The 144,179-nt window shown below is 47.6% G+C and overlaps 1 protein-coding gene and 1 pseudogene across 3 annotated transcripts; one reads left to right on the forward strand and one right to left on the reverse strand.

The window, feature by feature from the left end:
- Nucleotides 1-13,474: 13,474 nt before the first annotated feature.
- On the forward strand, nucleotides 13,475-112,823 carry LOC142315826 (peroxisomal membrane protein 11C-like). 3 transcript variants are annotated; one of them, XR_012754628.1, is made up of 6 exons: nucleotides 13,475-13,646; nucleotides 18,343-18,531; nucleotides 25,841-26,019; nucleotides 39,042-39,092; nucleotides 72,190-74,519; nucleotides 112,403-112,823. XR_012754628.1 is itself a non-coding variant. In XM_075352579.1 (6 exons), exons 1-5 carry the CDS (start codon nucleotides 13,584-13,586, stop codon nucleotides 69,011-69,013), a joined length of 522 nt encoding a protein of 173 aa, XP_075208694.1. In that variant the 5' UTR covers nucleotides 13,475-13,583; the 3' UTR covers nucleotides 69,014-69,037; nucleotides 72,190-72,273. The 3 variants fall into 3 exon arrangements, 2 of the variants coding, with proteins under 2 accessions (XP_075208694.1, XP_075208693.1); XM_075352579.1 differs by lacking the exon at nucleotides 112,403-112,823 and adding an exon at nucleotides 68,974-69,037 and having other exon boundaries at nucleotides 72,190-72,273; XM_075352578.1 differs by lacking the exon at nucleotides 112,403-112,823 and having other exon boundaries at nucleotides 72,190-76,094.
- Nucleotides 109,124-110,966, reverse strand: LOC142293841 (gastrula zinc finger protein XlCGF66.1-like; annotated as a pseudogene).
- Nucleotides 112,824-144,179: the final 31,356 nt, after the last annotated feature.

Consider the following 144,179-nt stretch of genomic DNA (forward strand, 5'->3'; position numbering starts at 1 on the left):
CGTTCGCAAGGGGAGAGTGCCCGTCCGCGTCCTGAATTGTGGGGAGGAGGAAGCCAAATTGCCCCGGTACGCCACTTTAGCAAAACTGTACACTGTCAGCAACAATACCATCAAAGCAGTGGAACCCTTGATCCCGTCCGACCAGGCGGAAAACAATGGCTCCAAGGGGCAGCTGGAAGACTTGTGCCAAAAATTACATGTGGGCACCGACTCCACCTCCTCACACCAAAAGCATGGGGTTTACCGGGTGGTACAGGAGTACGAGCGGGTCTTCAGCAAACACCCCCTAGATTTTGGGCAGGTAAAAGGGGTTAAACATCAAATCCCCATGGGTGATCATCATCCCATTAAAGAGAGATACCGCCCTGTACCCCCCGCACAGTATCAGCGTGCCAAGGAGATGTTACGGGAAATGAAGGAGGCTGGGGTTATCAGAGATAGTTGTAGCCCCTGGGCAGCTCCACTAGTGCTCGTAAAGAAAAAAGATGGTACAATGAGAATGTGCGTAGATTACAGGCAAATTAACCGCATTACACATAAAGATGCTTATCCACTACCCAGAATAGAGGAGTCACTAACAGCCTTAAAGTCAGCTAACTATTTCTCCACCTTGGATCTCACCAGTGGGTATTGGCAGGTTCCCGTGGCAGAGGCGGACAAGGAGAAGACTGCATTCACGACACCAATGGGCCTCTGCGAGTTCAACTGTATGCCATTCGGGCTCTGCAACGCCCCAGGGACATTCCAAAGGTTGATGGAGTGCTGCTTGGGCCACCACAACTTTGAAACCGTGCTGTTGTACCTGGATGACGTCATAGTCTACTCCAAGACTTATGAAGACCACCTGAGGCACTTAGCAGAAGTGTTTGAGTCCTTGTCGAAATATGGCCTGAAGATAAAGCCGTCCAAATGTCACCTCTTGAAGCCAAAGGTACAGTACCTGGGTCATGTGGTCAGCGCAGAAGGTGTGGCACCTGATCCGGAGAAAGTCACCGTAATCAAGGACTGGCCAAGACCCACCACGGTAAAGGAGGTGCGGCAGTTCCTTGAGCTGGTGGGCTACTACAGAAGGTTCATTGATGGTTTCACAAATATAGCAGCGCCCCTTCAAGATCTCCTGGTGGGCCAGCCAAAGCAGGCTAAGAAGCAGAGCCCTCTATTTGAATGGAGCAGCCAAATAGAAACATCCTTTGTCCGGCTGAAAGGGGCTCTCACGGGAGAAGAAATTCTGGCCTACCCTGACTACAGCCAGCCGTTTGTACTGTACACAGACGCCAGCAACGTGGGCCTGGGAGCAGTTCTGTCCCAGGTGCAGGGAGGCAGAGAGAAGGTGATAGCTTACACCAGTAGGAAGCTGCGGCCCACAGAAAGGAATCTAGAAAACTACAGTTCCTTCAAGCTGGAGTTCCTCGCTATTGTTTGGGCGGTGACTGAACGCTTCAAGCACTATCTGGCATCGGCCAAGTTCACCATCTTCACGGACAACAATCCGTTGACACATCTGGCAACAGCCAAGTTAGGTGCGTTGGAACAGCGATGGATGGCCCGGCTGTCTAACTTCGACTTTACCATCAAGTACCGGGCTGGCAAGAAGAATAACAATGCTGATGCGCTGTCCAGAATGCCTCACTTACCCGAGTCTGGAGAAGACCTGGATGAACTCGAAGAGATAGAGTTACCGGCTTTCCATCACCAAGGTGTTTTCCAGTGTGAGCATGCTGTAGGAGTGAAGCGCTCGAGCCAGCACGAGGTCTCGGTCAACCCATTACTCCACCATAATTGGGAAGAGACACAGAACGGTGACCCGGCCGTGCGATTGGTCAAAGAAAAGCTAGCACAAGCTGAGACCCATCTTGGCCCAGATGCTCCAGAAGAAGCCCAGCAGCTGTGGAAGGAGAGGGGATGACTGTTCACCTACCAAGGCAAGCTCTGCAAGAGATATGTCAACTGGCGAACGAATGAACTCGTCTGGCAGATAGTGGTCCCGCAGAGAGATGCTCCAATAGTCCTAGAAGCTTATCATGATAACGCAGGACACTTCAGGTGGAAGAAGTTGGAGACCCTACTCCGTGATCGGTTCTACTGGGTGCACATGAGAAAGACAGTCGAGAAGTGGTGCCGAGACTGTGGTCCGTGTAACCTGAGGCGGAAAGATGATGCCAGCCAGAGGTCTCCCCTACAGCCAATTGTCACGAAGCAGCCCCTGGAGTTGGTGGCCCTGGACCACGTGAAGTTAACACCAAGCCGGTCAGGCTATGTGTACGCCCTCACCATTGTGGACCATTACTCTCGTTTCCTGGTAGTAGTGCCCGTGAAGGACCAGACAGCCAGAACAGCAGCGAGAGCATTTCAGGCATACTTTTGTCGACCTCACGGTTACCCTGAAAGGGTACTGACTGATCAGGGTCCTGCATTCGAGGCAGAAGTGTTCCAAGAGATCTGTAACATGTACGGTTGTAAGAAAATCAGAACCACACCGTACCACCCCCAAACCAATGGATTGTGCGAGAAGATGAACCATGTGGTTATTGATATGCTCAAGACTCTACCTTTGGAAGAAAGAAACCAATGGCCAGAGAAGTTACCAGATCTGGTAGACTTGTACAACCATATCCCGGTAAATTCGACCAACTGCAGCCCTGCTTACCTGATGCGAGCCAGACCTGGCAAGTTACCTGTAGACTTTGAGATGGGGACTGTGTCACCTGAGGCGGTTCAGGAAATAGAGGATTGGGATACAGAGCGGCAGCAGCAGTACCGTAAGGTCCAGGAATGCGTAGAAAGGAGCCTATCGCAAGCAAGAACGAGACAAGAGCAGCATTACAATCAAACAGCCCCAGCAACTCCCTTAGCACCTGGAGAACAAGTCCTCAAGAAGAAGCGGAGGGCGCATAAATTGGATGATCAGTGGGAGAATGAACCCTACACCATTATCCCCTCCAACTTTGACAATAGTAAGGTATGCCTCATAAGCAAGGATGAAGGCAAAACCTATCAAGCAGTTTCTCGAGACCGTCTGAAAGCGTGCCCTGAACGGTGCAGGATCCAAAGGGAAGTGGAAGAAGTACAAGAAAGTCCCCAAAGTCAAGAAAAAGAGGAGGAGATGATCCAAACAATCCTTGGAAAATTCCTCAAAACTTGGACCCGAATAAACAATGCCATAGTGGTACCAGTTTTGACGTTCCCGCAGTTGGTCGAGCCAGAAACAGAAGAGGTTCCAGATCCACCTAAAGAACCGTCCGCTCCAACACAAGATGACACGCCAGCAGTGGAACAGGAGGTTCAACCCCCTGCCAGTGGCGAACCTGCCGTACCCTTGGCGAATCTGAGATCCCGTAGGCAACCAACGTGTATCCCTGTCAGGGTTAGGCCTACCAATAACACGGGGGGGGGCAGACACTCCAAGTAGTCAGGGACAAACCCCAGAGCTACGCCGGTCCCAACGTAGCACTCGGGGACAGCCCCCTCCAAGGTATAGAACATAGAAAATAAAATACCTAACAGAATGTAAATAGTTATGTGAAATGCCTGTAATGTTGTGTATAAAATGCTTTTTGTCTTAGGTGATTAAGTAAAGGGACAATTGGGCCACTGGACTATGGGTGGCCAACACCTAAATTGTTCATAGTTAGCACCAGTGTGCTCAACACCCCTGAAGAAAAACCCGTCCGGCGTGCATAGAGTGGGGTCATCAATGCTCTGACGCACGTCCAGAGCCTACGTTGGGGGTTTGATCGCGGCGGGTCCCCCATGGAGCAGTGTAATGGACACTCGGCAGGGAGCCACACTGGACTCTTATAGTAGTGTTTAAGTTGTAACGTTTAAATAATGCGCCTCCCACAATGGGATGAAATGTAACCTGTTTTGTTTTGTTTCTACAGTCCGGGAGTACTGAATTTAACTAAGGGGGAGTGTGGCGCCCCAGGACCTGGTCGCCACAACAGCATTGCCCTTCAAAGGGTTAATGCTGAGCCTGGAGGTAATTGGGAAGTCCATTGGCCAGCAAGTTTTAACACCCAACGCAGTTCTCCCTCCGGCCAGCAGGGGGAGCTCTGAACCTGGAATTCCAGGGAGCCTTCCCCAAGCCTGGCCTGAGGGAGGAAGTAGTCAGTCTGTAGAGAGAGGTGATACTGAGCAGACGCAGAGTGAGCTGTCCTGTGGATCTGGGGCCTAGAACTAGAGTAGCTTGGCCCAGGGAAGCAGGAGTAGCAGAGAGACAGCGAAGAGACTCAGACATCGGAGTCTGTGGCCACCAGGGCTTAAAATACTCCCTGGTAGCCGAATCCGAAGGGCAGGAGAGCTGCAAGCACCTGGCCCATATACATCCCGAACACACAGCTGCAGCATCAGGGCCCGGTGCGGACTCCAGCAGAGAAGCACCAGAGAGGGCCTGCGCAGCCTGCTACAAAGGGAAAGGGACGTACCACCGGTCCCAGCAGCAAAGAGGGCCATTGCTGGATTGAGAGAAGCAGGGTCCTATCATAACAAAGAAAAGCACAGGAGTAGGCCTCATACTCAGCTGGCCAGAAAGATCACCCCAAATACTTCCAGGCCGACCGGATCCCCATCACCACCTGTAACGGTCTCCCAGGGCTGGACTGTTTCCAAAGTAAAAGAGGAAAAGGTAAAGAGACTGTTGTTTGTGCCTGGTTCTTTCATTGCCTGTCGGCCCTGCACCGTGTTAGCCACACAACACCATAGACTTTCACGAGCACTAACAGTGTCCCCGGGGCTCCGCTCCACCTGTGGGGAGCAGTACCACCATCGCTGCTATATCATCACCCCGGAGACCTCACACAGCAGCGGCGGCTTATTAACCGCAGACCACAGGTGGCGTCACGAACACAAACTTTATTCATCAAGCCACATATTAAACTGACACCCACCAGGGCCACGGAGTCGGGCCCCGCCACCACTGACTACCTCCGGACTAGTCCGGCCCAGCACCGGGTGTCCCATAGCCCTGGGGTGGGCGAGTCACCTACGTGTAGCGCCAACCCCTTTGAGGAGTGATGTGACCCCCGGGTCCATGAGGAGCTCGAGCCACACACCGTATGAGCACGGATCCGAGTGGCTCGGCAGCCAGCCGAGCCCGCGGGGTTGTACAAACACACGTGGGGGGGAGGGGTGCACTGAGGGCCTGGGGCCTACCGGGGGGATTTCCTGGAACTCCGGTGGGCCAGTCCTACCCTACGTGGAAGCCCCCTATATATTTGTTAACAAATGACAGACCTGAGTGGGGAATTGTGTTTTTCTGGATCGCGTTGAATGCTATTTGGTAGAAATTTGGGGTACAGAATAATTTTGGATCAGTTGACATTTATCGTGTGCCCTATGCTGAGCATTTACTGTACATCGGACTTTCCAGCTACATCTCTGAAATATGTGATATACAGTCATATGAGAAAGTTTGGGCACCCCTATTAATGTTAACCTTTTTTCTTTATAACAATTTGGGTTTTTGCAACAGCTATTTCAGTTTCATATATCTAATAATTGATGGACTCAGTAATAATTCTGGATTGAAATGAGGTTTACTGTACTAACACAAAATGTGCAATCCGCATTTAAACAAAATTTGACCGGTGCAAAAGTATGGGCACCCTTATCAATTTCTTGATTTGAACACTCCTAACTACTTTTTACTGACTAAGGCGGGCTTTGCACACTACGACATCGCAGGCCGATGCTGCGATGCCGAGTGCGATAGTGCCCGCCCCCGTCGCAGCAGCGATATGTGGTGATAGCTGGCGTAGCGAAAGTTATCGCTACGCCAGCTTCACACACACACTCACCTGCCGTGCGACGTCCCTGTGGCCGGCGACCCGCCTCCTTGTTAAGGGGGCGGGTCGTGCGGCGTCACTGCGACGTCACACGGCAGGCGGCCAATCAGAGCGGAGGGGCGGAGATGAGCAGGATGTAAACATCCTGCCCACCTCCTTCCTTCCGCATATCCTACGGAAGCCGCAGTGAGGCCGGTAGGAGACGTTCCTCGCTCCTGCGACTTCACACACAGCGATGTGTGCTGCCGCAGGAGCGAGGAACAACATCGGACCGTCGCGTCAGCGTAATCATGGATTACGCCGACGCTGCACCGATGATACGATTACGACGCTTTTGCGCTCGTTAATCGTATCATCCAGGCTTTACACACTGCGATGTCGCATGCGATGCCGGAAGTGCGTCATTTTCAATTTGACCCCACCGACATCGCACCTGCGATGTCGCAGTGTGCAAAGTGCCCCTAAGGCTATGTGTCCACGGTAGAATGTACCTGCGGATTTTTCTGCATGAAAATCAGCGACTTTCGCGGCAAATCCGCACCCGCGGATTTACCGCGGATTTTCCACGGATTTTGATGCGGATTTCTTTTTTTTTTTTTTTCCCATTCTATACCCAAAATCCGCAAGAAATAATTGACATGCTGCAGATTTTTCCGCATCAAAATCCGCGGCAAATCCGCAGCGGAAAAATCCGCAGCATGGACACAGCATTTCCAAAATGCCATTGAAATGGCTTGGAAGTGCCGCTGCTGCAGATTTTCGGGAAATCCGCGGTAAATCCGCGGTAAATACGCAGCGTGGGCACATAGCCTAAAGGTACCGTCACACTAAACAACTTACCAGCGATCCCAACAACAATACAACCTGATAGGGATCGCTGGTAAGTTGCTAGGAGGTTGCTGGTGAGAGTTCACACAGTCAGACGCTCCAGCGATCCCACCAGCATCCTGACCTGGCAGGGATCGCTGGAGCATCGCTACATGGGTTGCTGGTGAGCTGTCACCAGCAACCAGTGTCCCAGCCCCCAGCCAGCAGCGACGCACTGAAGCGATGCTGCGCTTGGTAACTAAGGTAAATATCGGGTAACCAACCCGATATTTACCTTGGTTACCAGCGCACGCAGCTACACGTGCAGAGAGCAGGGAGCAGCGCACACCGCTTAGCGCTGGCTCCCTGCTCTCCTAGTTACAGCACACATCGGGTTAATTATCCGATGTGTACTGCAGGTAATTGTGCACAGAGCATGGAGCAGCGCACAATGCTTAGCGCTGGCTCCCTGCTCTCCTAGTTACAGCACACATTGGGTTAATTACCCGATGTGTGCTGTAGCTACATGTGCACAGAGCAGGGAGCAGCGCAGACCGCTTAGCGCTGGCTCCCTGCTCTCCTAGCTACAGTACACATGGGGTTAATTACCCGATGTGTACTCTGCTACACGTGCAAGAAGCAGGAGCCGGCACTGACAGTGAGAGCGGCGGAGGCTGGTAACGAAGGTAAATATCGGGTAACCAAGGACAGGGCTTCTTGGTTACCCGATGTTTACCGTGGTTACCAGTGTCCGCAGAAGCCGGCTCCTGCTGCCTGCAGATTTAGTTGTTGCTGTCTCGCTGTCACACACAGCGATGTGCGCTTCACAGCGGGACAGCAACAACTAAAAAATGGCCCAGGACATTCAGCAACAACCAACGACCTCACAGCAGGGGCCAGGTTGTTGCTGGATGTCACACACAGCAACATCGCTAGCAACATCGCTGTTACGTCACAAAAGTTGTTCGTTAGCAGCGATGTTGCTAGCGATGTTGCTTAGTGTGACGGGGCCTTTACTAAAGCACTAAATTGGTTTTGTAAACTCATTGAGCTTTGAACTTCATAGGCAGGTGTATCCAAAAGGTATTTAAGGTGGCCACTTGCAAGTTGTTCTCCTATTTGAATCTTCTATGAAGAGTGGCATCATGGGCTCCTCAAAACAACTCTCAAATTATCTGAAAACAAAGATTATTCAACATAGTTGTTCAGGAGAAGGATACAAAAAGTTGTCTCAGAGATTTAAACTGTCAGTTTCCGCTGTGAGGAACATAGTAAGGAAATGGAAGAACACAGGTACAGTGGACTGATGAAACAAAGACTGAGTTGTTTGGTCACACAAAAAGGCGTTATGCATGGAGGCAAAAAAACACGGCATTCCAAGAAAAGCACTTGCTACCCACAGTAAAATTTGGTGGAGGTTCCATCATGCTTTGGGGCTGTGTGGCCAATGCCGGCACCGGGAATCTTGTTAAAGTTGAGGGTCGCATGGATTCAATTCAGTAGCAACAGATTCTTGACAATAATGTGCAAGAATCAGTGACGAAGTTGGAGTTACGCATGGGAGGGATATTTCAGCAAGACAATGATCCAAAACACTGCTCCAAATCTACTCAGGCATTCATGCAGAGGAACAATTGCAATGTTCTGGAATGGCCATCCCAGTCCCCAGACCTGAATATAATTGAACATCTGTGGGATGATTTGAAGCGTGCTGTCCATGCTCGGTGACCATCAAACCTAACTGACCTGGAATTGTTTTGTAAACAGGAATGGTCAAATACACCTTCATCCAGGATCCAGGAACTCATTAAAAGCTACAGGAAGCGACTAGAGCTGTTATTTTTGCAAAAGGAGGATCTACAAAATATTAATGTCACTTTTATGTTGAGGTGCCCATACTTTTGCACCGGTCAAATTTTGTTTAAATGCGGATTGCACATTTTCCGTTCATACAATAAACCTCATTTCAATCCAGAAACATTACTCAGTCCATCAGTTATTAGATATATGCAACTGAAATAGCTGTTGCAAAAACGCAAATTGTTATAAAGAAAAAAGGTTAACATTAATAGGGGTGCCCAAACTTTTTCATATGACTGTAGGTGAAACCCGTGACGGAGCCATTCATTATAACGAGGCAGCAGAATTACTCCGGACTCTGTTTGGACTCTGTTCAGCGGTGTCCGTATTATCAAAAGTGCATAAAACAGTTGATGACTGCACTTTTGTGCACACCTAAAAAGATACATAAAAAGATGGACACCGCCAGACCACAGCCCAGACATGAGGTCAAAGTGACTCCTGCCTCAATACAATGAATTTTCCATTGTCTGAATCACATTTTTCAGAAATTCACATGTAATCCCCAGTGTAATTGTCGCGGGCGGAGGGGCCGCGCTCGCTAAGCTCGGGTCCGGGGCTTCTGCTGCTCGGTGGCTCGAGCGGTGGGCCGGACCCGGGGACTCGAGCAGCGCTCCTCGCCAACGAGTGATAAGGGGGTGGTTTGTTTGGGGAGATAGTTCGTGATGCCACCCACAGGTCGTTGTGATAATAGGCTCCACCGCTGCTGATGACGGGGATCCTGGGAGCAATAGCAGGGAGCAGCTAGGATGTTGGTTCCCCCTCCATGGGTAGGGGTTGGTGATCCCGGGGCCCGGTTGTGATACAGGGAGGCAGGGTAGCTGGGATGCAGGGTTGCAGGGGCAGCGCGGCGCAGTGCCGGATGGCACTGTTGTACTCACTCAGGCACAGATTCACAGAGTCTCCGGTAAACCAAACGGCTGGATGGACGGGTCCCGCAGCCGGCTGCAGTGTCTTTGCTCTCCCCGGACAGGTTGATGGTGGCTGTCTTTCCCTGCACCTTTGTAGAATGTATTGACTCCGATGGTTTCCCAACGGTAGTCCGCTCCCCGGCGTGTATGTACCGAAGGAGCCCGTTTTGCCCGCAGGCGCTGGCCCTTGGATCTCTAACCTATGGCCGTGGCTCTTTATCCTCACTGTGTGGACGGTTGCCTTCTGTCGGGTCTTGGGTGTTAGGGAACCCCTGGGGTTCAGGTCACTCTCGGATTTGACCGTTGTCGGCGGCTCCTAGCCTAGTCGGGGTCCGATGGCCCTGCCTTTGTGCTTGGTACAGATCTGCTCCCCGGTTCGGTACCGGCGGGCCACCACCCATCCCCGGTCCTACGGTTCCGCTGACTTGTACCACCTCCTGCAGACGGCCACCATCGTCTGCCGAGCTTGCTGACAGTGCCTGGGCTCCTACCCAGACACTAGCAGTTTCTGTCCTCTCACTTTCCACTCCAAACTCAACTCCTCCACTCCACTTGAACTCCAAACTTAACTAACTACTTTTTCCCACCTCCAAGCCTGTGAACTCCTCGGTTTGTGGGGCCAACCGCCTGGCTCCGCCCCACCTGGTGTGGACATCAGACCCTGGAGGAGGCAACAAGGATTTTGTTTGACTGGTGTAGACTATCCAGGGGAGGGTGTGTGTGTGATGTTGTGTTTGTGACTACCTGGCTAGTACAGGGCGTCACATAAGCGTTCAGAATAAATATGAACCGTGCTGTACTGCGATCTTTGGGAGGTAAAATAATGAAATCAACAGCAGTTGAAGACTTGGCTTTGTTTATCTTGTACGTCGCTCACCTTGTGGTATAAGTGATAGGGTGGCTTTATTTCTCCGGTCAGTAAGATTACAGTGATAACAGATTTATATAGTTCTTTCAGGTTTGGCGACTATCACTAAAAAACACCTTTTTTTTTTTTTTTTACAAAATAAAGGTTTTTTTCATCACTGAATTTTGAAGGCTATACTTTTTTTATTTTCTGCTGACAGAATCATGTGAGGGCTTGTTATTCACGGGAAGAGTTGGAGATTTTATTGGTAATATTTTGGGCCATATTTTGGGTAATATTTTTTTCTCTCTCACTATTCTACTTTTTGAGAGGCAGAACCAAGAAGAAATAGCTCACGTGTGGTTGTGACATCACGCGAGCCCCGCGTCCAATCAGCACCGGCTTTCTTCTCCCCGAACAATTAATAGGAAGTGAGCGCAGCCGCGGCGCTCACTTCCTGTCGATTAACTCTTTTTTTTCAAAGCCAGGGAGAAGGAAGCTCATTGGACGCGGGGCTCACGTTACATCACAACCCCACTTAAGTCCCGGCACCGCGATCCTGCACATCCTGTTTACTGGATGTTGGGACAGTTATCAGCGTGTAGCCGCCTCGTGAGGTGAAAATACCCTCTGGCCACGTTCAGGACTTGTACCTTGTGGCTACAGAGGCCACGTTCCGGACATATACCTCGTGGCTACAGATGCCACGTTTCGGACTTGTACCTCGTGGTTACATGAGTCACGTTCCGGACTTGTACCTCGTGGCTATGACGCATCCCTGGGGCCAGGGGTTGTACTCATCAGCGGGCCAGTGATGGTGGTTTAGGATGTCACAGTGGCCTTGCCCTGCTTCGTGACCCCGAGGTGTCAATAAAAGATGGGGATGTTGGGAGTAGTTGCCTTTCGTACGCCACCTGTTCTATGCGGCTACGAGGGGAGCCGCCGCTGCGGGATGTCGCTCACGTCTGGGGCTGATGGTGTGACGCAGCTCAGGTGTTTCAGCTCTCCACAGGTAGAGCTTGCCCCAGGGAGGATGATGAATGCGGTAGGCTATAGCGTCAGAGCGCAGGGGCGCCGACGCCAGCAATGGAAGGGACGACACAGGGTCTGCAGTTCAAGTTCTTTACTCACTATCAGACTATCGCCCCTAGAGTGCCGGTTTTCACCAAGATGGGCTCCAGCCGATCCAGGATAATTCGGAGGCCAGTGCCGGTGTTGTGGATGGTGAGCCCTTCCTCCTTGCGCGGTTTCGAATGGGTCCCCGTGGCATATAACTACACAGGTCCCCTCTTTGTGGTGTTTAAGTACCATCCCATTTAGCAGGCAGTGCGAGTCCTTTGATGGGCCGCCCTATGGTCACGACTCCTGGCTCTATATGTTGCTTTGGCCCTGGCGCTGCTGTGGGCCAGAAGACTTTAAATCCTCTGCCCAGCAGAATTATTAAAAGGACTTGAAGTTCCCCTTAACCCAGGGCTCTGCATCCCATCAGCGCTGGTCCTGAGGGAACTGACTCTGTATCCCCTCAGCGACTGTGTTCTCCCTTGTCCCACCAGGTCCACCGGTATTGCTGTTCTCCTGTTTGGAAGTGCACTTCACTGGCCTATGTCTGTCTCCTACTCACTATGTTGACTCCTCTCCCTCCCCGGGCATTACCCCTCCCCATCCTAGGTACCCAGACTAGTGGGTGGGAGGGCCCTTACCATTAGGCGGCCATCCATGTTATCCGACCCTAGCCTGGTCCCCAGTTGGAAAAGGGGCAATGGTGTGTATGAGTGGTGTGGAACCAGCACTGACCTCCTCCAAACACAGGATGAATACCGCACCTTAAGTCAGGCACAGTACCCTGTGGCGCCTGAAGCCTCTGGGGCGCCACAGCTACAGAGGCCACTTTCCGGACTTGTATCTCATGTCTACAGAGGCCACATTCCGGACTTGTACCTCGTTGCTACAGAGGCCACAATCCGGACTTGTGCCTCGTGGCTACAGAGGCCACGTTCCAGACTTGTACCTTGTTGCTACAGAGACCACGTTCCGGACTTGTACCTCGTGGCTACAGAGGCCACGCTCTGGACTTGTACCTCGTGGCTAGAGAGGCCACGTTCCAGACTTGTACCTTGTTGCTACAGAGGCCACGTTCCGGGGACTTGTACCTTGTGGCTACAGAGGCCACGTTCCGGACTTGTACCTCGTGGCTACAGAGGCCACGTTCCGGACTTGTACCTTGTGGCTACAGAGGCCACGTTCCGGACTTGTACCTCGTGGCTACAGAGGTCACGTTCCGGACTTGTCACGGATTTGCGACACGGTTTTTGCAGATGCGGATTGATTTGAAGTCTGCAGCATGCTGATTGTTGTGCGGGTTTCACCCTATTCAATAGTGACACATGCAGAAACGTGTCAACATCGCCGGCTACTTTCACATGTTTTTTTCATCAGGCACAATCCGGCTCAAAAACCTACGCAACGGATGCGGCGAAAAAAAACGGATCTGTTACAAAAGTTTTTCCATGCGGCCCGTCCGTTTTTTGACGGGTCCGGTTTGATACTGAGCATGCGCAGTTCAAAAAAACGCAGCCGGATGCGTTTTTGCCGCAGGACGCCGCATCTGGCGTCCATAGGCTTGCATTGTAAATCGCGCCGGATCCGGCGCGATGCGGTTTTTCGCCGCAAAAAACGCTGCAAGCAACATTCCATCCAGCCGCCGCATCAGCTAAATATGCCGCATCCGGCAAAAACCTGACGCAACGCAAGGCCATGCGTCACAATCCGGCGCTATTGCAAGTCTAGGAGAGAAAAACTGCATCCGGCGGCAAAAAAAAACCGGATGCGTTTTTTCTGCAAAGCTCCGGATTGTGCCTGACTGCAAAAAACTGATGTGTGAAAGCAACCCCGCTGCACACAAGGGGCCAAATAACTCTGGACATGATTGAGCACGACTAAAGGGGACTTTTTACACATGGAGATTTGTCTCCAGGTAGGCTCCTTGGTAAGGAATATGCGTTTTCTCACACTATAGGAAACTGTTCAGTATAGGGCGTTCAGCACAAGCTGCGGATTATTGGAAGCGCTTCACACGGCAGCCAATCACATCCGAGGTTCTGATTGGTTGCCATGGGGAGAAAAGTGCGTTGGAAGAACTCGGCGCTGTACCCAGCTGCTGACTCCACAGCGCCTTCAGCGGCCGTACTGTACAACTGCAGGCAGACGGCGAACCAATAGCGCCGTGACACTTCATGTTCTGGGCGTGTCTTACGAAAAGGAGGTTTGGAACGCAGAAGTCTGAAGTCCAATGCACGCAGTGTTATGTGTGCACTGTGCACGTATAATAAAGTGTATAATCGTGGACATTGCTGTACATGAGCCTGGACTGGTGACATGGAGAAGGCGGCATCTGCACTGGTGAATGTCCTGGAGTCGTACAGGGGCAGAGATAGGATGGTGAGTGCCCAGCTGCCACAGATTGGTGACATTTATAGAGCACCTGGCATCAGCTTGGAGTTTGCTATTTGTACATACAATTATTATGAAATAAAAAAAAACCTCCCCAAAATGCTGCGGGCGACACGGAAAGTAACATCACTGTAAGTGTTAAGGTCATGTGACTAAGGGAGCCAATCACTGCTTCTAATAGTGTGAGACCTCAGCGCATAAGTGTCAGGTGAACAGCATTTGTAATATTGTATTTATATACTTAAGGGGAGTCTGTCAGCAGGATGTGCCACCTAATCTGAGAGCAGCATAGTGTAGGGGTAGAGACCCTGATTCTTGCTATGTGTCACTTACTGGGCTGCTTAGTGTAGATTTGATATAATCACTGATTAATCAGCAGCAGATTGCCATTAGAGGACTACTTGGCATGCTGCCACATGGCTCAACATATTTTAGAGCACTGAATAATCCCACCACCACCACCGATTGTCAGCTTTCTGTATACAGTGCGCATGTGCAGAAAGCTGCCAATTAGTGATGTGGGCGGGGTTATACAGAGCTCAGCATTCAGAGAACTGCAGCAGAGAACTACAGCAAACAGCTCAGTAAGTGACATAGCTGGAATCAGGGTCTCTGTCTCTACATTATACTGCTCTCAGATGGGGTAACAAATTCTAGTGACAGATTCCTTACACTACGTCCAATAATCCCACTTTCTGCATTTTACTAGAGCACTGAGCAGCCACTGCTTTCTCCATTAATTATACACACACACACATACACCATATAATACTCTACCTATAATCCTCTCCCATATTTCCCATGTACAGGTAGAACACTATATACTACTCTACCTATAATCCACTCCCATATTTCCCATGTACAGGTAGAACACCATCTAATACCCTACCTATAATCCACTCCCATATTTCCCATGTACAGGTAGAACACCGTCTAATACTCTACCTATAATCCACTCCCATATTTCCCATGTACAGGTAGAACACAATCTAATACTCTACCTATAATCCACTCCCATATTTCCCATGTAGCGGTAGAACATCATCTAAAAACTCTACCTGTAATCCACTCCCATATTTCCCATGGACCGGTAGAACACAATCTAATACTCTACCTATAATCCACTCCCATATTTCCCATGGACCGGTAGAACACAATCTAATACTCTACCTATAATCCACTCCCATATTTCCCATATACCGGTAGAACACCGTTTAATACTCTACCTATAATCCTCTCCCATATTTCCCATGTACCGGTAGATCACAATCTAATACTCTACCTATAATCCACTCCCATATTTCCCATGGACCGGTAGAACACAATCTAATATTCTACCTGTAATCCACTCCCATATTTCCCATGTACCGGTATAACACAATCTAATACTCTACCTATAATCCACTCCCATATTTCCCATATACCGGTAGATCACAATCTAATACTCTACCTATAATCCACTCCCATATTTCCCATATACCGGTAGAACACAATCTAATACTCTACCTATAATCCACTCCCATATTTCCCATATACCGGTAGAACACCATCTAAAAACTCTACCTGTAATCCACTCCCATATTTCCCATGTACAGGTAGAACACCGTCTAATACTCTACCTATAATCCTCTCCCATATTTTCCATGTACAGGTAGAACACAATCTAATACTCTACCTATAATCCACTCCCATATTTCCCATGGACCGGTAGAACACAATCTAATACTCTACCTATAATCCACTCCCATATTTCCCATGGACCGGTAGAACACAATCTAATACTCTACCTATAATCCACTCCCATATTTCCCATATACCGGTAGAACACAATCTAATACTCTACCTATAATCCTCTCCCATATTTCCCATATACCGGTAGAACACCGTCTAATACTCTACCTATAATCCACTCCCATATTTCCCATGTACAGGTAGAACACAATCTAATACTCTACCTATAATCCACTCCCATATTTCCCATGTACCGGTAGAACACCGTCTAATACTCTACCTATAATCCACTCCCATATTTCCCATGTACCGGTAGATCACAATCTAATACTGTACCTATAATCCTCTCCCATATTTCCCATATACCGGTAGATCACAATCTAATACTCTACCTATAATCCACTCCCATATTTCCCATATACCGGTAGAACACAATCTAATACTCTACCTATAATCCACTCTCATATTTCCCATATACCGGTAGAACACCATATAATACTCTACCTATAATCCTCTCCCATATTTCCCATGTACCGGTAGAACACCATATAATACTGTACCTATAATCCTCTCCCATATTTCCCATATACCGGTAGAACACCATATAATACTCTACCTATAATCCTCTCCCATATTTCCCATATACCGGTAGAACACCATATAATACTGTACCTATAATCCACTCCCATATTTCCCATGTACCGGTAGATCACAATCTAATACTGTACCTATAATCCACTCCCATATTTCCCATGTACCGGTAGAACACCATCTAAAAACTCTACCTATAATCCACTCCCATATTTCCCATGTACAGGTAGAACACCATCTAAAAACTCTACCTATAATCCACTCCCATATTTCCCATGTACAGGTAGAACACCGTCTAATACTCTACCTATAATCCATTCCCATATTTCCCATATACCGGTAGAACACCATCTAAAAACTCTACCTATAATCCACTCCCATATTTCCCATGTACAGGTAGAACACCGTCTAATACTCTACCTATAATCCTCTCCCATATTTTCCATGTACAGGTAGAACATCATCTAAAAACTCTACCTATAATCCACTCCCATATTTCCCATGTACAGGTAGAACACAATCTAATACTCTACCTATAATCCACTCCCATATTTCCCATGTAGCGGTAGAACATCATCTAAAAACTCTACCTGTAATCCACTCCCATATTTCCCATGGACCGGTAGAACACAATCTAATACTCTACCTATAATCCACTCCCATATTTCCCATATACCGGTAGAACACCATCTAAAAACTCTACCTATAATTCACTCCCATATTTCCCATGGACCGGTAGAACACAATCTAATACTCTACCTATAATCCACTCCCATATTTCCCATGGACCGGTAGAACACAATCTAATACTCTACCTATAATCCACTCCCATATTTCCCATATACCGGTAGAACACCGTTTAATACTCTACCTATAATCCTCTCCCATATTTCCCATGTACCGGTAGATCACAATCTAATACTCTACCTATAATCCACTCCCATATTTCCCATGGACCGGTAGAACACAATCTAATACTCTACCTGTAATCCACTCCCATATTTCCCATGTACCGGTATAACACAATCTAATACTCTACCTATAATCCACTCCCATAGTTCCCATATACCGGTAGAACACCGTCTAATACTCTACCTATAATCCACTCCCATATTTCCCATGTACCGGTAGATCACAATCTAATACTCTACCTATAATCCACTCCCATATTTCCCATATACCGGTAGATCACAATCTAATACTCTACCTATAATCCACTCCCATATTTCCCATATACCGGTAGAACACAATCTAATACTCTACCTATAATCCACTCCCATATTTCCCATATACCGGTAGAACACCATCTAAAAACTCTACCTATAATCCACTCCCATATTTCCCATGTACAGGTAGAACACCGTCTAATACTCTACCTATAATCCTCTCCCATATTTTCCATGTACAGGTAGAACACAATCTAATACTCTACCTATAATCCACTCCCATATTTCCCATGGACCGGTAGAACACAATCTAATACTCTACCTATAATCCACTCCCATATTTCCCATGGACCGGTAGAACACAATCTAATACTCTACCTATAATCCACTCCCATATTTCCCATATACCGGTAGAACACAATCTAATACTCTACCTATAATCCTCTCCCATATTTCCCATATACCGGTAGAACACCGTCTAATACTCTACCTATAATCCACTCCCATATTTCCCATGTACAGGTAGAACACAATCTAATACTCTACCTATAATCCACTCCCATATTTCCCATGTACCGGTAGAACACCGTCTAATACTCTACCTATAATCCACTCCCATATTTCCCATGTACAGGTAGAACACAATCTAATACTCTACCTATAATCCACTCCCATATTTCCCATGTACCGGTAGAACACCGTCTAATACTCTACCTATAATCCACTCCCATATTTCCCATGTACCGGTAGATCACAATCTAATACTGTACCTATAATCCTCTCCCATATTTCCCATATACCGGTAGATCACAATCTAATACTCTACCTATAATCCTCTCCCATATTTCCCATGTACCGGTAGAACACAATCTAATACTCTACCTATAATCCACTCCCATATTTCCCATATACCGGTAGAACACCATATAATACTCTACCTATAATCCACTCCCATATTTCCCATATACCGGTAGAACACCATATAATACTGTACCTATAATCCACTCCCATATTTCCCATATACCGGTAGAACACCATATAATACTCTACCTATAATCCACTCCCATATTTCCCATGTACCGGTAGATCACAATCTAATACTGTACCTATAATCCACTCCCATATTTCCCATGTGTTTTTGTTGGTTTCCGACGTGCTATGTGACAGGTTTCTTCCTTATTCCTTCTCGTTGTTAGATACGGACACTGTGCTATAGCTGTCAGCTGCTTGGAGGCGCCATAACACAGAGACATGGAGAAGCACAGCCGTGTGGAAGGAGTCTTCTTATTGTGGCCTCTCAGCTGAGTCACTGCAGGACAGTCCTGAGACTCTTTGATGACCTGTCCATGCTGGCGTACTCTCTTCAGTACGGTCTAGGAAACCAGGTCAGTTGGATCAAGGTTCACTGAACCGCTGCTTACAATCCCATAAGTCTCACATATTCTGCTCCCCCCTAATATTGGACTGTTCAAAACATAATATAAATCTTACCACTGACAGCCAAAGCCAATGTTCTTATCTGTTCAGAGGGTTCTTAACCCCGTCAGGTACCATGAAATAAAATCACTAGTTGTACCAATCTGCATGGGGTCACATTGAGCAGACAAGGGTTAAGAAAGATGTCTTTATTGAAACCAGCATAATGTAGCGTCTTCCTCCATAAAGCCCAACATCCAGTGGAAATCATCCTTTAGTACTACAGTAGTGTTATAGGACAAGGAGCCATGCGACCATAGGGGAAACAGTCAGGGTCACTTTATTAACCCTTTCCAACACGGCAATTTTTCATTTTTGCACTTTAATTTTTTCCACCTTTTTAAGAACCATAATATTTTCATCGACAGACGTATGACTGCTTGTTTTTTGCTGGAGGAGTTTTACCATTTAATGTGCTATTGTTTTTTGTTTAGGATTTTTTGTTTTTGTTTTGTTTTTTTTTTAGCTTTTTGTATTTACAGTGTTCATTGTATGGTAAAAAGCACTTGTCAACATGATTCTCCAGGTCAGTACAATTGCAGCACTTCCGAATATATATATATAGGAAAGGAAAGGGTCGGCATTCAGAGAAGTAAAATCTTCAAATTTTGTTAAGAATCCATATATATATATATATTAGCTGTAGCACCCGGCGTTGCCCGGGATAGTAACCGTCTCTCTGTCTCTCTCCCAGTTTCTGTCTGTGTGTCGCTCTCTGTCTGTCTCTTTCCTTGTCTGTCTGTGTCTATGTCTCTGTCTGTTTCTATCTCTCTGTCTGTCTTTGTATCAGTCTATCTCTGTGTCTGTCTGTCTCTCTGTCTCTTTCCCCAGTCTGTCTCTTTCCCCAGTCTGTCTCTTTCCCCAGTCTGTCTCTTTCCCCAGTCTGTCTCTTTCCCCAGTCTGTCTCTTTCCCCAGTCTGTCTCTTTCCCCAGTCTGTCTCTTTCCCCAGTCTGTCTCTTTCCCCAGTCTGTCTCTTTCCCCAGTCTGTCTCTTTCCCCAGTCTGTCTCTTTCCCCAGTCTGTCTCTTTCCCCAGTCTGTCTATATCTGTCTCTCTCTGTCTGTCTCTTTCCCCGTCTGTCTCTATCTATCTGTCTCGGTCTCTCTCTGTCTGTCTCTCTATCCGTCTCCCCACCGACATCTTATTACCTCACACATTAGCTTATTATGCTAACACTGTCCTTTGTTCCTATAGCAACCAATCAGAGCTCCTATTAGTAACCTGTAGTTCCAGGCTCCATTCACTTTAATGGAGGCAGCTTTTTGGAGAGTAACTGTAAAGCGCAGGGTTAAATTTTCCTGTCAAAACAGTCTGACGTTCCCTGGGTCACATGAGGAGTGTGTGCAAAATTTCGTGATTGTAAATACGACGGTGCGGATTCCTTTAGCAGACAAACACATACATACATACATACATACATACATACATACATACATACATACATACATACATACATCACACACATACATACACTCAGCTTTATATATTAGATATATATTTCCTAATTTCTAATGTGCTAATTTTTTTTATAATTTATTAATTTTTTTTTTCTTTCTACTTTTCACTATATTTAATAGTTCCATTTGGGGCCTTGTGCTATACACAGCAGTGCTGTATGTAGCAAAAATCATGGTCTCCTTTTGAACGCCATCCACTGGCTGGTTTTCACAACGGTACTGTCATTACAACCTATCAGCGTCCCATGATCGCCCCCCTGCCACATGTTAAATGCCGCTGACAGAGGTTGACAGTGTTATTTAACAGTGTTAGGCCCTGTGGGCACTTGCCGGTTTTTGTCTCGGTTTTGCTGCATGTTTCGCTGCATGTTATGTTCATAACATCTCTGCAGTGATTCACCAGCAAAACCTATGGGAAAAAAAAATGCTGTGCGCACTATGCGGATTTTGACAGCTGCATGTTTTGCTGCGGGATTCCCGCAGCAAAAACGATTGCATGTCACTTCTTTTCCGCACATCGCTGCGGCATATCATTCCATTCACTGCAATGTAATCGTGAAATCCCGCAGGGAATAACCCAGGCAGCAAATTCTGTGCGGTTCATTGCGTTATTCCCTGCGGTATTTCGTGTTTTCGGATGAAGGAATAAAGCTGGGCTCTACTGCCTTAAGAGAGGTGCTTAAGGGAAAGGTAACGCTCACGCTCAACTGTATCATAGATCCCAAGCACTCAAATAGGACACGAAGAATAAATGCAAAAGTGTTGTTTATTAGACTATTTGCAAAAAGAAAACGCCACCGCAATAGAGCAAAGCCAACGTTTCGGCCTGTGTTAGGCCTTTGTCAAGGTTTTGCGTATGATAGATTGGCGGATGGGACGACTTAAACGTCAAACGATTGTACCATACCGTGTTTACTTTTCAAAAGTACGTTGCAAAGGCCAGGGAGGCCCAGAAGAGAGGTGGGGGAAGAAAGAGGATGCCTGGATAACACGAGGAGTGGGGACAGGGTCCCAGAGGTCTGTGTTTGTTCATGCCTCCTGCCACAAACACAGACCTCTGGGACCCTGTCCCCACTCCTCGTGTTATCCAGGCATCCTCTTTCTTCCCCCACCTCTCTTCTGGGCCTCCCTGGCCTTTGCAACGTACTTTTGAAAAGTAAACGCCGTATGGAACAATTGTTTGACGTTTAAGTCGTCCCATCCTCCAATCTATCATACGCAAAACCTTGACAAAGGCCTAACACAGGCTGAAACGTTGGCTTTGCTCTATTGCGGTGGCGTTTTCTTTTTGCAAATAGTCTAATAAACAACACTTTTCCATTTATTCTTCGTGTCCTATTTGAGTGCTTGGGATCTATGATACAGTTTCGCGTTTTCGGGACATAATGTTCATCACTGCCTGCGGTTTGTAGGGAAGGGATGTCATTATGACAGGAAGAGGAAGCGGAGCAGAGAGTAAACACACACACACACAGACATAGAACACACACACATCGCACTCACACACAGACATATAGAATACACATACAAAACAAACGGACATATAGAAAAGAAAAAAAAACACGTGGGCTCCGCCGTATTTTTACCGTCCAGCCGAGGTAAACACACAGCGGCGGCCCGGTATTCTCAGGCGCGGGGGGCCAGAGTTAATGTCCCCCCCCCTCCCGCAGCCGAGACTATCAGCCCGCAGCTGCCCCGGGACTGTCGCATCCATTATGCGGCAGTCCCGGAGTGTCCCCGGCTCTTCCTGTTGCTGTGATGCGGTGGCAATCCAGGGTAATATAAGGAGTTAATGGCGGCGGATTGCTGCCACTAAGGGTGGTGTCACACACAGCGACGACGACAACGACGTCGCTGCTACGTCACCATTTTCTGTGACGTTGCAGCGACGTCCCGTCGCTCTCGCTGTGTGTGACATCCAGCAACGACCTGGCCCCTGCTGTGAGGTCGCCGGTCGTTGCTGAATGTCCAGCTTCATTTTTTGGTCGTCGCTCTCCCGCTCTGACGCACACATCGCTGTGTGTGACAGCGAGAGAGCGACAAAATGAAGCGAGCAGGAAGCAGGAGCCGGCATCTGGCAGCTGCGGTAAGCTGTAACCAGGGTAAACATCGGGTAACCAAGGGAAGACCTTTCCCTGGTTACCCGATATTTACCTTTGTTACCAGCATCCACCGCTCTCGCTGCCAGTGCCGGCTCCTGCTCTCTGCACATGTAGCTGCAGTACACATCGGGTAATTAACCCGATGTGTACTGTAGCTAGGAGTGCAGGGAGCCAGCGCTAAGCGCGGCTCCCTTCTCTCTGCACATGTAGCACAGTGACGCATGTCGTTATGATTGCTGCTGCTTCTGCTGTGTTTGACAGCTAAGCAGCGATCATAACAGCGACTTATAAGGTCGCTGTTGCGTCACAGAAAATGGTGACGTAACAGCGACGTCGCTATGTGTAAACCCAGCTTAAGTCCAGGCTTGATCATGGCAGCATCTATGTGACAGCTGATATGATCAACCCGTAAGTAAAGTGAATAAACACAAACACCGAAAAATCCTTTATTTTAAATAAAACACAAAAAAGCCCCTGTTTCACCCCTTTTATTAACTTCTCCCAAAACACACAGCTCCGGCGTAATCAACATCCTGCGATGCTTTCATCCAGCCGCGACTGACACACTACTGAATGGAGCCTCGCAACAAGACAGACTGCAGAGAGGTAACCACAGGGCATTTCCCACAGCCGGTAATGTGAACACACATTACCGCTCGGGAGAAATGCAGCGTGTGCTCACAGGGACTCTATCTATCCCTCTATCTATTCTTCTATCTGTCTATTTATCTTTTTTTTTTTGCATTGAATGCATTAAAACACATGTACCAAATCGCACGCGGTAAAACCGCGAACAGTACCGTGGTAAAACCGCGGCAAAACGCATGCAGTTTTCGGGTGCGGTTTGCCGCGTTTTTTTACCGCGGGTGTGGTAATCTTTCAGACCCTGAATTGTTTTCCAGTGCGCACAGGGCCTTACAGCCACAGTCTCCACACTGCTCCACCCACGGCTGTTAGAGGCAGATGATGGCTGATTAATTCAGCCTTCATCTCGGTGTGCATATCAAAGGTAGGGAGACTGCTTACAACGAAGATAGTACATCATAAATCATTAAGGGGTTAAAGAAGCTCAGGCTCTATTGAAGTTTCCAATCTCATAATGTTTACCCCACGGGTACTGAACGCTTGTTCCTGTGGCAGTGACCTCTAAAAGCAGGACCCCGACAGGTAAATTTGCTCTTGGAAGAAGGGGAATAAAAAAAATAAAATGGCATATTGCACAGGGGTGAAGAGGTGGGGAGCCCGCGTGCTTGTGCCTTAAGGACATTGCCAGGAGCCCTGTGTGATATGCGCAGACCCTGGAGCGTGGGGCCCAAAGTAGGAGCAGGGGAGCGAGAAGGCCAGCAGTGAGTACGTCGTCGTCCCTGCCAGGTGGAGGGAGCTGGACAGTGCAGGGACACCGGCGTTACATGCGTCATTGCCCACTTGGAGGTATCGGCAGGTTTTGAGCATGCCTCCTCATAGGACTGGTGCATGATACCTGGTGGTTCTGCATTAACTGGCAGCCAACCAATGGGCACCACCTTTTGTCTCCCAGTATGTTAGATTGACCATCAATGTATATTCTTGAGGACCCCTCCTTAGGCCATGTATTCTTCACACTTTATGAAACTATATTAACTACCTACAAGCCAAGCGACACTACTCTGTCCTCCTCCTCCTGGACCTGTCCTCTGCATTCGACACAGTAGACCATTCCCTCCTACTACAGATTCTCTCATCTCTGGGCATCACAGACTTGGCCCTAACTTGGATCTCCTCATACCTAACCGACCGAACTTTCAGCGTCTCCCATTCTCACACAACTTCCTCATCTCGCCCCCTATCTGTCGGTGTTCCCCCAAGGCTCAGTTCTTGGACCCCTGCTGTTCTCCATCTACACCTTCGGCCTGGGACAGCTCATTGAGTCCTACGGCTTCCAGTATCATCTCTATGCCGATGACACACAGATCTACCTCTCTGGACCTGACATTACCTCTCTACTAACCAGAATCCCACAATGTCTGTCTGCTATTTCATCCTTCTTCTCTGTGCGATTCCTAAAACTTAACATGGACAAAACAGAATTCATTGTCTTTCCTCCTCCTCACTCATCTCCTCCAACAAGCCTTTCCATCAAACTCGATGGTTGCTTACTCTCCCCAGTCTCACAAGCTCGTTGCCTTGGAGTGACCCTCGACTCTGCTCTATCCTTCAAGCCACACATCCAAGCCCTCTTCACCTCATGCCGATTACAACTCAAAAACATCTCCCGGATCCGTGCTTTCCTTAACCAAGAATCAGCAAAAACATTAGTGCATGCCCTCATCATCTCCCGCCTCGACTACTGCAACCTCCTGCTCTCTGGCCTCCCTTCCAACACTCTTGCACCCCTCCAATCTATCCTAAACTCTGCGGCCCGCTTAATCCACCTCTCCCCTCGCTACTCCCCAGCCTCGCCACTCTGCCAATCCCTTCACTGGCTTCCCATCACCCAACGACTCCAGTTCAAAACACTAACCATGACATACAAAGCCATGCACAACCTGTCTCCTCCCTACATCTGTGACCTAGTCTCCCGGTACCTACCTGCACGCAACCTCAGATCCTCACAAGATCTCCTTCTCTGCTCCTCCCTTATCTCCTCTTCCCACAATCGCGTACAAGATTTCTCCCGTGCATCCCCCATACTCTGGAACGCTCTACCTCAGCACATCAGACTCTCCCCTACCGTGGAAAGCTTCAAGAGGAACCTCAAGACCCACCTCTTCCAACAAGCCTACAACCTACAACAGCCCTCAGTCCAGTAGACCACTGCGCAACCAGCTCTGTCCTCACCTATTGTACCATCACCCATTCCCTGTAGACTGTAAGCCCTCGCGGGCAGGGTCCTCTCTCCTCCTGTACCAGTCTGTTATGTACTGTTAATGATTGTTGTACGTATACCCTTTCATTTGTAAAGCGCCATGGAATAAATGGCGCTATAATAATAAATAATAATAATAATAATAATAATACATGCAGAATGTATCCATAGGGCCCAAGTGACTTGTCAGATGATGAGTGTGTCCTAATATGTATTTTTCTATATTTTGAGACTGATTCATAAAAGTGCAAAATGTTATTTTTTGCACAACGGCAAAGCCGGAGAGGGGGTGGACCAGAGAGTGGCTATGCCCACCCGTCAAATTCAGCTAAAGAGCTGCCGTCTCTTCTGCTAGAAATACTGGTCCAGTCCTTGCCTGGAGTAAGATTTCTGGCGAGGTGCGTGCCACTGAGAGGACACGTCCTTAATGAATTTGGCACAGCATACTCCAGCGAGCCTTTAATGAATCGGCCCCGTAGTGTCCTGTATATAGAGGCTGAAATATGTGTTTATGTGTGAACATTTCAGGCTTCATTTCCTCTAATAGACCAATTATAAGATATTTACAGATCTAATAGTGACCATTAATCCTTGTGTTGCACAAGTTACCATTGTTCTTGTGTATGTGCCTTTTATACTTTGCAGAATTTCTCTCTCGATGTGAACTGTTTGTTGGTGATCTTTTCTTTACGCTTATGCATCTTTTTTCCATCGCATTTATTAGGCATATTTTGGTTATATTACAACAACTTATTAATTGTAATAAAACCCATAAATGACCAGTAAATATTCTATAAATCTCCCTGTGTGTTAGGAGAAAGACTTTCTCATCAGGTGGATCTCTGTATTGGGCAACGTATTTGACCAGCTGTATTATCCATGTGAGCATATGGCCTGGGCAGCAGATGCTGGCGTTATTCACATTAAGTCTGACACGTGGTGGACTGCCAGCACAGCCCTTTGGGGTCTGTCACTCATGGTGGGAATCATACGGTAGGTCATCTCACAATCTATTGCCTTTTGTGTATGTGTGCTTCTTTCTCCTCCAGGACTGGTCATTCACTTTCAATTCACATGTAAAATCTGTATTCAGTGAAGACACACTTTCCCATTACTGAGATCAGAGATGACGGTCAGTACTTGTAAGAGGCAGTAGCCAGAGTCAGATACAGACATTCTGCTGCAAGTTCCCCTAAAATGACAGTTACGTCTCCATAGAAGTTTGAGCACTTGCCATCTCCTATTTCTGTAATGGGAATATCTGTATTCACTGAAGACAGATTTTACCCAGGAATTGAGCATTCTGCGAATATATGATCAGGCCAGAAGGGGAGAGAAGCAGATTTCTCTGATAAGATATATTACAAAGTTTCTTATTTTCACATGTACTATTGATTTATGACATAACAATTAAAATGACAGTTACTCTTTAAAAGACGTGTGTCATCAGAAAATAACCTATTATTTAACCAGTTCAAGACCAGTCCATTTACTACCATTCCTTATAAAGCACTTATTTTTTTCTTACATGCAGATTTAAGTAATTTTTGCGTCTTTTTTTCATTATGCATGAGGCTTCAATTTTAGGTCAATGTAATGTTCTCTTTCTTTTTTATGCTGAGATTGAGAGATAAAATTAAGAGAAATAAGTGTATTAGGCTCATCTGTTGAGGTGGATCCTCTAAGCCTAAGGTCTGGGTGGGCACACTGGCCACGTGCAGCAGGCAGGTTAGGCACGGGGAAATGGGTAGCAGAAGTACTGGAAGCCACAGGCAGACAGAAGGCCAGTAGCAGAGGCACTGGAAGCTGCAGGAAGGCAGGCGAGAGGTACTGGAAGCCGCAGGAAAGCAGGCCAGAGGTACTGGAAGCCGCAGGAAAGCAGGCCAGAGGTACTGGAAGCCGCAGGCAGGCAGGCCAGAGGTACTGCAAGCCGCAGGCAGGCAGGCCAGAGGTACTGCAAGCCGCAGGCAGGCAGGCCAGAGGTACTGCAAGCCGCAGGCAGGCAGGCCAGAGGTACTGCAAGCCGCAGGCAGGCAGGCCAGAGGTACTGCAAGCCGCAGGCAGGCAGGCCAGAGGTACTGCAAGCCGCAGGCAGGCAGGCCAGAGGTACTGCAAGCCGCAGGCAGGCAGGCCAGAGGTACTGCAAGCCGCAGACAGGCAGGCCAGAGGTACTGCAAGCCGCAGGCAGGCAGGCCAGAGGTACTGCAAGCCGCAGGCAGGCAGGCCAGAGGTACTGCAAGCCGCAGGCAGGCAGGCCAGAGGTACTTCAAGCCGCAGGCAGGCAGGCCAGAGGTACTGCAAGCCGCAGGCAGGCCAGAGGTACTGCAAGCCGCAGGCAGGCCAGAGGTACTGGAGGCCGCAGGCAGGCCAGAGGTACTGGAGGCCGCAGGCAGGCCAGAGGTACTGGAGGCCGCAGGCAAGCAGGCCAGAGGTACTGGAGGCCGCAGGCAGGCCAGAGGTACTGGAGGCCGCAGGCAGGCCAGAGGTACTGGAGGCCGCAGGCAGGCAGGCCAGAGGTACTGGAGGCCGCAGGCAGGCAGGCCAGAGGTACTGGAGGCCGCAGGCAGGCTAGAGGTACTGGAGGCCGCAGGCAGGCAGGCAGGCCAGAGGTACTGGAGGCCGCAGGCAGGCCAGAGGCACTGGAGGTCGCAGGCAGGCAGACGAGAGGCACTGGAGGTCGCAGGTAGGCAGACGAGAGGCACTGGAGGTCGCAGGTAGGCAGACGAGAGGCACTGGAGGTCGCAGGTAGGCAGACTGGAGACCCGTACCAGAAGTCCTGGAAACCCATACCAGAAGTATTGGAAACCGCAGGAAAGCAGACCAGAGATTGGTAACAGAGAACCTGGAAGCCACATACAGTACTCTGGAACACTAAAGTCTTAATACCAAGACATGGGTGTGTGTTTGGGTGAGCCTTATAAAAGCCCATGCAGAAGATCACTATGGCCTATCTGCAAAACCCGAGCACAACATAGTTTAGTGGACCGGGGTGAGGACGCAAAGCCCAGATCTGGGAAAAGTGCATAACTGTACTCACCCCTCATAGGGCCCCTCTGAGAACAGTCCATTATGGAAGAAGGTGGATGCTTTGCATGAAATTTTCTGAGCAATATTGGAGCATTTAAGTCCTTCTTTGGCACCCAACATCTCTCCTCAGGACCGTATCCCTTCCAGTCAATCAAGTAGACGAGATTACCGCCAACCTTCTTGCAGCCCAGAAGACTAACCTGGTTTACTTGCTCATTAATTGGGAAAGGACCAATAAACTTGGGTGACAGTTTTTTTTGCAAACCTATGTTTTTTTGGTTTGTTTGTTTTTGTTGAAAGCCATACCTTATCTCCGGTTGGGAACAGGTCGATGGTGTCTATCAGCACTCTTCTTTGATCTAGCAGTAAGCACAGCCAAATTAGCTTGTACCTCAGTCCAGATGTTATGGTGGTCCTGAGAAACGTGGTCAGAGCAGGAAGTATCCGTTTAGCTAGAATAGGCAGGGGGAGACGTGGTTCTCGGCTGAACACTGTAACTAATGGTAATCTCCCAGAAGACTCCTAAAATATAATTGTTATGGGCGAATTCGGCCCAAGGAAGCCAGTCTGGCCAGTTATCTTGGTGGGAGCTGGAGAATATTTGTAAATACTGTTCCTTGAACTGATTAACTCTTTCAGTCTGCCTTTTTCTTTGGGGGTGATAGGCTGAGGAGAAGTCCAAGGAAATTAAGTTCTTGCAGAGTGTTATTGTTACGGGGGGACCGGCAGATTAGGACCAGGGGGTATATATCCCAATCACCAGTTGGGGCCCACCGTGCTCCAGATGGCAATGGAGCTGCTGGCACCCTGTGGGTTAGGCAGAGACTATAGAGCTGATGACTCAGAGATAACCCAGGAGACCTGGAAACCGGTCACATGTGTAGGGACACGTCAAACCGGACGACAACCCAGTTAGCGTTTCGGTGGAGCGGGCGCTACTCCGACCACGTGTGTAAGACACGTCAGGCCGAGCGGTCCTTTGATTAGCGTTTCTGGTCACCACTCGACTGGCCACGTGTGTGAAGGACACGTCAGATCACGTAGTCACACCAGTAGCATTTGACTGGGAAGCCGAGGAGAGAAATAGGGTTCACACACCCAATCCAGGAACATCCTGTTACCTCCACAGGGGTTCTGGAATACGCTGTCCGTGCGCGTAGAGGGCACAACCGGACAGGTGACGCAGCAGGTATGCTGTCCGTGTACGTAGAGAACACAACCGGACAAGTAACGCAACAGGTATGCTGTCCGTGTGCGTAGGAGGCACAAACTGACAGGTGACACAGCAGTCGCAGTCCAGTTAACGCCACTGGACTGCTATAGCACAACTGGAATGGCAGCAAGGAAGCACGGCGCCTGACCCTGATGTGCCGAGCCACGAATCTTGGCGTGACAGGCACCGTTCGCCTAGCCCTACCTACCGCTTCCAACAAAGCTAATGCCACCATGAACTCTAAATGAAGACTGCGCACCTCCATGTTGTCTCCAGCCCCTTTTATAACCTGGGTCCACCCCAAACCTAGGGTGGAACCACCAAGGTCCAATAGCAGAGTGCCATATCAGCAGCGACGTCACCAGCGGCCTATCCGGAACCGCACGTCATTGATGACCTCATGGCAGCCACGCCCCAAACACTTCACCAGTCATCGTCTGACGACCAATGGTGAGGTGCCAGATCATAGGGGCGGGCCTCTGCGAGCCAGTCCGGAGTGGCCACGTCATCAGGACACCTGACTCCCTCTGCCCTATCAGGGCCTGCCACCTCACGGACATGCTCAGTGAGGTCCTTACCGGACCTAGCCTCTGATGCACTAAGTGCCTGAGCATGCTCAATAGCCTGAACAACAGACTCAGAAATCAGACTATCTGCCTGAGCATGTTCAGTAGGAACATCCCAGAACTTGGACACAGCACGAAGTCCAAGTACCTGTGCAAAGAGGCTGTTAGGATTAATTGTGGGAGCATGCTCAGTAGCCTGAACTGAGGACTTAGTCTCAGAAATGACACAATCAGGCTGAGCATGCTCAGTAGGCAAAACACCAGACTTAGACTCTGGCTGGGGTAAATCGGCGCACGCATGTGCACTAGCCACCACTTAGATGTGGTGGAAGGAGCAGCCAACTGGACGACCCGAGACACGGCCAAGAACGGCAGCCGGCGCCTGGGCGCAACAGGAACCGCAGCAGGCTGCTTGCGGCTATGGTGGCACCGGTTCGTAACAGTTATCCAGAATCTGGAAACAAATTGAACCCCACAGTCACAGACTATACGAGCTCAAGGGCCATGGAACCAGAACATTTCTTTGAAAAAAAGCTTCAGGCCACTGTGACGTGGACAAAAGACCTGGTAAGGACCTAAAAGTAGAGATGTTGGAGACAAACCAGAATCGGTAGCAAAATCCATAGAGATCTCAGCCCATGGCTTTTAGGGCTGCTTCTCACTTGCGAGTTTCTCGCAGTAGAGCAATGCGAGAAAATCTCACATTGGAATCGGACACATGTTAGTGAATGATTCAGCTCTCATCTGCCATTTTTTTTTTTTTTCTCAGTCCAAATCGGACTGAGAAAAAAAATCGCAGCATGCTGCTTTTTTGAGAGTTTCTACCGCGAGTCTCTCCAATGCAAGTCTATGGGAGCGTGTAAAAAATCAGATGTCACGGGACGGCACTCACACCATCCTAGTGTCATCCGATTTTCTAAATACATTTCTCGCATGTTTCCTAAAAATCTGGAAACGAGCGATGTCTCACAATGTCTGTCAATCACTATTCTCTGTCAGTCGGTGTCTCCCTCTCGGACTCTATTCTCTCTGCGTCGGTCACTATCTCTCTGTCGTTCTGTCGGTCGGTCACTATCTCTGTCCCTCACTCTCTGTCCATGTCGGTCTATCCCTCTCCCCCCCTCTCTCATACTCACCGATCACTGGCGCGGCGCTGCACGGCTGTCACACTGCTCCGGCAGCTTCTCCTCTTTTGAAAAAGCCGGCCGCTCATTAAACAATCTCGTATTCCCTGCTTTCCCCACCCACAGGCGCCTATGATTGGTTGCAGTGAGACACGCCCCCACGCTGAGTGACAGCTGTGTCACTGCAACCAATCACAGCAGCCGGAGGGCGTGTCTATGCTGTGCAGTAAAATAAATAAATAAATAATAAAAGAAAATGGCGTGTGGTCCCCCCCAATTTTAATACCAGCCAGATACAGCCATACGTCTGAAGGCTGGTATTCTCAGGATGGGGAGCTCCACGTTATGGGGAGCCCCCCCAGCCTAATAATATCAGTCAGCAGCCGCCCAGAATTGCCGCATACATTAGATGTGACAGTTCTGGGACTGTACCCGGCTCTTCCCGATTTGCCCTGGTACGTTGGCAAATCGGGGTAATAAGGAGTTAATGGCAGCCCATAGCTGCCACTAAATCCTAGATTAATCATGTCAGGCATCTATGAGACACCCTCCATGATTAATTTGTAAGTTACAGTAAATAAACACACACACACCTGAAAAAATCATTTATTAGAAATTAAAAACACTAACAGAGCTGGAAGCGACGCTGAAGGTCCGTGGATTACGCCGGACATGGAGGGCTTTTTGGGGATTATTAAATTGGTGAACCAGGGAATTTGTTAGTGTTTTTAATTTCTAATAAATGATTTTTTCAGGTGTGTGTGTGTTTATTTACTGTAACTTACAGATTAATCTTGGAGGGTGTCTCATAGACGCCTGACATGATTAATCTAGGATTTAGTGGCAGCTATGGGCTGCCATTAACTCCTTATTACCCCGATTTGCCAACGCACCAGGGCAAATCGGGAAGAGCCGGGTACAGTCCCAGAACTGTCGCATCTAATGTATGCGGCAATTCTGGGCGGCTGCTGACTGATATTGTTAGGCTGGGGGGCTCCCCATAATGTGGAGCTCCCCATCCTGAGAATACCAGCCTTCAGCCGTATGGCTTTATCTGGCTGGTATTAAAATTGGGGAGGACCGCACGCCATTTTTTTTAATTATTTATTTATTTATTTCACTGCACAGTATAGACCTGCCCACCGACTGCTGTGATTGGTTGCAGTGAGACACCTGTCACTCAGCGTGGAGGCGTGTTTCACTGCAACCAATCATAGGCGCCTGTGGGCTGGGAAAGCAGGGAATACGAGATTCTTTAATGAGCGGCCGGCTTTTTCAAAATAGTAAAAGCCGCCGGAGCAGTGTGAACGCCGTGCAGCGCCGCGCTGGGGATCGGGGATCGGTGAGTATGAGAGAAGGCTGCTAACTTCAGTCATTCAGGGGATTAGCGGTCACCGGTGAATCCTTCACAGGTGACCGCTAATCAGGACGCGGCACAGACAGAGCCGCAGCATGACAATGAAGTCGGGTGAAGTTCACCCGAGTTCATTCTGACAGTGCGGCTCTGTCTGTGTCTGCTGTCATCTGCCATTAAGCTCTGCTGCATGGCTGTCAGTGTCTGCTGTCAGCGGCCATGTAGCAGAGCTGAATGGCAGATGACATAGTAAAAAATACGCATTACACACGCATTACACACGCTAGTAAAATCATTAATTTATTCAGAAAAAGCATCGCACTTGCGTTGCACTCGGACCTAACGTGAACTAAAATCAGCCGAGTTTTTTTCAGCCCAGTCGGACCGATTTTACTCGCATAGATGTGTTTCCACCCTTATGGAATGGTAATCAACTGTCTCCAGCTCTCTTTGCACTGGATCCCTGTTTTTACATCTAGTCGATCATGTGGAGTTGCACTCCTATGCAGTAACATTAGAACATCACTGTAGAGTAAGATCCGGGTGTTCTGGAAACAGTTAAATAGTTTTGGGGTTTTTGTGTTTTTTTTTTTGTTTTTTTTTCTAAGTTTAGAATGATTTTCCAAGAATGCTCTGATCTGAGTAAAGATCATTGTAAAGGAAAATGTAAGATTCCTGTTTATTAATATAGCTAGTGATTTAGAAGACATTTAATAAGAAATAGTATTTTTTAAACAATTGGTCATTTTCTGAGAACACATTCATTTGTAGATGAAACAAACTGTCTGGCGTTTGTCACTCTATTAGACGTGAGATCTAACTTCTATCTAACTGGACAAGAAATGATTTCCTAACTCAAAATCACCATTAATTGAAGCAAAATATTTACATTCATCATTGGGTAGATAATATCTGAAATGTAGCTATTCTGTATAGTGTAGCAGGGCTTTCCTATAAGATAGCATGCAAATACGAGCGCTATGGGGAGCATCCAAATGTCCTAGTTATATACATAAGAAAACTCTATATGTAGGCTAATAATCGTGTGCCAATGGGTAATGTCTGGTCACAAAAGCAGAATGCAGCAGAGCCTTTCCATACCTGCTGACATTATGGGACATATTTATCAGTACTTTTACTATACCATACCCAATAAGTCCATATAATGCAGAATGTAAAACTGTAAACGTATTTATTCAAGGCACAAGACGGAGGATGGCGCTGCATGACACCAATATGTAATGTTCTTAGGTGAACACTAGGTGGCAGTGAGGTGTCACACTGCAGCACAGATTATGCTGTTCAATCCAAAGTAATACAGTGTAACATCATTCTGTAACTATTACTATTGGACAATCACCCTTAGGCTACATTCACATGACCGTTCCGTTTTTGCGGGCCGCAAAAAACGGTCCGATTTTTCACGGATGCATCTGTGTGGCATCCGTGTGACTTCCGTTCTGTATACGGTCCGCGTCATCCGTGTGCCTTCTGTTTTTTTTGCGGACCGCAAAAAACGGAAGCAGCAAAAAAGATAAATAGATGAGTAGATATAGAGATAGATAGAGACAGAGAGATAGAGGGATGAAATAATGAATAGAGGGATAGATAGATGAGAAAGACATATATAATGTCCCACCCCCCTACATATTCTAAGCTGGCACTCTTTTGTGACTTTCATGTGGCACTAAGGGTGCTTAGCCTTGTATTTAGCCAAAAAATAAATAAATAAAAAAATGACGTGGGGTCCCCCCTATCTTTTGTAGCCAGCTAGGGTAAAGCAAACGGCTGCAGCCTGCAAACCACAGCTGGCAGCTTCACCTTGACGGGTAATCCAGAACAGGGGGCACCCCACGCTGTTATTTTATATTTAAATAAAAAATTTAAAAGAAAAAACACGGGGTTTCCCCCCAAATTAGATCACCAGCCAAGGTAAAGCAGACAGCTGTGGTCTGGTATTCTCAGACTAGGGAGGTCCACTGTTATTGGACACTTCCCAGCTTAAAAATAGCAGGCTACAGCCGCCCCAGAAGTGGCGCATCCATTAGATATGCCAATCCTGGCGCTTCGCCCCAACTCATTCCGTTGCCCTGATGCGGTGGCAAACTGGGTAATATATGGGGTTAGTGCCAGATGTGTAATGTCACCTGGCATCAGGTCCTGGGGTTAGTGATGTCACGCGTCTATCCGATACCTGACATCACCAACCCAGTCAGTAATAAAACTTTTTTTGTTGTCAATTTTTTTTTTATTTGAAAAAACGCTCCCCAAATCATTCCCTCTTTCACCAATTTATTGAAAAGAACAATCAAATCCAGGTCCGGCGTAATCTAATAAGGGGGTCCCACGACGATCCATACCATAGTCACTGTCCGAGTCAATGAAGAACAGAATGTTCCCCATTGGCTGGGAGAGTAGTGCAGTGACCTGAGCTAACATAGATAGGTCAGCCCAGGTCACTGCAGGGGATGACAAGCGCTGCCATCAGGAGGTTAGATGAGATCATTACCTGCTGTGACGATCTCCTGCACTCCTGACGTCAGCGCTGTCACTGACTTCTATGCCCGCCACGTTCTCAGCAAAGAATCGCGGGAGCCCGTGACGTCACCGCTAGTGACAGTCTCGGGCCGCCCGTGAGGCGTGACGTGAGAACGCGGCGGGAAAAGAAGGCAGTGACAGCGCTGACGTCAGGAGTGCAGGAGATCGTCACAGCAGGTAATGATCTCATCTAACCTCCTGACAGCAGCGCTAGTCATCCCCGCGGCTGCCCGCACTGCTATGTGAGAAGCTGCTGACACTACAATGCGGGCAGACACTGACACAGACTGCACGGGCACCTGACTGAGGTCACACGGAAGTGCTTCCATGCGGCTTCCGGGGATTTTGCTGGCCCATTGACTTGTAATGAGTCACGGTCCGTTATTACGGAACAGAATAGGACATGTTCTATAATAACGGAATGGACATACGGGATCCGATGTGTTTTTTTTTGTAGGATTGGATGCACACGGAAGTTCTTCTATGTGCCATCCGATCCTACACAAAAGACATTGAAAAGATGGTCCTGTCCGTGGTTCCAGAAAAAAACAGGAACTGACCAGGACAAACAGAACGGTCATGTGAATGAGCCCTTACCAGGGGATTCCTTCATGTACAGTATGGCTACATACACAGTGCCTTGTGAAAGTATTCGGCTCCCTTGAATTTCTCAACCTTTTCCCACATTTCAGGCTTCAAACATAAAGATAAAAATGTTAAATTTTATGGTGAAGAATCAACAACAAGAGGGACACAATTGTGAAGGTCAACGAAATGTATTGCTTATTTTACATTTTTGTAAAAAACAAAAAACTGAATAGTGGGGCGTGCAATATTATTTGTCCCCGTTAAGTTAATACTTTGTAGCGCCACCTTTTGCTGCGATTACAGCTGCGAGTCGCTTGAGGTATGTGTCTATCAGTTTTGCACATCGAGAGACAGATATTCATGCCCATTCTTCCTTTGCAAACAGCTCAAGCTCAGTGAGGGTTGGATGGAGAGCGTTTGTGAACAGCAGTTTTCAGCTCTTTCCACACAGACTCTCGATTGGATTCAGGGCTGGACTTTGACTTGGCCATTCTAACACCTGGATACGTTTTATTTGTGAACCATTCCATTGTAGATTCTGCTTTATGTTTGGGATCATTGTCATGTTGGAAGACAAATCTCCGTCCCAGTCTCAGGTCTTTTGCAGACTCCAACAGGTTTTCTTCAAGATTGGTCCCGTATTTAGCTCCATCCATCTTCCCATCAATGTTAACCATCTTCCCTGTCCTTGCTGAAGAAAAGCAGGACCCAAACCATGATGCTGCCACCACCATGTTTGACAGTGGGGATGGTGTGTTCAGGGTGATGAGCTGTTTTGCTTTTACGCCAAACACATCGTTTGGCATTGTGCAAAAATAGTTTAACTTTTTTATTTTTTTAAATCTTTGTTTGAATCCTGAAATGTGGGAAAAGATTGAAAAATTCAAGGGGGCTGAATACTTTCGCAATGAGCTGTATATGTAATGTTTAGACAGCACAAACTTGGACTAGACAATCTTAAAATGCACCAAGTTTAAGATTGTGATTTATACAGCGTGATACATTTGATTCCTCTTTACACTGTCTCGTCTCAGTTTACACCATCTATTGACTGACTTTGTGCAAAAATTATGATGTATTTTTGGCCCATAGTATTGTATGTTAGACCATGCCCCTTTTGCACTAAACCCTTTTAGGCCCCCTTCACATACGTGTGGTGTCCATTTTCACATGTTCACACCCATTATAACGTGTTGAATTTCACACCTCTGTGTTTTCACATGGACTGTATATCCATGTGATCCATGTCCTTTTTTTTTTTTTTTTTCCTTGCAGCATGGATCACGCAGATCCATACAATTCAATGGGTCCATGAAAGACACATACAGCACACAGATGGCATCCATGTGCCGCCCATGTGACACATACTAGAATTCAATGCATTCAAGAAATTATTGATTTTTATGTGCTACACATGTACAAAGATAATAGAGGATATATGATAAATAGATTGTACAGATGTTAATCAAATAACTGGAAAAAACACATAGGGTACCCCCAATTTGTGAGAACCAGTAAAGGTAAAGCAGACAGCTGCAGATTGATGTTATCAGGCTGGGAAGGCCCATGGTCGTCATGAGACGCTCCAATTCTGGCGCTTTGCCTGGGCTCTTCCCTATGCCCTGGTGCGTGTGCCATTAGTATAATGGTTTATGGCATTGATGTTAGCTTTGTAGTGTCAGCTGGAATCAAGCCCTGGTGATGGTAATAGAGAGGTGTTTATCAGACACCCCCATTATTAACCCACTAATAATAATAATAATAATAATAAAAAAACACAAACTTATTTATTAAAATAAACACTTCCCAAAACTTTTCCTTGTTCTTTACTTTCAAAGAAATGAAGAAAAAAAAAAAAAAAATTATATATATATATAATATAATATCCATCCATGCAGGTCCGCCATAGACCATCGAATCCATTGTAGTTCACAGAATCCACTGTAGTCCACAAATGGAAACCTGAAACCAAAACCAGAAACATACAAACACAGAGAAATTACACCAGGCATTTATAAAAAAAAAAAACCATGCAGGTCTAGTGATGCCATTGAAAGTCTTTGGAGCATCGTTCTGACACTCCATAGACTATGCTTACAGACACTTAGGCTGTGTGCCCACGTGTGCGTTTTGCATGCAGTTACACTGCGTTCTGCACCGCAGCATAACTGCATGCGTCCTGCGTCCCCGGCATAATCTATAAAGATTGTGGATAATCCATGCGCACGTTGCGTTTTAGAACGCTTCGATTTGCATGCTGCCAAATTGCTGCATTCTAAAAAGCAACATGTCACTTCTTTCGTGCACTTTGGATGCAGCCCCCGCTCTGTCTATGGTGGGGGCTGCATCCAGAGCGCATGAAATCGGCTTTTCATTACGCAGTGTTTCTGCAGCGATTTGAAGCGCACATGTGCTTTTCAAATCGCTGCAGAAATGTCTGCAGGTACAGAATGCAACGTGGGCACATAGCCTTATGGGTCCCGCTGCGCTGTATGGCTCTGCGTCTCTGAAAAGTGATAACGTTACTAATGTCGCCGCTCTTCAGAGGCGTCCGGTTTCGCACAGCATGACTCGGAATAGCCTGTAAGCAAAATCTATGGAGTGTCAGAACGACGCTCCATAGAGTTTGTTCGTCTGAATCCCTAGACTTCTTCAGTCCTGCATGCTTTTTTTAATGTTTTTAATAAAGTAGTGAACACGGATAGGTGTCTTGTTTTATTTCTCTGTGTTTTGTATGCTTTGTTTTTTGTTTTTCAGGTTTTTATTTGTGGACTGCGGTGGATTTGGTAGACTACGGCGGACCCGTGTGAATTTCTTGGGGGGTAATCAAGTGGGGAATGAGGGAAAGTTTTGAGGAATGTTTGTATGTGTGCGTGTCATTTTTTTTGGATTACTGGGTTAGTAATGATGGTGTCCGATAGACACCTCTCCATTACTAATACCTGGGCCTGATGGCAGCTGACATTACACAGCTGACATCAACCCCAACTACTATTACCCCAACTGTCAACGCACCAGGACAATCGCAAAGAGTTGAGCAAAGCACCAGAATTGGTGCATCTGATGTGATGTGTCACTTCTGAGGTGGCTGTGGGCTGCTATTTTTAGATTGGGAAGGGCCCAATAACCATGGACCTTCTTGGCTAATATCAGATTTCCGCTGTCTGCTTTACCTTTGCTGGTTATCAATAATGGGGGGGCCCACATCTTCCTTTTTTTTTTTTTTTCCTCTTCCCTCATTTAACTTATTTGATTAAATAGAAAGCTGTTCAATCGATCTATCTCATCCTTGCACATCTATAAACACCTAAAAATCATTCCATTTTTTTAATGTGTCACATGGATGGCACACAGGACACATACGTCCATATGGACGGTCACATGGATGGTCAACGCGGACAGTACTTTTTTTTTTTTTTTTTATGCGCACGTATGAAGATGGTCATTGTGAAGACATGCAGCCTCATCTGGCAAAGATCACAAAGTGACTCCTATATTGTGCAAATCATACAAGACTGTTAGTTTTATGTAATTGTGCCTCAGTTTTAGCTTTGTAAATTTTCACTCCCACCCTTATAACTTTCAATTACCTTTTTCATTTCTAGCTCTTTAAGAACATTAATAAAGCTAAGAAGAAGCAAAGGGAAACATTCTAAGTAAGTTGCATGTGGCTGGAAGCTGTCTATAGTGTGCCCTCCTTTTCATCATTAAAATGGTTGCCCCACAAAGAAATTTATATGACTTTGTCATATCCTACAGAACCAGAATGTCTAGATATTGCAGTTACATACTTGGTATGGCGCCCGATGTGGTCTTTTCATTACCTCTCAGACGTTGTGTGTCCAGTGCTCATGAGAAAAAGCCGGGTTCTTCAGCGGGAATCATTCTACCACCTTTGCCCAGGAGGATCCAGATGCCTTAACAAGAGCAGTATTGCAATATGTAGACACAGGATTTTAGGATTTTTTTTATTTATTTATTTTTTTTAAAAAGAGTAATGTTTTGTCTGATCTAACAGAATACAGCTGGCTATATTCTTCAGCTAAGGCAACTATCTCTTCTGGCTATCCTATAAATGCACCTAGCATGTCTGGCTTCTGATTTTTCTCCTCATCGAATGGCAGTGCCTATCTCTAGGGGAACGGATAAAAAAAATCTGTGGAAAGAGAAGTGCAATAGGGTCTTACTCCGGTATATAATGGGTCTTAAATGAGCAATCCTACTCACCAAAAAGAGTTGTGAAAGTCACAACTCCTATACATGCATGTAACTCCAGGTCACGGCAGCGGTCCCCAAATGGCAGATAACAGAGAACGGTAGAGAAGGGTTTCAACGCCGCACCAATGACCGACAGATCCTGAAGATTTCAGATTAATGTTGCTTTATTTCACGCACAGGTCAACGCGTTTCAAGAGACTCAGCTCTCTTCCTCAGGACAAGCTGGCAAAGAACATCAAATCTGCTGCATAGCACCCTATACAGCATTAAATACCTTAGAAGTGAAGTCCTGATCCACCCCTTTTGAAAAAATCGGCGGGAATCTATACATTTGAAAAACAACATGACATCATACATTATAATGGAAAAAATGTTTTCCAATGTATTCCTTTGTGATAACTTATTCTTAATCCCAGGATATTATTAATAATGAATAAAAGTTGTATTGAACAAAATAAAAAATGTATAAAATAAATGTGTGTGAAGGTGTAGTCCTTGTATTCCAACAAAAAATTTTTTTATATACATACTGATATATCTGGAAGTATATGTGTCTATCTCACAAACTGCCTTGAACCCCATTACGAGTGTCATGCAGTCCATGATCCAGGGGCCGGGAACACCGCACAGGGAGCGGTCACGTGTATATACACGTGGCACAGGCAGCTGCACGCTCCCTGTGCGGTGTTCCCGGCCCCTGGATCATGGACTGCATGACACTCGTAATGGGGTTCAAGGCAGTTTGTGAGATACTGATATATCTGGAAGTATATGTGTCTATGTATATAAAAACAATTTTTGTTGGAATACAAGGACTACACCTTCACACACATTTATTTTATACATTTTTTATTTTGTTCAATACAACTTTTATTCATTATTAATAATATCCTGGGATTAAGAATAAGTTATCACAAAGGAATACGTTGGAAAACTTTTTCATTATAATGTATGATGTCATGTTGTTTTTCAAATGTATAGATTCCCGCCGATTTTTTCAAAAGGGGTGGATCAGGACTTCACTTCTAAGGTATTTAATGCTGTATAGGGTGTTATGCAGCAGATTTGATGTTCTTTGCCAGCTTGTCCTGAGGAAGAGAGCTGAGTCTCTTGAAACGCGTTGACCTGTGCGTGAAATAAAGTAACATTAATCTGAAATCTTCAGGATCTGTCGGTCATTGGCGCGGCGTTGAAACCCTTTTCTACCGCTCTCTGTTATCTATCTCTAGGGGAACTAAGAATTAGCAATGGCGAAATCTAACTTTTGGTTCCACTTGAATATTTGTAATTGGATGATAGAGCTGTCCCCACACACTTTACATTGACCCTATTGCACATCCTATTGCCACAGTTAAGGTGTGTGTGTGTATGAAATATGAAGCGGGCTCGAGCCGCTCTCTGCAGTGCAAATGCTGGTTGTATCACATAGCAATCAGCACCATAAATCTATTGAAGAGCCATACCAACAATACAACCTATAGCAGGGGCCTCAAACTCAGCTGGGTATATGGGCAGCACATAGAAAATAATATTCTTTCAGGTCACAGTGATCATTTTTTAGTGCCTTTTTTTTTTTTTTGTTTTCTATACACATTTGGGATCACTGTTTTTGAAAAGTTTTCACTTGTTAATTATAATAAATGTGTACTTTTTTTGTTTAATGTGCCCATCCTGGTCCCCATTCTGTAGTAATGTGCCCATCCTGGTCCACATCTTGTAGTAATGTGCTTATCCTTGTCCCCATCCTGTAGTAATGTGCTTATCCTTGTCCCCATCCTGTAGTAATGTGCTTATCCTTGTCCCCATCCTGTAGTAATGTGCCCATCCTTGTCCCCTTTTACTAATGTGCCCATCATTGTCCCCTTTTACTAATGTGCCCATGCAGGTCCTCCTATTGTAGTAATGTCTCATCCTGGTCTCCTATTCTGCCATCACACACACCAAAACAAAATACATTCTTTTCACCTGTCCTTTGTTCTCTCGGCATCCTCATCCATGCTTCTTGCGGCCTGCAGACATGGAAACGAACACAGCTGTAGGAGGGGCTGCTGTCAGCGCTTCATCTAAAATTCAGATGAACGTTTTGCTGGAGCTGCACAGAGTTAGGGGTACTTTACATGTTGCGACATTGCTAGCATCGGCTAGCGATGCCGAGCGTGATAGTTCCCGCCCCCGTCGCACATGCGATATGTGGTGATTGCTGCCGTAGCGAACATTACTGCCACGGCAGCTCGACACGCACATACCTGCTCGGCAACGTCGCTGTGACTGCCGAACTATCCCTCCTTCAAGGGGGGAGGTGCGTTCTGCGTCACAGCGACGTCACTAATTGGCCGGGCCAATAGAAGCGGAGGGGCGGAGATGAGCGTGACATAACATCCTGCCCACCTTCTCCCTTCCGCATTGCCGTCGGGTCGCAGGTAAGGAGATGTTTGTTGCTCCTGCGGGTTTACACAGCGATGTGTGCTGCCGCAGGAGCGACAAACAACATCGTACCTGCAGTCGACCCGACATTATGAAAATGACCGACGCTACACAGATCACCAATTTTCTACGCTTTTGCGGTCGTTTATCGGCGCATCTAGGATTTAGATGTCGCTACCTGCGCTGGATGTGCGTCACTAACGACGTGACCCCGATGATATTTCGGAAGTGATGTCGCAACGTGTAAAGCCCCCCTTAAGCTCTCTCTGCCCAACTTTTCCAATGGCAGCTGCCAGAAAATCAGAGGCAAGCAGCTGAGTTCATACTCGTCAGCTGCTTGCCTCTGATTGGCCGGCAGCTACCATTGGAATAGTTGTGCAGAGAGAGCTTGACTCTGCGTAGCATCGGCAAAACGTTCATCTGAATTTTAGATGAAGCACTGACAGCGGCGACCCCCTCCACCAGCTGAAATTGTTTGTGTCTGTGGGCTGCAAGAAAAAGTGTGAGGGGCCGCTGTTTGAGACCCCTGCTTTATCGGATGAAAGCAGTCTCTTGTGCAGCAGTCTCTTGTCTCTCATTCAAAAACCACACGGTCAAATGAGGGTACCACATTGCTGGCTCCCTGATACCCACTGGCTTTTACATTAATAGACAGAACTTGACCTTGTAAACTGGGATGCGTATCTGTTTACTTGCTTCTTGTAGTGTAGTAAAATATTCAGCTGCCCCGAGGACACGTTGTACATATCCTCTTATGAATTTTTAATGCCCCTGACTTATCTTGCCTATTGCTCAATAGAGAATGTTATGAAATCTGTCCCAGAGAATACTATTGCTTTATTGGAAGTTGTTTAGTTGCTGTGTGCTGGCTATGGCCTGAATGTATTTTGGATTTGATGTAATTGTAATACCTTCATAGAATTTATATATTTTTTTTCTTTTTCTTTTTACTAAACTGCATACATATTTGGTGAAAAGTAATTTTTGAAATTAGTCTTATTTCACATTTGAAACACGATTTTTCATGTTATCTGTGTACGGTCTGTGTGTCTGTTTTTACCATCAGTGTATCATCAGTGTACAGCAGGGGTCTCAAACACGCGGGCCGCATGCGGCCCCTCAGGCTGCTTCGTGCGGCCCCCAGGCTCGGGCCCCTGTCCTTATCGCGGCCAGGGCAGGGGCCGCAGCCACTGTCTGCACTTTGTTAGATGAATGTTTTGCCAGCGCTGATCTCTGAGTCAAGGACTCTGCGCTCTCTCGCGCCAGCAAAGCAATCATCTGACAGAAATCACTGACAGGGGCTGCGGCCCCTGCCCCGGCCGCGATAGTTAACAGGGGCACGGGCCTGGGGGCCGCACGAAGCAGAGATGAGGCAGCCGAGGGAACGCAGGACGGGTGAGAAGAATGGTGTTTTTTTGTGTGTGTATTTGAAACACGGCACATTAACCCATTAGTGACCTATGAGGTACTGGGTATGTCATGGCTCCCTGGTACTTAAGGACCCATGACGTACCCAGTACGTCAAGGCGAGATCGCGGCCCCGGAGCCCCAGTAGCTGTTTTAGCTTTGCATTGCAAATACCTTAGATTCAGGGAGGAGGGGACCTCAGGAGGGGTGGTGTCTCCTCCCCGGACCTACGGAGGCTGTGATTGGCTGAGTGGCTTCCGTCAGCCAATCACAACCACTAATGTTTCAGCCATTGAAAACGGCTGAAACATTGAAATCCAGCCATATCAGTACAGCTATAGCACTGATCATTGGCTGGAGCTGGGTGACCTCAGTTTTACCCGCCCCCAGCTCTGATTGGAGAGACCAGCCTTGTGACCGATCTCTCCAATCACTGCGGATCTGGGGCCGGAGACCGCCCCCTCAGCTTCACTCCAGAGTCTGTGGAAGCTGAGAGTGATTGGTAAGTTTTAGCGCCCCTGCCCCCCCCCCACCCATTACTACAGGATGGGGAGAGTACTATAGAATAGGGACAAGGTGGGCACATTACTACAGGATGGGCACATGACTATAGGATGGGGCCAAGGTGGGCACATGACTATAGGATGGGGACAAGGTGGGCACATGACTACAGGATGGGGACAAGGTGGGCATATGTCTAGAGAATAGGGAGAAGGTGGCACATGACTACAGGATTGGGACAAGGTGGGCACATGTCTATAGAATAGGGATAAGGTGGGCACATGACTACAGGATGGGGACAAGGTGGGCACATGACTACAGGATGGGGACAAGGTGGGCACATGACTACAGGATGGGGACAAGGTGGGCACATGATTAATAGAATAGGGACAAGGTGGGCACATTATTAATAGAATAGGGAAAGGTGGGCACATGATTATAGAATAGGGACAAGGTGGGCACATGTCTATAGAATAGGGACAAGGTGGGCACATTACTAAAGGATGGGGACATTACAAGGATGGGCATAATACTATTGGATGGGGACATTACTATAGGATGGGCACAGTACTACAGGATAGGGGCATTAAAACAAGGGAACAAGAATGAGAAACATTACTATAGGATAGGGATAAGGCTGGGGACATTACAATAGGATGGGGACAAGGTTGGCACATTACTATAGGAGAGGGACATTACTGTAGAATGGGATAACTATATGATGGGGATAGTACTACAGGATAGGGAGATTGCTACAAGGGGACAAAGATGGGGAACATTACTATAAGATGGGGACAAGGCTGGACACATTACTACAGGATGGGCACATTACGATAAGATGGGGACAAGACTGGGGACATTACTACAGGGTGGGCACATTACTATAAGATGGGGACAAGGCTGGACACATTACTACAGGATGGGCACATTACGATAAGATGGGGACAATGCTGGGGACATTACTACAGGATGGGGACAAGGATGAGCACATTATTGTGGGATGGGGACTAGGATGGGGCCCAATACTACAAGGGGGCAAGCATGGGCACATTACAACAAGATGAGGAACGTTACTAAAAGATGTTGGCCAAAATTTCTATATAGTGATAATAGTAACACTATTAGTTACAAGAAAGGGATAAAATGTAAAAATAAGGCATGATTTTTTTTTTTTACCATCACATTTTTTATATATATATTTAAACAAAGAATGTGCACATTTATAATAAACAAGTGGAAAAAATGTTCAAAATCAGTGATCCAAAGTGTGTAAAAAAATATATATATGGTACAAAAAAAAATGTCACTTTGTCCTGCAAAGAATGCGGCCTCCCAAATTATTTTTTTCCTCTGTGCGGCCCATATACCCAGCTGAGTTTGAGACCCCTGGTGTACAGTGTCTGTTTTCCATCAGTGTCTCATCAGTGTATGGTCCTTGTGTCTGTCTTTACCATCAGTGTGTTATCATTATATGGTCTGTGTGCCCATTTTTACCATCAGTGCATAGTCGGTGGATGGTCCGTGTGTCATCAATGGATGGTCCGTGCGTCCGTTTTTTACCATCAGTGCATAGTCAGTGGATGGTCCGTGTGTCCGTTTTTTCCCATCAGTGTATAGTCAGTGTGTCATTGTTGTCTGTTTTCACCGTCATCAGTGTTTCTCGGTCGCTTCATTGGGGACACAGAAGCCTGGGATAGCCTTCTGCCACCTGAAAGCTGTCGCAGATATTACATAGAACTAAAAGTTATTTCCTCCACAGCAGACTACACCTCACCGGGTTGAACTGGCCTCCTCAGTTTTTTTTCTATGTCAGTTGGAGATAGAGTCTGTTCCGTAGACATTTCCTAATATTTTTTCCCCAGAATCTTCAGCGTAACAGGGTGCAATTGAACACTCTTTTACCTGCATGGTGGCAGAGAGTACAGGCTGTAAAATCTCAGGCCAAATCCTCTATCTCCCTCTGGCCGGACTGTGTACCTTGCTGTTAGGTACGGGGTGGTGCTCCGTATGTCAATAGACTTGCCCATTCGCCCCAAATAGCGTCCTCGTGTATGTAGCAGAAAACGTGCGATCTTCAGAACTGATGAGTATAGCCTCTTTTTCTTTCCTGCTCTCCCCTTTTCCTCTCTCACTGTGGTGCTTGTGTGAGGGTAGGGCGCTTGTGTACATGTGCAGGCAGCGGTGACGTGCTGGAGGTCGCAGCTCTCAGACACGTGGGCCGCGGCGTTCACTGCTGCACGCTTCCCCCTGCCTGATGGCCACGATTGCATTCTTGTCTGGGGCCATGGTCTCGCCTTGTCAGTCACCCAGTGGTGGTTGGCCTATCAGCACTGCTGCAGCGGCGCTCTCTGCTCGCCGCCTCACTTCATTTTCCAGCGACAATCCAATTTTTCAGCGGTCACTTCACAGAAAAACTGCCTCTCTGCTGCTGTTGCATGTCTCCTGTGAGCACTAGTTTGGGTGGATCATGGTTTGGGGTAGGACTCTGTCCCTGGGTCGCTGATATTGTTTCAAATACCGAATCCAAAATACTAAGGTAGAATATCAATTATCAAAAACTGAAAACTTGCATTACTTTAAAAAGTTATTTTATTTAACACATATGCCACAAAAAAGAAAACACATAATTTATTTTTGTGTTGAGAAGAAAGGTGGTAATTATATATGTCTAACTCTCACTCTTCCTATCATACTGGGGTCGGCGTCCTAAATATTCGTGACGCTCCCGTTCCACGTCAACTCGAGTCCTGTACTGACCCTCCACTCAATCTGTATATATCCCGTGCTCCTATATAAAAGTGGGTAAGGTGAAACACCTAGAATAGAGCCCACAGGGATAGTGTGTACCAACAATAAAAAGAGATTATGTCTGTCAGTATTTGTCTTTTTAAGTCTATGAGGCGGGCCTGACTCAATCAACTACCAGTAAATATTCAACAATTAATAATGACTTATGCTGTATTATTGTCCAGGATGCACCCTACGCGTTTCACCCTCTTGTTAATAATTGGGGCTCATCAGGGGTATAACAACATGGATCCTTGACTTTTGAACCTAGAACAAAACATAATTTATAGGCCACTGTTACCAGCTTTGAAAGTTTGTTTTCTGGTCATAACACTTATATTGTAGTATACTGACCAGTTCCTCCTCCAGGATCATAGCTAATTCATCTGATGTATCTGGCAATTGATAGATAAGGTCTGATTTAAACTTCAGATCAGAAAGAACACATAAATGGATCTATAAGGACCAAATGGTATATGTATACCTGATACAGGCTGTCAATTTGTGGGCCATAGGTTTTGTAAACTTAACCACTGGTCCGGGCTAATCCGCATCAACAAATTGTCTCTGTGCATAAAAAACACTCTTTCCAATGAAAATATAGCCTAAAGATAAACATTTAATATGAACACATTGTCCAAATTCAATCCATAATATCTGTCTGTAAATATAAAGCCACCCCAGTCACAGTAAAGAGTATACAATATGACAGGGGTCAGATCCTCATTTATAATCAATATGCCATTTAGTACCAAATAAGTAAGATTCCACCTGAGTGGAGTTTAGAATAATACATACATCATGTCCCAACAATCCAGCACATACTTATATTATATAAACCTGCATCCTGGTCCCGGAATGCCAAAATTCAGACTATGGTTACCACTCCTCTGTAATACCAATAATATATCCAACATCACTCATGTATTCACATTGCACATGCTTAAATCAAATTTGTGAATCAGTATATATCAATCTCCCATAACATACCTGGTTAATCATTATGGTGCTCTCCCAGGTAGCGATATGTAGCCTGTACGGGTGTCTGCTGAGTAGCCAGCACAGTCTGCCACCCTTTATCTTTAAATTGTACGCCAGAATCCCGACACTCACCGGAGATGGCCACTCCCCCTTTCCGGGCGTGCACTGGGCTAAAGTGTCCTCAACAGTGCCGCTGCTCATGGTTCCGTATGTCTGAGCAGTCCTATGCAGTGCACACGCGCGCCCTAGAGAAAGCGCGCGTGCGCATAGCCCATTATCGGAACATAGCATGCTACAGACAAAACTGTCCAACTTGTTGCCGCCATGATTCGTTCCATTACAGGGACATTCCAACGGCATGCGCATTCGCGTCCCAGATATGGCGCGCGTGCGCACAACCCGATGTCACAATACAGTGTTACCGGCCCGCGTTAAAGTACAGGGTTTATGCGCTTATGCATGGGTTGTGCCCAAGCACGCCATATCGATAACGAATCATGGCGGCAACAAGTTGGACAGTTTTATCTGTAGCACGCTATGTGCCGATGATGGGCTATGTGCACGCGCGCTTTTTCTAGGGTGCGCACTGCGTGGACTGCTCAGACATACGGAACCATGAGCAGCGGCACTGTTGAAGACACTTTAGCCCCGTGCACGCCCGGAAAGGGGGAGTGGCCATCTCCGGTGAATGCCAGGATTCTGGCGCGCAATTCAAAGCTAAAGGGTGGCAGACTGTGCTGGTTACTCAGCAGACACACGTACAGGCTACATATCGCTACTCGGGTGAGCACCATAATGATTAACCAGGTATGTTATGGGAAATTGATATATACTGATTTTTTTTATGCACAGAGACAATTTGTTGATGCGGATTAGCCCGGACCAGTGGTTAAGTTTACAAAACCTATGGCCCACAAATTGACAGCCTGTATCAGGTATACATATACCATTTGGTCCTTATAGATCCATTCATGTACTGTGCATCCTGGACAAATACAGCATAAGTCATTATTAATTGTTGAATATTTACTGGTAGTCGACTGAGTCAGGCCCGCCCCATAGACTTAAAAAGACAAATACTGACGGACATAATCTCTCTATATTGTTGGCACACACTATCCCTGTGGGCTCTATTCTGGGTGTTTCACCTTACCCACTTTTATATAGGAGCACTGATATATATAGATTGAGTGGAGGGTCAGTACGAGACTCGAGTCGACGTGGAATGGGGGCGTCACGAATATTTAGGACGCCAACCCCCGTATGATAGGAAGGGTGAGAGTTAGGCGGGCTTTGCACGTTGCGACATCGCAAGCCGATGCTGCGATGTCGCACGCGATAGTCCCCGCCCCCGTCGCAGGTACGATATCTTGTGATAGCTGGCGTAGCGAAAATTATCGCTACGCCAGCTTCACATGCACTCACCTGCCCTGCGACCGTCGCTGTGGCCGGCGACCCGCCTCCTTCCTAAGGGGGCGGGCCGTGTGGCATCACAGCGACGTCACACGGCAGGCGGCGAATAGCGGCGGAGGGGCGGAGATGAGCAGGATGTAAACATCCCGCCCACCTCCTTCCTTCCGTATAGCCGCCGGTGGCAGGTAAGGAGATGTTCCTCACTCCTGCGGCTTCACACACAGCGATGTCTGCTGCCGCAGGAACGAGTAACATTATCGTACCTGTCGCGGCAGCATAATTATGAAAAAGTCGGAGCCTGCACCGATGATATGATAACGACGCTTTTGCGCTCGTTAATCGTATCATCTAGGATTTACACACAACGATGTCGAAAGTGACGCCGGATGTGCGTCACTTTCGATTTGACCCCACCGACATCGCACGTGCGAAGTTGCAACGTGCAAAGCCGCCCTTAGATGTATATAATTTCCACCTTTCTTCTCAACACAAAAAGAATTGTGTTTTTTTCTTTGTTTGTGGCATATGTGTTAAATAAAATAACTGTTTTTAGCAGGGCTGTGGAGTCGGAGTCGGAGTCGTGGAGTCGGAGTCGGAGCTCATTTTGGTGGAGTCGGAGTCGGAGTTGGAGTCGGTATAAAATGCACCGACTCCGACTCCTAAAATATATAATAAATTGGGGACAGGAGTGCAATGCAGAATGTGCTGAATATTTTACTAAATAATAACATTTAGTATAATGCTTATATTTAAGTGAAAAATTTATTGTAGTATAATGTGAACATCAGACATTTAATTGTTTTTATGATACAATAATCAAGATATTTGGATAGAACATAAAATATTTATTGGATACAACTTTAGAACACAAAAAACTAATAAATTGTAAATATGTAATATTATATATATATACACAGTGTATATACACACACAAGATATATATGTAATCTACTGTATATTACATAGTGTATTACATATTTACAATTTATTACAGTTTTTTGTGTTCTAAAGTTGTATCCAATAAATATATTTTATGTTCTATCCAAATATCTTGATTATTGTATCATAAAAATTATTAAATGTCTAATGTTCACATACACATATTCATGTACTACAATAAATTTTTCACCTAACTATAAGCAATATATGTAGGAGCCGGAGCCGGAGTCGGAGCCGGAGTCGGAGCCGGAGTCGGAGTCGGAGCCGGAGTCGGTGCAAGAGAATTTGAGGAGCCGGAGTCGGAGCCGGAGTCGGAGCCGGAGTCGGAGCCGGAGTCGGAGTCGGTGCAAGAGAATTTGAGGAGTCGGAGTCGGAGTCGAAGGTTTGGCTTACCGACTCCACAGCCCTGGTTTTTAGGCTCTGTGCGCACTGGGAAATGAAATTTCCTTGTGTAAATTCCGCATGCTCTCAAAGATTACCGCACCCGCGGTAAAAAACCGCGGGAAACCGCACCCGAAAACCGCATGCGGTTTGCTGCGGTTTTACCGCGGTATTATTCGCGGTATTGCCGCGGTTTTGCCGCGTGCGGGTTGGGATGTGCTTTATTGCATTCAATGCAATAAAGCACATTGAAGAAAAAAAAAAAAAAAGTCATTTAATTCTGAGATAGTAGATAGACAGAAGAATAGATAGAGGGATAGATAGATAGATAGATAGATAGATAGATGGATAGATAGAAGGATAGATAGATGACAGATCGCTGCATTTCCCACGGTCGGCAGTGAGTTCACATTACCGGCCGTGGGAAATGACCGGTAATTACCTCTGCTGTCTGCTGCATTCAGCCTGTGTCTGTGACAGTCGCGGCTGGATGTCAGCAGTGCAGGACGCAGGAGCCGGAGCTGTGTGGATTATGCCGGAGTTTTGTTTGGGAGGGGTTAATAAAATGGTGAACGAGGCTTGTTGGTTTTATTTAAAATAAAGGATTTTTCTGTGTCTGTTTTTTTCACTTTACTTACGGGTTGATCATGTCAGCTGTCACATAGACGCTGCCATGATCAAGCCTGGGGTTAATGGCGGTGGTCCCCCACCATCATTAACCCTTGTATTACCTTGCCACCACTGCTACACGGTGGCAAGAAGAGCCGAGGACACTCCCGGTGCTGCCGCATAATGCATGCGACAGTCCCGGGGCAGCTGCGGCTGATATTCTCGGCTGCCGGAGGGGGAGTGAGGCGGGGGACATTAACCCTGCCCCTCTCCCTCCCCAGCCTGAGAATACCGGGCCGCCGCTGTGTGCTTACCTCGGCTGGACGGTGAATATGCAGCGGAGCCCACGTTCTTTTTTTCCTATATTTCTGTTTTCTTTCTATGTGTGTTCTATGTGTCTGTGTCTATGTGTTCTATGTCTGTGATGTCTGTGTGTGTGTGTGTGATCTGTGTGTGTTTACTCTGCACGGCTTCCTCTTCCTGTAATGACATCACTTCCCTGCAAAACCGCAGACAGGCGATGTACATTACCGGAGGTAAACCGCGAAATACCGCAGGGAATAACGCAGGAAAACGCAGTGAACCGCACAGAATTTGCTGCCTGCGTTATTCCCTGCGGGATTTCATGATTAACATTGGAGTCAATGGAGTGAAATCCCGCAGCGATGTGTGGAAAAGAAGTGACATGCACTTGTTTTTGCTGCGGGATTCCCGCAGCAAAACATGCAGCTGTCAAATTCCGCCCAGTGCGCACAGGATTTTTTTTCTCCATAGGATTTGCTGGTGATTCACTGCAGAGATGTTATGAACATTTTCTGCAGCGAAACATGCAGCAAATCCGCGGAAAATCCGCGGCAAAATCCGGTAAGTGCGCACATAGCCTTAAGGTAATGCAAGTTTTTAGTTTTTGATGGCTGATATTGTTTCCCCAGTAGCATTCCTACGTGGCTCTGGCTCTCTCATTCTGTCTGCACGATGTTTGAGTCCAGGGATGATCGCGCCCCTCCTGAAGGCTAGTCAGTAGTAGTCACCTATTATGCTTGTGCGGGCTGTAGTAATACGTTTTCTTCTGGGCAATCTGTACCTTATTGTTCTGCCTGTACTCCTCCCCGCTTTCAGACTTTTGCTTTGGGGACCTCAGTGGTATCAGAAGAAAATGTGCCTCCCCGCATTGGCTCATGAACTCACTCAGACTGTGACTCAACTAATTGGGGTGTTCAGTACCCTTGTTACTGCTGTGGATTGTTTGCCTGTGACCTTTGCCACCGGGAGAGCTTTGGCTAACTCTTCCAATGATTATCCAATATCCAGATTATATATCCGAGTCGCCATACAGCAACAAATCCCCAAAATAGAGACCCCAAACAGAATAGAAAATTGATTTTTTCCAGAACGTCCCTGAGGACAGCACCACAGGAGGAGTTAATCCCCTTGACCTATACAGGGACAGGATCACAGAGAGGTTTAAAAGGCCCCTCCCACCTCCACCCTCCAGTGTTTTTCCTGTCCTTTCAGGAGACAGACGCATGAGAGGTGCTCCTAGAGTGGAGCTATTTTTATCTTTTGGAATTTCATCATACGGACTCAAGAAGTACGGGCTCAGGGGGATCGGGGGTCTCGGCCTTCCCTTCACCCTGTCAAGTCGCCTGGGGCCAACACCTCTCGAAGAGAGGTCCCTCAGCCATTGCTCGCTGTATGTGAACGGACTCTGGGAGATCGGGGGGTCTTGGCCTTCCCTTCTCTCTGTCAAGAGGTCCGGGGCCGACACCTCTCGAAGAGAGGTCCCTCAGCTGTCAGCACACAATCTGCAACGATGTGGTCTTCCTGCCCATGATGCCACTTCTCTTCATGGAGGGCTTTTGGCATTACCAGTTTCCTCTATCCCTCTAAGGTTTGGAGGTGGAAAGCAGGGGTGAAGCCACAACACAGTGGAGGCTGCACAGGTAAGTGCACTGGGAATTTGCGGGGCCTCTGGGCTGACTCAAGCTGCATGCCTTATGCAACCCTGGGCCTCATGCACAAAAGTTTAGCCTTGGAACTTTCTAAGTAGATTATGCTGCATGGTGAGGTTGCTGCCTCATGTTCTGCTGGGATCAGCAGACCTCATGTTTAAGTTCAGAATTTACCTGTTGATGGAACCTTATGTTGATCCTCATGTTGTGGTTTAATAACACTCAGTTGATTCCACTATTATCTCACCAGACCGGGTTCTGTCTGATTTACTCCTTCTATAGGAGGGAAAATTGTGGATATAACACATTATCTCGCATTTGGAACTTGCCCTCCAGCTGAACCTCAAGATGAGTTAATTGGTTCAGGTGTGACTAATTTGGCATTTAGGATACCACTCATGAAGTAGGTGTATCCTGAAGTTCTCAGGTGAATTACACTCTAAGGCCTTGTGCGCACTAGGCGTTTTTGCTGCGTTTTTAGCGGCGTTTTTTACCGCGTTTTTGTGCTGAAAACGCAGTGACATTGCTTCCCCAGCAATGTCTATGGGTTTTCAGAAGTGCTGTCCGCACACAGCGTTTTTTTGTAGCTGCGTTTTTGTGGTGACCACAAAAATGCAGCATGTCAATTATTTCTGCGTTTTTCACTTCGTTTTTCACCCATTGAGTTCAATGAGATGTTCAACAACGCAATGAAAAACGCATATAGCTGCGTTTCTATGACTAAAAACGCAGCTATAAACGCAAGGGGTGGGCAGTAAAGTGACGTGTACAGGAAGAGGATTCCTTCTGTTGGTAAACACAGAAGCATGAATCCTCCCGGTACCGTCACCGCTACATCCACAACCCGCCCGGTGCCATGTCAGCTCCGTGCGGCGCCATGTCTGGGCGGGAGGTGGAGGCAGCGGCGAAAACCAAAGTAAACAGTAGAAAAAAAAAAAAATGTCATATATACTCACCCGTCTGCAGGGTCCCGGTGCCATGCCCGCTCCTGTCCCGGTACCGCCGCTCTGGCTGTGTGCAGTCTCCCCGGGGCACGTACGAAGCTTGCAGGACCTGGCGGTGGATCACCTGATGCAGTCACTTGACGCATCAGCTGATCGTAATTCTCGCGGTGTCGCCGGCTTTTTCGCGCCCGGCCGGCTATCAGTTGATCCTGCCGTCAGGAGACTTCATCAGCTGATTACCGGCAGCTGCTGCAGCGATGGGACAGGATCAGACTCTCATCCGATCGCTCCAGGAGCTGCCGGTAATCAGCACAGACGAGAATATTTATTTATTTTTTATTTTTTTTTTGCACCGATGCATCATCTGATTATATAAACAGCTTTTATACAATCAGCTGATGTGTGATGTGCTTCAGCCCCTAGAACCTGACACATCATCTGATCGGTATGCCTTCCAGCAAACCGATCAGATGATATTGGATCCGGATTGGACGGCGCGGGACCCTTGACCCAGGATTACTGCGGAAGGGGGTTCTTTATTTCAATAAAGATGGAGTCACTAATTGTGTTGTGTTTTATTTCTAATAAAAATATTTTTCTTTGTGTTGTGGTTTTTTTTATCATTACTAGAAATTTATGGTGGCCATGTCTAATATTGGCGTGACACCATGAATTTCGGGCTTAGGGCCAGCTGATAATATACAGCTAGCCCTAACTCCATTATTACCCAGCGAGCCACCCGGCATCAGGGCAGCTGGAAGAGTTGGATACAGCGCCAGAAGATGGCGCTTCTATGAAAGCGCCATTTTCTGGGGTGGCTGCGGGACTGCAATTCACAGCGGGGGTGCCCAGAAAGCATGGGCACCCTGCACTGTGGATTCCAATCCCCAGCTGCCTAGTTGTACCCGGCTGGACTACGTCATTTTTTTTTTTAAATTATTTCATGAAATTCATGAAATATAAAAAAAGAGCTTCCCTATATTTTTGGTTCCCAGCCGGGTACAAATAGGCAGCTGGGGATTTGGGGCAGCCTGTACCTGCCTGCTGTACCCGGCTAGCATACAAAAATATGGCGAAGCCCACGTCATTTTTTGGGGGGGCAAAAACTCCTGCATTCAGTCCTGGATGGAGGATGCTGAGCCTTGTAGTTCTGCAGCTGCTGTCTGCTCTCCTGCATACACTAGTTCTGCAGCTGTCTGCTCTCCTGCATACAATGAACATTTTGAAGAAGGAAATGACATCAGACCTTTTTTTTTTTCATCAACAATCTTTAATGGCATTGTGCACTGATTAAAAAACGCAGTGAGCAAAAACGCAGCAAAAAACGCACCAAATCGCGGTAAAAACGCATGCGTTTTTATCGCGTTTTTTAGCCGCGAGTGCGTTTTTTGAGACAAAAACGCACATAAAAACACAGCGTGAAAAAAACGCCTAGTGCGCACATACCCTTAGGCTATGTGCGCACTAGTGCGTTTTACCCGCGGATTTGCCGTGGAAATTTCCTTGAAGAATTTCTTGAGAAAATTTCTTGAGAAAATGAGCATGTCAATTCTTTTCTGCAGGTACCCTGCGGATTTCGGCAGTACAGCATTTACCGCGGATTTACCGCGGATTTGGTGCGGATTTTTTCCGGAGGTCCGGAAATCTTCCACTCCCAGAAGTTTCTCAAGAAATTTTCTTGAGAAACTTCACAGTTCTAGTGCGCACAAAGCCTTAAGGCTGAGTTCACATTTCCGTTGTTTTGCATCAGTCGCAATCAGTCGCCTAGAGAAATTACGGTATCCTGCAAAATATTTTGCAGGAATCCTGTTTTTCCCCATAGACTTCTATTAGTGACGGATTGTGACTGATGATGTTGCGTTGCATCCCCTGCGTCGCGGTCAGTCATTTTTTTAACTGACCGCCGGGCAGGAACAACGCAGCCTGTAACGTTTTTTTAGCAGCGCGATCCGTAGGATTTTGCTGCGCATGCTCTCTCTGGCTCCCTGCCCCCGTAACCAGGATACACATCGGGTAACCAAGCAATGCGCTTTGGTTAGTTACCCGATATTTACAGTGGTTACGGGTGCAGGGAGCCAGCGCTAAGCGGTGTATGCTGGTAACCAAGATAAATATCGGGTAACGAAGCAAAAAGTGCTTTGCTTTTAGTTACCCGATATTTACCCTGGATACAGTATGCAAGGAGGCCGACACTTCCCCACTCGGCTCCGCCCCCTCCTGCACTCCGCATGTGTACACACACACACTCACACACACACTCACTTGTCCCCAGCCCTGCAGTCCCCGCGGCACTGACGTCCTCAGCTCCACGGCTCCGCCCCCTCGCGCTCCACTCCCTCCCGAACTCCGCATGTACACACGCATGTAGACACACACACACTCACCTGTCCCCAGCCATGCAGACCGTGGCACTGACGTCCTCAGCTCCGCCCCCCCGAACCCCTGCCCCCCCGTACTCCGCACCCCGAACTCCGCCCCCCGCACACAACGAAGTCCGACAATGAAATTATTTTCTTTGTCATCCGTTGTACAACGCATCAGTCACATGCGTCAAGCAACGCATGTGACTGATGCAAAACAACGGAAATGTGAACTTGGCCTAAGGGTAACTCTGATGGGGCCTCACATGGTCTCAGGGTTCTGGCCTCGTGATGACTCTGGCTCGCACACGGCTCCGGCCTCGCGCCTCCTGGCTCTGGTTGTGGCTCCAACCTCGTACCTCACAACTTGGGGCTCCGGCACCGCGCCTCATGGCTTTGGCCTCGGCCCACACGCCACACAGCTCTGACCACACGCTGGCTTGGCACCTTGGGACAGTCAAGGCCTCACTGCTTGGCGTCTCTGGTCTTACGGTTTCTCAGCCTTGCCCTTCATGGCTTGGCTTCACTGGCTCTCGGCCTCTGGGGTTGTGCCTTGGGCCTCTGGGCTTGTGCCTTGGGCCTCTGGGCTTGTGCCTCTGGGCTCGTGCCTCTGGGCTCATACCTTGGGCCTCTAGGCTTGTGCCTCTGGGCTCGTGCCTTGGGCCTCTAGGCTCGTGCCTTGGGCCTCTAGGCTTGTGCCTCTGGGCTCATGCCTTGGGCCTCTAGGCTTGTGCCTCTGGGCTCATGCCTTGGGCCTCTAGGTTTGTGCCTCTGGGCTCGTGCCTTGGGCCTCTAGGCTTGTGCCTCTGGGCTCGTGCCTTGGGCCTCTAGGCTTGTGCCTCTGGGCTCGTGCCTTGGGCCTCTAGGCTTGTGCCTCTGGGCTCGTGCCTTGGGCCTCTAGGCTTGTGCCTCTGGGCTCGTGCCTTGGGCCTCTAGGCTTGTGCCTCTGGGCTCGTGCCTTGGGCCTCTAGGCTTGTGCCTCTGGGCTCGTGCCTTGGGCCTCTAGGCTTGTGCCTTGGGTTTCTAGGCTTGTGCCTCTGGGCTCGTGCCTTGGGCCTCTAGGCCTGTGCCTCTGGGCTCGTGCCTTGGGCCTCTAGGCTTGTGCCTCTGGGCTCGTGCCTTGGGCCTCTAGGCTCGTGCCTCTGGGCTTGCGCCTTGGGCCTCTAGGCTTGTGCCTTGGGCCTCCGGGCTTGCGCCTCCGGGCTTGTGCCTTGCGCTTCATGCCTCTGGCTTTGCGCCTTGTGCCTCTGGCATTGCGCCTTGCGCCCCTGGCATTGCGCCTTGCGCTTCATGCTTCTGGCCTTGCGCCTCTGGCCTTGCAACCTGCGCCTCTGGCACTGCGCCTCTGGCCTTGCGCCTCTGGCATAGCGCCTTCACCTCTGGCATTGCGCCTTGCGCCTCTGGCATTGCACCTTGTGCCTTGCGCCTCTGGCATTGTGCCTTGCACCTCTGGCATTGCGCCTAGTGCCTTGCGCCTCTGGCCTTGTGCCTTTGGCCTTGTGCCTCTGGCATTGCGCCTCTGGCATTGCGCCTTGCGCCTCTGGCATTGCGCCTTGCGCCTCTGGCATTGCGCCTTGTGCCTCTGGCCTTGTGCCTTGTGCCTCTGGCATTGCGCCTTGTGCCTTGCGCCTCTGGCCTTGTGCCTTGCGCCTCTGGCCTTGTGCCTTGCGCCTCTGGCCTTGTGCCTTGTGCCTTGCGCCTCTGGCCTTGTGCCTTGCGCCTCTGGCCTTGTGCCTTGCGCCTCTGGCCTTGTGCCTTGCGCCTCTGGCCTTGTGCCTTGCGCCTCTGGCCTTGTGCCTTGCGCCTCTGCGCCTTTGGCTCTGCGCCTTTGGCCTTGCGCCTCGGGCTGCATACTTCACGTCTTGGGTCTCTAGCATCGGCTTTGGTTAGAGGGGCCTCACACTTCTGGACCTGCACTTGGCTTTGCGTGATAAGCAGCCGTGCTTGAGTTGGCCTAGTAATTCTCCTTATTACGGCTTCAGAACAGGAATCTGAGTTCAGCTACGGTCCTTCCTTTCTAATCAGTAGTATTCAGCTGTGCTTAGTTGCTTAACTCTGGTCTCTCATTTATAACTAATGGTTAAAGAGAAATGTTTATCGAGTTCATCCTATAATAGAAAGAACGGAATGTAGCCGATCATGGTAATAGCCCCGTTTTACTGTAACGGGTCCCTTGATGGCAATCTGACTAGTTTTCTGGACCATTGTTCAACATACAGAATCTCGTAAATAACCTGTGAGGTTTTTCCACCATCGTGTGGCAGGGAGCTCCATAGTCTCCCTCTTAGGCTCACTGCTCTCACGGGCTAAAATCCAGGGTCTCACCGCTGTCAAATGAAATATCACTCTGTGATTATTAGAGTCCCTCATTCCTCTAGAAGATGTTCCCTGGTCACTATGGAAGACTGTGTGGTATGTTTCCGCTAGTGTCCGATATAGTGGTAATTACATGCTAATGGAGTATAGTCCATTTCTAGTTGGGTAGTCTGCCCCAGGTGGTAGTGGTTTCTTTACACCAGCTCAGGGCAACACTAGGCTCCTATATTAGCAGCCACGGATATGACAAACCAGTTCTTTAAATTCCAATATATATATATATACAGTATATACAGTTAGGTCCAGAAATATTTGGATAGTGACACAATTTTCGCGAGTTGGGCTCTGCATGCCACCACATTGGATTTGAAATGAAACCTCTACAACAGAATTCAAGTGCAGATTGTAACGTTTAATTTGAAGGTTTGAACAAAAATATCTGATAGAAATTGTAGGAATTGTACACATTTCTTTACAAACACTCCACATTTTAGGAGGTCAAAAGTAATTGGACAAATAAACCAAACCCAAACAAAATATTTTTATTTTCAATATTTTGTTGCGAATCCTTTGGAGGCAATCACTGCCTTAAGTCTGCAACCCATGGACATCACCAAACGCTGGGTTTCCTCCTTCTTAATGCTTTGCCAGGCCTTTACAGCCTCAGCCTTCAGGTCTTGCTTGTTTGTGGGTCTTTCCGTCTTAAGTCTGGATTTGAGCAAGTGAAATGCATACTCAATTGGGTTAAGATCTGGTGATTGACTTGGCCATTGCAGAATGTTCCACTTTTTTGCACTCATGAACTCCTGGATAGCTTTGGCTGTATGCTTGGGGTCATTGTCCATCTGTACTATGAAGCGCCGTCCGATCAACTTTGCGGCATTTGGCTGAATCTGGGCTGAAAGTATATCCCGGTATACTTCAGAATTCATCCGTCTACTCTTGTCTGCTGTTATGTCATCAATAAACACAAGTGACCCAGTGCCATTGAAAGCCATGCATGCCCATGCCATCACGTTGCCTCCACCATGTTTTACAGAGGATGTGGTGTGCCTTGGATCATGTGCCGTTCCCTTTCTTCTCCAAACTTTTTTCTTCCCATCATTCTGGTACAGGTTGATCTTTGTCTCATCTGTCCATAGAATACTTTTCCAGAACTGAGCTGGCTTCATGAGGTGTTTTTCAGCAAATTTAACTCTGGCCTGTCTATTTTTGGAATTGATGAATGGTTTGCATCTAGATGTGAACCCTTTGTATTTACTTTCATGGAGTCTTCTCTTTACTGTTGACTTAGAGACAGATACACCTACTTCACTGAGAGTGTTCTGGACTTCAGTTGATGTTGTGAACGGGTTCTTCTTCACCAAAGAAAGTATGCGGCGATCATCCACCACTGTTGTCATCCGTGGACGCCCAGGTCTTTTTGAGTTCCCAAGCTCACCAGTCAATTCCTTTTTTCTCAGAATGTACCCGACTGTTGATTTTGCTACTCCAAGCATGTCTGCTATCTCTCTGATGGATTTTTTCAGCCTCAGGATGTTCTGCTTCACCTCAATTGAGAGTTCCTTAGACCGCATGTTGTCTGGTCACAGCAACAGCTTCCAAATGCAAAACCACACACCTGTAATCAACCCCAGACCTTTTAACTACTTCATTGATTACAGGTTAACGAGGGAGACGCCTTCAGAGTTAATTGCAGCCCTTAGAGTCCCTTGTCCAATTACTTTTGGTCCCTTGAAAAAGAGGAGGCTATGCATTACAGAGCTATGATTCCTAAACCCTTTCTCCGATTTGGATGTGAAAACTCTCATATTGCAGCTGGGAGTGTGCACTTTCAGCCCATATTATATATATAATTGTATTTCTGAACATGTTTTTGTAAACAGCTAAAATAACAAAACTTGTGTCACTGTCCAAATATTTCTGGACCTAACTGTATGAGGTTTGGCCACCTACATTTTCTGGGACACTTTCATCACATCCAGATTCCATACGCCGCTGTACTACACACAGTGCACCTTGGGAATGGTGAACAATACTTCCCTCAAGTGGTCGGATGATGTACTTGGCTTGCTAATATCAGAAGACGTGCCTTCCAGACTCCAACTCTTCATGTCTTTAGCTTTGATGACGGTCCGTCTCATTACTCGAGATCTAGTAGTTCTGCATTGACATCTTGGGTTTCTGGGGCCAGAATGTTACCTCTGATGGAACGGTGGGCTAGTCTGTGACACCAGGGGTAGTCGTTTGAGCCTACTAGAGCTGATGACAGTACTGACCTGGTTTATTAAGCACGGACGAGTTTATTATTGATCTACGACGGTGGTCATTCTATCGGGCTGTGGTTTATTCATCCCTTGATAGGCTGTTAAGGACTTTAACATCTATTCTATAGTTGCGGTGTTAAGAATGTTCATCTAACCCATTTTTCCGGTATTTCTCACTATATCTGGTTTCTGTAGTATAAGCTGTCTACCTCATTTATTCTGAATATTCAACAGTATAGAATATATCTCATTCACTATGGTGATTTACCTTGTAGTTTTTCAGTACACGACGGTACTTATCAAAGTATTAGTCCTTCTAATGTTCTTCAGACATTGGTGGGTTCTGGGTGTTATGGATCCTACACTAGCCATGTTTGGTAACCCTTAAGATGCGCTGCATAGGGTTTCATCTGCTTGCAGATTCTTGCTACTATCCATATTTTTGGTTTTACAGATTGATATGCCAAACCTATTTCTTGCCCGGGACTTGTGTCCTTAAGGCTTCTGTACCCGCCCTGAGATATTACTTTGGTACTGCTCCTGTGGTGCTGTCCTGAGGGACGTTCTGGAAAATATGAATTACACCTACCGATATTTGGTAATTTGGTTTCCAGTAGTCCCTCAGGACAGCACCCTTATTTCCCTCCCCTTAGGGTTTATCTTGCAGATGAGTTACTATTTGTTGGTATATACCGTTTGTATCCATCCTTCTGTAAGTACTTGAAAAGACACTGGAGGGTGGAGGTGGGAGGGGCCTTTTAAACCTCTCTGTGATCCTGTCCCTGTATAGGTAAAGGGGATTAACTCCTCCTGTGGTGCAGTCCTGAGGGACTACTGGAAACCGAATTACCAAATACCGGTAGGTGTAATTCATATTATTACACATAAACAATAACAACACCTAAATAAAAATAATATAAGTAGAGAGAAGATAAAAATACAAAATTCCCTAGCAGACAATAAATTATCAAAACATTAGTTTGAAACAAAAACCGGGATAATCCATGCCATTAATTTATATTGGTAAAAATATCATCACACCAATAAGATCATAATCAGATTGCAAATATATAATTTTTAGGCTCCTTTCACATTGCGTTTTTTTTCCCTACGGCCACAGATGCCGTCGGAGCATTCGTCCGAACCACTCCTCCCCCACTCTGCAAAGCATGTTCCGGACGTATGCGCCCGGCAGGGCCATTCACTGTCCAATATAACCCTTGTAATGGAGCGCACTGCGTTAACGTGTGCTCTGTTTTGTGCCATTTTTGCACATATACGTTTTCTGCAGACTGACACCCGAACGTAGTGGACTAGGTCTCTATTTTGGGATTTGTAACTCTTGCAATGAGTCAGACTCTCCTGTGACTGCTTATCAATATCAAAGACCTTGGCTGTGCTCTAAGGGGTACTTCTCACATAGCGAGATTGCAAGCGATCTCGCTGTGTGTGACACTAAAGGCCCCGTCACACTAAGCAACATCGCTAGCAACATCGCTGCTAACGAACAACTTTTGTGACGTTGCTAGCGATGTTGCTGTGTGTGACATCCAGCAACAACCTGGCCCCTGCTGTGAGGTCGTTGGTTGTTGCTGAATGTCCTGGGCCATTAGTTTTTAGTTGTTGCTGTCCCGCTGTGAAGCACAGATCGCTGTGTATGACAGCGAGACAGCAACAACTAAATGTGCAGGCAGCAGGAGCCGGCTTCTGCGGAGGCTGGTAACCAATGTAAACATCGGGTAACCAAGAAGCCCTGTCCTTGGTTACCCGATATTTACCTTTGTTACCAGCCTCCGCCGCTCTCACTGTCAGTGCCGGCTCCTGCTCTGTGCACATGTAGCTGCAGGACACATTGGGTTAATTAACCCGATGTGTGCTGTAACTAGGAGAGCAGGGAGCCAGCGCTAAGCGGTGTGCGCTGCTCCCTGCTCTGTGCACATTTAGCTGCAGCACACATCGGGTAATTAACCCGATGTGTGCTGTAACTAGGAGAGCAGGGAGCCAGCGCTCAGTATGCGCTGCTCCCTGCTCTCTGCACGTGTAGCTGCGTGCGCTGGTAACCAAGGTAAATATCGGGTTGGTTACCCGATATTTACCTTAGTTACCAAGCGCAGCATCTTCCACGTGGCGCTGGGGGCTGGTCACTGGTTGCTGGAGAGCTCACCAGCAACTCGTGTAGCGACGCTCCAGCGATCCCTGCCAGGTCAGGTTGCTGGTGGGATCGCTGGAGCGTCGCAGTGTGACATCTCACCAGCAACCTCCTAGCAACTTACCAGCGATCCCTATCGTTGTTGGGATCGCTGGTAAGTTGCTTAGTGTGACTGGACCTTAAGCAGCGACCTGGCCCCTGCTGTGAGATCGCTGATCGTTACACACAGTGCTGGTTCATTTTTTGCTCGTTGCTCTCCCGCTGTGAAGCACACATCGCTGTGTTTGACAGCGAGAGAGCAACAATCTGAATGAGAAGGGAGCCGGCGTCTGGAAGCTGCGGACGCTGGTAACCAAGGTACACATCGGGTAACCAAGCGAAGCAGTTTGCTTAGTTACCCAATATTTACATTGGTTACTAGCGTACGCCGCTCTCAGGCTGCCAGTGCTGGCTTCCTGCACACGTAGCCAGAGTACATATCGGGTAACTAAGCGAAGCGCTTTGCTTAGTAACCCGATGTGTACCCTGGCTACGAGTGCAGGGAGCCAGCGGTATGCGCTGGTAACCAGGGTAAATATTGGGTAACCAAGCAAAGCATTTTGCTTAGTTACCCGATATTTACCTTAGTTACCAAGCGCAGCATCGTTTCCACGAGTCGCTGCGGGATGGTGGCTGGTCGCTGGTGAGATCTGCCTGATTGACAGCTCACCAGCGACCATGTAGCGACGCACCAGAGATCCTGACCAGGTCACATCGTGGTCGGAATCGCTGATACGACGTTTAGTGAGACGGTACCCTAAACACCCTGCAGTATCCTCTGCCTCCAGATTGCCATCACTGAGAGCGACTTGCAGCTTCTCCTTCCCTGCATAGATTATTGTCTGTGGAGCAATCAGACTCAATCTCTAGTGTGGAGTTGGTGTTTTATCCTTATCAGGTGGGAAGGATGAGTGATTTGGTTGTCTAATTACAGCTGTTGCTTCTCTCCCAGCAATCAGACCAGCAGAGACCCATTATCTAAAGAAACTGGTTTCTTCAGAAGAAGTAAGTGGGTACGAAGATCTTTTGCTGACCATGAGGAATTTACTGAGCTATTACAGAAGGTCTGGGAACACTCGGTCAAATGCTTTCAGACGCATAGTCACATGGAGGTATTCAAAACTTTTCTAGCAGACTTGGTGGTATCACGGTCCTCTCCACTGGTGGTGGATCCTCCCGTTTCTCACCTTTCTAGAACCACCACATTACCTCTCGGTGAGATGGTAGCATTGAGAGACGTTATAGACAGGTGTATTTGAGTCTATAGCGAAGTACACTTTTGAGGGGGCTGAGTCTTCCTTTTGCCCAGAGTTTGCTGTCACTTGAGTGGCTAAGGCAATTTCAGCTTGGGATAAGTACCTGTGTCATAATCTTTCAGCTAGGTGACAGGATAGTGAGGTAGCAGATCAGATTGCTCAAGTAAATAAATACTTATGATCTGCAACATTGGATTCTGCAGAATGCTCAGCTTGGGTTGCGAGCAAATGTGTAAACATCCGTCTTATGTTATGGCACAAGGTCTGGTGGGCAGACTTGTCTTCAAAGAAGTCTCTCACAGGACTTGCTTTTCAGGGGTCTTGTTTGGTTCCAGGCTGGACAAGATTATTGCTGATGCCACAGGAGGGAAGAGTACTCTTCTACCTCATGTGAACGCCAGGAGGCCATTTAGAAGGTGTGGGTTGTTACAGCTTTGTCCTTTTTATCAGTTTCCGCTCCCAGAAGTACCCGATTGCCCAAACAGATCCCGTGGATTCCAGGAATTTAGAAGAGCTCCCTTTAGACCTGTGCCTGTGGGACTCTCTGGCCCTTAGGGCAGTAGAGGAACTGAAGCATGGAGGGCTACTCCAACTCGGGGATTTTTCCCAAGTGAGCAGCCGTCTCCTCCATTTCAGGGAAAATATAGTTGGGGCAATCGGTGATCTTTGGGTCCGGGCTGTTGTTTCTTCAGGTTACAGAATAGAGTTTTCATCCATCCCTTGAGACAGTTTTTTTCAGGTCTCATCCACCAGCTTCTCCCAGCCTAAATTCAGGGTTCTCTCAGCCTATCACCCCTGCTCTGCTTTGCGCACAGGTAGTGGTGGAGCTGTCACCTTCAGAAAGGTTCAAGGGTTTTAATTAAAATCTTTTTGTTATTCCCAAGAAGGGTGGTTTAGTACGGCCCATTCTGGATCTGAGAAATTTAAACAGGTGGGTGCACGTAAAGCACTTCAGAATGGAGTCCCTCCTTTCAGTCATCGCATCCATGGTGGTCGGCGAGTTTCTGTCATCAGTAGACATTCTGGACACTTAAGGGGGCTTTACACGCTACGACATCGCTAATGCGGAGTCGTTGGGGTCACGGAATTTGTGACGCACATCCGGCCGCATTAGTGATGCTGTTGCGTGTGACACCGATGAGCGATTTTGCATCGTCGCAAAAAAACGTGCAAAATCGCTCATCGGTGACATGGGGGTCCATTCTCAATTATCGTTACTGCAGCAGTAACGAAGTTGTTGCTCGTTCCTGCGGCAGCACACATCGCTCCGTGTGACACCGCAGGAACGAGGAAGCTCTCCTTACCTGCCTCCTGGCCACTATGCGAAAGGAAGGAGGTGGGCGGGATGTTATGTCCCACTCATCTCCGCCCCTCCGCTTCTATTGGGCGGCGGTTCAGTGACTTAGTGACGTCGCTGTGACGCTGAACGAACCGCCCCCTTAGAAAGGAGGCGGTTCGCCGGTCACAGTGACGTCGCCGGGCAGGTAAGTACGTGTGACGGGTCTGGGCGATGTTGTGCGCCACAGGCAGCGATTTGCCCGTGTCGCACAACAGATGGGGGCGGGTACGCACACTGGCGATATCGGTACCGATACCGCAGTGTGTAAAGCGGCCTTTACTTACATGTGCCAATAGTCCCAGTTCATCAGCGTTACCTGCGGTTTGCGATAGGCCGGGATCATGATCAATTCAGGGCTCTACCTTTTAGGTTTACGAAGGTCTTGGCGCCAATTATGGTGCTTTTCTGCTCCAGGGAAAAGTGGTAATAACCTATCAAGATGACATTTTGGTCAAGGATCTCAGCCAACCTGGAGATAAGTTTACACACTGTGGACCAATTCAAATGGATTGTCAACCAAACAAAATCCATGCTAGTTGCTGCTCAGCTTCTCTGCTTTCTGGGGATGACCTTCAACACGATTCAGGGATTGTTTTTTCTTCCAGAAGAAAAGAGTGATTCTGCAGTCTTCTATTTGGGTTGTGAGACGCTCGGGGAACTACCCTCTCCAGTTTTGCATTAGAGTGTTGGGTCAGATTATGGCGGCTTTTGAAGCGGTTCCCTTTGGTCAGTTCCATTCAAGGCCATTATAGAGCACAGTCCTTTCACTTTGGGAAAGGTCCTTACAGCCCTTGGATCGGCCTCTTGCCTTTCACTTCAATACCGCAGGTCCCTTAGGTGATGATTTAACCCCCTCTTCGCTGTCCCAGGGGCACTGTTTCTGCGCCACCAGTGGAAGATATTGTCCATGGATGCCAGCCTCTCCAGTTGGGGGGGCAGTGTTTTGACGGTTTTCGGCACAAGGAACTTAGGACGATCAGGAGAGACTTCTCCGAACAATGTTCTGGATATCAGAGCAATCCATTGGACTCTCCTGACAACACCTACTTAGGAGGCTGTTAGTCAGAATCCAATCAGACAACTCCTCGGTGGTAGCATATATCAATCATCAGAGGGGAGCAAGAAGTCATGTTGGAGATGTCAAGAATTCTAAGGTAGGTAGAAGACAGAGTTCCGCTGATTTCAGTAGTTTACATTGCCAGGGTAGACAATTGGAGGCGGATTTTCTCAGTCGCCAGAAGGTAGACCCACGGGAATGGACCCTTCACATAGTAGTCTTCAGACCTTCACTGGTGCAGTCTGGACGTCGATCTTATGGTTTCCAGATTAAACCACAGAGTATCAGCATTTGTCATGAGAGCTGGGGGCACACAGATGGTTTTTGTCGATGTGTTGGCAATTCCTTGGTCCCAGTTATCTCAAGCTTATCTCTTCCCACCTATTCCTCTTCTTCCCAGACTTCTCTACAAGATCAGGGAAGAAGAGGCTCCCATGATCCTGGTGCCTCCGAACTGGCACATGACGGTTTGGTATTCAGACAACATCAGCCTATTAGGTGATTCTCTGTGGCCCATTCCGATCTGCCCAACCTGTTATCTCTGGGTCCATTTTATTTCTAGAATTTACAACTGCTTGCTTTAACAGTATTGCTGTTGAAGCCTCGGTTCTGAGGAGGTTTGGGCTTTAAGAGCCAGTGATACAGACCATGATCAGGGCTAGGAAGAAGTCCATTTCCCCATTGTGGTGTTTTTTGTTTTTTTTTCTTTTTTTCTTTATTGTCCCTACTTTTTTTTTCACAGAGGAATTTGGCTGCAGAACTGCATGTCAGAACTTTTTTTTCCAGAGACTAGTGCTTATCAGGTTCCTAATCGGCCACCCTTAACCTAGTTCTAGAGGGTCTTCAGGGTTTCCCTTTCAATACTATCAGGGAGATCCCAGCTCTTTTACTAGCTCAGAATGTGGTGTTTTTATAGCCATCACCTTTATTAGAAGGGTATCTGAATTGGCACCCCTTTCTTGCCTGCTCCTTATCTCATTGTTCATCAGTACAAGGTGATGTTAAGTCCGATTCTGACTTTCCTTCCTAAGGTTTATGCCTTCCACCTTAATGATAACATTGTGTTAAGGCCCCTTTACACACTGAGACTTTCTAGCGATCCCACCAGCGAACTGTACCTGGCCGGGATCGCTGGAAAGTCTCTTAACAGTCGCTGGTGAGCTGTCAAACAGGCAGATCTGGCCAACGACGCAGCAGCGTTACGGACCTGCAGAACGACCTCGCTGGAAAGGGAACGCTAGCACGCCTATGGGCTGGGTTGCTAACGATGTCGTTGAACGGTATCAAACACCGATACATGATGCGCTGCAGGAAACAAAGGACCAAAGAATGGTCCTGAACGACTTGTAGCGATCAGCGACCTCACAGCGGGGGCCAGGTCGCTGATGTGTGTCACACACTGCAATGTCGCTGGGGAGGTCGCTATTACGTCACAAAACCGGTGACGTTACAGCGATATCGCTAGCGATGTTGCAGTGTGTAAAGGGGCCTTTACCTTTATGTTGTCCTTTTCCACCTTATCCATGGAAAAGATTACACAGTCTGGATGTGGTTAGGCCTGTACGATATTAGTTGTCTGCCACTGTGGTACGATTCCTTATTTGTTCTGGATTAAAGCGAATGTCATTCAGGCGTACAAGTTGAAGGACAGGGTTCCTCCTTTCAACATCAGGGCACACTCCACTAGGGCGGTTGGCTTCGGTCTTTCAACTCTGTAAGGCTGCTACCTGGGCATCTGTATATAGTTTTCTAAATTCTAAAGGGTCCATATCTTTGCTCTGACTGGTGTGGCTTGGGCTGGAAAATTTTACAGGTAGCAGTTAATGAGCCTTCAATTTGCACTACACTAGTAAGTTTTGTGATGTTAACAGAATTGTTGCTTATACTGTATGTGCCTTCTCACACCCCAGGGACCGCTTTTGAATGTCTAGGGATTTTGTGTCCCCCAATGAAGCGACTGAGAAAATCAGATTTTTGTTACAAACCGTAAACTATGTTTCTAATAGTCTTCATTGGGACACACAGGTCCCATCCAATTTTGCCAGTGGTATATATTTGAGTTATTCTTCTTAGGTTTCTTATTCTTACTTTTATTGCTTTCTTACTAAACTGAGGAGGCCGATTCCTGCAGATCAAGGTATAGTCTGCTGGGGAGAAACTAACTTTTAGTTTTATGTAATATCTATGTAAACCTCCAGGTGGCAGCAAACTATCCCAGGTTTCTGTGTCCTGCAATGAAGCCTATGAAAAACAGATTTAATGGTGAGTACCAAAAAAAATCAAATTTTTTCACAGATGGCTAAAGAAGTAAATCACAAAGCTTCTGCTATACGTTGCAATGTTAAATATGTAAAGCGTATGGATTGTACATCGATGTCCTCTCTGTGCTCATCGTGTTTCTCACGGACCCACAGACTTGTATTGACCTTTTTCATCCGTAATACCGTACAAAAAAACGACGTCTCTATGGGTTTTACATGGACACACAATCCGTGTCAAACCACGGACATGAGAATAACACCATAGATTATAATGTTACAGAGAGGGGGAGCCAGCACTGCTTGTGAATGGCATGCAACAAATAAAAAGTGTAAAATTCACAAATTCATTCCTACTGTACTATAATGCAAAATGAGATTTTTAGCAAACAATTGATCAATAATTTGAGCCGCCCCTGCCCCGTCACGGCAAATCTCAATAGGGGGGTCCAACTCTATATTATATAATTTACCATTGTGCCATACGGCCTCCTAAATATTTTAATAAGCAGAACCATATAAAAGCAACACATATACCTGTGACATCTCAGAACCGCTCCCATGTTGCAAAAACAGATAACTGCGAATAAAGGCAGTCCAGGTGCCAGCATATGCAGCAAGGCCACACACACCAGGGTGAGATAGTTGAATGTGAACAGACTCCCAGACTCCAACATTAGTTTTAGGAATTTGCAAACCACACTGGGCATGCACGGCCTGGTGGGGGTCAGCCACCAGACCAGTAAATCATTACAAAGATGAGGGAGCCAGCACTGCCTGTGAATGGCATGCAACAAATAAAAAGTGTAAAATTCACAAATTCATTCCTACTGTACTATAATGCAAAATGAGAATTTTTGCAAATTCCTTCTGCTACTATCAAAACTAATGTTGGAGTCTGTTCACATTGAACTACCTCACCCTGTTCCACAGGCATCATTAATTAAGCACCATTTACTTGGGCCTGCTCTGCCTTTATCCATGGCTGCTGGTCAGACACACTGTGAGGGCCAGTTTTGACATTGTGTTGGTGTGTGTGTGGCCTTGCTGCATATGCTGGCATCTGGACTGCCTTTATTTGCAGCTATCTGTCTTTGCAACATGGGAGCGGTTCTGAGATGTCACAGGTATGTGTTGCTTTTATATGGTTCTACTTATTAAAATATTTCGGAGGCCGTATGGCACAATGGCAAATTATATAATATAGAGTAGGACCTCCCCATTTAGATGTGACGTGGCAGGGGTGGCTCAAATTATTGATCAATTGTTTGCTAAAACGCTCTCATTTTGCATTATAGTACAGTAGGAATGAATTTCTGAATTTTACACTTTTTATTTGTTGCATGCCATTCATAGGTAGTGCTGGCTCCCCCCTCTCTGTAATGATAGATTATAATGGGTATGTGTTGTTTCCGTGAAACAAAGCGTATAAAAATCGTACATGCCACACACACATTTGAATGAGGCCTTACAGTTAAGGCCACGTCACACTAAGCAACATCGCTAGCAACATCGCTGCTAAGGAACGACTTTTGTGACTTAGCAGCGATGTTGCTAGTGATGTCGCTGTGTGTGACATCCAGCAACAACCTGGCCCCTGCTGTGAGGTCGCTGGTTGTTGCTGAATGTCCTGGACCATTTTTTAGTTGTTGCTCTCCCGCTGTGAAGCAAACATCGCTGTGTGTGACAGCGAGTGAGCAATAACTGAATGAGCAGGGAGCCGGCTTCTGCGGACGCTGGTAACCACGGTAAACATCGGGTAACCAAGAAGCCCTTTCCTTGGTTACCCGATATTTACCTTCGTTACCAGCATCCGCCGCTCTCACGCTGTCAGTGCCGGCTCCCTGCTCACTGCACACGTAGCAGGACTACACATCGGGTAATTAACCCGATGTGTATGGTGGCTAGGTGTGCAGGGAGCCAACGCTAAGCGGTGTGCGCTGGTAACCAAGGTAAATATCGGGTTGGTTACCCGATATTTACCTTAGTTACCAAGCGCAGCATGCTTCCACGAGTCGCTGGGGGCTGGTCACTGGTTGCTGGTGAGATCTGCCTGTGTGACAGCTCACCAGCAACCCGTGTAGCGACGCTCCAGTGATCCCTGCCAGGTCAGGTTGCTGGTGGGATCGCTGGAGCGTCGCTTAGTGTGGCATCTCACCAGCGACCTGCAACTTGCCAGCGATCCCTATCAGGTTGTATCGTTGTTGGGATCGCTGGTAAGTTGTTTAGTGTGACTGGGCCTTTAACCTCAGAATGAGTTATCTGCCCACAGCTATCTCTCTCCAATTCATATATAAAAATAGCAACAAAAAGAGGACAATGTCCTCCAAAAATTAGGCCTGTTGGGCCTTGCATTGTAGAGTGTCTGTCCGTGCATGATACACAGTGGGGTACGGCTTGGCAGCCCGCCTGATCTAATAGAAGGGCGTCACCTAATAGGCTGCGGGTTTGTGACTGTGCCATCTGCATGTGAACAGCGCTCTATGCAAGCCACTTGTGTGCAGTTTTATTATCTAGCATTCGCCTCCCCTCCATTCCATGGAGGTGTGTGTGTGATCTGCTTCTCCTGCACCTGTGACGCTTCCACATTAGTGGGGGTTTAGCTGTATCCTGGTAGAGCATTAGCTTTTGGCCTGGGCGATGTACACACTACAGCCCAACTTGCTGTGAGTAATATCTCTCTCCAATTCACATGAACTGTTTATCTTGACTGAGCATTGTGCTTTCAATGCAGACACTAAAGCAAGATATCTCTGGCAGCGGCTTATCTCCCCCTAGTGCAAGTGTTAGATGTTTAATTTGAACCTATCCGACTCACAGTCTCAATAAACAGTCATACACATCAGATGGTTGACTGATAACAGCAAAATTGGCAAGTTCGGTCTAGTAGGATAGGTTCACTTCCGTCAGATGGTTGTCACCTCTTTAGTCCCATAGAAGTGCATGGAGTGGTGATCATGCACGTGGGCTACTGCTTTATTTGCGTGGGAGTCCCAGAAGTTGTACCCCCAATGATTATCCTTTGGATAGGTGATGAATGTATTTTGTGACATAACCCCTTTAATTCTACAATATTTCATATTCTTTTTATTTTGCGTCCCAGTCAGTTGGAGGACTACTGGTTGCCTTTCTTTTGACAGTCCTTTTGTTTTTCAGGGACGATCCTCCAAGGAGCCGAGGAGAACTTAAGTTCCAGATGAGATCAGAACTTTTGAGCATTATCAGCTGTTTCTCTGATCTAGTTAATGCTGTTCACTGGATGCCACCCGGTTTTCTATGGGGGGGATGCTCTCCAACATGGCTGGTTGGTCTGATGGGGACAATTTCTTCAATAATTGGAATCTACCAGACTGCCGTTGGAGGAAGCTCTGCAGGAGTCTAAAGTCAAAGGCAGAAGTGGATTATGTCGTCTACCTACCGTATTTTTCGGACTATAAGACACACCGGACCATAAGACGCACCCTGGTTTTAGAGGAGGAAAATAAAATTTTAAGCAAAAAATGTGGTCATGACACACTATGGGGCGAGGATCTGCTGCTGACACTGTTATGGGGGTAATGTTCCCAAATTCTCTGCTAAGGTACCCCATCCTGGTAATGATCCTCCTGCCTTGTATATATACCCCCATCCTGCTATATACTGCCATCCTGCTATATACTGCCATCCTGCTATATGCTCCCCATCCTGATATATACTGCCATTCTGCTATATGCCCTTACCCTGCTATATACCCCCATCCATCCTGCTATATGGCCCCATCCTGCTATATGGCATGTATCCTGTATTACACAAAAAAATAAACGTTTATACTCACCTTTCCTCGCTCCTCCCCCTGCATGTAGCGGCAGCAGCACTGCTGACCTGTGTGGAGCCGTCACTGTTCCCTGCAGCATCGCTCGTCCTACTGTCTGCCGGTCAGCTGACCTGCGTGACTAGCAGTGCGCACAGCGATGACGTCATCTCTGTGCTCACCGCTCGCTACACAGATCAGCTGGCCGGCAGACAGGAGGAGATTGCAGTGCGGCAGGGGAACGGTGACGGGTGAGTATACTGATTCACTGCCCCCGGCGCTGACCTGTGTGGAGCCGTTCCCCTACAGCATCGCAATGTCCTCCTGTCTGCCGGCTGTTGTGTGTGGAGAGCGTTCACAGGTATGACGTCATCTCTGTGCTCACCGCTCGCTACACAGATCAGCTGGCCGGCAGACAGGAGGAGATCGCGGTGCTGCAGGGGAACGGTGACGGGTGAGTGTACGGTACCGTACTTATTCACTGCCCCCTGCGCTGATGTTGTAGTTGCCAGGGGTGATCACGGCAGGCTATTAATTATGCGTGCACACCCCCTGCCCATCACCCCACCCACCTGTCAGTGCTGGCTTCAGCACTGAGATGATGGGCGTGCATATGTAATGAGCGGGCCCACGTGGTCACGGCAGGCGCTGCCACAGCCTGCTCATGCCGCCGATGACCCGCTCCACCGCAGCACCCTCATTCCTGGCCGCAGCCCTATATTCAGACCGTAAGACGCACCCCCCACTTTCCTCCAACATTTGGGGGGAAAAAGTACGGTACTTCCAATCCCAGCATGCTAGTCATGGCCTCTAGGATTAGGATTTGTGGAGAAGTCTATAGAAATCCTAAACCATATATTATTTCTGAACTCAGGTCTTGCTGCTGTTTTTCATCAATGTCTTCAAAATGGTGCACATTAATTAATGGATTTGAGCCCAATTAAAAATACTCTTTTTCTTAGCTTTTATCGTATCACAGCTTTTTAGAGCAAAACGTTGCACCACCATGTAAAATGTTTGCACGTTAGCCTTCTACTGCACAAAAATGAACTTCGATCTTGTACTCCACTAGAGTATAATTGCATAAAAATTCTGCTGCATTTCTAAAAATTGCAAGTGATAAATTAGGCTGGAACATCTGCAAAAGGAAAAATATGTCCATAATGTCAGACAAAAAAAAACAAACCCTGCCGAAAACAAGTAACATCAGTTAAAGGAAACATTTCAGCAGGTTTTTAGACCTCAAAGTAACATCATCACAGTAAAGTATCTGTAATGATGATTACCTCCATACCTTAATATTGTAAGTCCATGTCTCCATTGTCATTTAATCTATTGCTACATTCTTATGCAAATGAGCTCGCAGGAGCAGCGATTCAGCCGGCACGTGCAGCTCTCCGGCCTCCCTCCCTCTTTCTCTCAGACCAGTGTTGGCCACCTGCCATTGATTGACAGGTCATTCTGCTCTCTGGCCGACATCTCACACTAGCACCAACATTCATGAGAGCTGCACATGCATGGATGGATATTCCAGCTCTCACAACGTCGTCAGCACATTACTGCACAGGGGCCACCCCCGAAGTGGCGCCACCTGCATGAGATGCCGGCTGGGAGGGGGAACAGGTCAATTCACTGAGATGAGTGACCTATCAATCACTGGCAGCAAGCCGACACCGGGAGGAGAAAGGCCGGAGAGGTAAGCACAGGCCAAGCTTCTGCACTTGCGAGCTCATTTTTGTAAGAATTGTATTACGTGACAATGGCTTTATAATGTAAAGGTATGGAGGCTCCATCATTACAGGTACTTTACTATGATGACGGTAATTTGGGGTCTAAAAACCTGTTGACGGGTTTCATTTAAAAGTGCAAATTATGGTAAGTAAAAATAAAATTCAAAAAAAGTCACTGAGAACCATTTTTATTCTAGAAAAAAGGCGCCAAGACGCTGAATCGGGCCTTAATGTCTATTTTTAGTCATATTTAGGCTGTTGATTTTACCTTGTTTACTACAGCATACAGTTTCTTTTCCTTCTCTTTTCAGCAGATCTTTAAAGCGTTTTGGTACAATCACAGATCAGTACTTACGTGACTGGTTTATGTTTCTACCTTGGTAATTTGGAGAGAAATCAGAACACTAGTGAACATGTTGAGCTTGTATTATGACATAATTAGCATAGGTTAGGATACCTGTCTTAATTGAAAAATATGATGAATATATGGGTATTTTCTATAGATACCACACATTACTGGTAATCCTTCTTTGGACAGCGGGTACTACTAGCCATACAATACAACAGTTTCTTAGTACTATCCTGCTCAGAGGTGTATCTAGGCTTTTAAGTATCCAGGGCAAGAATTCAGTTTGGAGCCCCCCCTACCACCAAGCAGTTTGGTGGTCATCATGTGACCAATCCTTCATATGTGATTTGCATACTTAGTCCCGTGATGATGAGCTGCTCTTAATAATTCTCTCAATGTTAAATGAGAAACGTAGGAAGAAAAGCCAGTTGTCACATGCAAGTATGAAAATCACAAATGAGTGGAGTGGCCATGTGGTGACTGCTAGAACCAGCGAGCAGTGTTGAATCCCGACTGAGAGTATATTACACACTGTTAGAACTGGGGATACTACACTGTTTTGTCTAGGTTTGAGATTCTGAATTTTCACTACTCGCAGTGCACACTTTTATGATTCTCCGGTTCCAGTGGTGAGAGTAGACTGTCATGTAAGCAAGTGTGAGATTTGTATATTTCTGGCCACGTTCTGATTTGACGTGTCTGGTCTCACTCAATTAATTTTCATTAAGTGAGGCCATGCATGTCTAGTCGGCACAAGACCATATGTATGCAAATCACATACTTGCGGTTTCATAACCTCCCACTCTCACTGCCTGGACCAGAGAATCCTGATAGCATGCAGTGTGCACACTGTGAGAATTCAGAAGTCTGCAGTCACATAGCGTGACACACAGAATGAGTGCAGACTCCTCACAAACTTGGAATAACCCCTTTAATGCTCCAAACATAAATAAAAACACAGTACCCCTTAACTTGTCAGACAGCACAATACTTTATTAAAGAGGTTGTCCACTACGTCAACATTGATGGTGTCCACAAAAAGAAAAATAGTATCCGCTCACCTGTTGCCAAAGGAGACCACTATATCCAGGACTTGTGCAAGCAAAAAGAAGCTGGCAAACAGACTAAGAACTACCTTGTTCGAAATGCGTCCTCTCGATCACGCTCAGAACCATGTTTGGACATTTTAATATGCCTCAATAAATTTCTTAAGTTTTAACTTGATTTCCTGGACTTTGTTGCTGGAATTCCGGATTTCTTTCAACATTGATGGTGTATTCTTAGGATAGGTCACCAATGACTGATCGGCCGGGGTCTGGCACCTGGCACCCCCGTCAGGGGCTAGAAGTGCTCCACCTTGTGATAGTGGCAGCAGCTTCCTGTTCAAGCCAATGAGAAGGATGTGCAGTACCCGGAGGCGGACACTATCAGAATATGGAACAGATCCGGAAATAAGCATTTCCAGCCACCTGCACCAGCAGATCAGATATTGATGACCTATTCTAAAGATAGGTCATCAATGTGAAAGTAATCTTACAATTTATGAATTGTTATTTGTGCACAGGATCACAACTAATAACAGCACCACAACTACCAGAATACATAACTAGAACCCCCATGAGTACAGAAACTCAGCATCACAACCACAAGCCGTACAGAAATACATAATCAGAATCACAACAAATACAGATATGCATCACCAGAACCACAAGCAGTAAATAAATTCATCATCAGAACAACAAGTAGTATAGAAATTGATCATCAAAACCACCAGCAGTACAGAAATACATCCATATAACCCCATAAGTTCAGAAACACCGCATCAATACAGAAATACATAATCAGAACCAGTACATGGTATATCAATTGTAATATCAGGTCAGACCCATATACTGTCCATTTGTATTACATGAACCTACAGCTTCCAGTACATCTTTAAAGGGAATCTGTCACCAGGTTTTTAACACCTAATCTGAGAGTAGTCTAACACAGGGGCAGAGATCCTGATTCCAGCAATATGTCACTTACTGGGCTGCTTAGTGTAGTTCTGAGAAAATCACGGTTTAATCAGGCGTAGATTATCATTACAGGACTACTTGGCATGCTGCAGGTAGTCCAACATATTCAGGATCTCTGTTTAACTTGTAGATCTGTAGCAGAGAAAACATTGATTTTATCAAAATGACAACAAACGGCTCAGTAAGTGACACATCGCTGGAATCAGGGTGTTTGTCTCTATTATGCTGCTCTCAGATAGGGAGCAAAAACCTGGTGACCGATTCCCTTTCACAATGGTAAGGAGATACTGGACAATACAGAAACCACAGTAAAGCTTCGGTTCCACTGGTGTTTTGCACAGACGATTGCAATCCGATAAAGCATCGGACTGCAGTCACACCAGGGTAAAACTATAGGGTAGTGTCTATCTGCAGTGGACTTCTCATGCCGTATTGGCATGAGAAAAGAATCACCGCATGCTGTGTTTGGCAGTGAGTCTTAAATGTAATGAATAGGGAAGGCACCACAGCGACAAATACAGGGGATCTAAACCACACAACACATCCCAAAACACATGAGAATATGAAAGAGAGAAACAAGCGGATGTGCAAAAAAGGTGGGCTCACCCAGTAAATATGTAAAATGTAATTTTTTATTAATACACCAAAAGACAGAAAATAGGAGTTCACAATAAAAACAATTAAAAAGCACATAGCTAAGAGAAGTACAACTTGTGTGTACAATAATACTACACCTAAGCCTCACCCCCTCTCATAATTTAAAAAATTATTATAGACCTCACTTGAACCCTGTTAGCAATCTATACAATGAAATAAGTACCAATGAAAAAGATACATGCATAGATCAAACCGAAAAAAAGACTGTTAAGTGATAAATACAGAAATTCATTTAAATAAAGGTATAATACCCCCATAACTGCGCCATCCATGCCAAAGCTGTGCGGACATGAAACAGATGACAGTACATATACAACCTGAAAAAGTCCTGGATGATCCTGGGTAACCAGTGAGTCAAAGGTGAAACAATGTGAGGGGTGAGGAAAGAACCTACGCATATCGCCACATGAAAAAAGTGGCTTCCTCAGGGAAAAGTGTCACTTTCCCCAGAGGAGGCCATTTTTTTCACGTGGCGATACGCGTTTAGTTATGGGGTATTATACCTTTATTTACATTCAGGTACCTTTTATAGATGATGTTGTCGCTGATTGGAGTCGCTTCTTTCGTTTATTCATGTTGCCCAGACGCCATGATTACTTTTCACATCCACAGCTCGTCTCTGCAGACTTCCATCTTCTCCGTTCTTCTGCAGCACATTCTGGTACGATACCCTTAAAAATAGCAGAATAATTATACTACAGCTGTATAAAAATATCTGCCCTACGCTGTGCCTCAGAATAAATAATTGCCCCTCTCTTTGTTCTTTGCACAAAATATGATCCACACACTTTACCTCTTATGGTAAATGCCCTCCACACTGCCTTCTCCTTTCCATACAGAGCCCACTCTTCATACTGTCCTCACACTGTGTCCCCATTTACTGCCCAGCCTTTATACTGTACTCATCACACTCCCCCCCTCCTCACGATTGCCTCGTACTGTACCCACAAGCTATCTCCTCTCCATACCACCACATTCAACACTACCTCTATTCTGTGCCCCTTCGCATTTTTCCCATCCCATACTGTCTCCTCACTATCTCTGTTCTCAGCCCCGCTCACTCCCCATACTACATCTGTATACATTGCCCCCTTGCTCCCCATGCTGTGTCCGCACCCATCCTGCCCACTTGCTCCTCATACCATGTCCTAAAATTTGCCCTCTTGCTTTTTGCTTTTGATTTTCTTTCCCCAGTTTGCTCCCCATACTATGTCTGCGTATATCACCCCTTACCCTTGCTTCCCAAACTGTGTCCATAGATATTTCGGGCTCCCCATCCGCTCTCCCTCATGCTATGTTCATAGATACTTCGCCCTCCCCATCCTCTCCCATGCTGTGTCTACACCATGTGTAAAATTTTTAGGCAAGTTGTATTTTAGAGGTTTTTTTTTATTATTGATCAACAACTTTGTTCTCAATCAACCCAAAACACTTGTAAATATCAAAGTTTAATATTTTTGGAAGTTGGAGTGGTTTTTTTCGATTTGGCTATCTTAGGAGGATATTTGTTTTTGCAGGTAACTATTACTATGCAGACTTATTAGGCAACTTAATAAAACCCAAATATATTCCCATCTCACTTGTTTATTTTCACCAGGTAAACCAATATATCTGCACAAAATGTAGAAATAAACATTTCTGACTTGCAAAGACAAAACCCCAAAAAATTAGTTATTTCTTTATGATGACACTCAACAGCCTACAATCTATAGATTCTGGCAGTTGCTTGATCTGTTTACAATCAAACATTGCATGCAGCAGCCACCACAGCCTCCCAGACACTGTTCCGAGAGGTGTACTGTTTCTGTTCCTGTAGATCTCACATTTTATGAGGGACCACAGGTTCTCTATGGGGTTCAGATCAGGTTAACAAGAGGGCCATGTCATTATTTTTTCATCTCTTAGACCTTTACTGGCCAGCCACGCTGTGGAGTAGTTGGATGCATGTGATGGAGCATTGTCCTGCATAAAAATCATTTTTGTCTTGAACGATACTGACTTCTTCCTGTACCACTGCTTGAAGAAGTGTTCTTCCAGAAACTGGCAGTAGGTCTAGGAGTTGAGCTTCACTCCATACTCAACCCGAAAAGGTCCCACAAGTTCATCTTTGATGATACCAGCCCATACCAGTACCCCACCTCCATCTTGCTGCCGTCTGAGTCGGAGTGGAGCTCTCTTCCCTTTACTGATCCAGCCTCTGGCCCATCAAGAGTCACTCTCATTTCATCAGTCCATAAAACCTTTGAAAATTCAGTCTTAAGATATTTCTTGGCCCAGTCTTGACGTTTTATCTTATGTTTCTTGTTCAAAGGTGGTCATTTTTCAGCCTTCCTTACCTTGGCCATGTCCCTGAGTATGGCACACCTTGTGCTTTTTGAGACTCCAGTAATGTTGCAGCTCTGAAATATGGCCAAACTGGTGGCAAATGGCATCTTGCCAGCTTCACGCTTGATTTTCCTCAATTCATGGCCAGTTATTTTGCGCCTTTTTTGCGCATCACGCTTCTTGCGACCCTGTTGGCTACTTGCCATGAAATGCTTGATTGTTCGGTGATCACGCTTCAAAAGTTTGGCAATTTCGAGACTGCTGCATCCCACTGCAAGACATGTCACAATTTTGGACTTTTCAGAGCCCGCCAAATCTCTCTTCTGATCCATTTTGTCAAAGGAAAGGAAGTTGCCTAATCATTAAGCACACCTTATATAGGGTGATGATGTCATTATACCACACCCCCTCCTCATTACAGAGATGCACATCACCTGATTTACTTAATTGGAAGTTGGCTCTCTAGCTTATACAGCTTGGAGTAAGACAATATGTATAAAAAGTATCATGTGATCAAAATACTCATTTGCCTAATAATTCTGCACACATTGTATAACTAATTTCCCCTCCCCACCCACTTTCCCCTCATACTGTGTCAATAGATACTTCTCCCTCCCCCATACTATGTCCATAGATTATTCCCCCTCTCCATCCTCTCTACCACAATACTGTGTCAATAGATACTTCCCCCTTCTCACCTTCTCTCCCTCCATACTGCGTCCGTACATACTTCCTCCCCCTCACCCCATATTGTCACTCTTTGCTGTCTTCACCTCCAATGGAGCACTTTACCAAGGTTGAGCCTAGAATGTACGGGCTCCTTCCAGGTTAGTGGGCGTGACTCGCTTGGCTGGTGGGCATGGCGATGTTTCCTCTCGTCCACCATAATTATGTAAGTGGGGGCCCCCATATGGGAGTCTTATCCCCAGACCACCGCATTTATTATAAACAACTCCATGCCCTCGTGGACTTAGAAAAATGTTTATTCTGGCTGGAAACATCGGACTGTATTTTTAACATGCCCCTATCATGTGATAGGGGTGTGTTGAAATTACTTCATACCTGGAAGGAGCACGTACACTCTAGCATCTACCTTTATAACTAGCATTGTCTGCTGCGTCTGCGGTGCTGAAGAGTGACCTCAGCAGTGTGATCAGCTGACCTGATCACACTGCAGATGTCGCTCTGACCCGGACGTGGCAGCGGTCACCACTTCAACAATTGTCCTCACATCTGAAACATACGAAGACAATTGATCAGTGGGAGAAGCGCACCGCACTTTCTCTGAGTCCCGGCTGACAGCTGGGAGTCAGAATAGCTGGCTCCCACTACAGGGCGCTAAAACGCAGCCACTGGGGAGACTCTGAGACTGCTGCATCAGGTGGCCTAACAGCACCCCCTGACAGTTGCGGCCGGGGCACATGCCCTACCAGCCCCCCGCCCCTAGATACGCCTCTGATCCTGCTATAGTAAACTCTTGCAGCCTATTCTAATCTCTAGCCTTTAAAGAGAACCTATAAGCAGGATACAGCAGAATAAAGGAAATGCATGACCATAATGACGCTGTTATACTAATTTATGATAACCTTAGATGAAAAACAAATTATCTATGGTTGTTTAATTAGCATCTGAAGTTATCTTCTAATGACAGCTCTGTGCATTTATGCGTGACTAGAGGTAGGGTCTTTTGCTCCTATCCTGGCCCCCTGTGTGTGGTTATTCAATGATCTGATTATTCCATGACCTATCTCCTTTTGTACATTTTGTGCCGCTGCTGTCTTTGGGGTGAGTGACGCATGCGCAGTGTGATTCCACAGCAGGTCTTCAGTAAAATGGCGCTGAAGGCGGCGCATACTCACATCGAGATCTTGGTTCAATGACATTTTCATTAAAGTCAACCTGTCAGGTGCAATATGCACCCAGAGCCTCGAGCAATTCTGGGTGCATATTCCTAATCCCTGCCTAACTGTCCGTGTATACACTAGCATAGCTAAAGAGATCTTTAGAAAAAGTATTTCTGAAGATCTTTTACCGTATGCTGAGCGCAGGGACTAGTCACAAGGTCATTACTTCCCCGACTAGTCCGCCCTCTTACCATGGTAGCAGGCCCACAGGGGCGTACTAACATGCTACTCAAAGCAGTATCATCAGCGGTGAGGCACATACTTGTGTTCGCTGTTCAGAACTCCAGTCACTTCCGGTCATGCACAGTATGATGCCGGGTATAAATGCTTCAGCGAGGTCTAGTGCGCATGACCGGAAGTGCTGGGGACTTCTGAACAGCGGACACAGGTACGCGCATCACGGCTGGTGATGCTGCACTGCGTAGCATGTTAGTACACCCCTGTGGGCGTGTAACCATGCTAAGAGGGCAGAGTAGTCGGGGAAGTAGCGCCCTCATGACTAGTCGCTGGCTTCATTACCATATTATAAAGGTTCTTTAAAAATACTTTTTCTGAAGATCCCTATATCTATGCTAGTGTATACAGGGACGGTCAGGCAGGGATTAGCAATATGCATCCAGAACTGCTCATGGTCCTGGGAGCATATGGCACTTGACAGGTTCCTTTTAAGCTGAAAAGGAAGCAAGTCACTGAATTATTTGTGACCTGTCATAGATGCACAGGAGGCAAGCGGGATGACCAGAAGACCCCACCCACAGTCCCATCCAAATACACTGAGCTGTCAGCAGGGCTGTGGCGTCAGTAAGCCAAACCTTCGACTCCGACTCAGACTCCTCAATTTCCCTTGCACCGACTCTGACTCCACAACTCCGACTCCCATATATATTGCTTATAGTTAAGTGAAAAATTTATTGTACTGTAGTACAATGTGAACATCAGATATTTAATCATTTTTATGATACAATAATCAAGATATTTAGATAGAACATAAGATATATTTATTGGAATACAACTTTAGAACACAAAAAACTGTAATAAATTGTAAATATGTTATACAATATTTAATATACAGTAGATTTTATATAATATATATATATCTTGTGTGTGTGCATGTTTAATATATATATTAGTATAGAATTCTCATCTCTAGAACAACTGTTAAGAGGAGACTTTGTGCAGCAGGCCTTCATGGTAAAATAGCTCCTAGGAAACCACTGCTAAGGACAGGCAACAAGCAGAAGAGACTTGTTTACTTGTTTGGACACAAGGAATGGACATTAGAGCAGTGGAAATCTGTGCTTTGGTCTGATGAGTCCAAATTTGAGATCTTTGGATCCAACCACGGTGTCTTTGTAGAAAAGGTGAACGGATGGACTCTACATGGCTGGTTCCCACCGTGAAGCATGGAGGAGGAGGTGTGATGGTGTGGGGGTGCTTTGCTGGTGACACTGTTGGGGATTTATTCAATATTGAAGGCATAGAGAACCAGCATGGCTAATAAAGCATCTTGCAGCGGTGTGCTATTCCATCCGGTTTGCGTTTAGTTGGACCATCATTTATTTTTCAACAGGACAATGACCCCAAACACACCTCCAGGCTGTGTAAGGGCTATTTGACTAAGAAGGAGAGTGATGGGGTGCTACGTCTCCACAGTCACCAGACCTGAACCCAATCGAGATGGTTTGGGGTGAGCTGGACCGCATAGTGAAGGCAAAAGGGCCAACAAGTGCTAAGCATCTCTGGGAACTCCTTCAAGACTGTTGGAAAACCATTTCCGGTGACTACCTCTTGAAGCTCATCAAGAGAATGCCAAGAGTGTGCAAAGTAGTAATGAAAGCAAAAGGTGGCTACTTTGAAGAACCTAGAATATAAGACATATTTTCAGTTGTTTCACACTTTAAGTATTTCATTCCACATGTTTTAATTCATAGTTTTGATTCCTTCAATGTGACTACAATTTTCAGAGTCTTGAAAATAAAGAAAACGCTTTGAATGAGAAGGTGTGTCCAAACTTTTGGTCTGTACTGTGTGTATATATATTATATGTAATTATATATATATATATATAATTACATATTTACAATTTAATACAGTTTGTTGTGTTCTAAACTTTATTCCAATAAATATACTTTATGTTCTAGCTAAATATCTTGATTATTGTATCATAAAAATGATTAAATGTCTGATGTTCACATTGTACTACAATACATTTTTCACTTAAATATAAGCAATATACTAAATGTTATTATTTAGTATGTTTTTGTTGAAAACTGTTTTTTGCCACTTACATAGTGTATTACATATAGTGTTATATATAAGTGGCAAAAAAAAACAGTTTTCAACAAAAACATACTAAATAACATTTGTGCAGTATATGAATTTGTTCTAAGAAATAGAATTGCCTCCATCAGATCCTCCTTCATAGATAACCTCAAATCTGACCTAATAATTTTAAGGCTAGAGAACAACCTCTCTACAGTAACTTGGGTTGGAGGCAAAGCCGTAACCACATGGGCAACATTTCTAACAATTTCCGGGTATAAAGGAATTGCCTCATGCACAGTCAGTTTTGATGAACGGTTGAATTTTTCTATTTCTTTGAGAGCAAGTGAAACATTTTACTGAAATCTGGTCAATCTGCTGCTATAGGAGACGGAGTGAAATCTTTTTCCTTGCGGCAACACTTTGCTGCTCCATGTCATCCAAATACTTGTCAAAGTTAAACTCCTCATCTGATGAGGATGAAGATATGGCAGCAGTAGCACTGTCAGGCCCCAAGTCCTCTTCCGCCTGGCAGTCCTGTAGCTGCTCATCCTAACTGCTACCTCACTCAAAGCTTCTTTTCCTTTAGTAAGCTGTTGATCATCAAGCAGTATACGATGACTTGGGTCCACATAAACAGCGGCCAGAAGAATTTTATTTTCCAATAGCTGTGTCTCTCTCCATTTAATTGAAGCAGAAATGCCATCTGCGATTAAACCTCCTCTTTGGGACAGGCAAAATAGCAAGTTCTTCCACTCCCTTATGAAAATGCCAGGAGTTAAATCTTCAGCTTGTAATTTTTTAGTCACGGTAAATGGGTGATTAAGCAATTCCTTCAATTCAGCCACCTGTGTCCATTGACCTTCATTTAAGGTTAGTTGAGGGTTCACCATATCAATAAGAAATTATTTTAGTTTAAGCAATCGCTCAGTCATTAAATAAGTGCTGCCTTACCGAGTGGCTTGATCAACAATTGCCCCTTTCCTAGCACGTCTCTTCAAGATGGAATCAATTTTACGGGTTCTGGCGGCAATAACCAACTTCATCCCTTTCCCAATCAGATTTCCAGCATGTCCACCCAGTTTCACACATCCGGCTTTTCGCCGGTTTGGCGAATGTGACGCATGCCAGTACAGTACGATACAGTATAGTGGCAGCGCCACAACTTCCGGGTCACATGCTGCGGTCACATGAAAGCATGTGACCATCGTTTGTCGCTCTGCCACTGTACTGTATACACTGTACTGGAGTGCGCCGCATCCGCCAAACCGGTGAAAAGACGGATGTGTGAAACCGGGGTCCCTCTTGCAGACTATCTCTTATTGCCAGCAGGAGCGTGTGCACAACACAGCACATGTGATGAATATGAAAGTGTTTTGAAGCAGCTTCAACAAGATCACCTAATTCTAAAGTATCATTTTGCTGTTCTTCTGTTGTAATATCTGTTTGTTCCTCAGTTACATCAGCAGCACTGTGGCCTTCCATCTCACACATACTAAATCCTAGGGTAAATAGGGAAAAACGGGTTTGATGCTGCGCTAGAAAAACCACAGATCCGGGAGGTGCGATGAAATCCTTTCCTTTATTTGCACGAGTCAACGCGTTTCGAAGGCATAGCCGCCTTCTTCATCAGGACAAAAACAGAACAAGAAAGAACAGCAGGTCATGACAGGACATACTAAATCCTAAATTTTCTTCTAGCTGTTGTTCATTACTCTCATTCATCAGTTTAATTGTACTTAAGTTTGAAGCATTGTTCATTACAATGGCAAGAACCTGTTCTTTTTTGCGTTCCTAATCTTGTAGAACTTTTTCCACTGAGGCCTGGAGAAACTGGTTGATGTGATGAGCCTTACTATCTTTTACTGCCAGTGTGTTACTAACAATTTCTTTCTTGTCACAAACATATCGATAATTGATGGCAAAATAATTCAGTGAAATGCAGTGACTCCGGGCATCCCAGCAAAGGCAATGGGTTTCAAGATAGGACATTCAGACACAGCATTTTGTGAGGATCCTCACAAAGAATGAGTATGTCAGTTTGTGTGGTGTTTTTCTAATCTGCTTTTGCTATTGAAAGCATTATTTATGAGCTCAAAAACCTTTCAGGTGATGTGTTTTTTTTAAAAAGCTGATCTGCTTTTGCAGCTGAAAAACGTATCCTCAAAAAACTCTGTGTGTGAATGTAGCCTTAGATCAGGAATAGAACAGACATTTATAGGACATTTCCCAAATTCCTATGAAAACATTTTCATCACACTCTGCATTGCACTCCTGTCCCCAATCTAATATATAAAGCTGAATGTGTGTGTGTATGTGTGTGTATGTCCGGGATTGGCATCCGCACCGTCGCAGCTACAGCCACAAAATTTTGCACACTCACACTTCTGGACCCCGAGATCGTAATAGGCTATGTTTTGAGGGGAAATTTTAACCCCGCTCTTTACAGTTACTCACCAAAAAACCTGCCTCCATTAAAGCGAATGGAGCTGGGAGCCACAGTGCAGCCAGAACTTCAGAAGAATGCGCAGCCACGCCCTTATATGGAATGTTGGAGTGTCACAATGCAGCCAGGGAAACAGACAGACACAGACAGGGAAAGAGGCAGACACAGACAGGGAAAGAGGCAGACACAGACAAAGAAAGAGACACACACAGACAGGGAAAGAGCCAGACACAGACAGGGTAAGAAACAGACATAGACAGGGTAAGAGACAGACACAAAGAGACAGACACAGACAAAGAGACAGACTGACAGGGAAAGAGAGGGAAAGAGACAGACAGGGTAAGAGACAGACAAAGACAGGTAAATATACAAAGAGACAGACACAGGGAAAGAGACAGAGAGAAAGAGACAGACGGAAAGAGAGGAAAAGAGACAGATAGGGAAAGAGACAGAGATACAGTCATATGAAAAAGTTTGGGCACCCCTATTAATGTTAACCTTTTTTCTTTATAACAATTTGGGTTTTTGCAACAGCTATTTCAGTTTTATATATCTAATAACTGATGGACTGAGTAATATTTCTGGATTGAAATGAGGTTTATTGTACTAACAGAAAATGTGCAATCCGCATTTAAACAAAATTTGACCGGTGCAAAAGTATGGGCACCTCAATATAAAAGTGACATTAATATTTTGTAGTTCCTCCTTTTGCAAAAATAACAGCCTCTAGTCGCTTCCTGTAGCTTTTAATGAGTTCCTGGATCCTGGATGAAGGTATATTTGACCATTTCTGTTTACAAAACAATTCCAGTTCAGTTAAGTTTGATGGTCGCCGAGCATGGACAGCACGCTTCAAATCATCCCACAGATTTTCAATGATATTCAGGTCTGGGGACTGGGATGGCCATTCCAGAACATTGTAATTGTTAACCTGCATGAATGCCTGAGTAGATTTGGAGCAGTGTTTTGGATCATTGTCTTGCTGAAATATCCATCCCCTGCGTAACTTCAACTTTGTCACTGATTCTTGCACATTATTGTCAAGAATCTGTTGATACTGAGTTGAATCCATGCGACCCTCAACTTTAACAAGATTCCCGGTGCCGGCATTGGCCACACAGCCCCAAAGCATGATGGAACCTCCTCCAAATTTTACTGTGGGTAGCAAGTGCTTTTCTTGGAATGCCGTGTTTTTTTGCCTCCATGCATAACGCCTTTTTGTATGACCAAACAACTCACTCTTTGTTTAATCAGTCCACAGGACCTTCTTCCACAATGTAACTGGCTTGTCCAAATGTGCTTTTGCATACCTCAGGCGACTCTGTTTGTGGCGTGCTTGCAGAAATGGCTTCTCTCGCATCACTCTCCCATACAGCTTCTCCTTGTGCAACACGCGCTGTATTATTGACCGATGCACATTGACACCATCTGCAGCAAGATGATGCTGCAGGTCTTTGGAGGTGGTCTGTGGATTGTCCTTGACTGTTCTCACCATTCTTCTTCTCTGCCTTTCTGACATTTTTCTTGGCCTGCCACTTCTGGGCTTAACAAGAACTGTACCTGTGTTCTTCCATTTCCTTACTATGTTCCTCACAGTGGAAACTGACAGTATAAATCTCTGAGACAACTTTTTGTATCCTTCCCCTGAACAACTATTTTGAATAATCTTTGTTTTCAGATCATTTGAGAGTTGTTATGAGGAGCCCATGATGCCACTCTTCATAGGAGATTCAAATAGGAGAACAACTTCAAGTGGTCACCTTAAATACCTTTTCTCATGATTGGATACACCTGCCTATGAAGTTCAAAGCTCAATCAGGTTACAAAACCAATTTAGTGCTTTAGTAAGTCAGTAAAAAGTAGTTAGGAGTGTTCAAATCAAGAAATTCATAAGGGTGCCCATACTTTTGCACCGGTCAAATTTTGTTTAAATGCGGATTGCACATTTTCTTTTAGTACAATAATCCTCATTTCAATCCAGAAATATTACTCAGTCCATCAGTTATTAGATATATGAAGATGAAATAGCTGTTGCAAAAAAACAAATTGTTATAAAGAAAAAAGGTTAACATTAATAGGGGTGCCCAAACTTTTCATATGACTGTAGATAGACAGGGAAAGTGATAAATAGACAGACAGTGAAAGAGAAAGACAGACAAAGAGATAGAGAGAGAGAGAGAGAGAGAGAGAGAGAGAGAGACAAAGAGATATATACAGAGGGGGAGACAGACAGAGAATGGGAGAGAAACAGAGAGACAGTTACTATCCCGGGCAGCGCCGGGTGCTATGTTGTGAGGCGAAATTTTAACCCCGTGCATTCCAATTTACCAATCAATTTTGCCCCTATCTACATAATGTTGAAAAAGTGAAACGAAAAGTGTTGGGGGCAAATTGAAAGCTGCCAGATGTGAACAAGGGGGACTTAAAGAATGAGAGCGATGGCGCCAAAGAGTATATACCATACAGTTGCTAAGGTGGGGCCCCGACATGGGATACTCCCCACACTCGGGGATATGAACACACACACAAAATGCGCCACACACTACCACGTACTTGAACACATATAGCACCCTCAGCACACATCTCACCAGACATACACCAACCTCGCCACATAATCGCCCTAAAACACACACAAGTCTGCTATTATCCTTCAAAAATAAAAATCTGATTAATAAGCAGCCAAACTACAAGAACAACAAATGTACCACATAGGAAATACGGCAGCTGTCAGTCACATGACCTGTCTATATGTGTATGTGTGAGCTAATATATACTGTCAGGGGGGAGGGATTTCTGTTGCCTGGAGATTTATCAGGCTGCCAATAGCAACCAATCACAGCTTTAGCTTCTATTTTGCTACAGTTAATCTGAGCTCTGATTGGTTCATATAGGCAACAATTTAATAATTACATTTCTATCTATTTGTTTTGTGGTTTTTGTGTGCAGAATACATTTTTGTTAATACATTCTATTTTGTTAACAGCAGTTATTAACCTGGGCGAAGCCGGGTAGTACAGCTAGTTTATTATATATTTTAGGAGTCGGTGCATTTTATACCGACTCCGACTCCACCAAATTGAGCTCCGACTCCATGACTCCGACTCCACAGCCCTGGCTGTCAGAAAAGCCATGCCTTTCCTTTATATTGCTAAACCCTGTTGACAAATTATCTTTGAAGGCTAGACATTAGAATTTTACTTAAAGATAATGGCCCATTGTGAGGATATTGATAGAGATTATTTATATGTATACATAATTTTATTTGCTTGAATTTCTACATTTTACACGAAAAATCATTTTTGAATTTGGCGTCATTACAAAGTTTTGCACCTTTTCGGTTTTACAGGCTCCTTTTTTCTCTGCATTTCGCTGGCTGTATAATGAGTTACTGTATTTTTCAGACTGTAAGACACCCTTTTTCCCCTAAATGTGGGAGGATAGTAGGGGTCTCTAAGGCTTTGTGCGCACGTTGCATAATTACATGCATTTACGCTGCGTTTAGCACTGCAGCGTAAATGTATGCATCCTGCGTCCCCAGCACAATCTATGTAGATTGTGCATGATACGTGCGCACGTTGCTTTTTTGAACGCAGCGATTTGGATGCCAAAATTTTAACTCAAATCCGTGCGTAGAAAAAAGCAGCATGTCAATTAATTTGTGCGCTTTGGATGCAGCTCCTGCTCTGTCTATGGGAGAGGCAGCATCCCGAGTGCATGAAATCAGCATGTTATCTGCTGAAAAACTGAATCTATTACGCATTATTTCAACATTTACGTGCGCACAAAGCCTTATAGTCCTGATGTGCCTGGCTCTTTGTGCGATCGGTGGTAAAGCCGGTCACAGGAGCAGGGTCACTACTGCAGGAAGTTGAAAGCATGGGCAGGGGCGTACATAGAAATCATGGAGCCCCATAGCAAAAGTCTGAATGGGGGCCCCCCCATTAAAAAAAATACAATAAAATATTAACATAATAAACAGCATATATGTTGCTGGGGGGAACATACAAGTTACTTGGAGGAACATACAAGTTACTACAGTGGGGGGGGGGGCATATACAGTTAGGTCCAGAAATATTTGGACAGTGACACAATTTTCGAGAGTTGGGCTCTGCATGCCACCACATTGGATTTGAAATGAAACCTCAACAACAGAATTCAAGTGCAGATTGTAACGTTTAATTTGAAGGTTTGAACAAAAATATCTGATAGAAATTGTAGGAATTGTACACATTTCTTTACAAACACTCCACATTTTAGGAGGTCAAAAGTAATTGGACAAATAAACCAAACCCAAACAAAATATTTTTATTTTCAATATTTTGTTGCGAATCCTTTGGAGGCAATCACTGCCTTAAGTCTGGAACCCATGGACATCACCAAAAGCTGGGTTTCCTCCTTCTTAATGCTTTGCCAGGCCTTTACAGCCGCAGCCTTCAGGTCTTGCTTGTTTGTGGGTCTTTCCGTCTTAAGTCTGGATTTGAGCAAGTGAAATGCATGCTCAATTGGGTTAAGATCTGGTGATTGACTTGGCCATTGCAGAATGTTCCACTTTTTTGCACTCATGAACTCCTGGGTAGCTTTGGCTGTATGCTTGGGGTCTTTGTCCATCTGTACTATGAAGCGCCCTCCGATCAACTTTGCGGCATTTGGCTGAATCTGGGCTGAAAGTATATCCCGGTACACTTCAGAATTCATCCGGCTACTCTTGTCTGCTGTTATGTCATCAATAAACACAAGTGACCCAGTGCCATTGAAAGCCATGCATGCCCATGCCATCACGTTGCCTCCACCATGTTTTACAGAGGATGTGGTGTGCCTTGGATCATGTGCCGTTTCCTTTCTTCTCCAAACTTTTTTCTTCCCATCATTCTGGTACAGGTTGATCTTTGTCTCATCTGTCCATAGAATACTTTTCCAGAACTGAGCTGGCTTCATGAGGTGTTTTTCAGCAAATTTAACTCTGGCCTGTCTATTTTTGGAATTGATGAATGGTTTGCACCTAGATGTGAACCCTTTGTATTTACTTTCATGGAGTCTTCTCTTTACAGTTGACTTAGAGACAGATACACCTACTTCACTGAGAGTGTTCTGGACTTCAGTTGATGTTGTGAACGGGTTCTTCTTCACCAAAGAAAGTATGCGGCGATCATCCACCACTGTTGTCATCCGTGGACGCCCAGGCCTTTTTGAGTTCCCAAGCTCACCAGTCATTTCCTTTTTTCTCAGAATGTACCCAACTGTTGATTTTGCTACTCCAAGCATGTCTGCTGTCTCTCTGATGGATTTTTTCTTTTTTTTCAGCCTCAGGATGTTCTGCTTCACCTCAATTGAGAGTTCCTTAGACCGCATGTTGTCTGGTCACAGCAACAGCTTCCAAATGCAAAACCACACACCTGTAATCAACCCCAGACCTTTTAACTACTTCATTGATTACAGGTTAATGAGAGAGACGCCTTCAGAGTTAATTGCAGCCCTTAGAGTCCCTTGTCCAATTACTTTTGGTCCCTTGAAAAAGAGGAGGCTATGCATTACAGAGCTATGATTCCTAAACCCTTTCTCCGATTTGGATGTGAAAACTCTCATATTGCAGCTGGGAGTGTGCACTTTCAGCCCATATTATATATATAATTGTATTTCTGAACATGTTTTTGTAAACAGCTAAAATAACAAAACTTGTGTCACTGTCCAAATATTTCTGGACCTAACTGTATATACAAATTATGAATTAATCTTGATTCTATCCAGGCTACACATCTACCAGTCAAGTAAGTAAATTATTACGGGGCACGGCTCTGTCTGCAGAGCACAAGTCTAGGCAGTGTTGTGCTCCTGTTTTGTGACTGTGTGTGATGCCTGATGCTCGCTAAGCACCGCAGAGCCTGACGCTCGCTGAGCAGCGCAGGGCCTGACGCTCGCTGAGCACCGCAGCGCCTGACGCTCGCTGAGCACCGCAGCGCCTGACGCTCGCTGAGCACCGCAGCGCCTGCAAACAGTTAAATCAGCCGCAGGCAACAAACCAAAGATCTCCAGAGTAAACAGTACTAAAAAATAGTCCTACCAAAGTGTATCACAGCAATTACTGATACATTTACTGCCGGCTGAAAAATAATTAAATAATACAAATCTATAAATATCTACATTTCTTTTTAGTAATGCATCAACAAACTAGTCATACAATTACCAAATAATATATACTACATAGTGATACTGAACAGCACCCACCATATCAAAACCAATAACACATTGCAACCAATAATACATTGCATTAACAAAACCAATAATACATTGCAAAATAATGCCGCCACACCATGACCAAATATTATCACCACATAAAGTCTGAATATAAGCACCATCCTGTTACTGAGCAAAGTCCACTGCACAAAGACCAGTGAGTTCACACCGCAATTCCCCCCCAGGACAGGGATAATACACACAGTGATGTCACAGTACAGGGGCAACACACAGTGATGTCACAGTACAAGGATAATAAACACAGTGATGTCACAGTACAGGGGTAATACAAACAGTAATGTCACAGTACAGGGGTAATACACAGAGTAATATCACAGTACAGGGGCAACACACAGAGATGTCACAGTACAGGGATAATAAACACAGTGATGTCACAGTACAGGGGTAATACACACAGTAATGTCACAGTACAGGGGTAATACACACAGTAATGTCACAGTACAGGGGTAATACACACAGTAATGTCACAGTACAGGGGGAACACACAGTAATATAATGGGATCAACAATTCAGACTGCATCATCAATGTAGAAGGGGATTTGAACATTGCTTCAGCACTTGCCCACAAGGGGGCAGTGTCAGACTGTGCAATCACAGACACAGAGGTGGGAAATCCCCTAGAGCCCGTGTGTTCTAACCAGGAAAAAAAAGAGCGGCAAAACAGTACAGACCCAGAGCTCAGCCAGGAGAGAGCTACGTGTGGTGTCCCTGAACAGAGGGTTCTTTTGCAACCGGATTCTTGGAAGAATCACCCTGTGGAAGTGGGTTCTGCCATTCCCGGTCTGCAGGACTTTGTTTTCACCGAGGATCTAACCGGTCTGCAGAGCATCGCGCCCGGAGTGCATATCCAGGGGCTGTGACAACTTGACTGCAGAGCATCGCATCCTGAGTGCAAGTGCAGGGGCCGTTACCGACACAAGGGAGCCATCCGTGCAACCGTGACCTCCCTTCTTCTGCTCGGTGTGCCCCGGGACTAGGAGACTGACTAGAATCCGTTACCAGCGGGAGAAGATCAAAGGAGAAGACCGAGGAGCTGCATCCCTTCAGCGCTGCACCGGGACCCATCATCGTGAGACTCCAGGCCTGCGACGTGGGAGCGGCATCTTATTCTGGGATAGACTGGTACGTGATTGTAGGGAAAGTTAGGGAAAGTTGCCGCCATTTCTTTGTTTTTTTTTCTCTTGTCTTTTTTTCCTTGCTGCGTACCCGGAAGGAGTGAAGATCCGGGGACTCCACTATACACATGTGTGCAGATAGTTCGGTTGACTGTGTTATAAATATGTTTCATAGTAAAGAAATGTTACTACCGGTAAAATCTGAGTATGGGGATTTTGTTGGAATAGAGCATACACACACACCCGCGGCCCTACCACCGGTCGCTTCATGTGGCGTAGTCGGCAGGATGTGTGACCAACAAAATCATCCCCCGGTAGTAACTTATAACCGGACATCTCCCCCGACGTCTATTGTCAATCAGGTGAGAAAGTTTAACGGACGGAACTATCCTGTAACTGAATGGACTGAACAACTTAAGATAGTGGGGGAAATGTATAACACTGATCCTAAGACCTTAGCAGAAATGGCCATGCTAACATTAGAGGGGGAAGCGTGGACGACAGTCAGGCTGGAGACGGTTAGGGGCCGGCGTACGTTGGATGACTTGGTGCGGGTGCTGGAGAACACCTATGGGCCGACCACATATGCGGGAACATTGCGCTATATGTTCTTCCGGCGTACTCAGCTCGAGTCGGAGGACATTCCTCAATATGCCAATGCCCTTCAAGTGCTGCTAGAACAAGCCTGTAGAAAAGAAGAACAGATAGCTAGTACGGGTGCCCGTGACCTGGTGTTGAGAGATCAGTTCGTGACCGGATTGAGAGACCCGTACCTTAACCACTCATTGCAAGATCTACTCCGGATAAATCCGGCCCTTACGTTCGCTTAGGTCAAACAAGAAGCTATAGAACGTTCAAGGGGACCTGTCGTGGAGACACAGACATATACCGCGGCTTGCAGGTCCATATCTGGTATCGGGACTCCGAACAGCGACACGGAAGAACTGAAGCAGATGGTGGCAGAGTTGCAGAAACAGGTGTTACAGCTCACCCTAGACCAACAGGCGGGCCGGCAAGCGAGACAACAACCCAGCCGGCCGATGGGAAGATGCTGGACATGCGGCGACCCCCGCCATAGAGCAAACCGTTGCCCCCAGAACTTTCAAGTTCATCCACGGTCCGATCTACCAGAACCAGCAAGTCATGTCTCACAACAGCGGCCACCTTTAAACTAGACGCCCCTGCCAAAGAGGCTCACTCGGCAGGGGAGGCCAAAGAGAGGGGTGTGGGAAAACAGAGCCAGCCACGGAACAAACTTGCATCAAATAGCCCCACCCTGGAAGTATTACTGTAAGGGATCGCCGTACAAGGGTTAATGGATACTGGGTCTCCGGTACCCACCATCTCCGAGCAGTTCTACGAAGAGTGTCTAAAGCCGCGGGTTGCCTATGACCCTGATACCGCCATCAAGATCAAAGCAGCCAATAATCTACCCATTCCGGTGACGGGAGTTGCCTGGATGAACACCGAAATCTGTGGCCAAGATCTCGGGAAGAGAGGGATAATTGTGGTCAGGGAAGGCTTTGGATCAGAAACGCCCATGATTATTGGGATGAACATCTTGAAAGACCTGAATCTGGTGTTGTTTACCAAGAGGGGGCCCAAGTACTGGCAAGAAGTGACCGCACATAGGGCCACCCGCCGTGCCTTTCAGCAAGTGGTCCGGACCTGCAACCTCCAGCGAATGACAGAAGAACAACTGCCACTGGCCACGATCACCGTACCCCACCATACTAGGATCACCTTACCGGCTGGGAAAGAGACAGTTATCTCACTACCCCTTAGCACCACGAGACAGCTTGAAGGCGTGGAGGTGCTGCTTGAGCCGCGCACCCCGAAGGAAGGGAAGCTGAATACACTAGTCGCTCAAACTCTAGCAGTAGTGAGAAAGGGAAGAATTCCTGTCAGGCTGGGCAACACGGCTAACGTGAGCGTTGACCTAGAAGCCGGGACACAGCTCGCCCGAGTCTATGCTCTAACCGAAGAGGTGAACCCTATGAGCCCCCTCCAGTTTGTACCGTCTACAGAGGGAGATTGGACAGTGACGGTCTCTGCCATGGCCGCTGTCGCGGGTGACACCAACGTGGGGCGAGAACTACGAGAGAAGTGTCAGTTGACGTATCCCAATACTCCAAACGGGAGGTGTCCCAGGTGGAAGAGCTACTTCAAGAGCATCAGGCGTCCTTTGCCCGGCATGACACCGACTTTGGGTGCACCACCAGTATCAAGCACGAAATCCCCACAGGTGACGCTGCTCCGATCCGTGAAAGGTACCGCCAAATACCTCCCCAGCAATACCAAGAAGTGAAAAATCTCCTGAATTCCATGCTACACGCTGGAGTGGTACGAGAAAGCCAGAGCCCCTGGGCTGCACCGGTGGTGATAGTCAAGAAGAAGGACGGGTCCCTGAGGTTCTGTGTGGACTACCGCCGTTTGAATGCTTGCACCACCCGGGACTCATACCCTTTGCCAAGGATTGAAGAATCCCTGACAGCCCTGAAGAAAGCCAAATACTTCTCTTCGTTGGATCTGGCCAGCGGATATTGGCAGGTACCCATGCACGAGAAAGATAGAGAGAAGACTGCTTTCCATGGGCCTGTACGAGTTCAACCGGATGCCCTTTGGTCTGAACAACGCGCCGGGGACTTTCCAGCGGCTGTGGGTTCTGCCATTCCCGGTCTGCAGGACTTTGTTTTCACCGAGGATCTAACCGGACTGCAGAGCATTGCGCCCGGAGTGCATATCCAGGGGCTGTGACAACTTGACTGCAGGGCATCGCATCCTGAGTGCAAGTGCAGGGGCCGTTACCGACACAAGGGAGCCATCCGTGCAACCGTGACCTCCCTTCTTCTACTCGGTGTGCCCCGGGACTAAGAGACTGACTAGAATCCGTTACCAGCGGGAGAAGATCAAAGGAGAAGACCGAGGAGCTGCATCCCTTCAGCGCTGCACCGGGACCCATCATCGTGAGACTCCAGGCCTGCGACGTGGGAGCGGCATCTTCTTCTGGGATAGTCTGGTACGTGATTGTAGGGAAAGTTAGGGAAAGTTGCCGCCATTTCTTTGTTTTTTTTTCTCTTGTCTTTTTTTCTTTGCTGCGTACCCGGAAGGAGTGAAGATCCGGGGACTCCACCATACACATGTGCGCAGATAGTTTGGTTGACTGTGTTATAAATATGTTTCATAGTAAAGAAATGTTACTACCGGTAAAATCTGAGTATGGGGATTTTGTTGGAATAGAGCATACACACACACCCGCGGCCCTACCACCGGTCGCTTCAATGTCACAGTACAGGGATAATAAACACAGTAATGTCACAGTACAAGGGCAACACACAGTGATGTCACAGTACAGGGGTAATACACACAGTAATGTCACAGTACAGGGGCAACACACAGTAATGTCACAGTAAAGGGATATTAAACACAGTGATGTCACAGTACAGGGGTAATACACACAGTAATGTCACAGTACAGGGGTAATATGTGCCACCCCCGTGCCAGCAGCAGGCGCTGCTCAGATCCGGGGCCTACGGTACGGCTCGAGGGGTTCCCCGGACCCGGGGGTCTCGCGGTCACTCCGAATAAAAGGGGGGACGTATTTGTACGGGATTGATTGTACAATGTCTGTGACGCCACGCACGGTGTGTGGTGAAGTGGGACACCACCGCTGCTGTTGTGGGATACCCAGGGGAGATGTAATGGTAGCAGGATGTTAACGCCTCCGTGAGTAGGGATGATTGCCCCGGGGCCCAGTGGCTCTGTGCAGGGTATGGCGATGGCAGGGGCTTGCACGCCCAGATGGACCAGGGGATAGTTGGTTACTCACTATTGAATGAATCACACGAGTCTTTTGGTAAACCAAGGTGCTGGTGGCTGGCCGCCGTGGCCGGTTGTACTCTGGTCCTCCACCCGGGCTGGTGGTCACTGTCCTTTTCTCTGCACTGTGTTTGTATATTGTGGGCTGCCTGGTTTGGAACTCAGGAGTCCGTTCCTGGCTTGCTGGGTGCCTAAGGAGTTGTGCCCGCAGACGCTGACCCGTGGGATCTATGGGCCCTGGCGGTTGCCCTATCTGTGGGTGGTTGTCTTATTTCAAGACTTTGGTTAGGACAGGACCTATAATCCTGCCTTCAATCGGTTAATTAGCTAGGTCGCTGGTTTCGGTCCTGGATGCAAGGTCCGAGTACCCCCTCTGTGCACGATTTTCGGTCGGGGTCTCCGGTGTCGGTACCGGTGAGCTCCAACCCTTCTCCAGTCCTCCTCGGATCTGCCAAGCTGTCTTCCCGTCTCCTGCTGACAGAGACCACCGTCTGCCACCTAGCCAAGGTACCAGGGCTTCGACCCTGGCACCGTTCAACTTGAACCTCCTCCGCTGGAGCTACACCTAGCTCCAGCCCACACTCCTCTCAACTTGAACTCCAAGACTGAACTAAAGCTTAACTGCTTGAACTCACTGTTTTTCCGCCCCGGGCTGTCTAGACCCCTAGGTAGGCGTTTCCTTACCACCTGGTCCCACCCACTGGTGTGCCTGTCTTGCCCTAAGGGGGGGTGACTAGGGTTTCAGGTCGGCTGTGTGTCACCTAGGTGAGGGAAGGTGTTATGCGGGGGACTATGTGTGACTACCTAGTTTTGCCAGGGCGTCACAAATACACACAGTAATGTCACAGTACAGGGATAGTAAACACAGTGATGTCACAGTACAGGGACAATACACACAGTAATGTCACAGTACAGGGGCAACACATAGTGATGTCACAGTACAGAGATAATAATAATTCCCTATCAGTATGTTTTTGGAGTGTGGGAGGAAACCGGAGTACCCGGAGGCAACCCACGCAAACACGGGGAGAACATACATACTCCTTGCAGATGTTGTCCTTAGTGGGACTAGAACAAAGGACCACAGCGCCGCAAGGCTGCAGTGCTAACCACTGAGCCACCGTGCCACCCATAAGATAATACACACAGTAATGTCACAGTACAGGGATAATACACACAGTGATGTCACAATACAGAAATAATATATATTCAAAAAAGGGGTGCACACTCGGACTAAATCAATAAAACCGAGTGCAGCATCCTGGATGATCACAACACGACCAATACAGAAGAAGAAAAAAGCTCACACTTAATGGATGCCCACACCAGAAAATGGAAATGCTAGATACAAATATAACAATCTTTATTAAATCCAAAAGGACAGTAAACACACTTAATGAAATCATTTAAAGGGAACCTGTCACCAGTTTTGGGGCCTATAAGCTGCGGCCACCTCCAGTGGGCTCTTATATACAGCATTCTAACATGCTATATATAAGAGCCCAGGCCGCTGTGTAGAACGTAAAAATCACTTTATAATACTCACCTAGGGGGTCGGTACGGTATAGACTGGTTGGATGGGTGTCTCCGTTCTCCAGTACCAGCGCCTCCTCTTTCGGCCATCTTTGTCCTCCTTCTTCTGAAGCCGGAGTGCATGACACGTCCTACGTCATCCACATTAGCCAGCATTGAGGTCCTGCGCAGGCGCACTATAATCTGCTCTGAGCAGGACAGATCAAAGTATTGTTGTGCACCTGCACAAGACCTCAATGCCGGCTATTGTGCATGACGTAGGATGTGTCATGCACCGCGGCTTCAGAAGAAGCAGGACAAAGATGGCCGAAAGAGGAGGCACAAGTACCGGAGATCAGAGACACCTATCCGCCAAGTCTGCACCACACCAACCGTTAGATGAGTATTATAAAGTGTTTTTTTACATTCTACACAGTGGCCTGGGCTCTTATATACAGCATGTTAGAATGCTGTATATAAGAGCCCACTGGGGGTGGCCACAGGTTCTGGCCCCAAATCTGATGACAGGTTCCCTTTAAAAGCATGAACAAATCCCAAATGACAACCTCTGCAAAAGTGTGATAACCTACTGTAATACAATACCCATATACAGTGAATGCGCATAACAATTCAATACATGGAATAAATATGTGCAGTGTCACACAGCTAGCACAGAGACATACGTATAACTAAATTCAACTTATTCTGTAATAAACCGTATATGGGCACTGCAAAGAAGGATTAGTATAGAAGAGAAGACCGTCAGACAGCCCTGAATAATGCTCTGTGCAACCGAGCATGGAGCAGACCCAGTATATCAGATAAGGCACTTATGATAACCCATAGGATCCTATACCTAGCATGATGATCAACTGAACCAAGAACTATCAATCCCTGTACAGATATAGATATGGGACAACGAGTGAAAAAATATGCCAAGAAGAACAGAAATATACATGTGCCGGGCTAAGAGAAGGGGTGGAGGACTGGGCTAAATGCTCTGTGCAGTAAAGCATAAAGCAGGTCTGATGAGCCTGCTATAGGTACTGCAAAAGAGTATTAGCGTAAAAGGGAAACCGTCAGCAAGCTCTAAGTAAACACTCTGTGCAGCGCTCTGCAACAGAGCATGAAGCAGAGCCAATATACTAGTGCTGTGCAACAGAGCATGAAGCAGAGCTAATATTCCAGCGCTGTGCAACAGAGCATGAAGCAGAGCCAATATACCAGATGTGGCACTGTAGAAAGGTATCAGAGTAAAGGCCGCTTTACACGCATCGACATCGCTAAAGCGATGTCGTTGGGGTCACGGAATTCGTGACGGACATCAGGCCTCTTTAGCGATGTCGTTGTGTGTGAAACCTACGAGCAATTGAAAAAGGTTGCAAAATCGTGCAAAATCGTTAATCGTTGACATGCTCCCCTATTCCCAATTATCGTTGCAGCTGCAGGTACGATGTTATTCGTCGTTCCTGCGGCAGCACACATCGCTACGTGTGACACCGCAGGAACGAGGAACCTCACCTTACCTGCGGCCACCGGCAATGAGAAAGGAAGGAGGTGGGCGAGATGTTACGTCTCGCTCATCTCCGCCCCTCCGCTCCTATTGGGCGGCCGCTTAGTGATGTTGCTGTGACGCCGAACGAACCGCTCCCTTAGAAAGGAGGCGGTTTGCCGGTCACAGCGACGTCGCTAGGCAGATAAGTAGTGTGAGCAAGGATGGTTGACCTTAGGGAGATCAACATCCACCACTGCGGAGACACCATCAAGTGTTTCTCAACGCAGTGATTCTAGAGCAATGCCCCCTGGGAAATATTCAAAGCAAGAAGGCCTGCGGAGACACCATCACATGTTTCTCAACGCTGGCAGGAAACTAGCCAGGTCTTTCACCGGGAAGGAACAACCACGGGAAGGGCAGTCTCCAGTCAAGGAGACCACCTATGCCAAACATGGTATCCATCCACAGACAGCCGTTTCGGGGTATTTGCCCCTCATCAGTGTGGAGTAGGAATCTGGCTAGTGGGACATTGCCTAGTAAAAGACTATGTGAGCAAGGATGGTTGACCTTAGGGAGATCAACATCCACCACTGTGGAGACACCATCACGTGTTTCTCAACGCAGTGATTCTAGAGCAATGCCCCCTGGGAAATATTCAAAGCAAGAAGGCCTGCGGAGACACCATCACATGTTTCTCAACGCTGGCAGGAAACTAGCCAGGTCTTTCACCGGGAAGGAACAACCACGGGAAGGGCAGTCTCCAGTCAAGGAGACCACCTATGCCAAACATGGTATCCATCCACAGACAGCCGTTTCGGGGTATTTGCCCCTCATCAGTGTGGAGTAGGAATCTGGCTAGTGGGACATTGCCTAGTAAAAGACTATGTGAGCAAGGATGGTTGACATTAGGGAGATCAACATCCACCACTGCGGAGACACCATCACGTGTTTCTCAACGCAGTGATTCTAGAGCAATGCCCCTTGGGAAATATTCAAAGCAAGAAGGCCTGCGGAGACACCATCACATGTTTCTCAACGCTGGCAGGAAACTAGCCAGGTCTTTCACCGGGAAGGAACAACCACGGGAAGGGCAGTCTCCAGTCAAGGAGACCACCTATGCCAAACATGGTATCCATCCACAGACAGCCGTTTCGGGGTATTTGCCCCTCATCAGTGTGGAGTAGGAATCTGGCTAGTGGGACATTGCCTAGTAAAAAACTATGTGCGCAAGGATGGTTGACCTAGCCAATATACTAGTGCTGTGCAACAGAGCATGAAGCAGAGCTAATCTTCCAGCGCTGTGCAACAGAGCATGAAGCAGAGCCAATATACCAGATGTGGCACTGTAGAAGGGTATCAGAGTAAAGGCCGCTTTACACGCATCGACATCGCTAAAGCGATGTCGTTGGGGTCACGGAATTCGTGACGGACATCTGGCCTCTTTAGCGATGTCGTTGCGTGTGAAACCTACGAGCAATTGAAAAAGGTTGCAAAATCGTGCAAAATCGTTAATCGTTGACATGCTCCCCTATTCCCAATTATCGTTGCAGCTGCAGGTACGATGTTGTTCGGCGTTCCTGCGGCAGCACACATCGCTACGTGTGGCACCACAGGAACGAAGAACCTCACCTTACCTGCTGCCGCCGGCAATGAGAAAGGAAGGAGGTGGGCGAGATGTTACGTCTCGCTCATCTCCGCCCCTCCGCTCCTATTGGGCGGCCGCTTAGTGACGTCGCTGTGACGCCGAACGAACCGCCCCCTTAGAAAGGAGGCGGTTTGCCGGTCACAGCGACGTCGCTAGGCAGGTAAGTAGTGTGACGGGTCCGGCCGATTTTGTGCGCCACGGGGAGTGATTTGTCCTTGACGCACAAACGATGAGGGTGGGTACGCACGCTAGCGATCTCGCTAGCGAGATCGCAGCGTGTAAAGCGGCCTTAAGAGGGAAGCCCTACGCTTATGGCAGCGATACATTGGGTTTCCCTCCTACTCTGATACCCCTCTGCAGTGCCACATGTGGTATATTGGCTCTGCTTCATGCTTTGTTGCACAGCGCTGCACAGAGCATTTACTTAGGGTTTCCCTTTTAGTACAGAGAGGTTACACACAGGGATGACACAGCACAGGGCAGTTTCTTCAGTGTTATAGGCAGACATTTGTACATTATTATACTCACCTGCTCCTATGCTGTGAGAGATGTTAGTGGCTTCTGCCTCCACTTCCTGTGGTTCCTCCTGGCTGTGTTCATTTCTTGTCCTCTGCTTTCTCTCTCTTGTGCTTCTGCTCTCCCTTCTTGTTTGCTTAGCTCTGTTTCCTCAGGTTATTCTGCTCCGTTGTCTCTCCTTGTCAGGTCTCTGCTCCTTCTCCTGCACTGTTTAGCTTTCCATATTTTCATTGTCCTGCGACTGTACTGAACAAGCTGCCTGGCCACTCCCCCCTCTACAGCAGAGGTTGTGCTGTACAGTGTGGGTGAGTCTGCCCCTCTGTGTTGGCGCCTGCAGCTATACAAACAGTGAAGGCCCTCCCCCCCTCAGGCTACTTTCACACATCCGGTTTGAGCCCTGCGGCTCAATCCGGCTGTGAAAACTATGCAACGGATGCGGTGAAAACACCGCATCCTTTGCATACGTTTTTACATGCGGCAGGTCCGGTTTTTTCCGGTTGCGGCATGCTACTGAGCATGCGCAGTGGAAAATACCGCATGCGGCGACCGGATGCGGTTTTTTCCGCATCGCGCCGCATCCGGCCTCCATAGGGATGCATTGAAAAATGCGCCGCAGCGGCCGGATGCGGCGCGATGCGGTGTTTTTTGCCGGAGCAAAAAACGTTGCAGGGTACGTTCGATCCGGCCGCCGCATCGGCTAAATCTGCCGCATGCGGCAAAAACCGGACCGAACGCAAGCCCCTACGGCACAATGCGGCACTAATGTAAGTCAATGCAAAAAAAAACCGCAATCGGCGTTACAAAAGCCGGTTGCGGTTTTTCTGCAGAACGCCGTATTGTGCCGCAGAGCAAAAATCCGGATGTGTGAAAGTACCCTTAATCAGCTGCTTGGTGACGGCCCTGGGCAGCCCGCCCATGCTGGGTATAAGGAAAGTAAAAGTACACACCGCAGGCAGCCATCCGGGCCCCTTTAGGTCATGGGCCCCGTAGCAGCCTATTGACGGTACGACACTGGGCAGGGGCAAACACATGCGCCTGCTATTAACCCCTGCATCCCGCAGTTAATTTCTGTTTTTCTTTTTTGTCTTCTCCCCTTTTTCCTGGAGCCATAACTTTTTTATTTTTCCGTCACTATAGCCACATGAGGGCTTGTTTTTTTGCAGGAAGAATTGTACTATTGAATGACACCGTTCATTTTTCCCCATATTCTACTGGACAACGGGAAAAAAAATCAAATTGTAGTGAAATTACAAAAAAAAGTGCAATTGCATGATTATTTTTGGTTTTATTTACTGTGTTCACTATTTTGAAAAACTGACCTGGCTTTTTGATTGCCCAGGTCAGTACGAGTTTCTCGATACCAAACATGGATAGTTTTTACTTTTATCTAATATTTGCGTTTTGTTCCCAATTTCCAAGACCCACAGCATTCTCATTTTTCATGATCTGGGGCTCAGTGACAGCTTATTTTTTGTATCTTCAGCTGGTGTTTTTAGTCATACCATTTTTGGATAGATGGGACATTTTGATTGCCTGTTTTTGCATTTTAATGCACTGTTGCGGCAACCAAAAAATCTCAATTCTGGTGTTTTGTGGGGGGGTTTTTTCGCTATGCCATGTACTAATCAGATTTATAGAGTTTAGATTTCGATAGATCGATCATTTCTGAACATGGCGATACCAAATGTGTATTTTTTATTATTGCTTTATTTTCAATGGGGCAAAGGGGTGATTTTAAACTTTTAGGGTTTTTTTCATATTTTTTAAAGCTTTTTTACATTTTTTTTTATGATTTTACTAGTCCCCTTAGGGACTGTCTGATCGTTTATCCTGATCAGAGCGATGCTGCTGTCGTGTGAGTGCAAGCGCTCTGATGGCATTCACAGTAAACATGTCATGGCAGCGACAGGGGTCATCATCTGACCCCACGCTGCCACGGCAACCCATTGGCGCCCAGTGGGTGGCAGAGAACACCGCAATTCCCGCCAGAGCCCATTAGATCGCACTGTTAGAGTTTGACAGCACCATCTAAGGGGTTAACAGGGAAGCCTGTATCGGAGATCGACAAACCCCTGTGAGCTGCACATGTGTTCTGATTGGATTAGCAAACATGTGCAGGGAATAATGCAGGCTCAGCGCGCATGTGCAGGGAATAATGGGAGCTCACCACGTGAGTCCGCATTAAAAGGACAGACATGGCCAAAAACGTACAGGTACGTCTTTGGTCATAAAAGGTTAAAGAAAATGAATATCCACTGCTCCCCATATTGAAAGGTGGGTAGTACTATGGGCATGGGGAACCATGAATATTCATTTTCTTGAATAGCGGACACACTGACTTCCAGCAGCCACTGGGGCGATCACATGTGTCTGCTAGAGAAAATGAATATTCATTGCTCCCAATATCCATAATCTCAGGTGTGGAGAGCAGTGAATATTCATTTTGCATTAGCCGTCAGCTGTAACTGGGGGTGCATGGCATTGACGTCATGCACACTGAAGTCAGTTGCAGGCATCAGAAGAAGACAGCAAACTGGGGGAGCAGATGTAAGGTGAGTACATTTTTTTTTTAATATGTGAGTGGCATATATTCCAGACTGGGTCTATGATGGGGTACATAAGATGGCTAAGATATACCGTACAGACCAAAAGTTTGGACACACCTTCTCATTCAAAGAGTTTTCTTTATATTCATGACTCTGAATATTGTAGATTCACATTGAAGGAATCAAAGCTATGAATTAACACATGTGGAATGAAATACTTAACAAAAAAGTGTGAAATAACTGAAAATATGTCTTATGTTCTAGGTTCTTCAAAGTAGCCACCTTTTGCTTTGATTACTGCTTTGCACACTCTTGACATTCTCTTGATGAGCTTCAAGAGGTAGTCACCGGAAATGGTCTTTCAACTGTCTTGAAGGAGTTCCCAGAGATGCTTAGCACTGTTGGCCCTTTTGCCTTCACTCTGCGGTCCAGCTCACCCCAAACCATCTCGATTGGGTTCAGGTCTGGTGACTGGAGGCCAGGTCATCTGGCGTAGCACCCCATCACTCTCCTTCTTAGTCAAATAGCCTGGATGTGTGTTTGGGGTCATTGTCTTGTTGAAAAATAAATGATGGTCTAACTAAACGCAAACCGGATGGAATAGCATGCCGCTGCAAGATGCTGTATATAGCCATGCTGGTTCAGTATGCCTTCAAGTTTTAATAAATCCCCAACAGTATCACCAGTAAAGCACCCCCACACCATCACACCTCCTCCATGCTTCACGGTGGGAACCAGGCATGTAGAGTCCATCCGTTCACCTTTTATGCATCGCACAAAGACACGGTGGTTGGATCCAAAGATCTCAAATTTGGACTCATCAGACCAAAGCACAGATTTCAACTGGTCTAATGTCCATTCCTTGTGTTCTTTAGCCCAAACAAGTCGCTTCTAATTGTTGCCTGTCCTTAGCAGTGGTTTCCTTGCAGTTATTTACCATGAAGGCCTGCTGCATAAAGTCTCCTCTTAACAGTTCTAGAGATGTGTCTGCTGAAAGAACTAACTCTGTGTGGCATTGACCTGGTCTCTAATCTGATCTGCTGTTAATCTGCGATTTCTGAGGCTGGTGACTTGGATAAACTTATCCTCCACAGCAGAGGTGACTCTTGGTCTTCCTTTCCTGGGGTGGTCCTCATGTGAGCCAGTTTCTTTGTAGCGTTTGATAGTTTTTGCCACTGCACTTGGGGACACTTTCAAAGTTTTCCCAATTTTTTGGACTGACTGACCAGCATTTCTTAAAGTAATGATGGCCACTCGTTTTTCTTTACTTAGCTGCTTTTTCCTTGCCATAATACACATTCTAACAATCTATTCAGTAGGACTATTAGATGTGTTATCCACCATACTTCTGCACAACACAACTAATGGTCCCAACCCCATTTACAAGGCAAGAAATCCCACTTATTAAACCTGACAGGGCACACCTGTGAAGTCAAAACCATTTCCAGTGACTACCTCTTGAAGCTCATCAAGAGAATGTCAAGAGTGTGCAAACCAGTAATCAAAGCAAAAGGTGGCTACTTTGAATAACCTAGAATATAAGACATATTTTCAGTTGTTTCACACTTTTTTGTTCAGTATTTCATTCCACATGTGTTAATTCATAGTTTTGATGCCTTTAATGTGAATCTACAATTTTCAGAGTCATGAAAATAAAGAAAACTATTTGAATGAGAAGGTGTATCCAAACTTTTGTTCTGTACTGTATACCAGGATTTGGGACATGTATACCAGGAAGGGGCCTAGGATGGGCCCATGATGGTGGATATATATATATATACACCAGGATGGAGGACATATAAAACAATGCTTAAAGGGGTATTCCGGCTTATTTTGACTTTTTTTTATTATTTCCCTATTTGGCTACATTGGGGCTGGTAAGTAGATAGTGACCACTTACCTGCCCTGCTGTCAGCCCCTCTCCCCCGGCTCAGAGTGCTGTCAGCCCCTCTCCCCGGCTCAGAGTGCTGTCAGACCCTCTCCCCCGGCTCAGAGTGGTCATTTGACCGCTCCTGCCGCGATTTTCCTGCTTCCGGTCATTTCATGTCAACATGGGCAGGACCATGTTGACATGCAAATCTGTGAACAGCTTGTTGCCGCTCTGCTGGGCTGGTACAGTGCGTGAGTCCCCGCCCCCCTTCCCTGTACCCTCCCACACATTCCCCCGCATCCGTACTCTCCCCGCAACCTCCCCTGCACTGCTGTGGGGTCTGTGACCTGGGGGAGGGGCCTGGCAGCAACTGCCACGGTGTCACCGCCACCACCGGGCCCCCTGCTCAGGATCGCAGGAGTGCCCGTGCAGTCTGTGTCCCGCTCCAGCCCCGCGGCTGCCCGCACTGCATTATCAGCAGTGCGGGCAGCCGCGAGGATGACGAGCGCTGCTGTCAGGAGCTTAGATGAGATCATTACCTGCTGTGACGATGTCCTGCCTCCCTGACGCCAGCGCTATCACTGCCTTCTATGCCCGCCGCGTTCTCACATCAAGTCTCGCGGGCGGCCCGAGACTGTCACTAGCGGTGACGTCACGGGCTCCCGCGATACTGCTGAGAAAGTGGTGGGCATAGAAGTCAGTGACAGCGCTGACGTCAGGAGAGCGTCACAGCAGGTAATGATCTCATGTAACCTCCTGACAGCAGCACTTGTCATCCCATGCAGTGACCTGGGCTGACTTATTGATGTTAGCTCAGGCCACTGCACTACTCTCCCAGCCAATAGGGAACATTCTGTTCTTCATTGACTGGGACAGTGACTATGGTATGGATCATCATGGGACCTTCTTATTGGATTACGCCGGACACGGATTTGATTGTTCTTTTCAATAAATTGGTGAAAGAGGGAATGTTTTGGGGAGTGTTTTTTCAAATAAAATTTTTTTTGTTGTATATTTTTTTTTAATTACTGACTGGGTTGGTGATGTCGGGTATCTGATAGACGCTGTGACATCACTAACCCCAGGGCTTGATGCCAGGTGGCATTGCACATCTGGCATCAACCCCATATATTACCCAGTTTGCCACCGCACTAGGGCACGGGATGAGCTTGGGCGAAGCGCCAGGATTGGCACATCTAATGGATGCGCAACTTCTGGGGCGGCTGCAGCCTGCTATTTTTAGGCTGGGGAGTGTCCAAGAACTGCAGACCTCCCTAGTCTGAGAATACCAGACCCCAGCTGTCCGCTTTACCTTGGCTGGTGATCCAATTTGGGGGGACCCCATGTTTTTTGTTTTAAATTATTTATTTAATTTAAAATAACAGCGTGGGGGCCCTCTGTTTTGGATTACCAGCCAAGGTGAAGTGGACAGCTGTGGTCTGCAGGCTGCAGCCGTCTGCTTTACCCTAGCTGGCTACAAAAGATAGGGGGGACCCCACGTCTTTTTTTTAATTTATTTTTTGGCTAAATACAAGGCTAAGCACCCTTTAGTGCCACATGAAAGTCACTAAAGGGTGCCAGCTTAGAATATGCAGGGGGATTGGACATTATATAGGTCTTTCTCATCTATTATCTATCTATCTATCTCTCTGTCTCTATATCTACTCATCTATTTATCTTTCTTGCTGCTTCGGTCCGCAAAAAAACGGAAGGCACACGGATGCATCTGTGAAAAAAATGGACTGTTTTTTGCGGACCGCAAAAACGGAACGGCGATGTGAATGTAGCCTACATGTGTTCCCTATGGGGGTAGATAAAACATGTATGGAAATAAAAAGGTTACTTCCCGGTGTGCGTTCTTTGATGTACAATAAGATTTGTTTTCCAACTAAAACATTTCTCACAACCGGAAAATGACAATGGCTTCTTCCTTGCGTGAATTCTCTAATGTGTAACAAGATCTGATATTTCTGTAAAACATTTTCCACATTCTGAACATAAAAAAGGTGTCTGCCCCATGTGAGTTAACAAATGTCTAAGGCTGGAGTCACACTAGAGTATGTCATCCAATGCGATAACATCAGAAGCGATATGCTAACAACCCTCGGCTCCCGCTCTGCTGCGAGTGCGAGCTGAGTGTCATGCAACTGTGATCTGATGTTGCAATCGGATCACAACTGCGGAGAAGATGGTGTGATCTCTCCATCTTCTCTATTGTCAGCCAGTGTGTATAAGCGCACTGCACTTGGATGTGATCAGAGTACAGTTCAATCTTTCACTCACACCCATAGACTTGCATGTGTGCGAGTCTGTATATAAATATGGCATCTGCACTGTGTGACTGTTCTGATGCAATGTTGAAAATGATATTTTGTTTTTAAACATTTTCTACATTTGTATCATGATAGCGCCTTGTTTTCCCTTCATGACTCATCCGGTGCTTAGCAAGATGTGAACTCTGTGTAAAACATTTCCCACATTCTGAACACGAAAATGGCTTCTCCTCTGTGTGAAGTCTCTGATGTTGAACCAACTCAGCTTTTATTGTAAAACATTTCTTACATTCTGAACATGAAAATGGTTTCTCTCCTGTGTGAACTCTCTGATGTCTAACAAGATCTGACTTACTATCAAAACATGTTAAACATTCTGAACATGAAAATGGCTTCTCTCCAGTGTGAATTTTCTGATGTTTAACAAGTGCACATTTGCTGATATAACATTTCTTACATTCTGAACATGAAAATGGTTTCTCCCCTGTGTGAATTCTCTGGTGTTGAACAAATGTATTTCTTTTATAAAAGGATTTCCCACATTCTGAGCACAAAAATGTTTTCTCCCCGGTGTGAATTCTCTGGTGTTGAACAAGGTTTGGTTGGCGAGTAAAACATTTACCACATTCTGAACATAAAAACAGTTTCTCCCCTATAGAAGCTATTTTATGTTCAACAGCCCTTTTGAGACTTTTGTTTTGCATATTTGTCTTTGAGGAAGCAGAAGAAAGGATATTGGCTTGAGGTGTATCTAGTATAATGACATGTTCTTCATGTATATCTGTTGCAAAATCTGAGAATATCAGATATTCTTCTGAGCCCCTGGTACAGTCATCTGTGCGGTTATCTGTAAGAATCTCCTCTTTACACCGCTCATCACCCGTCACATATGTCTCTGTAGTATTAATATGGGGCAGATCTTCACCCTGATCATCCTGAGGAACATCGGGATCTTCTTGTTTACAGTCCTGTGGAAGAAGAGGATGGGGACATCTCTCTGGTGTTGTCCTCTCACTGGATAGAACTGGTGATGTGAAGGCCTGGGGAACCTCCATCATGATGTCCTTGTACAGATCTTTGTGTCCTTCTAAATACTCCCACTCCTCCATGGAGAAATAGACGGTGACATCCTGACACCTTATAGGAACCTCTCCAGTCAGCAGCTCAATCATCTTGTAGGTGAGTTCTAGGATCTTCTGGTCCTTGATGTCCTCATGTATCAGGGGGTGAGGTGGAGGTCCCGTGATTGGGCTCAGGGGTCTTCCCCATCCCTCAGACACAGGGTCCTGACAGCGATCACTAGAGGTCTTCACTGCTGTGTAATCCTCTCCAGTAAGTCGGAAGAGGATCTCTAGGGTGAGGTGTAATGTCCTCTCCGCCATCTTGTCCCTGTCCCTATCCATTCTTGATGGGTCAGTCAGGAAAATTCTCTTATGTAGAAGATCTGAGAGGAACCGGTATTGTAGGGACCCGACTCTCTCACTCTCTGTAGCTTCTTCTCTTACATGCGGCCGCTTCCTACAAGGGAGGTAGGGGGTAGGTTCGGTACAGAAGGATGGTGGGGGGGGTCGGTGCAGAGCGCCGTGTGTGTGTGGTGGGAAGGGTTGCAGAGCCTTATGTGAGCGTGGTGTGCAGAGCCCGATGTGTGTGTGGGGCGCAGAGCCCGATGTGAGTGTGGTGTGCAGAGCCCGATGTGTGTGTGGGGTGCAGAGCCCGATGTGTGTGTGGGGCGCAGAGCCCAATGTGAGTGTGGGGCGCAGAGCCCGATGTGAGTGTGGGGCGCAGAGCCCGATGTGAGTGTGGGGTGCAGAGCCCGATGTGTGTGTGGGGCGCAGAGCCCAATGTGAGTGTGGGGCGCAGAGCCCGATGTGTGTGTGGGGCGCGGAGCCCGATGTGTGTGTGAGGCGCAGAGCCCGATGTGAGTGTGGTGTGCAGAGCCCGATGTGAGTATGGTGTGCAGAGCCCGATGTGAGTATGGTGTGCAGAGCCCGATGTGTGTGTGGGGTGCAGAGTCCGATGTGGTGGGGGGTGCAGAGCCCTGTGTGTGTGTGCGGTGCAGAGCCCGATGTTTGTGTGTGTTGTGCAGAGCAGAGCCTGATGTGTGTGTGGGGCGCAGAGCCCGATGTGTTTGTGGGGCACAGAGCCCGATGTGAGTGTGGTTGCAGAGCCCGATGTGTGTGTGGGGCGCAGAGCCCGATGTGGTGGGGGGTGCAGAGCCCCGTGTGTGTGTGCGATGCAGAGCTGGATGTGTGTGTGGGGAGTGCAGAGCCCGATGTGGTGTGGGGTGCAGAGCCCGATGTGGGGCTGTTATTCCAATGCTGTAGTGATAACAGGTCAGTGCTGGGCAGAATACTGACAGGGAATGTGTGTGCAGAGGCCGGGCAGGGGGCGAGGCTGGACACTGGGGTGGGGCTGGACACTGAGGCCGGGCGGTGCCAGCTCTGACTGAGAGGTTTAGCACAGGAAGTTATCATGTTTGCTTGAGCTGAATTTAAACAAAGAGCTGCAGAGAATAAAGGGATAATTCAAGAGGAACAAAAGTCAGAAAACAAAAAATAACAATGTAGGGATGTTTTATATGACAATACAGCACAGATAAACTCAAAATTTTTGGTAAGCTAATGTCGGACAGCTCCTTCAATGACCACATTTTTTGCCTCCTATGTACCACCTCTAAAACCTAGGTGTGCCCAATAGTCCAAAAAAATATGGTAACTAAGAATCTATCAGTCAGCTGTTTCTGTTGGTAGAGTTTGAAAAGCTGTGTTGACATGTTGCCGATTTACTGTGATTGCTGTAATAAATGCATCACAGCTACAACTGAATTCTGCTTTTTTTTTTTTAGCTCCGAAAAAGACAGATCAAGGCTCTCCTATAAGAAAAAACCTCACGGATTCTCAGAAAACACACTCTGCACCAACCAATAACAGTGCAGCACTGAGCTTTATAATGCAGACAATGCAAACATTGTAAAAAAACTAGGCAGTGTGAATCAGAGCCTGACTACACAATTGCAAACCATAGTTTGAAAAGCCAGCAATGGACCATCTAGTCTGACAAGGTTCCCAGCCGACTTTTTCTCCCTCCATTACTTCATGTAATTTGCAGGTCTCTCTCATGTGTGTACACCGTCCTGTGAAATAACTGTGGCATGGCAATTAGAAGCCATCGGGAACCACACCAAACTAGTCAGATCTCCCTGTGGTCCCCAACCAGCTTTTCCCACTACTCTCTGAAATGCTATTTGCACTGTTAAATTTGTTGTAATAATACTTTATAAAATTTACATAATTGTAATAAAAATGTATTTTCAGAAATAAAAGCCAGAATGTTGTTTCCTACAATAATTATTCCATTTTGATTTCCTAAAGAAGGATTCTTTGCAATTTATCACCACTAGATGATACCAGTTTCTAAATGCTCAAGGCACTTTCTTCAACTCCAATGTGGCTCTTCACATTGAATAAAGTAAATCTTCAAGCATAGACGTTGTTCGTACTCTTCTGTCAAAGTAAGAAAACTCCACAATGGTCACTGAAATAACATGAAACTGGTAAAAGTAATTTTTAATTTAAATTTACTGAATATTAACCCTTTAAATAAATTTGACGGAACTGTATGTCATGGAAGGGGAGGTCGTTCCAACGACCAACGACGTCCATTTACGTTATGGTAATTGCATGGTCTCAGGCACTGTACCCTCACGATCGCCGCCAAACTTTGGCTGATGTTGCAGCCAGTACCTGGTTCTCACTGCCAGCGGCGGTGCCCGTGTGGCGCCCCTGAGGCTTCCGTCGCCACAGGACATTGCACCCCATCCAGCGGTGTGATGCCCCATTCTGGGTGAGGAAAGGAGTGAACACCGGTCCCCTGGTAAATCTACACAACACCCATTGTTAGGTACATACTGGGACCAGGGACAGTGGCAGTAACCCTCCCATGCTGCATGCTGGGAGGGGCCGTAAGACCCATCCCTGCTCCTATAGGGTACAGCTTAGCAACTGGGGAGGTGGGAGGAGCCACCAGAGAGCAGTCAGAGAAAGGAAGGTCAAGTTAGTTTCAGTTTTACCTCAGAGAGTGAGAGAGTGAGGAGCCAGCATGTAGCTGTGAAAGAGAAAGGAGCTCTGTGAGCTCAGAGTGTCCGCACAGAGAAAGCAACAGAAGTCAGAGAGAGAGTGGGGAAGGAGGAGGAGGTCTGCAGGAGGCAGGCAAGGAGGAGAAGTAGAAGAAAGAGCTCCAAGTCAGTCAGGAGCTGAGAAGAAGAAAGAGACACTTCCTGGTGAAGATCCTGGGACTCAGAGGGTCCAGGTGACACCAAGCAGAGAAAAGAAGGGATTCCAGGGCCACGGATAGCTGTAGAGCTGTGGTGGCCTGTTCCACAGGAACATCGGTGGAGGGATCAAGCTGCAACAGGGGACGGTCCCTAGAAACCGGAGGAGTGCAAAATCATCTCCAAACAGTAAAAACCGAGGCCCAGGGAAAGTTGTAAACTCCCCGGGCCACAGCCCACAGCAGAACCTCTAGAAAAGGGAGAATCATCCGACAGGTGACTCCCCAGCCTGGAGGCTGTAGTGGAGGCCGAGCAGGTTCATCCTAAAAGAGCTAGGCTTAGGAAGACAGCTGAAGACAGAGACACCTTAGAGAGAAGGGTACCGGTTTTTACTCCAGGAATCACCCAGAAACGGCGGAGGTCCCTGACAGTGGGTTCCAGTCGTCTGAGGGCACCAGTGAGCTCCTACCAGGACGTGTGAGAAAAGAACTTGAAACTGTACCCTTGGAGTGGTCTCTGTTATTTTATCTGCTTAGCCTTCCATTACACCATAGACTCTCACGAGCACCAACAGTGCCCCGGGGCATTGCTCCACCTGTGGGGAGCAGTACCATCATTGCTGCCATATCATCACCCCGGAGGCCTTACACAGCAGCGGCGGCTTAATAGCCGCATACCACAGGTGGCGTCACGAACACAAACTTTATTCAAACCCCAAGTCACCAGCCATATTTAAACTGACACCCACCAGGGCCACGGAGTCGGGCCCCGCCACCACTGACGACCCCCGGACTAGTCCGGCCCGGCACCGGGTGTCCCATAGCCCTGGGGTGGGCGAGTCAACTTTTGGCGTCACGAACAGGATTTCGTGCCCGGTCCCACCGGGTACTGTGCGCCTGCAGAAACTGTGTTTAAAAGACTGTGTTATAGTGAAAAACTGCCGCCATTAGCGCTACAGAGAGCGGGAAGAAGGGGGGCGTGCCAGAAGAAAGGGCGCGAAGAGAAGTCCCGCCCCCTTGGCCTTGCCCAGAAAGAGCGCGAAGCAGTGCCCGCTATGCAGAGCGGAGGAGAGAGAAAATGGCTCCTGTAAGCGGAGGCCAGGAGGAGCTCACCTGGATCAGGCCTGTGACCGCCGCTGAGCTGGAGGCTGAGGTCGGGAGGATGGCTGACAGGATGAAGGAGCAGAGCGGACGGGAGACAGCCGTGTGGGGGAAGGAGATGGTGCTGGCCATGAGGAGTCTGCAGAAGGCTGTGCAGCGAGGCCTGCATGGGGGTGATGCCCACGTCCATCCAGAGTCCACACCAGCGATGCCGATCCTGCTGCAGAGCATCTCCGGCCTAGATCTGGGTGAGTCCCATGCTGCCCCTGCTGGCGCAAGTGCCCCAACCCCCGCTGCCATGCCCGCGGTCCCTGGAGAGACGCCCGGCACGGCGATGCCGATCCAGGCCGCAGCCACGCCAGGTGCGGCCCGCCAAGATTTCGCCGCCGGAGCGACGCCCATCCACACTGCAGCAGAGACGCCAAGCCCGGCCCGTCCAGCTCAGGCCCCAGCAGCGACTCCAATCCAGGCCGCCGCCATGCCAGGCGTGGCCCACCAAGACAGGGACGCAGCTCTGATACCATCACCCCGCAGCAGCCCCGCAACGGCTGCAGTACAGGGCCAAGGGACTCAGACCAGTCTGAGCACGGCCTGCATGCTGTCCAGGGCCCTGCCGCAGCATGACCTCTGCAATTAAGTGAAGAGATGAAGATGAAGCAGCTGAACTGTAAATAGCCCCTGTCTGTCCCTCATCCTTTGTGAAGACGTCCCTTTTGTGCTGCCCTAATGTGCTTTTTGAAGATGACACCTTTCCTGCCTTACTGCCCCTTGTGCTTTTTGAAGATGACACCCCCCCTTGATTATATGTACCGGGCCACGGAACTGGAATGTGGTCCCTGGTGAATGTGAATGTATGTGTCATGTGTTACCAGGCCACTGGACTTAGTGGCTGGTATGTTGCTTTTGTAACTTAAGAAAGCTGAACGCACTGCCAGGCTACTGGACTTGTTGTAGCCAAGATGTATATAGTTGCACCTGTTGTGCCCCCTACCAGAATTATGGGGGATGTGCCCAAACTGTGCAATGAACTGAAAGTGCACACTTAGATGTTTCTTTATAAGAAAGTTTGCAACATTCAAGAATCTGTGCCTCCCATAAAGGGAAGAAAAGTTCGAAAGTTTTAATGTTTAATGTGTACACAAAAATGTTTTTGCAGTTTCTCCACATGTCTTTCTGTTGTTTTTCAGCCCGAGGACGTGCTGGGATTCGCTGTGGGGAAGTGTGGCGCCCCTGAGGCTTCCGTCGCCACAGGACATTGCACCCCATCCAGCGGTGTGATGCCCCATTCTGGGTGAGGAAAGGAGTGAACACCGGTCCCCTGGTAAATCTACACAACACCCATTGTTAGGTACATACTGGGACCAGGGACAGTGGCAGTAACCCTCCCATGCTGCATGCTGGGACGGGCCGTAAGACCCATCCCTGCTCCTATAGGGTACAGCTTAGCAACTGGGGAGGTGGGAGGAGCCACCAGAGAGCAGTCAGAGAAAGGAAGGTCAAGTTAGTTTCAGTTTTACCTCAGAGAGTGAGAGAGTGAGGAGCCAGCATGTAGCTGTGAAAGAGAAAGGAGCTCTGTGAGCTCAGAGTGTCCGCACAGAGAAAGCAACAGAAGTCAGAGAGAGAGTGGGGAAGGAGGAGGAGGTCTGCAGGAGGCAGGCAAGGAGGAGAAGTAGAAGAAAGAGCTCCAAGTCAGTCAGGAGCTGAGAAGAAGAAAGAGACGCTTCCTGGTGAAGATCCTGGGACTCAGAGGGTCCAGGTGACACCAAGCAGAGAAAAGAAGAGATTCCAGGGCCACGGATAGCTGTAGAGCTGTGGTGGCCTGTTCCACAGGAACATCGGTGGAGGGATCAAGCTGCAACAGGGGACGGTCCCTAGAAACCGGAGGAGTGCAAAATCATCTCCAAACAGTAAAAACCGAGGCCCAGGGAAAGTTGTAAACTCCCTGGGCCACAGCCCACAGCAGAACCTCTAGAAAAGGGAGAATCATCCGACAGGTGACTCCCCAGCCTGGAGGCTGTAGTGCAGGGCCAAGGGACTCAGACCAGTCTGAGCACGGCCTGCATGCTGTCCAGGGCCCTGCCGCAGCATGACCTCTGCAATTAAGTGAAGAGATGAAGATGAAGCAGCTGAACTGTAAATAGCCCCTGTCTGTCCCTCATCCTTTGTGAAGACGTCCCTTTTGTGCTGCCCTAATGTGCTTTTTGAAGATGACACCTTTCCTGCCTTACTGCCCCTTGTGCTTTTCGAAGATGACACCCCCCCTTGATTATATGTACCGGGCCACGGAACTGGAATGTGGTCCCTGGTGAATGTGAATGTATGTGTCATGTGTTACCAGGCCACTGGACTTAGTGGCTGGTATGTTGCTTTTGTAGCTTAAGAAAGCTGAACGCACTGCCAGGCTACTGGACTTGTTGTAGCCAAGATGTATATAGTTGCACCTGTTGTGCCCCCTACCAGAATTATGGGGGATGTGCCCAAACTGTGCAATGAACTGAAAGTGCACACTTAGATGTTTCTTTATAAGAAAGTTTGCAACATTCAAGAATCTGTGCCTCCCATAAAGGGAAGAAAAGTTCGAAAGTTTTAATGTTTAATGTGTACACAAAAATGTTTTTGCAGTTTCTCCACATGTCTTTCTGTTGTTTTTCAGCCCGAGGACGTGCTGGGATTCGCTGTGGGGAAGTGTGGCGCCCCTGAGGCTTCCGTCGCCACAGGACATTGCACCCCATCCAGCGGTGTGATGCCCCATTCTGGGTGAGGAAAGGAGTGAACACCGGTCCCCTGGTAAATCTACACAACACCCATTGTTAGGTACATACTGGGACCAGGGACAGTGGCAGTAACCCTCCCATGCTGCATGCTGGGACGGGCCGTAAGACCCATCCCTGCTCCTATAGGGTACAGCTTAGCAACTGGGGAGGTGGGAGGAGCCACCAGAGAGCAGTCAGAGAAAGGAAGGTCAAGTTAGTTTCAGTTTTACCTCAGAGAGTGAGAGAGTGAGGAGCCAGCATGTAGCTGTGAAAGAGAAAGGAGCTCTGTGAGCTCAGAGTGTCCGCACAGAGAAAGCAACAGAAGTCAGAGAGAGAGTGGGGAAGGAGGAGGAGGTCTGCAGGAGGCAGGCAAGGAGGAGAAGTAGAAGAAAGAGCTCCAAGTCAGTCAGGAGCTGAGAAGAAGAAAGAGACGCTTCCTGGTGAAGATCCTGGGACTCAGAGGGTCCAGGTGACACCAAGCAGAGAAAAGAAGGGATTCCAGGGCCACGGATAGCTGTAGAGCTGTGGTGGCCTGTTCCACAGGAACATCGGTGGAGGGATCAAGCTGCAACAGGGGACGGTCCCTAGAAACCGGAGGAGTGCAAAATCATCTCCAAACAGTAAAAACCGAGGCCCAGGGAAAGTTGTAAACTCCCCGGGCCACAGCCCACAGCAGAACCTCTAGAAAAGGGAGAATCATCCGACAGGTGACTCCCCAGCCTGGAGGCTGTAGTGGAGGCCGAGCAGGTTCATCCTAAAAGAGCTAGGTTTAGGAAGACAGCTGAAGACAGAGACACCTTAGAGAGAAGGGTACCGGTTTTTACTCCAGGAATCACCCAGAAACGGCGGAGGTCCCTGACAGTGGGTTCCAGTCGTCTGAGGGCACCAGTGAGCTCCTACCAGGACGTGTGAGAAAAGAACTTGAAACTGTACCCTTGGAGTGGTCTCTGTTATTTTATCTGCTTAGCCTTCCATTACACCATAGACTCTCACGAGCACCAACAGTGCCCCGGGGCATTGCTCCACCTGTGGGGAGCAGTACCATCATTGCTGCCATATCATCACCCCGTAGGCCTTACACAGCAGCGGCGGCTTAATAGCCGCATACCACAGGTGGCGTCACGAACACAAACTTTATTCAAACCCCAAGTCACCAGCCATATTTAAACTGACACCCACCAGGGCCACGGAGTCGGGCCCCGCCACCACTGACGACCCCCGGACTAGTCCGGCCCGGCACCGGGTGTCCCATAGCCCTGGGGTGGGCGGGTCACCCGCGCTGCACCTAGCACACTAACCCCCTAAATGACGCAATCAATGCAATTGCAGCATTCAATAGGCAGGGAGAGGATTCGCTTACCTCATTACCCTGTAATGCGATGACAGGGACCCGATTGCTGCCATAGTAAGCCGAGGTCGTCGTCGTGAGAAACCCGGGTTACTAAGCTATGGAAAGCCTCACACACCATGCCAGATGCATGGTGTGTAAGGCGAACCATCAGTGCTGCGAGTGCAGCACTGACAGATCTAATATTGTGCAGTGATCGAGCAATGCAGTGGATTAGATCAGTGACCAGATCACTGAAAGTTAGTGTCCCATAAAAGGGACTAAATAAAAAAGTAAAATAAACAAGATATACAAATTGGTAAAAATATTAAAAAAATCTGAAAATAAAGAGCATAAACTATTCCAATAAATATGTACATTTATGTAACAAAAAAAGTACACATATTTGGTATTGCCGCGTCCGTAACAACCGGATCTATAGCACTTTTCACACTAGTGACCTCTTCAGTGAACACTGTAAATTAAAAAAACGTAGCAAACACTGTCTTTTTATCATACAGCTGACATAAAAAGTGAAATAAAACTTGATCAAAAATTCATATACAGATAAAAATGGTACTGCTGAAAATGTCATCTTGTCCAGCAAGCACTAGGCTGCCATACAGCTCAGTAAATGAAAAAAATAAAAAAACTATAGCTATCAGAATACAGCAATGCAAAAACTATAAAATTGTTTTTATGTTGGAAAAGCAGCAGAACATAAACAAACTATATAAATATGTGATATCCCTGTAATGGTACTGACCCGAAGAATAAAGCGGTCTTATCACTTTTACAGCACTGTGAACGGCGTAAAATAAATAAATAAATATACATATGTATTCCTGAATTGCTGTCTCTTATTGACTTTGCCTCACAAAAAGTGGAATTGAAAGTGATCTAACAAAATTATGTGGTCTAAAATGGTATCAATAAAAACTTCAACTCATCCTGCAAAAAAACAAGCCCTCACATGACTCGGCAGAAAAGTAACAACAAAACTATAGCCTTCAAAATTCAGTGATGCAGAAAACCTTTTATGTTGTTAAAAAAAAACAAAAAACCCACATTTTTAGTGTGATAGTAGTGCTCCCATCCTGCTATATACCTCATGCTGGTATATAGCTGCATCATCCTATATACCCCATCCTGGCATATGGCCGCATCCTGTCCTGCTATATACCCCATCCTGGCATATGGCCGCATCTTGTCCTGCTATATACCCCATCCTGGCATATGGCCGTGTCGCGGGCGGGGAGGAGGGTGTCAGCACACTACGCTCACCCCTTCTGCTCGGGTCCGGCGGCCGCTGCTCAGTGGTGGCTCGAGCTGTAGGCCGGATCCCGGGGGTTTCTCGAGCGGCACTCCTCGCCCGTGAGTGAAAGGGGTTTGTTGGGTGTGGGGATTGTTTATAGTCCGTGACGCCACCCACGGTTGTGGTGATTTCACCACCGCTGCTCAATACGGGGATCCCGGGGATGGTGATGCGGAGCAGCCAGGTGTTGTGTTGCCCCTCCGTGGGTAGGGGTTGGTGATCCCGGGGCCCGGTGATGGCTTGGGAGGTGCAGGGCCTGGTGGGCGCAGGGACGCGGGGGCAGCGCTGTGCCTTGCGGCACTGTGGTACTCACTCAGCCTGAGACGTTGACACAGTTTTTACGGTAAACCAGACGGCTGGTAAGACGGTCCCACGGACGGCTGCACTTGCTCTCCCGGTAGATGACGGTGATGTCCCTTTTCCTAGCACCTTGGTGTACTTGTTGGTTGCGATGGGTCCCCACCGGTAACCCGCTCCCCGGCTTCAAGCTGGGCCGGAGGAGCTCTACTCTTTGCCCGCAGGCGCTGGCCCTCAGAAACTGGTGCCTTGGCGGTGGCGGTGTCTCTCTTACACTGGCTGGGCTGTTGCCTTCAATCGGGACTTGGTTGTTGGGGGATCTACGTCCCCTTCACTGACGGATTCGGCAAATTATGGCGACTCCAAGCCTTGCCGGGGTCCGAGAGGCCCCTGCCCTGGTGCTGACTGTCCTTCGGAACACTGCTCCAGACCGCCGGGCACACAGCCTACGGGGTCCTTCCAGGAACTTCCAAACGGTCCCCCTTCAGACAGTCACCGCCGTTGCTGACCTTGCTGACCTGCCCTGCACTCAGCTGGACTCTTCAGGCTTTGCACACTCTTTCTGTTCTGTCACCACTCTTGCTTTCCTCCTTTACTACTTTCTTCCTTCACTTTCACTTAACTGTTGTTTACTCAAGCTCGTCCCTGAGCTGACTCCACTCTTGCCCTGCCTGGGCTAATCTCGTTGTTTACTCTCTCATGTCCCTCACTGGACTGCCTGGTTTCTCCCGCCTCCAGAACTGTGTTCTCCTCGGTGGGCGGAGCCAACCGCCTGGCCCACCCCCTGGTGTGAATCATCAGCCTCTGGAGGAAGGCAACAAGGATTTTTGGTTAGCTTAGATGTTTCTACCTGGGATGTAGGGTGTGGTGGTGTGTGACCTGTGTCCCCTGGCTTGCCCAGGGCGACACATTCCCCCTTAGCAAAATGCAGACCGTCCGCGGGCTGCCGTCCAACACCGGATTTATTTTTCTGTAAAAGATAACATAATAATAATATAACATATATACATTTTTAATAACTCTTCCCAAAACGGGAGGCACATTTCTTTAACGTTGCATAACGGTTTACGGTTACGGTTTCCGCTCTCTCCCACCCAAGCAACCTGGCCCTGATGCTGCCCCTAAAGCCCAGGCAGCACCCCTTGACCCACAGTCCAGCACACGGTACCCGAGCGGGATCTGTCCTTCCCTCCAGAGGGTAGCCACCGGTTCCTTTAGTGGCTGGGCCCCAGCCTGCTCTGCTGAGGGCCCTCTCTCCAACCTGCCTCTCCGGAGGCGGCATTGCGGAAACGGTAACGGCAAACAACATATTTACAAGCCACTTAACGTTTGTGGTTGCCCTGCAAGTTCACGGGCTTGTCCATGGATAGTTCCAATGCAAAACTTTTTAAATGGTCCCCACGGGGACAACGGTGTCGGCTCCAGCCGGTTGCAAATCACAACGATAATCAGGTTAAACTTCGGTATCATTTTCTTCATCTTTTCAAACAACTTTTAAACAACAAACAAAGTGGTGGTCCCAACGGGGACGGTGCTACGGGCATCAGCTGCCCTACTCCGGACTTCCAGGTTCCAGTGCTCCTTCCAAGGGAGGGGGCGCGGCGCTTGCTCGGGCCTCTGGGCTGCCCCTCAATTTAGCGTCCAGCGCAAACCACCCTTGCTCCCCAAAGAACCGAGTGTACTGGACGATGTCACCCGGCATCAGATTGCGGCCGGGATGCTCCTCAGGCAGGTGGACATTCACATCCCGCCGGGCTATAAACACCTCGGCCTCCAGGCCCGGTTCGTAGATGAACCCATAGCCCCGGCGGACATCAAACCGCCTCACCTGCCCCTCATGCAACGGTCCCCGGACACGGGATGTTGCCTGCCGGAGGTTCTCTTTCTCCCGGATCGCTCTGGCCACCAGTTCGGCCTTCTTCCGCTCCCTCTCGGCGATCTCCAGGCCCAGCGGTACCGGCTCCCTATCCCAATACGGCGCTGCCGCCGGCGCACGGGTCGGGCCCCGCGGGACATCCTGGACGTTGCCCACTGTCAGGAATATGGGCGGCATGTCCCGCGGTGTCTTGGCCTTGGGCGCTGCCTTGCAACAACAACCCGGCGCTACCTCAGCCGTGGTGTGGGGGATGGGCATAGGGGCTTTCCGCTGCTGGGCCTTTGGCTCGGAGCGGGTCATCGGCTCCGGCTCGGGGGGTTTTTCAGGGGATGCCTCCTGTTCCACTTTCGGCGTCTTCCACGGTAATACCTCCGGTGTGCCGCGGGCTCTGGCTACAGGTCGGCCCGCTTGGGCGGGGACGCTGGGTACTGCTACCGGTTGCGGTGGTAGCAGGCCTAGTGGCGGGGTCACGGCCTCCGGGACGGGTGGCGAGGGAGGCAACGGGGGGAGAGGGCTTGGACCGGGCCCCACAGCCGCGATGACCGGCCCTTCAAGGGCATCGGGACGTGGGTCACTCACCCTCCCTTTCTCCGCCTCCTCCTCGCGTCTCCGCACGGTGGCTACAACGTCCGCCATGTCGGCCTCCCACTCCTCCATGAGGAGCTGCATCCTGACCTGCAGCCTTTGGTAGAGCTGCGCGGTTCGGATCTCCACCCACGCCGCGGTTCCAGGCGCGGGGGCTACGGTGTCGCGGGACGGCATCCACATGATGGCTTCTTCTTTTGCTTCCAGGAACGGTATGTTTGCAGAGTCCTGGCGTCCCTGCTTTTATAGCCGCAGCTACATGTGTCCAGCCGCCATCGCGTCCCCCTTAGCTCTTTCCGGCCCCTCCTCTCTCGGGGCGGGGTTTTGGCCTTCGCGCCTCTACTGCTCGAGAAGACGCTCGAGCGGGAACTTTTCGCGCCAAAGATGGCGGCTTCTGAAATTTTTCTGCCGGATCCCTCCGGCGGTAACAAGGCGCACCTCTACCAAACGGCAGAGCGGTAAGATCCTGTTCGTGACGCCAAGTTGTCGCGGGCGGGGAGGAGGGTGTCAGCACACTACGCTCACCCCTTCTGCTCGGGTCCAGCGGCCGCTGCTCAGTGGTGGCTCGAGCTGTAGGCCGGATCCCGGGGGTTTCTCGAGCGGCACTCCTCGCCCGTGAGTGAAAGGGGTTTGTTGGGTGTGGGGATTGTTTATAGTCCGTGACGCCACCCACGGTTGTGGTGATTTCACCACCGCTGCTCAATACGGGGATCCCGGGGATGGTGATGCGGAGCAGCCAGGTGTTGTGTTGCCCCTCCGTGGGTAGGGGTTGGTGATCCCGGGGCCCGGTGATGGCTTGGGAGGTGCAGGGCCTGGTGGGCGCAGGGACGCGGGGGCAGCGCTGTGCCTTGCGGCACTGTGGTACTCACTCAGCCTGAGACGTTGACACAGTTTTTACGGTAAACCAGACGGCTGGTAAGATGGTCCCACGGACGGCTGCACTTGCTCTCCCGGTAGATGACGGTGATGTCCCTTTTCCTAGCACCTTGGTGTACTTGTTGGTTGCGATGGGTCCCCACCGGTAACCCGCTCCCCGGCTTCAAGCTGGATCGGGGGAGCTCTACTCTTTGCCCGCAGGCGCTGGCCCTCAGAAACTGGTGCCTTGGCGGTGGCGGTGTCTCTCTTACACTGGCTAGGCTGTTGCCTTCAATCGGGACTTGGTTGTTGGGGGATCTACGTCCCCTTCACTGACGGATTCGGCAAATTATGGCGACTCCAAGCCTTGCCGGGGTCCGAGAGGCCCCTGCCCTGGTGCTGACTGTCCTTCGGAACACTGCTCCAGACCGCCGGGCACACAGCCTACGGGGTCCTTCCAGGAACTTCCAAACGGTCCCCCTTCAGACAGTCACCGCTGACCTTGCTGACCTGCCCTGCACTCAGCTGGACTCTTCAGGCTTTGCACACTCTTTCTGTTCTGTCACCACTCTTGCTTTCCTCCTTTACTACTTTCTTCCTTCACTTTCACTTAACTGTTGTTTACTCAAGCTCGTCCCTGAGCTGACTCCACTCTTGCCCTGCCTGGGCTAATCTCGTTGTTTACTCTCTCATGTCCCTCACTGGACTGCCTGGTTTCTCCCGCCTCCAGAACTGTGTTCTCCTCGGTGGGCGGAGCCAACCGCCTGGCCCACCCCCTGGTGTGAATCATCAGCCTCTGGAGGAAGGCAACAAGGATTTTTGGTTATCTTAGATGTTTCTACCTGGGATGTAGGGTGTGGTGGTGTGTGACCTGTGTCCCCTGGCTTGCCCAGGGCGACACAGCCGCATCCTGCTATATACCCCCATCCTCGTATGTGCTCCAATCCTGCTATATACCCCCATCCTGCTATATACATCATCATCCTGCTATATACATCATCATCCTGCTATATTCGCCATCATCCTGCTATAAGCAATCATCCTGTTATATGCCATCATCCTGCTCATATGCCATCATCCTGCTCGTATGCCATCATCCTGCTCGTATGCCATCATCCTGCTCGTATGCCATCATCCTGCTCATATGCCCCCATCCTGCTATATGTCCTGCATCCTGTGGCACACCCAAAAAAAATAAATATACGTTTATACTCACCTTTCCTCGCTCCACGCAGCATCGCTCCTCCTCTTGTCTGTGCCGGCAGCGCTGTGTGGAGCCGGCCACGATCCCTGCAGCATCGCGATGTCCTCCTGTCTGGGCCGGTGGCGCGGCTGCGTGTGGACACGTGTGCACAGCGATGACATCATCGCTGTGAGCACCGCTAGTCTCCACACAGCCGGTTTTGGGGTTGCTTTGCTGCCTCTGGCCCTGGACTGCTTGACTGTGTGTATGGCATTATGAAGTCTGAAGACTACCAACAAATTTTGCAGCATAATGTAGGGCCCATTGTGAGAAAGCTGGGTCTTCCTCAGAGGTCATGGGTCTTCCAGCAGGACAATGTCCCAAAACACACTTCAAAAAGCACTAGAAAATGGTTTGATAGAAAGCACTGGAGACTACTGAAGTGGCCAGCAATGAGTCCAGATCTGAATCCCATAGAACACCTGTGTAGAAATCTCAAAATGGTAGTTTGGAGAAGGCACCCTTCAAATCTCAGGGACCTGGAGCAGTTTGCCAAAAAAGAATGGTCTAAAACTCCAGAAGAGCATTGTAAGAAACTCATTGATGATTACCGGAAGCGGTTGTTCGCAGTTATTTTGGCTAAAGGTTGTGCAACCAAGTATTAGGCTAAGGGCGGCTTTGCACGTTGCGACATTGCACGTGCGATGTCGATGGGGTCAAATCGAAAGTGACGCACATCCGGCGTCGCAGTCGATATCGCAATGTGCAAATCCTTTTTGATACGATGAACGAGCGCAAAAGCGTCGTTATCGTATCATCGCTGCAGCCTCCGACATTTCCATAATGCCGGTGCAGCGACAGGTGCGATGTTGTTCCTCGTTCCTGCGACAGCACACATCGCTGTGTGTAAAGCCGCAGGAGCGATGAACTTCACCTTATCTGCCGCCGGCTGCAATGAGAAGGACGGAGGTGGGCGGGATGTTTACATCCTGCTCATCTCCGCCCCTCCACTTCAATTGGCCGCCTGCCGTGTGACGTCGCTGTGACGCCGCACGACCCGCCCCCTTAGGAAGGAGGCGGGTCGCCGGCCAGAGGGACGTCGCATGGCAGGTATGTGCGTGTGAAACTGCCGTAGCGATAATAATCGCTACGGCAGCTTTCACTAGATATTGCACGTGCGACGGGGGCGGGACTATCGCTGCAGCATCGGTAACACATTGTTACCGATGTCGCAGCGTGCAAAGCCCGCCTAAGGGTTCCAATACTTTTGTCTGGCCCATTTTTGGAGTTATGTGTGAAATGATCAATGATTTGATTTTTGTTTCATTCTCTTTTGTGTTTTTTCATTGCAAGCAAAATAAATGAAGATAATAATACCAAAGAATTTGTGATTGCAGTCATTTTCAGGAAGAAACTGAGTATTATCTGACAGAATTACAGGGGTGCCAATACTTTTGGCCAGCACTGTAGTTACGCCCCTGAAGCTCAGTCATAATATGACATAAACTTTAATCAGGCAAGTCATCATAAAAATGGATTAACATGAATGACTTGGTCATGTTTAACACATAACAAATATGCAGAAAAAAATGCACATAAACCACATCTCTATAATATTTAAAGGGATATTGACAGAATTTAAAAGGAGATTTAATAAATGATAAACAAAATCACAAACCATCATAGATATAACATGAAATTGCTGTGAGATAATCAAACAGATCATTTATTATCAATACCTAGATAGTAACTTGGATGTGGTGCAAATATATAAAAGAACCATCCTATTTAGGAACAAAAATGACAAGAGCATAATCTCATAAATATATATATACTACCGTTCAAAAGTTTGGGGTCACCCAGACAATTTGGTCTTTTCCATGAAAAATCATACTTTTATTTATCAAATGTGTTGCATAATGAATAGAAAATATAGTCCAGACAGTGACGAGGTTAGAAATAATGATTTTTACTTGAAATAATAATTTTCTCCTCCAAACTTTGCTTTTGGCACAGAATTCTCCTTTGCAGCAATTCCAGCTTTGCAGACCTTTGGCATTCTAGCTGTTAATTTGCTGAGGTAATCTGGAGATATTTCACCCCATGCTTCCCCCCTCCCACAAGTTGGATTGGCTTGATGGGCACTTTTTGCGTACCATACAATCAAGCTGCTCCCACAACATCTCAATAGGGTTGAGATCTGGTGACTGGGCTGGCCACTCCATTGCAGATAGAATACCAGCTGCCTGCTTCTTCCCTAAATAGTTCATGCATAATTTGGAGGTGTGCTTTGGGTCATTGTCCTGTTGTAGGATGAAATTGGCTCCAATCAAGCGCTGTCCACAGGGTATGGCATGGCGTTGCAAAATGGAGTGATAGTCTTCCTTATTCAAAATCCCTTTTACCTTGTACAAATCTCCCACTTTACCAGCACGAAAGCAACCCCAGACCATCACATTACCTCCACCATGCTTGACAGATAGCGTCAGGCACTCTTCCAGCATCTTTTCAGTTGTTCTGCGTCTCACAAATGTTCTTTCGTGTGATCCAAACACCTCAAACCTCGATTTGTTTGTCCATAACACTTTTTTCCAATCTTCTTCTGTCCCATGTCTGCGTTCTTTTGCCCATATTAATCTTTTACTTTTATTAGCCATATATGGCTTTTTCTTTGCCATTCTCAGCATCCCAGAGTCGCCTCTTTACTGTAGACATTGAAACTGGTGTTTTGCAGGTAAAATTTAATGAAGCTGCCAGTTGAGGACCTGTGAGGCGTCGTTTTCTCAAACTAGACACTATAATGTACTTGTCTTGTTGCTCAGTTGTGCACCAGGGCCTCACACTTCTCTTTCTACTTTGGTTAGAGCCTATGTGTTCTCTCCTCTGAAGGGAGTAGGAGATCTTAAGTTTCTTGGCAATTTCTCGCATGGAATATCTTTCATTTCTAAGAACAAGAGTAGACTGTCGAGTTTCACATGAAAGTTCTCTTTTTCTGGACATTTTGAGAGTTTAATGGAACCAACCAATGTAATGCTCCAGATTCTCTACTAGCTCAAAGGAAGGACAGTTTTATAGCTTCTCTAATCAGCAAAACTGTTTTCAGCTGTGCTAATGTGACGCCCTGAACTAGCCAGGTAGTCACAGACAGACCCCCGCATTACACCTGTTCCCCAATAAGATAACATCAGCCAACCATTAAACCCTAGTCACCTCCCTCAGTGCATGATGGACACACCAGGGCGTGGAGCCAGGCGGTTGGCCATGCCCACCGAGGAGTTCAGAGGGCCTGAGGCAGGAGAAGTCAGTCAGTGAGTGAGTGTTAGTGAAGTGAAGGAGAGTGGAAGCAGGCCTGTGCCCAGGCCTGTGGCAGTCTGACAGGTGCCAGGGTCGGAGCCCTGGTACCTTGGCTAGGAGGCAAACGGTGGTCTTAGCCTGCAGGAGCCGGGAAGATGGCTCGGTGGAATCGTGGTGGACCGGGACAGGGTAGTGGCCCGCCGGTACCGACCCGGGGAACCGACTCGGAAACCGGAGCACACAGGGGGGTACTCAGACCCTGAAACGAGGTCTAGAATCCACTGGACTGAGTTAATTAACTGATTGCGGTCTGAACTATAGGTCCTTTTCCACCCAAGTCCCGACTGAAGACAACAGCCCACCGAGGGATATAGAAAGCCACCGCACAGACAGAGAGATCCCACGGGCCAGCGTCTGCAGGTAAAAGGGCTCTCCCGACATCCACAAAGCCAGGGAGCGGACTCCCATCGCTGAAGCGCAGGCAGTCTACAGATACACAACACGGTGCAGGAGAAAGGCCAGGCCCACTGAACCGGGTGGGGGACCAGACGCAGCCGGCTGCGGGCACCGACCACCATCAACTTGGTTTACCAGAGACTTGTGGGTGTCAATAACTGTGAGTACAACAGTGCCATCCGACCACACACCACCCTGCACCGCCAAGCTACTCCCCAACGGGTCCCGGGGCCATCATCCCTACCCACGGAGGAGTTAACATCTTGCTGCACTACCATCTCCCCCGGGGTGCCCAGTAATTGCAGCGGTGGTGTCCAACTTCACCATGACCTATGGGTGGCGTCACGAACTCAAGCACGGCTCCAGCTGTGCACCCACCAAAAGCGCCCCCTTTCAGAGCGAAGTGACCCCGGGTCCGGAGGCGCTCGAGCCACCCACCAACGAGCCCAGATCCGAGCGGCTCGGCTGCAGCCGAGCGCGTGGCGGTAGACATCGACTCTTCTGGCGTCACGAACAGGATACTTACCTATTCACTTACCTAGTTAAGTGCACCTTGAAGTAAAGTCAGCGGTGATCCGTTGCGAAATTCTCAGAATCCGCCATCTTTGGGCACGAAGATTCCCGCCAGAGTCTTCTTCCCCGCAAAAAGGGCGCAAAAAAGTGAAGCCCCGCCCCCTGGGAACGCGGCCGTGCAGCAAAGCGAGAGGTCGGAAAGCGAAACTTACCGGCCGGAGAGAGGAAGGCCGCGAAAAGACCAAGGGGGAGCAGATGGAGGATGTCTGCTCCCAAGCTTGATGCCGGCCCCGCGCCGACCGATGGAGCGGCGGAGCCCGCAGAGAATACTACCGGCAAGGATGAGGTTACAGCACCTGCTCCGGTCGCAGGAGCGGCGGGTCCAGAGGCTCCGGTGGTGACACCCCATGCAGCAGCTGGCGGTGAACCGCCTGCCGCAGGAAGGATGTCGGCCCCGGCAGTCCGCCCAGCTGTGACGGGAACGGTGCCCCGGCCCGGAAGACCCCGTAGGTGCCAACTCAGAACCGGAGATGACAGATGGCAGCAGCTCAGGGGAGGATACGGAGTCCGTCTCGGAGGATGAGGCCCCGCTCGTCATTGGCGTCTTCGGAAACACGATGATGGCGCTCTGCAGGTACTGTCGGCAGCTGGGGCACTTTGCAGGCATGTGCCCTGAAAATGGCTGGCCTTAAATGAGCCGGAACCCGTCGCAAGGATGAAGTTTTAAAGTTGATGTTTTAAAGTTTAAATGAACATGGCTGAGAACTTGCAGGCCACCCAAAAACTTTTGGGCTTGTAAATAATCCCGGACCACCCTTTCAGATCCTACAGTCCCCAGGGAGGCTGGTTGGAGGATGGGCCTGCGGGATGTCGTAGGCCGAGGTCCCGTCACCATTGGAACTGGTGACAACCCTCCGGGTCAGGGGTCCCCTGGACGTGCGCCCTCTGAGAGACTGCCGGGTATGGAACTTTGTACCCGGCCCGTATGGGCAATACCCGGACCTGAACCCGATTCTTGGACTGGGGAAAAGGGGTGCTGACCTGTTTTTAGAGGCAGCATCAAGGTTTAGGTTTGCTTGGGTGGGCAAATGAAAGGACCCGGTCCCGTCCCATTCCTGTTTAATAAAAATGTTTTTACAAGTTTGCAACGTTAAAGCAAAGTGCCTCCCGTCTTGGGATGAACCAGAAGTAATCATAATTATAAATATGTTAGTATGCTTGTTTTTATCTTTTCCAGTTACAAAATAAACGGTGGTGGTCGGACAGCCCGCGGACGGTCTGTAGTTAACCAAGGGGGAGTGTGACGCCCTGGACTAGCCAGGTAGTCACAGATAGACCCCCGCATTACACCTGTCCTCCAATAAGGTAACATCAGCCAACCATTAAACCCTAGTCACCTCCCTCAGTGCTTGATGGACACACCAGCGGGCGGAGCCAGGAGGTCCACCGAGGAGTTCAGAGGGCCTGAGGCAGGAAACGTCAGTCAGTGAGTGAGTGTTAGTGGAGTGAAGGAGAGTAGAAGCAGTCCTGTGCCCAGGCCTGTGGCAGTCTGACAGGTGCCAGGGTCGGAGCCCTGGTACCGTGGCTAGGAGGCAAACGGTGGCCTTAGCCTGCAGGAGCCGGGAAGATGGCTCGGTGGAACCGTGGTGGACCGGGACAGGGTAGTGGCCCGCTAGTACCGACCCGGGGAACCGACTCGGAAACCAGAGCACACAGGGGGGTACTCAGACCCTGAAACGAGGTCCAGAATCCACTGGACTGAGTTAATTAACTGATTGCGGTCTGGACTATAGGTCCTTTCCCACCCGAGTCCAGACTGAAGACAACAGCTTACCGAGGGGGATAGAAAGCCACCGCACAGGCAGAGAGATCCCACGGGCCAGCGTCTGCGGGCAAAAGGACTCTCCCGACATCCACAAAGCCGGGGAGCGGACTCCCGTCGCTGAAGCGCAGGCAGTCTACAGATACACAACACGGTGCAGGAGAAAGGCCAGGCCCACTGAACCGGGTGGGGGACCAGACGCAGCCGGCTGCGGGCACCGACTACCATCAACTTGGTTTACCAGAGACTTGTGTGTGTCAATAACTGTGAGTACAACAGTGTCATCCGGCCGCGCACCGCCCTACACCGCTCAGCTACTCCCCAACGGGTCCCGGGGCCATCATCCCTACCCACGAAGGGGTTAACATCTTGCTGCACTACCATCTCCCCCGGGGTGCCCAGTAATCGCAATGGTGGGGTCCAACTTCACCACGACCCGTGGGTGGCGTCACAAACTCAAGCACGGCTCCGGTCGTGCACCCACCTAACCCCCACCAAAAGCGCCAGCACCCCCTTTCAGAGCGAAGTGACCCCGGGTCCGGAGGCGCTCGAGCCACCCACCAACGAGCCCGGATCCGAGCGGCTCGGCTGCAGCCGAGCGCGGGGCGGTACACTAACATACTTGCACAAGGGTTTTCAAGGGATTTCTAAACATCCATTAGCCTTCTAACACTGTTAGCAATCACAATATACAATTAGAACACTGGAGTGGTGGTTGTTGGAAATGGGCCTCTAGTCACCTATGTAGATATTGCATTAAAAACCAGACGTTTGCAGCTAGATTAGTTATTTACCACATTAACAATGTATAAAGTGTATTTCTGTTTAATTTAATGTGAGCTTCATTGAAAAAAAAATGTGCTTTTCTTTCAAAAATAAGGAAATATCTAAGTGACCCTAAACTTTTGAACTGTAGTGTACTTGCATATAAAAAAAAATATAACCAAAAAAGATTGGAAATATATTGACATTTCAAAAAATATATATATATCATAAGTCATAACCATGATAGGTCAATTACATTCATATTGCCCAGCCAGTGGCGTAGCTAGGGTTTCAGCTCAGGGGGGGCAAAACATCTGAGTGGGCCCCTTACCAGGTAACCATGATAACTATGGTGGTGCAGACTAATCGTGGGTATAGTGGAACCTCGGCAGATGACACTGATATTTCCGCTATATGGTGACTATATAGTGGTAGATATCGGTGCTGCAGCACATACAAGAGATCACAGGGCAGTTATAGATGGTGTCTTACAGCTGACGTTCTTTCGGATGGAGTTGTTCACCTTTTCTGTGTTTTCCATCTGGTCCAGACCAACATGACGACTTCTTCCAGCCACAACTCATCTATAGAAATTACAACACAGACACATTTGACTCCTCACACTTCCGGCACCGTACCCCATCTAATCCCAACCTGCACAAACTCCTCATCCTGCCATCACCCCAATACTGAGCCACTGCTGCTGTATGTGTCCCTATTACTGCACCTGCTGTGTGGCACAAAAACCGACTCCTCTTACTGCCACACATAGTAATGCCACCACTGTGCCCCCACATAATAATGCCACCACTGTGCCCCTCACATACTAATGCCACCACTGTGCCTCCACATAATGCCCCCACTGTGGCCCCCACATAGTAATGCCACCATTGTGCCCCACATAATAATGCCACCACTGTGTCCGCATATAATAATGCCACCACTGTGCCCCTCACATACTAATGCCACCACTGTGCCTCCACATAATGCCCCCACTGTGGCCCCCACATAATAATGCCACCACTGGGCCCCTCACATACTAATGCCACCACTGTGCCTCCACATAATGCCACCACTGTGGCCCCCACATAATAATGCCACCACTGGGCCCCTCACATACTAATGCCACTACTGTGCCTCCACATAATGCCTCCACTGTCCTCCCACATAGTAATGCCACTATTGTGCCCCCACATAATAATGCCTCCACTGTGCCCCCCACATAATGCCACCACTGTACCCCCCACATAATAATGTCACCACTGTTCCCTCACATAGTAATGCCACCACTGTGCCCCCACATAATAATGCCACCACTGTGCCCTCACATAGTAATGCCACCACTGTGCCTCCACATAATAATGCCACCACTTTGCCCTCACATAGTAATGCCACCACTGTACCCCCACATAATAATGCCACCACTGTGCCTCCCACAGAATAATGCCACCACTGTGCCCTCACATAGTAATGCCACCACTGTACCCCCACATAATAATGCCTCCACTGTGCCCCCCACATAATGCCACCACTGTGCCCCCCACATAATAATGCCACCACTGTGCCCTCACATAGTAATGCCACCACTGTGCCTCCACATAATAATGCCACCACTTTGCCCTCACATAGTAATGCCACCACTGTACCCCCACATAATAATGCCACCACTGTGCCTCCCACATAATAATGCCACCACTGTGCCCTCACATAGTAATGCCACCACTGTACCCCCCACATAGTAATGCCACTACTGTGCCTCCACATAATAATGCCAACACTGTGCCTCCACATAATAATGCCACCACTGTGCCCCCCACATATTAATGCAACCACTGTGCCCTCACATAGTAATGCCTCCACTGTGCCCCCCACATAATGCCACCACTGTGCCCCCCACATAATAATGCCACCACTGTGCCCTCACATAGTAATGCCAACACTGTTCCCCCACATAATAATGCCACCACTGTGCCTCCCACATAATAATGCCACCACTGTGCCCTCACATAGTAATGCCACCACTGTGCCTCCACATAATAATGCCACCACTTTGCCCTCACATAGTAATGCCACCACTGTACCCCCACATAATAATGCCACCACTTTGCCCTCACATAGTAATGCCACCATTGTACCCCCACATAATAATGCCACCACTGTGCCTCCCACATAATAATGCCACCACTGTGCCCTCACATAGTAATGCCACCACTGTACCCCCCACATAGTAATGCCACTACTGTGCCTCCACATAATAATGCCAACACTGTGCCTCCACATAATAATGCCACCACTGTGCCCCCCACATATTAATGCAACCACTGTGCCCTCACATAGTAATGCCTCCACTGTGCCCCCCACATAATGCCACCACTGTGCCCCCCCACATAATAATGCCACCACTGTGCCCTCACATAGTAATGCCACCACTGTTCCCCCACATACAGTTAGGTCCAGAAATATTTGGACAGTGACACAAGTTTTGTTATTTTAGCTGTTTACAAAAACATGTTCAGAAATACAATTATATATATAATATGGGCTGAAAGTGCACACTCCCAGCTGCAATATGAGAGTTTTCACATCCAAATCGGAGAAAGGGTTTAGGAATCATAGCTCTGTAATGCATAGCCTCCTCTTTTTCAAGGGACCAAAAGTAATTGGACAAGGGACTCTAAGGGCTGCAATTAACTCTGAAGGCGTCTACCTTGTTAATCTGTAAGCAATGAAGTAGTTAAAAGGTCTGGGGTTGATTACAGGTGTGTGGTTTTGCATTTGGAAGCTGTTGCTGTGACCAGACAACATGCGGTCTAAGGAACTCTCAATTGAGGTGAAGCAGAACATCCTGAGTCTGAAAAAAAAGAAAAAATCCATCAGAGAGATAGCAGACATGCTTGGAGTAGCAAAATCAACAGTCGGGTACATTCTGAGAAAAAAGGAATTGACTGGTGAGCTTGGGAACTCAAAAAGGCCTGGGCGTCCACGGATGACAACAGTGGTGGATGATCGCCGCATACTTTCTTTGGTGAAGAAGAACCCGTTCACAACATCAACTGAAGTCCAGAACACTCTCAGTGAAGTAGGTGTATCTGTCTCTAAGTCAACAGTAAAGAGAAGACTCCATGAAAGTAAATACAAAGGGTTCACATCTAGATGCAAACCATTCATCAATTCCAAAAATAGACAGGCCAGAGTTAAATTTGCTGAAAAACACCTCATGAAGCCAGCTCAGTTCTGGAAAAGTATTCTATGGACAGATGAGACAAAGATCAACCTGTACCAGAATGATGGGAAGAAAAAAGTTTGGAGAAGAAAGGGAGCGGCACATGATCCAAGGCACACCACATCCTCTGTAAAACATGGTGGAGGCAACGTGATGGCATGGGCATGCATGGCTTTCAATGGCACTGGGTCACTTGTGTTCATTGATGACATAACAGCAGACAAGAGTAGCCGGATGAATTCTGAAGTGTACCGGGATATACTTTCAGCCCAGATTCAGCCAAATGCCGCAAAGTTGATCGGACGGCGCTTCATAGTACAGATGGACAATGACCCCAAGCATACAGCCAAAGCTACCCAGGAGTTCATGAGTGCAAAAAAGTGGAACATTCTGCAATGGCCAAGTCAATCACCAGATCTTAACCCAATTGAGCATGCATTTCACTTGCTCAAATCCAGACTTAAGACGGAAAGACCCACAAACAAGCAAGACCTGAAGGCTGTGGCTGTAAAGGCCTGGCAAAGCATTAAGAAGGAGGAAACCCAGCGTTTGGTGATGTCCATGGGTTCCAGACTTAAGGCAGTGATTGCCTCCAAAGGATTCGCAACAAAATATTGAAAATAAAAATATTTTGTTTGGGTTTGGTTTATTTGTCCAATTACTTTTGACCTCCTAAAATGTGGAGTGTTTGTAAAGAAATGTGTACAATTCCTACAATTTCTATCAGATATTTTTGTTCAAACCTTCAAATTAAACGTTACAATCTGCACTTGAATTCTGTTGTAGAGGTTTCATTTCAAATCCAATGTGGTGGCATGCAGAGCCCAAGTCGCGAAAATTGTGTCACTGTCCAAATATTTCTGGACCTAACTGTAATAATGCCACCACTGTGCCTCCCACATAATAATGCCACCACTGTGCCCTCACATAGTAATGCCACCACTGTGCCTCCACATAATAATTCCACCACTTTGCCCTCACATAGTAATGCCACCACTGTACCCCCAAATAATAATGCCACCACTGGGCCTCCACATAAGAATGCCACCACTTTGCCCTCACATAGTAATGCCACCACTGTACCCCCACATAATAATGCCACCACTGTACCCCCACATAATAATGCCACCACTGTGCCTCCCACATAATAATGCCATCACTGTGCCCTCACATAGTAATGCCACCACTGTGCCTCCACATAATAATGCCACCACTTTGCCCTCACATAGTAATGCCACCACTGTACCCCCACATAATAATGCCACCACTGTGCCTCCACATAATAATGCCATCACTGTGCCCTCACATAGTAATGCCACCACTGTGCCTCCACATAATAATGCCATCACTTTGCCCTCACATAGTAATGCCACCACTGTACCCCCACATAATAATGCCACCACTGTACCCCCACATAATAATGCCACCACTGTGCCTCCACATAATAATGCCACCACTGTGCCCTCACATAATAATGCCACCACTGTGCCTCCACATAATAATGCCACCACTGTGCCTCCACATAATAATGCCACCACTGTGCCCTCACATAGTAATGCCACCACTGTGCCTCCACATAATAATGCCACCACTGTGCTTTGACATAGTAATGCCACAACCGTGCCTCCACATAATAATGCCACCACTTTGCCCTCACATAATAATGCCACCACTGTGCCTCCACACAATAATGCCACTACTGTGCCTCCACATAATAATGCCACCACTGTGCCTTGACATAATAATGCCACCACTGTGCCCTCACATAGTAATGCCACCACTGTGCCTCCACATAATAATGCCACTACTGTGCCTCCACATAATAATGCCACCACTGTGCGTTGACATAATAATGCCACCACTGTGCCCTCACATACTAATGCCACCACTGTGCCTCCACATAATAATGCCACCACTGTGCCTTGACATAATAATGCCACCACCATGCCTCCACATAATAATGCCACCACTGTGCCCTCACACAATAATGCCACCACTGTGCCTCCACATAATAATGCCACTACTGTGCTTCCACATAATAATGCCACCACTGTGCCTTGACATAATAATGCCACCACTGTGCCTCCACATAATAATGCCACCACTGTGCCTTGACATAATAATGCCACCACTGTGCCCTCACATAGTAATGCCACCACTGTGCCTCCACATAATAATGCCACCACTGTGCCTTGACATAATAATGCCACCACCGTGCCTCCACATAATGCCACCACTGTGCCCCCCACATAGTAATGCCACTACTGTGCCTCCACATAATAATGCCAACACTGTGCCTCCACATAATAATGCCACCACTGTGCCCCCCACATATTAATGCAACCACTGTGCCCTCACATAGTAATGCCACCACTGTGCCTCCACATAATAATGCCACCACTGTGCCCCCCACATATTAATGCCACCACTGTACCCCCCACATATTAATGCCCCTACTGTGCCCTTTACATGGTAAAATGCCTCATTTGTGCCCTCTAAATTGTAACATTTCCCTCTAGAAAATATTAATGACCTGTGTAAGTGCCCTAGAAAAGTGCCCACATATTGTTCCTAGAAAGTAATAGAGCCCCCAGTGTGCCTTTCACGATCACAATACCCTGACTGCCCCTATAACAATAATGGATCCTAAGTGTCCACTTAACATTTAATAATGTCTCTCCCATGTACAGCTCGTCTATACACAGTATGAAGCCCTTATACCTCCCCTATACACAGGATGATGTTCCCATGGCTCCCCTGTAGACAATATGATACCTCTACACCTCCCCTATACACAGTATGATGGGCCTATAGCTGCGTACAGCCGTATACACATACAGACACCTGCGTACAGCCGTATACACATACACACACCTGCGTACAGCTGCATACACATACACACACCTGCGTACAGCCATATACACATACACACAAATGCATACAGCCATATACACATACACACACTTGCGTACAGCCGTATACACATACACACACCTGCGTACAGCCGTATACACATACACACACCTGCGTACAGCCGTATACACATACACACACCTACGTACAGCCGTATACACATACACACAGCTGCGTACAGCCATAAACACATACACACAGCTGTGTACAGCCGTAAACACATACACACACCTGCGTACAGCCATATACACATACACAAACCTGCGTACAGCCATATACACATACACACACCTGTGTACAGCCGTATACACATACACACCCCTGCGTTCAGCCGTAGACACATACACACCCCTGCGTACAGCCGTATACACATACAGACACCTGCGTACAGCCGTATACACATAGACAGCTGCGTACAGCCGTATACACAGACACCTGCGTACAGCCGTATACACATACAGACACCTGCGTACAGCCGTATACACATACACACACCTGTGTACAGCCCTACACACATACACACACCTGTGTACAGCCGTATACACATACACACCTGTGTACAGCCGTATACACATACACACCTGTGTATAGCCGTATACACATACACACACCTGTGTACAGCCGTATACACATACACACACCTGCGTACAGCCATATACACACACATATATACAGACACATATACAGATATAGTCACATAGAAGCGTATACATATTTGAAAACATTCACATACAAATAATCATACACATAGACAGACACAATCCTATACACACACACACACACACACACATACTGGGGGTGCTTTTTACTTTTGATGATTGGGGGACACTTCTCTTCCATGCAGCCACAGATGTGTTTCATGGTAAATCCCTGTAGGCTAAAGGACCTGTGGTGACGTCACACCCATGTGATCAGAAGGGGCGGGGCCTCAGCAACGCAGCTAATAACAGAAAGAAACTCCAGGTGTTCTGGAGTTCTTTATAATATAACAGGGGGTCTGAGGTAAGACCTCCAGATGGAGGGTGCAGGGGGAGAGGGAGGAAACATGGCCACACCCACTAACAAACCGGTCACGCCCACTACCCAGCAGCTCCTAGCCACTGGGATGTAGACGCAACCCTTGTCTGATGCTCCTCGGCTGAATGGAGGCAGCGCATGCTGCATGACGTCATTATAACACACGTGGCCATGCACTGTGCACTGCGAACGGCTGGGTCTCCTGTACTATGCGGCCGGTCAGCACTGTCTGCGCCTGCCAGTGTACGCGGCCACATCACAGTACAAGAGCCACGGACGCGCGCAATTCACTGTGCGCGGCCATGTGTGTTATAATGACATTATGCAGCAGGTGGCCAGCCCTCTACAATAGCTGGGAGAGCAGCCTGGGGGGAGCCCCCGCCCCTGCCCGGCGCTGAGCGATGACGTCACTACACTGGGACTCTGTGTCCTGAGTGAGCGCTATTATCAGCAGCAGTGCAGGGAGATCGTGTCTCCTCCGCACTGCTGCAGAGGTTAACTATATCGGCGCGCTGTGCACGCTGATATAGTTAATGGTATCGCAGCTCCAGGTGGGCCCCCCTCTGAGCACGGGGCCCGAGGCGGCCGCACCCTCTGCCCCCCGCTAGCTACGCTACTATGCCCAGCCCATATATACATCCACATATACATAGATATACTGTATATCCGCAATATTATACATATACACATACAAGACTATACAGTTGTGCTCAAAAGTTTACATACCCCGGTAGACTTTTTGCTTTCTTGGGCTACTTACAGAGAATATGAATGATTAGTGTTTGGGTGAAGCCATATATTTTCAAACTACTGTGTTTTCTCTTTCTAAATCATAATGACAACCAAAAACATCCAAATGACCCTGATAAAAAGTTCACATACCCTGGTGATTTTGGCCTGATAAGGCTGGTTTCACACTACGTTTATTTAACATCCGTCCATAACGTTTTTTTAGCGGAAAAAACGGATCCAGTGCAAATGCGTTTTCACTTCAATGCATTTGCAATGGACTCGCGTCCACCTGCGTTCGCATGCGTTTGCGTGCGTTAGACACAGGATCCGTACTTTTGCGTTATTTTAACATGTTTCAAAAACGCTACTTGTAGCGTTTTTTACCTTTGTCAAAATAACGCATCTCACAGGATCCTTCACATTGCGCCGCGAGCTGCAATGCATTTCAATGAGCGCTGGATCCTGCCTAGCAGAATGCGTTGAGTTGCGTTGTAACAGGATCCTGCTTTTGTACTGAGCATGCCCAGAAAGTACTGAGCATGCCCAGAACCAGTCTCGCGTGATCTGTCTCTCCTCCTCCCTCCCTCACCCTCTCTATCTCTGTCTTTCCCCCTTCCTCTCCTCCCTCTCTCTCCCACCTGAGAGCTGCGGACACTCGTAACCAAGGTAAATATCGGGTAACCACTTCTCTTAGTTACCCGATGTTTACGTTGGTTACGTGTGCAGGCAGCCCTGCTCCTAGCAGCTGCAGACACTCGTAACCAAGATAAATATCGGGTATCCAAGCCCGATGTTTACCTTGGTTACGAGCGTCTGCAGCTGTCAGAAGCCGGCTCCCAGTCTGGCACGTTTAGTTCCCCTCACTCCCGATCACATGACTCTAATGCCCGCCCCTAAACATCCAGTGACAGGATCCTGCAAAGTAAGACATGCGTTTACATGCGTTTTTTGATGTAAAAGCAGGATCCGCTTTTGCAGCAAAAAAACGTTCAGGACGCATGTTAAATAAACGTAGTGTGAAAGCAGCCTAACGTGCACAGAAGTTGACACAAATGGGTTTGAATGGCTAATAAAGGTAACATCCTCACCTGTGACCTATTTGCTTGTAATCAGTGTGTGTGCATAAAAGCTGAGTGAGTTTCTGGGATCCAGACAGACTTTTGCATCTTTCATCCAGCCACTGATGTTTCTAGATTGTGAGTCATGAGGGAAGGCACAAGCATTGTCAACGGGTCTATGGGAAAAGATATTTGAACTATATAAAACAGGAAAGGGGTATAAAAAGATATCCAATAAATTTATAATGCAAGTTAGCAGTGTTCAAACTGTGATTAACAAATGGAAAATCAGGGGTTCTGTAAAAACCAAACCACGATCAAAAATTTGGGCCACAACTGCCAGGAAAATTGTTCAGGATACAAAGAAAAACCCACAAATAACATCAGCTGAAATACAGGACTCACTGAAAACTATGGGTGTGGCTATTTCAAGATGCACATGTCGCGGGCGGAGGGGACGCGCTCGCCACGCTCGGGTCCGGGGCTTCTGCTGCTCGGTGGCTCGAGCGGTGGACCGGACCCGGGGACTCGAGCAGCGCTCCTCGCCCGTGAGTGAAAAGGGATGGTATGTTTAGGGAGATTGTTCGTGACGCCACCCACGGGACGTGGTGATGATGGCACCACCGCTGCTAGTAACGGGGTTCCCGGGAGAGATGGTAGGGTGCAGCTGGGATGTTGTCCCCTCCGTGGGTAGGGGGTTGGTGATCCCGGGGCCCGGTGATGTGACGGGGAGGCTTGGTTCAGGGACTGCGCGGCGCGGTGCGGACGGCACTGGTGTACTCACTCAGACAATCACTGACAGAGTCGCTGGTAAACCAAAACGGCCGGATGGACGGGTCCCGCAGCCGGCTGCAGTGTTGTTGTTGTGCTCTCCCCGGATGGCTGATGGTGGCTGTCTTTCCCTGCACCTTTTAGAAATGTTCTGACTCCTGTGGTTGCCCACCGGTAGTCCGCTCCTCGGCGTATAGGTGCCGTAGGAGCCCGTTTTGCCCGCAGGCGCTGGCCCTTGGATCTCTAGCCTGTGGCGGTGGCTGTATATCCTCTCTGGGTGGACGGTTGCCTTCAAATCGGGACTTGGTTGTTAGGAAACCCCTGGGGTTCCTGTCACATTCGGATTTGACTATTGACGGCGGCTCCAAGCCTGTTCGGGGTCCGATGGCCCTGCCTGTGTGCTTAGCTTCACTCCGTTCCCCGGTCCGGTACCGGCGGGCCGACGCCCGACCCTGGTCCTTACGGCTTGTGGAGTTCCACCAACTCCTGCAGACGGCCACCACCGTCTGCCAACCTTGCTGTCAGTGCCTGGGCTCCTACCCAGACACCTCAAGTGTTTACTCCTCTCACTTTCACCTCCAAGACTAAACTGACACTTTTCCCGCCTCCAGGCCTGTGAACTCCTCGGTGGGTGGGGCCAACCACCTGGCTCCGCCCCACCTGGTGTGGAAATCAGACCCTGGAGGGAGGCAACAAGGGTTTTTGTCTGACTGTTGTAACTGCCTAGGGTGGGGGGTGTGTATGTTGGTATGTATGTGACTACCTGGCTAGTCCAGGGCATCACACACAATAAGGAGGATATTGAAGGAAAATGGGCTGCGTGGTCAAGTCGCATGAAAAAAGCCATTACTGCGCAAATGCCACAAAGTATCTTGCCTACAATACGCCAAACAGCACTGAGACAAGCCTCCAAACTTCTGGAACAAGGTAATTTGGAGTGATGAGACCAAAATTGAACTTTTTGGCCACAACCATAAGTGTTATATTTGGAGAGGTGTCAATAAGCAAATAGAAAAAAACAAAAAGACCAGCTCACCTGTACCTAGTGCACGGACAATCACCTCCAGGGATCCAAATAAGAAAAAAGTAGTAGGTCCAGCACATGTACAAAAAATCGTCTTTTATTCCAACATCATAAAAAAATTAGTTAACATACAAATATACACTTGCAAAATCAGCTCAGGATAGTCCAGATTAACTTGTTTCAAGAATAACCTCTTAGTCATAACCTCTTATGACTAAGAGGTTATCCTCAAAACGTGTTAATCTGGACTATCCTGATCTGTTTTTACAAGTGTATCTCTGTATGTGAACTAATTTTTCTATGATGTTGGAGAGGTGTCAATAAGGCCCATGATGAAAGGAACACCATTCCTACTGTAAAGCATGAAGGTGGATCACTGCTGATGATGTGGGGATATGTGAGCTACAAAGGGACAGGAAATTTGGTCAAAGTTGAAGGAAGGATGAATGCAACACGTTATTAACAAATACTGGAGGCAAATTTGCACTCATTCGCCAAGAAGCTGCGCATGAGATGTACTTGGACATTCCAACATGACAACTATCCAAAACATAAGGCCAAGTCGACCTCTCATTGGCTACAGCAGAACAAAGTGAAGGTTCTGGATTGGCCATCTCATTTGCCTGACCTAAATATCATTGAGCCACTCTGGGGAGAACTCAAGCACGCAGCTTATGCAAGAAAGCCCAGGAATTTAAAGAAACTGGAGGCTTTTTGCCAAGAAGAATGGGCAGCTTTACCATCTGAAAAAATAAAGAGCCTCATCAACAACGACCACAAAAAAACATCAAGCTGTCATTGATGTTAGAGGGGGCTATACATGGTATTAAGAGCTGGGGTATGTGAACTTCTGATTAGGATCATTTGGATGTTTTTGGTTGTCATTATGATTTAAAAAGAGAAAACGACTTCCTGTTCCTGCGCTGAGATGTGAGGAGGGAGAAGGTGCAGCTCCATACAGCGCCTGCAATATACAGCAACCTACAGAAACAAATAGCACCCTAGACCAACATAGAGAGACTGCACTGAATTACCAGTTGTCAGTGCATGGATCGTTATCTCCTCAGAAGTGGAGGAACACCATTCAAGCCCAGAGCAGAGCAGAGGGAGTAGGGGGTGAGTGCAGATAACATGGCACCCACAGTGAGGGGGAAGGAGGGGAAGGAGGGAGAGGAACCACAAGGCCTGCTGCAGCAATGTGCAGGGGGCCAAGATAACAGAAGAATTCAGAGTATGCAGAGTGGTACAGAGACATTGGGCTTGGGGGAAAGATATGAGATTGATTACAAAAGGCTAGCAAAAGAAGTGGTAGATCATCTGACAGCAGAAATCAGAGAGGCAATAGCAACCTCAGTGAAGGAGGCTTTGGCTGCGCTGCAGGAGGTTGTGGAGCACCATGATATGAGACTGACAGAGGTAGAGCAAAGAGTTTCTGATGCTGAAGAGAATCTGACAAGATTGGAGGGCAGATTT

Source organism: Anomaloglossus baeobatrachus, chromosome 1 (assembly GCF_048569485.1).
Source record: "Anomaloglossus baeobatrachus isolate aAnoBae1 chromosome 1, aAnoBae1.hap1, whole genome shotgun sequence".
Taxonomy (NCBI): domain Eukaryota; kingdom Metazoa; phylum Chordata; class Amphibia; order Anura; family Aromobatidae; genus Anomaloglossus; species Anomaloglossus baeobatrachus.

Bases quoted from the DNA above. Each gene is read 5' to 3' on its own strand.
- LOC142315826 (XM_075352578.1), top strand. From the start codon at position 13,584: ATGGAGAAGGCGGCATCTGCACTGGTGAATGTCCTGGAGTCGTACAGG. The intron at 18,532-25,840 runs GTCAGTTGGATC...CCTGTGTGTTAG, and splicing joins AGTACGGTCTAGGAAACCAG to GAGAAAGACTTTCTCATCAG. The intron at 26,020-39,041 runs GTAGGTCATCTC...TTTCATTTCTAG, and splicing joins CTCATGGTGGGAATCATACG to CTCTTTAAGAACATTAATAA.